This window comes from Crocodylus siamensis, chromosome 4 (genome assembly GCF_052110815.1).
Source record: "Crocodylus siamensis isolate JL-2025a chromosome 4, ASM5211081v1, whole genome shotgun sequence".
NCBI lineage: Eukaryota > Metazoa > Chordata > Crocodylia > Crocodylidae > Crocodylus > Crocodylus siamensis.
In genome coordinates this window covers 95,771,272-95,902,914 of record NC_143398.1, presented here as the reverse complement: position 1 = coordinate 95,902,914, position 131,643 = coordinate 95,771,272, and the positions used below count along the sequence as shown (strand labels likewise).

At 47.8% G+C, this 131,643-nt stretch overlaps 3 protein-coding genes and 3 non-coding genes across 8 annotated transcripts; 2 read left to right on the top strand and 4 right to left on the bottom strand.

Annotated features, from left to right (window-relative positions):
• Positions 1 to 56,043: 56,043 nt before the first annotated feature.
• Positions 56,044 to 64,808, bottom strand: RPL3 (ribosomal protein L3). Of its 2 annotated transcripts, none has more exons than XM_090043003.1 (10): positions 64,667 to 64,808; positions 62,800 to 62,992; positions 61,989 to 62,157; positions 60,870 to 61,005; positions 59,763 to 59,949; positions 59,122 to 59,282; positions 58,612 to 58,713; positions 57,869 to 57,964; positions 57,172 to 57,291; positions 56,044 to 56,175 (listed from the first exon to the last, which is right to left on the bottom strand). In XM_090043003.1, the coding sequence occupies exons 1-10, from the start codon at positions 64,667 to 64,669 to the stop codon at positions 56,131 to 56,133; spliced, it is 1,212 nt and encodes a 403-aa protein (XP_089899129.1). In that variant the 5' UTR covers positions 64,670 to 64,808; the 3' UTR covers positions 56,044 to 56,130. The 2 variants fall into 2 exon arrangements, with proteins under 2 accessions (XP_089899129.1, XP_089899130.1); XM_090043004.1 differs by lacking the exon at positions 64,667 to 64,808 and adding an exon at positions 64,515 to 64,534.
• On the bottom strand, positions 56,738 to 56,830 carry LOC149866142 (small nucleolar RNA U83B). Its single transcript, XR_016442172.1, has one exon. It is a non-coding gene; the product is annotated as a small nucleolar RNA U83B (small nucleolar RNA).
• On the bottom strand, positions 59,531 to 59,623 carry LOC149866141 (small nucleolar RNA U83B). The gene has a single exon (XR_016442171.1). It is a non-coding gene; the product is annotated as a small nucleolar RNA U83B (small nucleolar RNA).
• On the bottom strand, positions 61,006 to 61,059 carry LOC149866140 (small nucleolar RNA U82P). Its single transcript, XR_016442170.1, has one exon. It is a non-coding gene; the product is annotated as a small nucleolar RNA U82P (small nucleolar RNA).
• Positions 64,809 to 81,987: 17,179 nt separating the features above from the next.
• On the top strand, positions 81,988 to 114,925 carry SYNGR1 (synaptogyrin 1). 2 transcript variants are annotated; one of them, XM_090043001.1, is made up of 4 exons: positions 81,988 to 82,216; positions 104,833 to 105,070; positions 107,378 to 107,523; positions 110,076 to 114,925. In XM_090043001.1, the coding sequence occupies exons 1-4, from the start codon at positions 82,118 to 82,120 to the stop codon at positions 110,292 to 110,294; spliced, it is 702 nt and encodes a 233-aa protein (XP_089899127.1). In that variant the 5' UTR covers positions 81,988 to 82,117; the 3' UTR covers positions 110,295 to 114,925. The 2 variants fall into 2 exon arrangements, with proteins under 2 accessions (XP_089899127.1, XP_089899128.1); XM_090043002.1 differs by having other exon boundaries at positions 81,990 to 82,216; positions 108,760 to 110,213.
• A 4,627-nt stretch (positions 114,926 to 119,552) lies between these two features.
• TAB1 (TGF-beta activated kinase 1 (MAP3K7) binding protein 1) lies at positions 119,553 to 128,511 on the top strand. Its single transcript, XM_090043000.1, has 11 exons — positions 119,553 to 119,705; positions 120,762 to 120,898; positions 121,029 to 121,182; positions 121,845 to 121,931; positions 122,759 to 122,897; positions 123,417 to 123,530; positions 125,437 to 125,548; positions 125,642 to 125,786; positions 126,182 to 126,404; positions 126,687 to 126,843; positions 127,860 to 128,511. The coding sequence occupies exons 1-11, from the start codon at positions 119,673 to 119,675 to the stop codon at positions 128,065 to 128,067; spliced, it is 1,509 nt and encodes a 502-aa protein (XP_089899126.1). The 5' UTR covers positions 119,553 to 119,672; the 3' UTR covers positions 128,068 to 128,511.
• Positions 128,512 to 131,643: the final 3,132 nt, after the last annotated feature.

Here is a 131,643-nt window from a genome sequence, read left to right as displayed (position 1 = left end):
GTGGAAACAGCAGGCAGTCATATACTACTATTGCACATGGACAGATTCGCCTCTGGTGTAACTCCCATAACTTCAGTCAAACCACAGCTAAGAATGAATTTGGCCTCCCTTAAATAATGATTTATGATTAGTTTAGGCCAGAGGCCAAGTCCAAGTTCGCATCAGTGTTATACCCATTAAACTCTGTTGGCTTTGGGTTTACCCCAATACAAGTGAGCCCAGAATCAGGTCCTAAATATGTGATTTACACTGCTATTTATGTCGTTTGGCCCAGAGACTTCCATGGGAGTTGTACCCACTTCCTGAAGGCTGAATTTAATCTAAAGGAGGAAGAAACGAGGAAAGGGGAAGAGAAAATGAAGGAAGGAGACAGAGACAGGGTGAGGAGCATTGTCATTTATAAATACATTACTGAAGGACAGAACAAAAGGTGTTCAGGATTTGCATCATCTTTCTCTGTGCTGAACTCCAGGAACTAGGAGAACGAAGGGGTGTCTGGGGTCTCAGGTATTAAATAAAACCTTCACAGAACAACGGCATGCAGAGAGAGAGAGGGATGCCGCTTAGGGAGTCTGTGCCTGTGATAAACTGCCAGGCTTCCTCAGGGAATCCCCACTTTGCCTATCACCGACTTAAGCCAGGGTTTCCTCTGCCCCTTGTGAGCTGATTAACCTCCTTCTCCCTTGCCATAAGGTATCTCTGATCGAGACTAAATGAAGGAGAGAGGGTGAAGAAAGGGAAAGCATACAACAGAACCAGGGGCAATGTACACATCTTGATACAGAGGGGATAACAAAGGCGCTTTCACATCTACCCTTCACCCCCATCTCTACACATTCTGGAGCAAGAAGATGGAGGCCTGCCCCTGAGTGCATGAATGAGAGAGAAACTCAGAGTAAGGGGAAGTGTGAGGGCCAATGTATACCTGCTCCCTCTGTGTGCATGTGTATTTGCACAGGAGACAGGGAGAGTGCAGCCCTCCCTGCACATGCCAACACCCCTCAGCCCCAGGATTAGGGTAGAAGGGGGCCCTCTCCTCACCCTGGCAACAGCTTGCTGTGTCTGTGTCCCCTCCCCAGTCCATTCCCCATCTCTTTCCTGTTTTGATGGAAGGAAAAAAATGTTCTGCTTTCTTTCTTTATTTTTCCAGACTGATGAATAGCACTGGAAAGGAATTTCTCCCCCCCCAATACAATAAATACTAATAATTACCTATATACATGACATACATCCCAGCTCATCCTGTTGTTGTTGGAGAGAAACATATTATTTTTATTTCCAGATCGGGTGATGTGGAGAAGGGGGGTGGGAGAGGGAGAGAACATTTACCTTTGCTTCTTCCAATGATCCCACCCCCAGCCCTGGTTCCCCTTCCCCTTCCCCTTCCCCTTCCCCCAACTCACCAGACTCTTGTCCTTCTCCCATCTAGCAGCAGCAAAGACAAGGAAGCCTGCTGAGTAAGAGTAAAAATAGCCCTGGCAGTTACTCAGCTCCTGAGAACATGATAACATGACTCATGATGAGAAATAAAGATGAGGGTTGAAAATTATATTAAAAACAAGCACCCTTCTCCCCTCTAACCCATCCTGGTTTCACAGGGCTAAATAGAGCACTATGGATACAATGGATATACACATAGGGCCAAAGGAAATGGCTAATAACCCTGAAGGTTGAATGCCAGGCTCCTCTATGGCATAATGCCAGTGAAGCCACTGGGGCTACGGCAGAGATAGGAATTCTGTCCCAAGGGTCTGATTAGTCACTCTGTTGATTTTGATTCTCATTTACACCTGTGTGAGTTAGGGAGAAATCAGTCCTCCTCCAGGCCTAATCTCATTTACATTAATTTAAATCTGCAGGCACTCCCCTAACTGCAAAAGAGCTATGGTAAAACCTTGACACTTCAAATTCCTTGGGATCTGCCTTTGGATTTACAGGGGTTGCTGAGATCAAATCAAGGGCTCAAAAGTTCTCTTTTCTCCTCTACCAGCAGGAGAAGCAGAGCATAGGCACTGACAACACGAGCTCTCCCCAAATCCTGTGCCCTGCCTGTGTGCCTCAAAACTGCTCTAGAGGAAAGCTCTCCAGCACGGACACGGGAGTGGATTACTTTCTACAGCCTGTTTAGTCCTCAGCTACTCAGTTTAGGCTGCCAACAAGAGACCCAGTAAGTACCTGTTGTGCTGTTAGTTGCAAGGCAAATACTTGCCCTCTCTTTCCACAGCCCATTTCACCCTGATTGCTGGACAAACCACAACTGGATGGACACCCCCAAGGGCTAGTATGGAAATAGCAAGGTCTATGGGAGGGCAGGATGCAAGAAAGAGATGGGGGTGCTCACTTGTGGCATATGGAATAAGGAGTAAAACTACGCTTTGAGCTGAAGTGCAGGAAAAAGAGCACTGTACTGAGGGACCAAGATATTTGTCCTACGAACCCATGTTTGGATCCACCACTGGTGTTGTTTATTTGCACCTATGCAAAGTGCATGTAGAGTGCTATTGGATCAGATTTCTCCACTCACTCACATAAGGCAAAGTGGAAGGCAGTGGAATACCTGGTCTGCAGTAGGCAGGGAGCTCACCAGCAAGATACAATCAGACCTTTTACCTCCAGAACATAAGAGGGAAGAATGCCAATAAAGTAGGAAGCTTTACACTGCAGTATATCAGGACTGTATTTAGAGTCCACACCAGGGGCACAGGGTTCCAGTTCAGGTTCTTCCCCTTCTCTTGGGGCTATCCCTGAAATCCTTTTCTGACTTGATATTTTCCTTAACATTTCTGCCAAAATAAATAAGTACCCACAGGTTTTCTCCATTCCCTGCCACCTCCACTCTGGTAGCTCCCATGAATCCCTGAATTTAATCCCCACTCCCCTTACCCATTTCTCACAGCAGGTAACAATTCACAGTCACCCACCTGGAACACACCATGCCCAGAGAGATGAAACAGAGAAGTGTGCCAGGTCCAGAACTTTTTTTCTTTTATTTTAAGAAATGTTTCTTGTTCCAAGCCAAATCAAGTCCAAATCCGTGAATCAGTCTAGATCCATAAGTGGCCCTACAACTGGCAAACATCCTCCCCCCTCACCAGGGGCTTCAGATATTTTCAAAGTCTTTTGGCAGGCATCCTACATGCAGGCCCAAACCCAGAGGCTTGGGGTTCGGATGCCCCCAAGTTTTGACTGCTGTCAGCCATATGGCCACAGGAGCAAGCTAGGGAGAAGTCCCCCCCATTCCATAAAGTGGGCTCCCCCTGTCATGGTTGCTCAGGGACAGGGTTACCTACAAAGACTCCCACCTAACTGACCCAGGACTCTGACTAACAAGACACCCAGCACCCATACGCACACACTTGACTGGTCTAATACACTCCTCCTCCACCCCTAGTGTGCCCAGACAAAGTGGCATCTCTCAGGACAAAGCATTTCAATAGATCTCCTGCCCTCTGCCCTCTCCTGAACAATAAGAAATCAAGGAATATTGTCCCGAGCTGAATGAAAAGATCTAAATATAGAGTGTCTGATGTGTTCTTGGTTTCCTGCCCATGACTCCCCTCCCGTCCCCTCCTCCCTCTGCCTCCCTAGTCACTACTTCTCACTCACTCATGCTAATCTCACGCAGCCACATGGAAGTTTCAGATTGGGTGAGATCACTCTAAGACCCTGTCTCCCCAATGATGAGACAGAGGGGATTTCCAAGTTGACTCTATCCTCTCCCAATGACAGGGCAGGGAAAGAGGTAAATGTCAGAAAATAACATTTTTGTGCACCAGCTTGAGAGCTCTTTTAGAGAGAGAGAGTGAGCGAGCTCATCTTTCTCTTCAATATCACAATTTCTTCCTGTACCCACTACCATGCTGGCCCTGGGCCACCCACACAGCACCACCAGCACACCTCAGCCTGGCTCTAGCACTCCCTACTATTCCAGTCCCAGGCTCCTACACCACTCTGCCTTCCTGGCTGCCTTCTTACCTGCAGCACCTCCTGCTACTGCAGTTCAGGGTCCCTATATATAGCACTGCTCATGCACATGAGTTTTTATTCTCCCACTCCTTCTTGTCTCTTGAAAGCAAAGTGGGTCAGAAAAGAACATATCTCAGAACAAACAGTGGTAGAAAAAGCTGGTGGGGGTGGGAAGGTGGGCACCAAATGATTTGCTGACAGTGTTTTAACAAGGGACTCCCACTGAGCTTTTCCCCTTTAGCTGGTGATAAGCATAGGCGTAGCAAGGGTGTATGCAAGTATCTGGGGAATCTATTCATTTGTTTTCCTCTTTAAACACAAATGTTTTCCCAGAACCACAACCAAGGAGGGAGCCAACACCTCCTAACAAACAAACTTGTCTTAAATGCACACAGAGGAAGAGTTTATATCTTGTTCCTGAAAAAAGAACACACAAAAAAAAAGCCTAGCCCAAGTGCATTGACAGGATTGCTTGGTGCCATTTGAAATGGGATCAGGGGAATCAGCAATATCCTCTCCAGGAAATGTTTTCAAAAACCTCTGGTGCTTGAAGCCACCTGATGCATACCAGCACTTTAGCTCTGCCACAGCATTTGTGTGAGCTCCTGGGGGTAAAGCCAACTGCTGCAGCAGTACCCAGGTAGGGGGCAAGCTTGATTACAGGCAGAGAAATCACTTCAGCCCTTCCTTTACTTTGGAAAACCATAGCAGGAGTTCCCTCCAGCCTATCCTTGGTTTTGTCTCCATCCTTGATTTTATTTCTAAGGCGAGCAGGTGGAGCATGACTTCAAATGCAGGCAGACCTTCCCACGCCTTGCACTCTTTGGCTGCATAATTTGGTAGGGGGTGGTCTTATTTTTTCCTTTTGCCAAGAATCTGGGGGCCGGCTCTTTGGAATGTCACTTTCATGTGCCAAGGACAGCATGCCAAACATGGTAGAAGTGTGGGGGGAAAGCACTGTAGCCCCACAAGGAGCAGGGGAGGGAAGAAAAGGACAAAAACACAAGGGGCAAAATCACAGAGAGGAACAAACCAGCTGTTGGGAGTCAGAGAGGCAGAAGGGAATGGCACTGCCGCTCCTGTTCGACTTATAAATTAGACATGGGTGATGAAAAGCTCAGGAGATGGGGGAAGGAATATGGAGCCTTTTACTTCTAGGTTATGAATTCAGCTCCTGTTCCTGGCTGGGGGGACTGGAGGCTCAGGGAATAAGAGACTGGGAACAGAAATGTTCATCTCAAAGTCTCCAGGTTTGGGTGTAGCTGCCAGAAAGCATCATGCTAATGAGTGTAGGATGGAAAGAGAAAAACAGGTTTCAGGGCCACTGGAAATCAAACCTCCTCAGATGATCTGGACTGCCACCATTAGCAATCTCTGTGGCAGGATATCCCCACCTCTCTAAAGTGTGGGGCCCATCTATACCTCACCACCATCTGGACCAGATCTTGGCTCCTGGAACAGCCAGAGGGGAAAGAGGTGTGAAAGCCAAGACACACCTGAGCAATATGTTGCTTCAGCCAACCTTTCTCAACCTCCTCTGCATTTCTCTCCCTAAAACAGTGGTCACCAATCAGTGGATCTAGATCCACCAGTAGATCTCGGAACCTCTTGGAGTCAATCCGAGGCTGGGGTGGGGGGCTGAGTACCCACGTGCATGCACACATGCAGCCCAACCCAGCAGGTTAGTCTGTGGGGAGGGGAAGGGGAGAGGGCTAGATCAAAGCCCCCATGGTGAGGGACAGTGCTGCAGAGGCAGGAGCAGGGGTAAATTGAGTGGGGCCCTGGCTGGGTGGGACTTACCTGCTGGGGAGGTACACCCCCAAATCATTTTTTCTCCCTGTGACTCAATCTGCCCCCCGCCTTCCCTCCCCAAGATTTACTTGCTGGTGAGGGGGCGGGGTGGTGGCAGCACACAGTAGATCTTGGGTTGCTTTTAAATGCCAAAGGTGATCTCCTACTTAAAAAGGTTGGAAACCACAGACCTAGAATAAATGTGAGGCAGAGAGACAAGGAGGCTGCCATGGTCTCTGCAATCAATGCCAAGGAATCTTTATTTTTAAATTCACAAACAATGACCCAGCAGCTGCTCCAAGACTGTTGGGGTTTTGTAAACCAGTGGAAATAATATACATTTAATTAGCTCATTTGAGCTATATTTCCTTTCCCATCATTCAACATTAAGGGCAGGTGCCAAAATGACCCCTGACAAACCCTACCAAAGGGTCATTTATGCTTATTCCTAATTTCAGAAATGTAATTTTCCCTTTTTCCACCTTGCTTTCTCTTCTTCTCATTAGTGGTTCAATTCTGTGGTTTTCTCTACTTCTCATTACTGGTAACAATTTAAGATGTTATATTTACTAGGCATAGGGTTCCAGAATATCTGGGGATTTACAGGCAAAATGAAAAGACAAAAGGCCGACTGCCAGTACCATTAAAATCAATGGCAAAGCTCATGTGCTTTCACTGGAGTTGGTCAAAAGAGAAAAACACATAAACAATCACCATGTAAAACAGCATTTTTTTAAACAACCACTCAATATGCTCTTAAACTATAGCAAAAAATATTCACAAAAGAATAGCCCAGAATGTCCAACAGTTTGCCATTGTAAAGTCAACAATTTTCAAGTACCCCAAGTTTTCATCAGGACTAGGGCCTGACCCAGTTCCCTTCTTTGAACGCTTTTCACTGTTTTCCAGGGATTAGTACTAGATCCAATACACTCTAGTTCATAGATCAGTGATTCTCAGCCAGGGTGATGCAGCACCCTGGGATTCCTTGAGATTCTTTCAAGGATGCTCTGGGGTACCATGCAATGTTAACATTGTTCGGTGTGCAAACATCTATACATGATTCACAAGATAAATCCAGAGATTTCCAATAGGAGTCCACAGTATCAAAAACATTCTGAGCTGTTTCATAGTTTCATAGTTGTTAGGGGCTGGAAGGGACCCTACAGATCATTGGGTCCAGCCCCCCTCCACTTGAGCAGCAAAGAGTGTTGGGATCAGATGACCCCAGCAAGATGGATGTCAAGACCATCTTGCTGGGTTATGGTCCTTCAGAATTATTTACAACAGAAGATTGGATGTATTATTCTTCTGTAGTTAAGAAATGAATAAAAGTTTGGAGCCCATGTTTTCTGAGGAGTGCCCTGACTTTAAAAAGGTTGAGAACCACTCCCCTGTTGACATCACTGAGGGTGAATGAGGCTGGGGATCATGCTGCTATATCTGAGCTAGCCTGCTAGATTCTCCACTGCACCACGAAAATCAGTAAATAGAAGGTTTACGAGCTATAAATGCAGCACCTTTTGTTCTTCTCCTCTGTTTACCTCGTAATAATTCCCCAGAAGCATTTATTTCTTTTTCTAAACCAATATTGTTAGTAAATTAGATGCTGGTGAAAGGTGATGGACACTCCAGGTGGGAGTTTCAAATGTGATGCAGTAGCATGAGCCCTCTCATCTTCCAAGGGCATGTGTTTCTTTAATTACTTAGTCAAAGCAGTGAAAGCAAAGTAGCACTATTTGAAGGCTTGAGGAAAGGGTTTACAGATTCACGGAAGTTAAAGGCTGGAAGGGACCTTGTGAGATCATTGGGTCCAACCCTCTGCTCTGGGCTGGAAAGACTGATGGTTTCTCCTCCAAGACATGACCATCCAGTGGCCTTCTGCTGAGAGAGCCAACACAGGCTAATGTTGGGGGTGGATTTTAGTGCTGTCCCACTAGGAAATGCACTGAAGCTCCATGTCTACACTATCTCTTTGCCATGCCCAAGAGCGCTACCATGGCACATGCTCTGCCCACTCACTCCCATTCCACGTACAGCAGCTTCCCACAATGAGGCACCTTGGAGCATCCCTGAGCACATGTCCAGCACTAACTTCAGGCTCTCTGTCTCCAGCCTGCCTACTTATTTGCAACTGGCACTGATCCATGGGGCTACTCTGCCTCACTGCTGGGACATGGGACACAGATGGCTGAAACATTTGAGAGCAGTCCTCACAGACAGCACAAAAGTGGGGCAGGCACAGCCCAAATGTCAGGTGGGAGAGAGTGGCCACATTATGTACCACAAGCTGGACTGGAGCTGGTAATACACAAGTGCCATGCTCGATCCCCTTCTTCCTATCTTCCTCTCTCCACATTTGCAGAGGGAGCTCCCTGCAGACTGGCTGAGCCTGTGAGACAGGGTAGAAAGAGGAAAGAGGGCATCTGAAACCTTCAGAAAGGCAAAAACTTTCTTCCCTTCCCCTCCCTCCCAAATTCTGAATGCCCCTAGACTGCACTTGGTTTCTGTCAAAACAAAATGGCTCACTGGACATGTTTTGAAGATGCATTTACCTTTGGACCTTGAAACTGACTCCAAGGTCAAGGCTTCCCTGAGTGGCCCCAATCCCACTCCAGCATCTTGAAAGCTCAGGACAAGCGTAGTGGCTTCTTAACCTGGCAGGGGAAATACCATGTATCTGTGTCCAAGAAGGGAGTTTTCCTGAACCGTATCATAGGAGAGTTGCTCTTCTGGCATGGTTTGGTACCCACCGAGGTGCAGCAGCTTTAAGTCCAGTTTACGGAAATGGGAGTCTCCTCCCTTGCTTGCTCCAAGGATCTTATGGCTAAGGGCAAGCAGGACTCAGAGGCATCCAAACCCCAAGCCTCTGGGCTTGGGCCTGCAAGTAGGATGCCCACCAAACGTTTTGGAAACATCTGAAGCCACAGGTGCAGGTGGAGGATGTTTGCCAGTAGTAGGGCCACTTATGGCTCTGGACTCGTATTTGGAATCAGTTTTGACTAATTTGGCCTCGGATACAAATTAAATAATAATTAAAAAGATGTATGTACATGTGTGAGGGTGTGGGCACCAGGGGTTCAGAAACTGTTCGATTATCAGTTCCAGTAGGTTGTGGGAAGTGTATCTCCCACAGTGTTTGTGAGTCACAATAGAAGGTCAAGTTAGACGTAAAGACATGGCTACCACCTCAGCTCTGGGGTGAGTGTGAATAGGTCACACTTATCTCAAGAAAACACAGCTCACAGCTCCACTTATAGCCTGGTCCCTGGACCCTGTTGTCAACCTGCCCAACTTTCCTTTCTCACTCTCCCCTACTCAGTTCTCTCTGAGGTCACTCTGCCCTGTGGGAACACCATGCTGTCACAGCCACTGGAATGTGAGCAATGCCAGCAGGACAAATAACTAGCTGGTGACAATGCTCCCCTTGAGCCTGAGACCTGCCACTGGGACAGCAACGGTGAGGTTTAGTTCCAAAATGCCCTGAGCAAAATTCCTCCTTTACCCCCCAGGTGGCTGTTTGGCATGAGGTCTATTGCGTACCTGATTATAGGACTTGTGAATGGGTGGGTGGATGTGTGCTGGTTGTTTGTCTGTGCTGGTGAACCAAGAGAGTGCTTATGTCCATCTGTCTGTAACTCAACTGAAATATTTTGACTCTTTGTACATACACATTATGAAGCAAGGGTGTATCCTTACAGATATGCAGACAGGTATACAGGAACATGTCTTTATATGGGTCTCTGTGGGAAGACAAGAAAGTCTCTGTGCATATGAGTATGATCATGTAAGCAAATGTCTCCATGCAAATGAGATTCCAGAACACCTTGTATGTATGAATGTGTGCATGCATAAATGCCTCTCGGTGTTTGTATGTGTGTTTGGGAAGTCACCTGTGTTTCTCTTCTATGTATGCACATACATGGATGCCTGTGTAGCCCAAGACACCTTTGCTACTAATCTTGGTCATCAGGGAGTGGATGCATCACAAATCACTGAGTCTACATTGTCCTCTTCTTTCCAGTCCAAAACTAGAAAACTAACGCGCGCAAGTTATTCCTTTCCTATTCTGTACATTGATTGAACTGCGGGGCTTTAGAAGCTGCAGCAACTTTATACATAACTCACTGCCTTTTCCTTATCTTTGGTCCAGATCTCAAAGTGATTACCATGTTGGAGATGCACATGTTTTCAGTTGCAATCAGTTGTCAGACCCTGAATTAAACTCTCTCTGGATGGCCTTCCCAGCAGGAAGACCAAATTCTGTGTGTCTGTGCCTTTCTGTGATGGAGGGGCATGTCTGTTGTTAAATAACCTTTGGACCTAATGGCGGGGGGTTTATGACCACCCACCTACTTATGCATACACCCATTCCTGGAATATTGGGAAGGAGTTTAGGATTGTGTAACCCATATTTTTTTGCCAAGGATAAAGCAATGGACCCCTCAGGGAGCAAAGAGATAACAGACGGGGCAATAACTGGTAAATCGGTGATGGGTTTCTCACAGTACTGTACATCAAAAAGACATTTCCAGAATCCCTGGCTTTGTAACCTCAGACTGTCCATACTCTTTGGTTCACTAATGTTCTCCAGGGTGGTCTCTCTGTCTGCTTTGGAGTTACTCTCTCTTTCTGAATTCTGGAAAGAAACTTCTCCGTCTTCTATGGACTCACCTATGCTAGGGGAAAATTATACCAGCAACATTATGGCCCCCAGGGTTGACTATGACCTGAGAATATGTTTGTTAAACACAAATGTCCTTGCCTGTACTAAAGGCAGAAATAGTTTAACTATTATAGTTTCACTTACTAATAGTCTTAGTTAACATGTGCTAATTAACACATTTTCTAACACAATGCTTTCTCTCAGTATAGACAGCCTTAAGATTCCTGACCCTACAAGTTTCCAAAGACTTTTCAGTTCTATGACCTCCCTTTTGCCTTCTGGGCTGATGGGAATGCCTGAGCTAAAGAATGTACTAGTTAATACCATTTATTTGTTTTGCTGATTGAGTTTTTGAGCTCACTGTTTTCAGTTGAGCTCCCAGAGGCCTGGGAACCTTCTCCTTTCTGACTGTTGTTTTCTAACTAGTATGGTAGAGGAGCAGGTTTCATCTTCATTGATAAGCGACACATTTACACCTCCTTTCACTGCCATAGCCATTCTCTTGTGCTTTTTAAAATCCTGTCCCAGTTTAGTTACAATCAAATGGGTGTTTAGAAGATGGGATACAGAGATGGGTCTCCCTTGCAAGGATCTTTTTCTTGTGTGGGGCAATTCAAATCTGCAATTTCTGGCTCAGAGAGATAAGGCTGGATGGACATTTCAGAACTGGATGCAAATTTAAAATTCAGAAGGATCAAGATCTGGGGAAGTTTGCTTAGACCAGTGGTTCTCAACCTTGTTGGACTCAAAGGACCCTATCAGAAAAAGTCACTCTTTGTTTTTTTCATTACAAAAACTAACAGAGCCATTCTTCTGTGGCAAAGAACTTAGAAGCCCAGCAGCACTCAGAATGTTTTTGACACTGTGGATTCCTGTTTGAAATCTCTGGGTTTATCTTGTGAATCATGTAGATGTTTGCACACCTAGCTGTGCTGATATTGTGCATCACCCTTTAAAAGGATCTCACAGCATCCCAGGGTGCCATGGCACCTGGCTGAATGTCACTAAGGTAGACAGTACTCTGGTGAAATAAACTTGTAGGCATATTTAGAATCTATAACAATGTAATTATAATGTATGTAGCTCTTTCTATCCTCAACGTGTTGTACATACATAGGCTATTTCCACTTCACAGACCTGTAAGGTAAGGAAGTATTATTATCCCCATTTTATACATAGGGAAACAGGAGCAGACATTCAAAGTTACCAAAAGTTCATTGTCAGAGTTCAGATTATCTCTTAGTCCAGTGTTCAGGAGGCTACTCTGTATTCCCTCCCCTGTTCCCAGTCACACAGGTATTTATCTATAGAAAGCTAGAACATACTAGTCACAGTTGCCAGGCATTAATTTGCCGCTTGTTGACAGTCTCCGTAAAAGGACCAAGGACTCAGTGAGCCATGCAAACTGACCTCTCCTCTGAACCCTAGAGGTGGTCTCTGTCTAGCAGGGCTGACGTACACTGGTGATGCGTGGTGGATGTGGGAAGCTTTTAACTGTGCAGTAAGCAGGTCATGCTATGGGAAAACAGAGGGCTTCAATCTTCAGAGCCGTTCATCTGGCACCTTGCACTGGTATTAAATTTGCTAAAAAGCATAGCTAAGCAGGGAGGCATCTGTGTGACCCCCAAAGGGTTGGCACCATAGGGCAAAGCATGAGAAATTGGGTGCGAATGAAAGACAAGCTCATGGTTTAAATCTTTTCCCAGGGCAACCTCCCCCGCTCCCAGCTGTGTTGGTGCTAAGCGGAACCCTCTCTGTATGGAAGAGACCAACGCCTTTGCTGTTGCAAGTCATAATTGACATTCCTCATTGATTTCAATAGCAGCCATTGTCCTGGGGAAAGGTCACCAGAGCCAGACATGCTACTGGGCTCAGATATGCAGAAGCTGTGAATATGGATTATACTGCTGAGACAATTCAGCAATGGGAAGGAAGTGGGAGAGAAGAGCAAAGGGCAAAGACAGCTGAGGTGATGGAATAGATGTAGGCATGGTAGATGGTTCAGGGTGCCCCCAGCTTGCTCCTACTTATAGATGATAAGAGGCAGATTCTGCTATCAGGGTGGGCCTCAGTGATGACTTAACAGACTTTGGTGAAGTTATTCTGGTTTTACACGGGTGTAACTCAGAGCAGAATCTTGCTAGGAAAGTTCTCATCTCAAAAAATTACAGGCTGGGAGCCAAAGAGGTCTTGTTGAGAGTCTCTTTTCCCCATGATTTTTTTTTTTCACGTTGGTCCTGTGTGAAGGTCCTGTGCGAAGGGTTCAAGGCCTGGAGATATTTTTGCACTACACCTAATATTCTTACATTCCTCAGTTCCTGTCCTTTGCACAGTACCCATCATGTGCAGTCATTTAGACATTATGCTCTCATTGTTTTATGCTTGAAAATACCTGGGCTTTTTATGTTGACTGTCCATCTCTAATTGCTGTCTCCAGTCAGTTAAAGTTGCGTCATATTTGCATTTCTTATCTGAGCTTTTCAAATGTTGCTCCAGAAAGGGGTAGTGTCTGAGTTATATTTGTATCAAAACTCCTCTTTTTGCACCTCTCTCCTCTTATTTTGATAGGCACTTTTAAAAACAAGCCTGAATTTCATATTTAAGAATTTTTTTTCCAGTTTTATGATCATTTTCTGAAGTCTAGGCCCTGCTTTATACAATAGTTTTTGTAACAAGGCTTCCAGTGCCTTCTCTTTAACTACCACCAATTGCTGACCATAAATATATCAGTGAAGCCGCTCACAAATAAAAAACAAAAGCCAGCATCTTTTCCATTGTTCTCTTGTGGTTTAGTCAGTGCCTTGGAAGCATATGCCATTGGGTGATCATCTTGTATTTAAGCAGCTATTTGTGCAAATTTGCATTGAATAAGAGTTTGAGGTTTTTATTAATTTCAGTATTTCACTGCTGGGGTTTCTATAACAAGGATATGCCAGTGTGATCCTGGGAGAGAGATACCACAGTGGAGAATTCAGTTATGAAAATCAGGAAGACATTTTTACCTAGATTCAAAAATTCATATCCATGTATCCCCATTGGGTTCTGTTGTCTTGGGAGCCTTCTGTTTGTGCAGTTGCAGTCGCCTTTCTTGAGACCAGCCAAACTGTTTTGTACTTGTACCATCAGAGTTCAAGCAGGGGATAGAAAGGAAAGCAGCAGCACTACTCTTCTGAAATCCACCCAGAAAGTAAGCTCTGCCCATGTGAACTGACAAAATAAGACCCTTCTGACCGTCAGCCATGCAGTTGTTCACAGCAGAGGATCCAGGAACAGGGCAAGGGGGCTGCTGCCCCCCATTTGGGCTGTGCCATGCGTGCTCAGTGAGCTCTGAGTTCTCAGCACTGGGTTCTACTGGAGCTTGGCCTGAGCAGTAAGCTCTGAGCTCACCCTGTTGATCCGGGGCAGGGGCTGGCCATGCAAAGGCAGGAGCTCCAGGCAGACCCCGCTCTGAGTGCTCACGTGTGGCACAGCCAAATGGGGGTGCAACAGTGCCACTGCAACTCCTCTAGATCCATCCCCCAATGTTCAAAATAAGACTGCTGCTTTCTCCATGTTGGCTGATTCCTGACATTTAGTGCCCTCTTAGTAGGTCTCAAATAGGTCAGAGGATTTTACCAGGCTCCTTGAGCTTGGCTCCTTCTTGACTGGGATAAAAAAGATAAAGAGGGTTTCTCAGCTGTAACCCATTTGTGGCACCTAGATGAGATGCTGCTGACCATAGACTCTGCAGAGCTGAGATAACCCCTCTTTATTTTTCTTCTTACGCAGGGAAGTTTGGTATTTCTTATTCAATTTGAGGTTCTTTCCTTCCTCACATTGTGGAACTGCATACAGAATCCCACTGTGCTTGATGTCTGTCTTCATTTCAAATCAGGTTGTCAACATTTTTTTTAGCCTAGTTCAGAGATATGAGGCACTTCCATTTGGTGTCTTGGCATGATTTCTTCAGTGGTCTTCATGAGGTGGGACTCACCAAAAATATAAGCACCACATACAAATTCTCTAACATGAACCTGAACTTGACCAAATGACAAACGTACGTTTTTTCTGAGCAGATTCAACCACCAACTGTCTGGGTTAACAGTACAGTACAGTCTCCACATCAGAATAAGACAGGCTCAGGATTGATAGAGACCCAAGCTCTGAATAAGCCCAGTTCTAATCAGCCTTCCAAATGCCCACTCTTCTTTACCAAGTCAAGGCATTGCTTTGTAAGAACATTGATCTGACCTGCTTGTCAGCGATACCATAAAATAATTTTGTCTGTAGTCAGGGCAGCCATCTGTGAGCTGCTCAGACTCAGACTACTTTATTCCATAGCTCTGTAACTTAATGATCAATAGCCTTTCCTGGAAGCTGCTATTTTATGAAGTCTTTCCCAAGTGCTATATTCACATGGATCAAAGTATTCCTGAGATGCTATAGCAGTGTGCAATTCTCTTCTGTACTGCACATCGCCAGTGCCTCTGGATCTGCCACCTGGAGTGGTGTGGACAGTTTTATCCACACTGATTGCTCTTCTCTGCCCACTTCTTCCAGGAATAGTTGCAAATCTGCAGTTGCCTCTTCCAGCTTTTTTGCAGACCATTCATTTGCTCCTTTTTGGCCAAAGAGTGAGTTTACCTCTGTCCCTCCATAATCAAGTTGGGGCCCACAGATGGACCGGTAAGCGACTGATCTTTATTTCTTTGCCTCAGTCACTTGGCACTAGTTGGAACTACAAAAGATCACATGGCAGAGATCAACATGCAGTGATTCCACTGGTTACTGTCACAGGGTTCTGCTCTAACTGCTGCATGGATGAACACAAACAAGAAGTCAAGAGTAGATACTAGGTCTATCTATTTGTTCAGGAGAGGGCAGCATACTCATCCTTTGATATCAAGTAATATATTTCTTCCTTTATTCTCCTGTGTCTCTGATTGCTATAATTTCCCACCTATTTTAAAGGGGCAGATTTGGTCTTCTTCACGTTAAGGACAGCATTGCCTCTTCACATATCATGATCCAGTGGCAGATTTGCATAACCTAACACAGTCCCCTCCTCCCTCCATGTCTTAACATGTCTCTGGGAAATAGCTTACGCATCCCCTCTCCTTCAAATGAAACTGCAGGTGTCTTGGATAGAAGGGATGAGGTGAGGCTGTGAGGAAGATGTCAGAGATGGGGCATCTCTCCCAGCTCACAGCACACTTCTGTCTACCAGAAAGGCATACGGCAAAGCCTCAGCTCAAAGATGGGAGAAAACTGTTGACCTCTTTGTGGTTTAATTACAAGTATGAGCTGAGAGGTCCTAAGATGTGGTAATTACTTACTGTCTACTGAGTAACACAGATTTGCTTGTATATGACTCACTAGTTAAGATTTCTTTCTGAAATGGGCTTAAAATGGGGAACAAGTTCCTGTTCTTCTCTCCGTCTAGGTGGCTTGTTTTTACAGTGTTCATTTTTATACCCTTTGAATTGTCTCTGTTTGGCATGCTAAACTCAAGGATTGTGTTACAAGACCGTGATGCCACATCCTGGCATGTACTACTTCATGTAATGATAACATTATACCACAGCATCTGAAATTAATACACCCGTATTTCATTTCTCTGCAAGCTGTAGCCTTTCAGGACACATTTAGGAAATTCAGTTCTGTTCTGTGAATTTTGGGATGAGCAGCAAATTCTAAGACATCTGGAAGAGCAGGGGACCAGGGCTTGCAGGTCAGGAGTGAAATGTGTTGACAGAGCCTCTGTGATGTGCAAGCATGTGTGTGTGTGATGGGGAGATCTCACAAACAGGAGTAGTGAATAGTGTGGATTAGAAGCTGCTCACACAGAGTCATAGTCACTCACAGGTGCCAGGGCAGAGAGAAGGGAGGAGGCAGGGTCCTGAGAGAAACAACAGTGCATTGAGCCCACCATATCTCTCTGGGGCAAGGGAAACGGAAGGGAGATAAGAGCCCTCTTGGATCAGGAATTCCTTCTCACTTTCCCCTTTCTGTTTGTCTTTCACCAGAGATAACACCAGGCCTTGCACTTTTTACCTGTACCCAGAGCTGCCAACAAGAAAAGGAATAGCTGTGATTATCTGCCGCCATCCCCCAGCTCTCTCTCTTGCCAACCGGGTAAGAGCATTGATGAGATCTTTTGGGATACCTGGCTAGACATCCCCACCTGATTCTCCTCCCTGTCCTTTTGCTCCCTGAATGATGCCTGGCTGATTATCATGAGGAGGTGTAACTCAAGGAGTGATTCGGAAAGGAGAGACAAGATTGCAAATAGCAAAAATGTGAAGAATGCTAAAGCCAAAGCCGATAAAGATGGGAGCATATTTGTATAGTATTTCATCATCACAGAGTCGGAGGACATCCAAACTATTCTCTGGAATTCCTGGGCCTGTGCTATGCAGGAGGTCAGACTATATGGTCACAACAGTCCCTTCTGAATGTAATGGCTGGTCCTGAAGAGGACAGGGGAATCATGGACTACCCATGCCTTATCTACCCATGCCTTATCCACCCATGCCTGCCAATTCATTTCACATGTGGCTGCTGCAGATTTGTTCCTATTGCCTCTTCTCAGATGTGCCAAAGGCGGAGGGTTTGAGGACAGGCCCAGAAGGGCAAGCCTGGAGCAGCCTCACTGCTAGCACACCTCCAGGTTTAGATTATGCCATGGGCATGGGTGATTGGGACATGCTTTGGCCCCTCAGTGCCAGGATCCTCCACTGCCATGATATACAAGCCTAAAATCTGCCTCCTTAGGATAGTCTCACACATCCACTCTGGTGAGACTGCTTCTACCTACATGCTTCTCTCCTCCTGACTTTGTCACTGCCGCTCTCAAAATGAGCCAAAAGGCTCATATGGAGCTGAAGCCAGAGACCTTGCAAATTCATGAGGGGACTACTGCCATAATCTGTTCTGCATGACACAGGCCAGAGAATTTCCCCCACTGAGTCCTGCCTCAATCTCATGTTTTGTGCTTGAACAAGAGCATACTTACAGACTGACTGACTCCTCAGCAGGACTGACTGACAGATGGCAGCCATGAATTTGAGGAGAGGCCTAAGCTGGCATCCATCAGACAAAAGCTTCAGTCCACATTGGAGTTACTCACAAACATTTTGGCTCTCTACAAGAGTGGCCATTTCCTCTGCCCCTGACAAGAATGATGCTTGCACAGAAACCCAGCCCAGGATTTGTTTGTGGTTGCTTCAAGTAACTGATAGCAAGTAAAATAACAAGACAAGAAGGGGAGCTAGCATTCTGTCCAAACCTGAAGCAGACTGTGGGGGCAGCCCTTTGAGGCAGGAAAGAGCCTGACCTGCATTCATGGTCTGCTCAAGAAAACCTGAACTGGAGCCCTCTTCTTTTTAGGCAGGAGAACAGTAACTCAAAGGGGTTTTCCATGCCCCCTGGAGTGCACACTGGATGCAGACTTTGCACCCTTTGTGAACTCAAGTGTGTACAGTGTTCAGTACAAGAATCCAGGCTCAAGCAGCTGGGTGTGGTGATGCTGCTGCAATATACAGACCAAAATATACCCTTATATGGGTTGGCACTGTCCCATCTGTCAGATGAGGACTTCCGTTAGCATAGGTGTCTGATTCATTTGTTGTTTATGACAACTCTAGCTAACATGAATCTCAGAGGTGGGGACCACAGGAAAGGGGAATGATTCAGCCCCAGAACCCAGGTGGCTGTTCTTACTGAGGGACACCTGAGCAGTCCCGGACTGGAAGAAAGCGATAGGAAGGGTAAATGCTCCCGGGTGGGGGGGAGTGCTGGAACTTCAGAATAACAAGGGTTTCCCTGCCTTATTGTGTGCCTGCACATCTGGGAATCTAATCAGGCAAATGCCTTTGCATGAGCTCATGGGCAGGGCTGGAGGACAGACTCAGAGGCCGTGCCTACACTGAAGATTTGCTGGAATTCTCCAACCATTGTTTCAGCAACAATGCAGCTCCAGTGATAGCCATAGTGCTCATACAGGCTAGTAACTGGTGTTTTCTGCTGCCATGCTGTTGAGACACGCTCTAAGTTGGCTGGACAGCACAATGGTTTAGAAGCTGCTTATGCTAATATTCCTGCCGTTGTCACCACTGGTGGGGCCATATCCATACTAGAGCAACAGAACTGTTGGGGTTAGCACAGGCAGAGAGAAGCAAGACAGCAGGAGAGAGAGGAGAAGGGAGGGCAGATGGAGAGAGAAACTGAGGAAAATAGAAAAAGGAAGAAGAAAACAAAGAATTGCGGGGGGTAAGGAGAAGACGGAGAAAAAACAGAGATAGAGAAGAAAACAGGAGGCAAAAAGGAAAGGCTATGGGGAGTTGAGTGGAAGTTAGAATGATGCAGAGGGAGGGTTGGGATGGATTGAATGAAGGGGATTTGTGGGACATGGATGTGCCAAGTATAGAGCTGCTATGTAATAATTTTGTAAATACTGTATGTGCCATCATTGTTGAGATAAAGAGTACATCAAGATCAAGGGAAGTGGAAAATATGCAATATAACTAGGCTGCTTGAATTCAGTGAGGGCTGTTAGAAGAACAAGTATGTGAGAGGCAAGGATTTCTTATGATGATATCTTTTATTGCACCAGCTATGCAGTCGGGATAATTAATTGAATAAAATATATTGCACTAGGAAATCCTTGCTTCTCCCACAATTTCTGGACCATCCCAGCTACAACATCACTCTTACACTGCAAGAAGAACAAGTAGGAAGACAACACAAAGCCCCCGGATAAGAACACGTGGACACATACTTGAAAGACAGTGGGGACAATGATTAGTTTGGAAGCTCCTAAATCCTTTCTCTAATAAAGATGCAGGCCTTGTTTTGCCAGACTGGGAACCTGATCAAAAGGCCACTAAGTTAAAAAGCCGTTTTTCCCAGGAGGCTCTTTAGGACAGAAAGGGACAGGAGGTCAGTTGTCCAGGGAGGAGGGTGGGGACAAAGTGACACAGAAAGAAGCTCTACAAAGAGAATCTGAAGAAGCTGGCCTCCCCCAGATCTAGGCAATGGTAAATTGTAGGGAGAGACAGGCTACTATTCTTTTGAGACCTATTTTGTCTGTGGTTGTAAACAGCGTTCTGTTTCAAGAAGACTGCCTGGTTACCGCTTGTTGCTGGAGGGAACCGAAATGCAGGCACTGCAGATAAGTTGGGCCTACGGAAATTATCATAGGTGATCACAGGGGCTGCAGCCCAAGGGCTCATCTGAGATTAGGAGATTTATGTGATTCTTCCCCAAGAGAGAGATGATGGCTTTAGAGCCAGGGGCTGGGACACTTAGAAAAACTAGGTGAGATAAACAGTGCAGTCAGTCCATAAACTTTGGCAGTGGGGTTTGGGGCATGGCACATGGGATAAGAAATGCATGCTGGACTGGATGAAGGGGGAATTGGGAGTGGAAGGGGCTGAGAGGATGTACCTATCTCCCTGCTATGCTATTACTCCCCATCTGACCTCAGCACTTCTCCAGTGGGAACAATCCTTTGGCAAGAAGCTAGGGCATGAACTATCCCACCCAACTCCCTTCAATAATGCAAGAACATCCCAGCCCTCCACCAGCTGAGTTTTGGAGATGCCCACAATTACAAACCACTCTGATTTCTGGAAGTGCTGAGCCCTTGCAGCTCCAGCTGGAGCCAACAGGAGCTGCAGATAATTGGCATCTCTGAAATGGGGCCACGTCTGTCTGCACTCCCTGGTGCTGTGGGTAGAGCTGGGAAACAGGCGAGTGGTGATCATGGGGAGACAAGGGGAGGGGTGTGGGGACTTGAAGCATCTGTTAGAGCTGTATAATTTTATCTTTGTCCCAGGCAGGTCCTGGCAGGTAGAGCTATGAGGAGGGAGGGGCAGGGGCAAGGTGAGAATGGCTGGGGAGAGCCATTCGGCAGGGCCTTCTCATGGAGTCACAGATTTCCTCAGGGATGGGATTCAAGACATACTATGTGCCCCGCTGAAACAGGAGACACGCTGCCATCCCTTTTCTGCTGCTGGTGTACCATTGCATCATCCCCAGAGGCAAAGAGCCAGGCAGCAAGCACACTCCTCCTTTCTCCCTCCTGCACTGGGTTGTCCTGACTTAAGGATTCAACTTCTTATTTCCACAGGCTGGGCTCAGTTGCAGACACCTGTCCTGGCACCTTTTGAGTGTACCAGTCGCTTTACCGGGAATTTTAGCATTTGAAAAATCACAGTTATAACAGGAAGGTGTGAGGAGCCACACAGAAACCATACCAGCTTGAGTGACAGCAGTTAGTTATGACTTGTATAGGAGACAAGGGCGGAGGCCCACTGGTCAAAGCATAGTCATGGTCCAAGAGCAGTAGAGTCTAATCCTGACTCTAACAGTGACTTTCCCTGTGGTTACAAGCAACTTGCTTAACCCACTGAAGAAGTAGATATTAATGGGCCAGTATTTGTAAAGCTCCTTGAAGGTGAACAGTTGTAAGTACTACAGTGACACTGGCCAACTGCACTCCCTGCTATGTCAACTCTGACTCTTCACGCATCTCTGCCAATACACCTGATGTTTGATCTGTTGAAGAGCCCTGCTCTTCTAGTCCTGTTCCCTGACACAGCTCTGCTAAGGTTTCTCAAGCCCACTCTGCAAAACCTTAGTCTGCTCAACTGATCTTTGCCAATGCACCTTAGTCTGCCCTGAACCCTATCTTTGCAGAAGTTGTCTTACCCCTCTGCCACTACCCTGCCAGCACCTCAGGTCCAGGTCTGTTCTGAGTTGTTCACTTTTTCTTTTCTATAGTTCCCACTTCTACTTGAGAATCCCCTTTCTCGGGGAGAAAGAAGACTGGAAGTGGTGCTGGGACCTAATGGTGTGTGCACAGGAGGTGGTGAAGGATGCATGGCAACACCTCACTGGAACACCTGCTGCAGCTTCCTCCACAGGAGCAGGGAGTCAGGGAGGTAGTGTCACATCTTGGCTCAGGAGAAGGAGGAGAGGGGATATCCTTAACATCACTTCTTTAAGTATTTTGGCATGGTGTCCAGTCCTCCCCCCGCCAGGTTCCTGTCCTCTGGAATGTGAGTGGTGATCTAACCTCCTTCAATAGCTCAATGAGCTCAGCAAGATCAGACCTCCCTGTGTTCCCCTCTGGGCCATCAGGCCACTTCATTCATTTCTGAGTCTAGAAAAAGCCTGTTATTTCAGAAAATCCTTCCTGTTCCCGAGGTTATTCCCCTCTAAGGCTCTATGCGCTCAGCTTTCAATTTACCCCTTTGGGACTTGGTTTTCCCATGGGTTTATCCAGCATCCTGAATAGAACAATTGAGACAAACTGAGGATGTGAGACACCCACTGCATGACCATCCCACTGCACACAAATGTCTGATGTCACGCAGGAGCTTCCTCACCAGCACCCAACCTCTCAATGCCAGACCCAAGGAGACACAACGACAGATGTGGAACAAGAGACTGAAGAAAATAATTGACAGCAAAAAAATGGACATTCCAGCACCCAGTCTGTACCACCAGGGGCTGATGAACCATAGTAAAGGTGGTGATTTCTCAACTGCCTACGAACCGGAGTTGGGCACTCCAAGGAACTAATGAAGAAGTGGAGCTATATCATTGGTTCAACCACCTGTACTGTGGCACAGAGCCTCAGACTGTAACGCCCGCTGCTCAAATGCACATGTACAATGAAAGGTCTTGCAAAATACAATAAATGACCACAAGCATGCGCAAAAAAATGGTCAAATGTGGTGTAGAGACAGGATAAGAACAAGAATCCAGCATACAGTATCACAAACTCAATCCTGGACTGGATTTGTGTGTGCTACCATAATTGTTCAGATTATAAATTAAACCTACATATAAACTGACGTCACATTTTTAGGGTCAGTTTTAGGAAAAACAGCTTTTTCCCTGAACATAAATTGATGGCTACAGATAAAGACTTGGAATTGCTATTGCCCTTGCAAAACCCACCTCATCATCACTGGTAATCCGTGGCCTCGAGCAAACTTTTAGTATCAGGCCACCCTTCACCAGAGATAATTTTTTTTTTGTTGCAAAAGTCTTTATCACGTCTGTGGTATTGATATCTTTAAATAGTTCATTCACAATTGATAACACTACCAGTCCCATTTGTACACAATATTAAAACTTTTTTTTGCACTTCTCAATTTTTTTTCAGGCCCCCTTTATGGCCAGGCCCCAGGTGGCCACCCGGTTTGCCCATGCCTGTGTCTGGGTCTGCCTTACAGTTGAGGATGATGGTCTTCCATGATTGTCTTATCTGTGGGTCTGAAGACAACTGATGAGGCCTACCCAGGATTGACAGACTGTGGCAGCTCAGGCATATGTTTTTGCGTGAGGTGAGTGGCTCAAGGTTCTTGGTTCAGTCCACGAGATGCACTTTCTGACATTCCCGTTTTTTGGTCTCCTGTTGTCGTCGGAATGCTCCAGGAGAACAAAATAACAAAGCAAAGACCAAAAAGGTTGAATGCACTAAAAATATGAAACTAAAAATTGTACTGGACAAACATTTCTGACTTGGTATTTTAATTGCACAGAATTGCACAGAAATACTGCAAGTACAAAATTCAGGGGCCTGGTTATAGATCAACCCCAGGTCTGACTTTTATGGTTCTTTGGGGGAAAATAGGTAGATTTATAATAAGAACAACGGAGTAACAATGGCCTCTAGCAGAACAGGCTAGTGACTGTGAGAAGCAGTCCTGCTGGGTTTTACCATGTCCCATTCCCCACTCTCAGAGTCCCAACCCCCACTTCTCATTCATATTTCCACTCTAATCTACCTCATGTTTCCATTCTTTGGGGTTTGGGTACACCCCTGCATTCCACTCCAATTTTGCAGTAGTGTCTCCTGACTTTGCTTCTAAGTCTCATTTCTAGTGTATCCTATTTCCTGTTCCAGTTCCCAGTTTCCAGCATCCTTCTTGAATAGCCTCACGCTTGTTCCCCCATCCCCAAGTATGTCCTGTCTCCAGTTTCCATATAGTGCACCAAGTTCTTGCCTTCCATTCCTGGTGCATCCCATTTCATGGCCCAATTTCCAGTGTACCTCAGCCTAATTCTTGTGTCCAATCCCAAATGAATCCCAGCCTCCAGTCTCATTGCTCAGTTAAATTTCATTCCTTTTTTGCTCCAACCCCCATCTCCAACTCTTATTCTTTAGGTACCACCCAGCCTCTCTCCCAGCCCCTCTTCCTCATGGCTCCCAACTCTCATTTCTCATCTTCAGCTCTGCCCTGCTCCTCTCCCTACCTCCTGGTGAATGCTATAGCATATGAACACCTGCAGTGCTGGATCCAATTTCCAGATCTTGTTCCTGGCTTTCATTCCCCCATGTATCCCAACAGCCATTCCTCATTCATCCTGGATTCTTCTCACATTCTGCATATAAGCCTTGGTGCAGCTCTTCTGGGGGCAATGAAGAAGTTTATAGCATATAAAACTATATGAAAACATTTGTGTTTGGTCCTAATAATACTTCTTCATGCAGACTCAGTGACTTAAACCCCACTGTTCCCAGTGAGATAGGCACTGTATTATCCCCACATCTGTGCAAACTGAAGTACATAGAGCTTAAGGGTATATGCCTGTAGCAGGGCACTGAGGTGCCTGCTACTTGTGGAGCCATCAGTAAGGAATCCAGCTGCGGGTTGCCAGGGTAACCAGTGGGAGTCAGCTGACTGGAAGGAGCAGGGCCTGACTCCCATATAACCCCAGGCCCAGGCCAGGCAGGGAATTCCCCACCAGCAGTTAAGGGAGAAGGAGCTCTGCCAGAGCAAACAGCGAGGAGAAGCCTGACTGCATGAGCAGCTCCCAATTGCTGTTATGGGGTGGAGAATTCCCTGGTAGGGATTTAATGTTGTTTAGCCGGATGGCATAGATTTTATGTTATAGCCCAGGGGCTTGTGTTTTTCGTGTTCACTGTTTAGACCGGAGGACCAAGTGAGGCTATTAGGGGTGGGAGGAGGCCTCATAGGGGCTCCACGGTAGCATGGGGACCCCGGCACCAGAGCGGGCGCAGCATTTGAGGTACACTGACCCTGGTGCCAAGAAGGGGGCCAGGCATGGCTACAGCCACCTGAGCCCGAGGCTGAGAGAAGCCCCAGAGCAGAGGGGGTGACGATTGACGAGCCCAGAGGGGACGCAGTGGTGAGACAAGGCTACAGAAAGCCTGAGCACCAGAGGTCGCAGAGAGAGCAAGACTGACTGAACAATGTCCGGCACATCAGCGAGGCTTGGGCTGCAGTATAAGGGGAGGAAAGGAGCCACAGATAATGCCCCCTGGCATCAGGGTAGAAAATGGGCAGCCTCCTGGTTAATTAACATCCTTTAATTAAGCAAGCAACAACAAGGCATGGCAGGTAAGAAGGCGGGCGGTTGGCCCATAACAGGTGGGCGGGGCCACTAGTGGACAGACCCCAAAGAGACGCACCTGTCACAATACCCTTAAGCTCTATGTACTTCAGTTTGCACAGATGTGGAGATAATACAGTACCTATCTCACTGGGAACAGTGCTATGTCTCTAGCACTCTGAGATACAACTGAGCAAACCTCACCCACCTTTATGTGCCAAACCAGGTGGTATAGCAGTGAAGCCAGCCTGGGATGTACAATTTAGCTGTTCTTGAGACCTTTTTCTGCAGAACAGCTGTGGGAGTGCATCCTAAACAGTCTCACACTGTGTTTTCAGGTTTGGCACATAGGAGTGGGCACAGGGGGTGTGAATGGTGCAGGGGAAGTAAGTAGGGATTTACTATTTTCTCTTGCACAATACTAGAGCTAGGGGACATACAATGAGATTAGTAAGCAGCAGGTTTAAAATAAAGAAAACTAAGTGGGGTTTTTTTTCCACACTGATGTAAGTGACTTGTGGAACTTATGACTCCAGGATGTTGTGAAGCCTGATAATTTCACCGGGCTTAAAATGGGTTGGACAAATTCAGGGAGGATTGATCCATCAGTGGGGAATAAGTGGGACAGTTAGGGATGCAACCTCAGAATCAGGACTTCCTAGAGGCCTATGAGTGCCAGAAACCTTGGGAGAGAGAGGCAAGGGATGGATCGATTTGGATATGGCCTGGTTTAGTGCTCTTCCTCTTTGCCACTGAGAAGGACAAAATACTGAGCTAATGGACCCATGGTCTGACCCTTTACGGCAGTTCTTATGTTTTTATGGCCAAAGGGTGCTCAGAAAGTCACTGCCCAAGAGTGCCAGACACAGTGTAGACTAAGACACACTCTGTGGTGTGTCCAGAGTTACAGAGACTGCAAGTGTCAGAGATGGGAGCAGAGATTTCCAGTCAAAGAGAAATTTTCAAGCAGGGTGATTGGGCACGCTGGGGTGCTGCCAGATCCTTTGAAGGGTGCCAAGAAGTGTGAAGAGATAAGTGAGGTGTGAGGAGGTAAGCAGATAAGCTTAGTAGATAAAAACAGGCTCAGACTTGTCCCTGTCTGAACAATCCCACTGTCCAGCCCCTCTGCAAGGAGGCAAGCACTGTAATATATACATTCCCTTTTGAAATTGGATGCCACTCAATTCACAGAAGTTATAGAGGGTGCCTTGAGTCCAGTGAGGCATGCTTCGAGTCCTAAAAAGTTAAGAACCACTGACGTAGAATCACAGGGTCGGAAGGGGCCTCAAGGTCTCTGCTCCTTGAGCCCAGGTGCAGACCACTTGACCCTGCTGCCTTATTGGAGAACAGCTAGTCTAACTCTCCTAAGGTATGGGACAGTGGCAGCTCCAGGAAGAATGGCAGGTGCTGATCACATGGGGTATAAGAAGCCGAAAGTGGACTAGCAGGCTAAAGGAAACCTGCTACTGATGCTGCTAGGCAGAGAGGGAGAAGGAGTTTTCATGAAGGAAGTGAAGTGTCCGACCAGCTAGAAGCTTGGAGTGGGGGAGGTGAGGTCAGTGGAGAGCATCCGGTGTTGTTCCTGAGGCCAGGTGATTCCTCATATAGCAGTTCCTGCTCTTGCCTGGGAACGGACAAACAAGGTCCTTCCCTCACTCTTCCTCCTCTTCAGCTCATTCCTTTTTGGGAGAGAACAGCTATGGAGTGTGCAAACAGCTCCTCCCACATTGCCTATTATGTCTGGACAGTGACTCCTGACTGTGTTTTGCACCCTTTTTTTCACACTGCCCCACTGAGTGGAGGAACAGGAAGGTGGGAGTGTAGATCAGGATGGGCAGAGGGGCCTGGCTGAGATGGGCTGTAGGTCTGGGGTTGCAAGACCTGCTGGAAGGGTGGAGGGAATCACTTTGGCAAAACTGGGTGCAGGGTACAAGGACTGGAATAGCAAAAGTTTCTGAAACAAGGTGTCTTGGCAGAGCAGGGCACTTGAGTCTAGGAATGTTTCGCACTATGGCAGTCTCATGAGCAGTAATGTTATCACTGTTATTTTAGAATGCAAAAAGCAAAGAATAACAGATCTGCAATCTCATTGCAAAACCATGATGGGCACCTTTCCAGGTGTCGACTTTAGTGTTGACCCAACTTCACTGCTATTTTGGTGCTATAGTCTTGCTTTGCCCGTGTCTATTTTTAGAGGTTGAGTGGGTATTAACAGGACCCGGATATGCTGCAGATAAAGGGCTGATGACATTTTCTCACTAACCTCTCAGCTATGAACATAGTGGCAGCCACAGATACCGTCAGGAGCAGCAATGCTTCAGAGGGGAACCTCTTTTCAGCAGTACCCGGCTGATGCTAGTGAGCACAGCAGTATCCTCTTGGTGCTAGCTGGCAATCAGGTGCTGTGAGCTTTCTCATAGTGGTGCCCAGTCAGTGCCAGCTGGCATTCAGGTGCTGTGAGCTTTGTGCTCTCTTAGACCTTCCACAGTCGCTCTGATCTGTCTCAGGGCATTGCCAGGAGCAGCTTATTTCCCATGAATTTCTTGCCAGGGCCCATCTGGAATTCTTCCTCCCATATCAGGGGTCAGTTTCTCTATACACCAGCACTGGGGACAGGGCTCTGATGGAAGGGTGGGGCTTGTACTGTCCCAGTTCCTCCATCACAGCTTAAAACAGCCCTGGGGCTAGAGAACAATAGGTCCCTAAGACATCAGCAGTGCCCCACCTAACCTGGAAAACGATGACGGAGCAGAACAGTCCCCACTGTCTACTTTGACTGCCTGATTCTTGGCATGTTGGGCACAAAGGCTGGCTTCTCAGAATTACCATAGTACGTGGGTCATGTGGGATAAGGTAGCGGGCACTGTTGTCCAGACTGGCATCCAAATATTAAAGCCGGTCCTAGCTGGCTTCCCATCTTCATACCCCAGCCAGGACTCACTGGGGATGCATGCATCCTATCCATGATTGATGCAGATAATATGGGAAGATGTCAGATAATAAGGGATGTGTAGGCATTTGTGCCTGCTATATGCATAGAAAGAGGCTTTCCTGCACTGCACCAACTTGAAGACCATGCTGAGGTTGTCGCGGCTGGAAATTTGAGTGGGGGGAGGAAAAAGAGCAACTGGCCTGCAGGAAGTGACATTCCTGAATGACACCTTTATGACAGGAAGTGATGTGTCTGATGTGTGAGTAGGAGGTGCCAGGGTGATGACATTCGGAGAGGGTTACATTAACTGCTCCTTCCCCCTCAGACTGGCTCTGAATAGGGGCTGCTGTCTCTGTGAAAGAGAGGGGCTGACGTTTTCTTCCCAGCTCCTTGTGAGAAAGTTGACCAGGCCCTGTGGCCTTTTTTGCTCAAAGTTTCCTTTTGTGCATTTAGGACAGAGGCTGTGTTGTGTGCAAGACACAGAGAGAGACAGCTGCCCTGGCATTTTGAAGTGGAAAGCAGAGGGCTTTGAAATGGCAGAGAGACTTGCGCCCACGCCACAGAGAAGTGTTGCTGTATTCCCATTCCCACCCGCCTTTGACATGCCAGCCAAAGCTCTCAGAGCAGCTGGAGCCAGGTTAGAAGGCAGTCCCAGGGTTTTCCCCCTCCCCATCCCCTCTCCAGGACTGAGTCCCGTCCAAAAAGGTTGGCATCGTTCCATTTTTTTCCCAAGCTCCTTGAAATGTCTGGGCTCCTATGAAGTTGCGAAACCCTCTCCACTCAAGCTTTGAAATATAGAGAACTGGCCCCCAGTGGTGCTGCTGCTGCCTTTATTTCTTGAGATTGGGTGAAATCCTGGGCCCACTGGAATCAGTGGAAGAACTTCTATTCACTTCAGCAAGATTGTTGAGTCCCCAGATCTCTGCACTGGAGCCCAGGACTGGAGTAGCTGGAGATACTGCAGGTCAGGAATGAAGTGCAATAGGAGAGCTATGGATGGTGAGTCCAAGGCAAGATGCATGAGATGTGCATCTGGTCAAGACAGAGATGTACCAGGCATGTGGCATGTTGCTGGAACCAACAGTTGTGTCCTACCTCTGTTTTTCAGAGAGGCAAGAGCAGCTCTTTATTCTGTTTGGGAGACATTCAGCTTCTGTCACTGCAATTTCCTGTGTTTCTCTCCCCCTCATTCTTTAGCACTAAGAGACACTAGCCAAAATACAAGACCTGAGCTTCTTGAGAATTTGCCTGCCTGAGATTGCTAGGAATGATGGCTTCACAGTCATTTCCATGGCAGCTGATCCAGCCTGGTGACCGTTTAGAAGGTGGGAATTTCAGGCAGGAAAATGAGCAGCTGGAGCAGGTGAGCACTCAGGAGACCCAGGTCCCACTTGCACTTAATTATATTCCTTAAGCTGTTGCTACACTGGGGAATGAAGTCGTATCATGAAACCCATTCCAAACACAGCTTCCTCCCCACCTCCACCCTAATCCAAAATCAACAAGCCAGCCTGTACAGACAGGACCTACCTGTGTTCCTTAAGCTGGTTTCAGGGTTCATTTCACATGCAGCTCCACATCCTCCATTTGAGAGGGTCTGGTGGTAGTGTCTACCCAGCCCTCTTGGGGAGGGATGCTCCTGAACATGCCTGTCCACCCACTCCTGCTTACACAACCCAGATACACAGTAGTGAAGCTGATTCATGGGCACCTCCAGCCCTCTGCCTCTTGGCATGAAAGTGGCTATGGACATGGACCCCAAAGCAGCTTTGCTGCCACATTTCCAGGCCTGGCACATGCAAATAAGAGTGGAGGGAGGATATGCATTAGAGCATCCCTGTCCAAGAGGGACAGTATAGGCACACCCTCAGTGATCTGCAGCTAGTGGAAAAAAAGTCCCCTAACTCACTGCCACATGAAACCAATTGCATTTTCCTGGACAAGCATATGGATTTCTATAGTATGGTCTTGTGACATAAAGCAGGATTCACAGAACTCTAGACACAAAATACACCAATAACCCTCTCTTAGCATATGCGCAGGAAGGAGAGTGGCTTAGCGCCCCAGCTGCAGCTTGAATTTCCATCACCCTCTGAGACTCGCATCTCATTGGCTCGATGGTGTATAGTACCATGTGTGTGTCCATTTCTTCCCCCAGTTCAGGGCCACGGGAATTAGAACAGCCCAGCACTTTCTCATCACTACCAGTTTGTTTGAGCGATAGAAGTAGCAGTTTAGATGGTGTCCACAGCATACTCAATTGTACAGTTTTTCCAACATGAATGGCTGTGCAGCCATGCTATTAAGTATGTAATTGCACTGACAGAGAGCTGCCTATCTGGAAATGGTGGACCACTGGGGATGGGAGGAAGGAAGGCTGTGAGATAACATGCATAGGTGGAGGGGAAGTGAAATATGGGGTCTTATAGGAGCTGTAAGAGAAGGGGGCATATATGGGGGCAAATGGGGAGGTTGTAAGGCTGTGCAGGACAGGGGGTCTTGGCTGAGGAATGTAGGAATGGGGCAGCTAGGATGTAGGGTGCTGGGTGTGGGTAGTGGGTGAGGATTGGGGGTATGAGGCAGTTAGAGTACAGGGAGCCAGGTGTGTGTACCTGGCTGTACATAGCTGAACATCCCCTGGCCTGGCTCTGGTAGATCCACTGGATACTGCACTGGGCTGGACCTTGCAGAACACAGGGAGAGCACTGATGTGGTGGCCTGGGTACATAGAGCTAGTACATGCCAGGGCCATCACCTGCACAGCCATGGAGCCCTGTAGGGAGGAGGCCCATGGGATCCCTCTGGCCTAGGGATGTATTAGGGTGTCAGAGAGATGGGCACCTCCCTCCATCCACACATCCATTTCTCTGCTAACCCTATGCCACTGTGACCACACACAGCCTTCCCCTCCCATGTCACATTGCCCCATCTATTCCCACAGTCACACCACACATGCACCTCCCCATGGACAGAGTTAGAATTTGGAAAGAGGGGTGCAGATGGCATCATCATGGATAATACAACACAAATGTTTCTCCAGGTAAAAAGAAACTAGAAGCTTTACTAATATGCTAGGAGCCACAGGCTATGTTATTCAGTTTAAAATCAAAGCAAAAACAAATATAACTTTATTGGAATGCACCATCATTTGCTCTTTCATACATTATGTATTAAAAAGACAAACAGCTGTGCAAAAATCATCAAAAGATGTTGTTTCTTTGTCCTGTTCTCATTAAAATTAAATGTACTTTACTTTCATAAAACAAAATCAGCCTTCTTGAGCATCTTGACAGTGCACCCAAAGCTTTACTGAAAGTTATTTCCACACCTGAACTGACGGTCACCTGAGTTAACCTCTCCAGACCTGAGCTAATGTTTTTAGCTAGAGTTAAAAACAAGTCTGCCAAGCTGTGAAATAGGAGCTACATTATCAGGAGCAGCTCACAGACAGCAGAATTGCAGAAGAAAGAATAGCTTGAGTAGTGGAATATTAAGCCCATTAAAAAAGAGAGGGCCATTAACACCTGAGGAATGAAGAGTTTAGGAGGAATCCAGTTGATTATAATGAGCCACAAAGTCAGGTGACTCCTTCACTGCTGCCTGAAGAGAAATGCTGCTGCTGCTGCTGCTGCTCCAGCCACATGCCCCACTGTCTGAGAATAAAGGACCTTCAAGGGCAAAAATCTCCTGGAGATCCTGGGCACACAGAGGCTGCTTATCTGCTCTTGCAACCTCTGTGGGAGCAGTTCACTTTGTGGGCAGGTGTGCAGGGAAGGGCCACAACTCTAGCTCCATCTCCTGTCTGCTGCACAGGGGACACGGTCAGCTCCCAAAGAAGTGGGGCAGCAGTCTCTGCACTGGAATTCTGCCTTGCACCCTTGAGCCACTGCTCACCCACCTCAGGGCCAGGCAGAATCTGGCTGACCGTGGGTACAGGACACTTGTGTGAGCTTGCCATGTTGTGCCACAAGTGCACAATTCCCAGTGAAGTCAATCAAAGTCCTGTATGTGAAGCATCCACCATGTCAAGTACTGGTCATTACCTGCAGGACAGCCTTCCCCTCCTAATGCTCTTGTGGTAGTCAATATTGTGTTGTTAAATGTTTGCATTTTATAGCTTAGAGAATGTGCCAAAGGCTAAATGACATGTGCTGGGGCAGGCGGGGCTGGGGGAGGAACAAGCAGTCTTACAGCTCTGCATACAGATTTGAAATCGCTGGCTACGACTGGGGAAAGACGCCTGAGTTTTGGTGCTAAAGAACCCAGGATTGAGCCTTGTTTTTGTCTGGTTTATGTCTGTGGTCCTACTTGGCATATGCAGGTGGGGGTTGTCGTACAGTAATCCGAAGGAAGCCAGGTTTAAACAGTTCTAATTCACGGACACTGGTAAAGATGCATACACATCATGCTGGTATATATCAGACAATTTATATATGATTATTGTTTATGTTTATGATTACATACACTTATACCTGTATATGGGCATATGTGTCTATAATAGGAGCTTTTTTGAGTCCTGATGTCATGATCATTGAACACATGATGATACAGACCTTCCCACTCCACCAATCTCTGAAGAAATCCACCGGGCAATAAATACATGTATCACTCTAAACAAAGCTGGTACAGACCAAGCCAGCAAAATTGGTTTCCTGAGCAGGCCAGCAAATCCTGTTGCAGAAGTCTCTCCAGACAGAGCCTTCTCCACTGCACTATATAGTCTAGAGAGGATCCACGCATTCTATTCTCTAATGGAGCTTCTCCAGCCTATCATTAGCTGTGAGTTAGATTGACCCATCAGACCTCTCATTGTATGATAATATAACCTGTGCTAGGGACCTGAACCTGCTAATTGCTTTATGCTGGGCACAGTGCTGTAGCAAGGGAGGAGTGAGTGGGGTGACTGCCCCAGGCACTGAAGTGAAGGGGCGCCAACAGGTGCTGCCCAGCCAGGGTGGGGCACAGGACAGAGCTGCATGCGGCTGATTTGGAGGGGCACAGGTACAGGGATAGGGCAAGTCCCACTGCTGCATGCACTCCCAGGCAAACATGGCGGGGGACATGTCTGTGCATGGGGTGAGGGTGGGCTTGCTGCTGCAGGCTTTGCCCCGGGCGCCAAACTTCCTTGCCACAGCACTGGCTGAGCAACCCTGAGCCCCACTGAAGCCAATGGGTCTTCACACAGGTGCATAGATCCACCCCAGTGGAGCCTGCAGGACTGAGGCAAAGAGCAGGCACAAGCCTGTCTTGTGAAGGGATGTCAAGTTATTGGGAATTTCTGACCAACAGGCTCAGAATGGATTTGGAAAAGTTGACCATTGGTTTTTATTACAGGCATGAGATAAAGGGCTTCATCTCAAACTTTTATCAAAGTGGACCAGTACAGGGCGGTTATAGCCACGATGCTCTAATAAACATGCTTGGGGCGATGCGTAGAGGGTGCACATAGGTGCATGTGCACCCCCTGCACATGGCAGTGCACCCCCTGCAAAAAGGCGCTGCCAACACGGTCAGCAGTGTCTGCAGGCAGTCCATGATCACCCCTGGCTGCTGCCACCACTGCTGCTGGCGGCACCTGCAGGTGGTCACCGACCCCTGGTCAGCGCTTACCACCCCCTGCCACTGACAGTGCTGGAGGTGTCTGCAGGAGCTCCCCGCTCACAACCGCCAGGCTCCCGCCACCGCTGCTGTGCTCCCACTGCTGCCAGCACAGCCATCCCCCGCCAGCTGCTGGGGGCATGCGCCATTCATGAGCATGCTATAAGTCAGGGATGTCAAATATACAGCCTGCAAGCTGGATCCAGCCTGTAGCACTGTCTACAACTGACCCATGGGCAGCATGCAGGGTGCATCAGATGGCCTTGCACACTGCACAGGGTATCTGTTCCAGCTCATCACCTGGAGTGGCAGAGCAGCCTCTGTGAGCAGTACAGCTCTAGAGTGGCTACATACCACTCCAGGGCCATGCTGCACAGCTCAGCAGTGGTGGTGGTGATGGTGGTGGCAGTGACAGCAGCTCTGGGGCTGCACTGCATAGCCCAGCAGCAATGGCAACTCCAGATATAGATTGTGGGGCTGGTCTGTGGGTCAGGTGCGGCCCACGGACTGGCCCTCTGCCACTAATCTGGCCCACAGGGCCAGATGATTTTGACATCCCTGCTGTAAGTAAATAGTGGGTGCATCTACACATGCAATGAATGCAACTCAATAAACTCTGGAGTAGTTTGTACCAGTCAACTGCTCCCAGGCACAGTGTCTACATGTATGCCAGGGACAGCAGCAATTTCAGCTGAGGCAGAGCAGACCCCCGACTGGCCAGGTTGATGGGGCATAGTTTACACCCCCAGTCACCATCTATATGTGTGTTTTGGTACAGTAAAGTACATCAACATAAGATAGTACTATCCTCAACAGTACTATCATCCTACAGTGGGAATAATTAGTTTACTGTGCCCTAATACCAGCGCACATGTAGACAGTGATGCTTTCCTGAAGAGCTAATTAGTCTGCTTTGCAGTAAAGTACACATGTAGATGCACTCAGTGTACTCAGTACAACCTAGCCCCACCTCAGATGGTCTTCTGAGGGATTTTCCTTTGTTTTATAAAGCGGCCTCTCCTAGAACCCTCCCCAGACAGGGCTCTGAACTACTACACTGAATGTTGTCAACGAAGCCTCTGCAGTTTTTGATAAAGGAACCCAGCAGGTAGGTTACTACAGTGCTGAGGAACACCAAAGTAGTATCTAATTTTATGGAAGTCCTGCAAGGTTTGTAAAATCTCTGGAAATCCCAAGTGCTTTGGGGATTCTCTAAGATGCTTTGAAATTCCTCAGGTGGCCTTGGCAGTTCAGTATGAACTTTTAGAAGCCCACTGCACTGTCCTAAGCCAGCAGAGTTTAGGAGCGTATTTTGTTAGTCTTCTGCATGGGGTAGAGGGCACTGGCCCATCAGATCCTATACTGGATTTCTTCTTTCAATGTTGGTCTTGTTTGAGAGATGGCTGCCAAGATAGGCAAAGCATTCAATGGTCTTCAGCTCCTGTCTGTCAATGAGGATCTTTGGTGAGGGAGTTAACTGGCCCAGAGCAGGCTGGCGAAGCATCTTTATTTTTCCGATGTTTAGGGTCAGTCCCAGGCACTGGTATACTTGAGAGAAGCAGTGAAGACCTGTTTGTAGGTCCTTCTCGGTATGCACAATGACAACACATTAACAATCCGCGTACTGAAATTCCACAATCAAGGCCGATGAAACTTTGGTTTTGGCACAGAGACAGGAGAGATTGAAAAGGTTCCTGTCCATCCTGTACTCAGTGCCGATGCCATGTGGCAGACAGTCATAGATGAGCACAAGAAAGATGGTAACAAAGAATTGGTGTGATCACACAGCCCTGCCTGATGCCAGTTCTAATGGCAAAGGGCTCTGTAACAGAGCCACTGCATAGGAGGGAGGCAGTCGTACAGCTGCAGTGGACAAGGCTTTGTGTGCACATGGTTTATGTACGTTTACCAAAACGACACCTATACTTCCAACTCAGGCAAGGACAAAGGGCATGCGGGGGCAGAGAAAACACTTCAAGGACATCCTCAATGTGAACATTAAGAAGTGCGGCATTGATGTCACAAATTAGGAAAAACCAGCCCAGAATAGGACTGCATGATAATGACTTGTGAGAGAAGGTACATCCTACTTTGAGGAAAACTGTCCTGCCCTGGAGGCAGAAAAACAACAGAAACAGAAGGAAAGGAAACAAGTCCAAGAAATCTGCAGTTCGACCCTCCCTTTAACCACAACCTGTGGCATCTGCCAGAGAGTCTGCAGCTGTAGGATCGGCCTTCATTGCCATCAGTGGACTCATCGACAACCTTTTACTTGTCCCATGGGAGTGATTGTCCTCAACCATAAGGGATCACTGCCGCCAGTGATGATGACAGAGGGTGCTACTTTTATGGGAGAACTTTGTAAACTCCATCCTGCCACCAACAAAAGTTACTAAGTCACTCAGCTCCCTCTTTTCTCCCTCCAGACTTCTCTTCCTTCTTATTTTTCTCTTTCCCTTTTCTTGTCCCTTTCTCCCTCTCTTTTCCTATCTCTCCTTTCTCCCTGACAGCATAGCTTGTGGAATTTCCATCTCCCTGCAGTAGCTGCTTGGCCCAACCCCTGGCAGCTAGCACCCCCTAAGGGTCATGAAGGTTGTGTTTTGGCAGGAGAGGGTGGAGGGGGGGAGGATGAGGGAGGGTGGCTGGAAGAATGCACCATTGTTGGCTGGGTGGAAGATTGAAAAATCTGCTGACATTTAAACAATAGGGCCAAGGCTCCTGCCACGAGACAGTGAGGTGATGGGGAGGTCGCACAAGGGCCCCTCTTGCAGCTGCTATGATCCAGTTCCTCCCATCCCTCCCTCCCTTTTCTGCTCCTCACAGCTGGCACAGCTGCCTCTGCTGCATCAGTGTTGACAGGTCTCATTTCTCTCTCTCTCGGGTGTGCACATGTGTGTGTACAGGCATGTGTGCGAGAGCATACCTTAGGCCTAAGCTGCCTCCCTGCCTCACTCTGTCAATGCACCAATCACTTGATATGCACCATCCCCCTGCTCTTCCATCACAAGCCTGAAGCAGCTCCAAGCTTTCATGGGCTTCAGCTGTTGAAGTCTTCTCTCCTGATAAATACAGACCATAACACAGATCATCCCAGGTCTAGATACCGGGCAACCTTGACCATTCAGGTGAATGAGAGTTCAGAGGTTCAAGCCCTGATGAGTTGAATGGGAAACCCCAGTTCAGGAGGAGCTGAGCCTCCTTTGGGAAAGTTAAGGTGACCTTTAAGACCAGGCAGGAGCTTGGCCTTGTTGTACGTCAAACTTTCCTGTTTCCGGGGTACATCAGGTTTGTGGTCAGGCCTCAGGGAGGAAGGTCAGGCAGGGTCAAACCGAGTTTTGTTAACTGATGCTGTTGTGCGTGCATCTGGCAGGGAAGGAGGCACAAGGTGATGTCATTATATGTAGAGAGATGGAGACAAGAGTTTTTGCAGGCGGTATCTTTTATTGGACCAACAGCATGGCTCAGATAGGTTTTGGTTACAAACTTTTGGATACCACAGTACCCTTCTCTGGGAAAGAAGCAGGCACAGCAGAGCTAAACAGCAGATGGAACAGAGAGTTATGTAAAACTCCATCTGTAAATTAAAAAGAACGATATAAAAGGAATGACCAGATAGCCAAGTGACAAGAGAGGTGTACTGATGAGTGGAGAGGATAGTTAGAGAGTCAGGCTACTTCCCAGCTCACATATCAGTCCCTACAGTGCCTCCTGCTGTGAGGCTGAAGCTGCTATAGCCATGCTTTCCATGGCCGGCATCCCTGGGCCACCTCTATCATGCACTTGGCTGGAGGAGACTGGGACTGGAAATAGGTGCGAGCTTCCTTGGGGGCAGGGCTTTACTATTATTCCTGATAGCAGCAGAGGGAAAAACAGGGACCAAAGATGCTTCTTCAGCCTTGGCCATCATAACTAACCCGTGTCTTTTTTTGAGCAGCTGACCTTTCCTTCCCTCTCAGTAGGGAGAAAGGCTCATCTGTGTGCAGCTCTCAGCACACTTGAGATGAGAAATAATTCTGCCGGTGACACATGCATCAGGTGTTCAGGGGTGATAACGAAACTTGCCTGAAGGCATCAATATTTAATTAGCAATGGCGCTCATTTAAACATTAACCTGGGGAGCTTGAAGAGGTTGTGTTGTGGGGAGCAGGGAGAGGAGGAGAGAAGAGTTGCAAGGGAGCAGTATAATGTTTAACACTTTGTGGGAAAAGGTGAAAGAGAGAAAGAAGAGGCACATTCCCCACTCACAGAGAAACACAGGCTTTCGTGAACTAGAAGGGCCCTCTGAACAGGAGTCCTGAAGGCACCTAGTGCTGTGTGCTGGCCTTTCCCTTCACTGAAGAGAACTGTAGCTGTGGCAGGCTGGGGTGTATGCTTTTCTTCCTGACCCTAGCTGGTGACTCTTTATGTCCTGAAGCCAGAGGAGCAATCACCCGGTGTCGATACAGAAGCTGCCCTTCCGCTTGCAGTAAGCTCAGAGTGGTTCTGCACTTGCATTATTTACCTAGCTGATCTATCCCAGGCGGGCGGACCTCCGGCTGCTCTAACTGAGGAAACATTGTACTTTCTCTCCTAGATGAGTCAGATCTTCCTTTCACCTGGTCTGACTTGCACCTGGCCAGCAGCAAAAAAGTGAGGGAGACAAGCTCACACAGACATGTCTTTGCTTTGAACCATAAACAGTCTCTCCAGCTTCCTTTTGCGGCTTAGCTGAGCCTGTTTAATTCCCAAAGCCATAGACCCAGTATTCTCCACAGGGAGACTAGAGAGACACTGTCAGCCATCATATCTTGGGCTGTGAGCTTATCAGCTCCCACAGGCTAAGCACAGTTGGGTGTGGCTGGGACTGGGAATGGCTTTCTTCTCACTAAGGGAAAGGCAAATGTTTCAGAAAGAAGGGTGCTCTCCCTGCGGAGGCAGCATGGACCGCCTGAGCCAGCATAAGGGGAGAAGCCTTTCGGCTGTGATCTGAAGCCAAAGCCCTAAGCTTTTACAGTCATTAAAGCCACCAAGACACTTTGTGCAAGACCAAAGGTGCCACCCTCCATACCCTAGCCCAATGCCAGACCAAGGAGGGTGGGGCAGTAGCTTCAGCCATGTGTGGGACTGAGCCCAGTTACATCACTAGCTGCTCTGTGTATTTAATTTTAGCAGTGTGGGAGAGGGCCCAAACTGCCCCTTGCAAGGGAGCAAGTGTGTATTTTTAGCAGAGTGAGATTGGGCCCAGGCTTGCCTGCCCCATAAGTGAATGCAGAACAGCTGCAGGCGGAGGAATAGGCTGGACGGTAGCAATGATGTCACCAAGACAAGTTTCACATTGTCAGTGGAGACTGTCAGGCAAGGGAGGGAGAGGAGCAGGGAGTTGTACAGGCCAGCGCAACATCCCCTGAGAGCCTTCACACAGTCTCCAGACAGAGCCCACTGTCCTTCAACCAGCTCCTGCTGCACAGACTCCCTCAGAAGGCGGTGCTGTGCTCCACTACTCAGTCCTGCTGGCTGTGACAGTGGCTGTCAGCCTTTTTAGACTCGAGGCATCCATCAGTAGATTCAAGGCACCCCTCAGAAAATGTCAGCTCCTTGCTTTTACTCTTTTGTTGACTGAGGAAAAAGAATAGAGCGATGTATTTGCTGCAAAGAATTTGGAGTGTCAGTGGCAGGGCAGAATGGTTTTGACAGTGTGGGTTCCTGTTTGAAATCTCTGGGTTTACTCTAGAGACCTGTATCCTGTTAGGAATTGGATACTGCACCCCACTCCCTCACCCGCTGTACCATGTGCCTGGGAGTACCCATTGCCCAGTGCCCGGGTACACCCCACACACACACACGCACCATGTTCCCTCCTGCTGCTGCTTCCTCTTTACCATGTGGAGGGCATCTCTATATGCCTAGGCTGTGCCGCACATCTTGACTCACCCTTAAGTCCCAGGCTGTGAGTTCCCCCACTACATCATGCCAGTCAGGCACCCAGGCCTTGAAAGGGAAAGTTGGAGGGGAAGCCTGCAGTCCCCAGTTGCTACTGCAGCTGGAATAATGTGTGGGGAGGGAACAGCAGCCAGGGGAGATCCCAGGGCTTGTAATTTAACCCCTTGCAGGTCCCATCTGGCCCACTGGCCACCAATTGGACAGCTCTGGTCTAGAAGAAGAACCATTTCCTACCTCTACCAGCAAGTGTGCTGTCAAGAGTGATGAGCTAGGGTGGCCCCGGGTGGTGCTGCCAGCAGGCAGTGGAGGGGGGAATCATTCCCTAGCACTGACTCTTGAAGACTCAGGACTCCACTTCAGGGCTCTACGAGATGCAGTGCAAGCTATGGTGTGCACAAGCTGGCTATTGAGTACCCGCTGCTACTCCAGTCTCAGCGGTAGCCGGCCAGAGGTGCAATGACAGAGGACAGACAAAGGACCAGTGATTAGCAAATCCTGAATCAGTGCAGCCTTGGCGGCGCATACAGGGGTGGCGAGTCTGATGTTCCAGGAGTGGGAGCTCACACAGAGACAGGCAAGGTAGGGGTATGCCACAGAATTTGGCACCAGAACATAATGGGAACTGTGTAAGGAGTGTGTGGGGCCAGCAAGCACCTGTGATGGGGAACGAGATTTCCCCTGCAGTCGCTGACTCTGTCCCATGCCACTCATCTGGAGGAACACATGGAGACATCTGGGAATGTGAGTACTCTCCTTCTGGGCATGTCTCTTCTCCCCTTCCAGGACAGTTGCTCCTTAACCTCAGACCACCAGGAGACTTGAGAGGATGATGGTCTGTGCTGAACACATTCTTGGAGCTGTTTCTTCAGTTCTGCACAGCCTCCAGAACTGACAGGGCAGTGGTCCTCCTTCCTTCAAGGAGCAGTCCAGCTCCCAGATCCCCTAGTGGGCACCTGGGGGGGGGGGAGGATGCAGGGGAGTGGGGGGAGAATCAGTGTAGAAGGAAATGCCCTTTCCCAAGGGGGCAGAGAAGGATGGAGGAGAATTTCTCCCTACACTGGTGCATGGACTGATGATGTAGGGGAAAGGCTGCTTGCTCTTCCCCTAAGCCATGGATGCTATGTCTGGCTCATTCTCAGTGTGCTCAGACTTCTGGGAGGACCCTCTCAGAAGCCGGTGACAAGGGATAACGAAACCACCATGAATCTTCCTCGTTGTCTCAGCGGTGTTCTCAGTATCCAGCGGCCATTAGGAGAACAAGAGGGTACACTCTACCTGCACCTGTCTTGGACACACTCACACTGATGCAGTGGGTTATCACAGGACAAGGCCTGCTTTCCCTCCCTTTTCTGTGATGGGCCTCAGCAGTTGGGCCTCATTCCCACCCCGGTATTTGGCGAATTAAAGGCTTGCATTATACATTTACCAGGAGCAGTAGCCAAAACATCTTTTCCAATTAGATCGGTAGTGTTATGGGCTGCATGTGGACCAACCAAATCTGGACCAAGAGCTCTAAGAACTGAGGTTGCAAGCTGTGAGGTCTGCATGTGGAAGAAGGCTGGAGGGAGCAGAAGGGAACACAGGCCTCCTGAAGAATGCCAGACCCAGATGTTGATAAACTCAGGGCCACATTTAGGGAATGGGGGCAGCCTCAGTGTTAGTAGTGGAAGGTCCTTCCCACCCGAGTTCCCCCTGCACAGACACCATGCACCATGCACCATGCTCACACACCCTTCCTCCTTCCGAGTAAGACTTCATAGCAAAAAAAATGCCCTTGGGACCTTCCTGTCTCACCTCCTACTCTGTTCTCCCCTGCCTGCTCCTTTCTCCCTTGGGCTTCTCCTATCTCCTGGGCTCCCTTGCACACAGAGCTATTCCTTCAGGCTCTCTCTTTTGACCTCTTTCCCTATTGACCTGCTTCGCAAAGCTCTCCCTGACACTCTCCTCTTTCTCCCTGTTTTAAATCCCTCTCTTGGCTGCACCAAATCTGACATCCTTTATTATCCAGTGATATCACAGAAGCCCGGTGACAGAGGGAGTGTAATAGAGAGGGAGACATGAAAAGAAGCCGATGCGTCTTGTGTGGGGCCCATTCTGTGGGCTCCTCACCTGCTCCAGCAAGCTCCTATGGCAACAGGAACACCTGGGAAGGCATCCATCAGCACCCAGCACATATTGCAATAAGGAAAGAGAACGAGACAGAGCAAGAGGGCATGGGGAAGGGGTGGGACCTGCACCTGTGCATCCCAGCAAGTCCAGGACAGCCATGAAGTCCCCGGCTCTCACTGCAGTCCCTGTATGTCCTCCACATTCCTATCTTAAAGGGAGTCCAGTCCCAAGTCTGAATATTCACACTGCCTCCCCTGGCCAGGATTTTTTTTTTTTGTCCTCTGGTCTCAAATGTTAAGCTGCCCCCACACCAGAGGGAGCATGGCCGACTGGTTCAAGAACAAAAGTAGACTGGGAGTCTTCTTGCGGGCTGGCTGTGTGCCCTTGGGTAGGGCCTTTCTCAAGCCAGGTCTACACAGCCTGTGCTGCTCTGAGCAGGCCTCTCCCTGAACTGGAAATAGCGGAGCCGCATCTGAGCAGCCAGGGCCAGACACAGGCATAGGCAAACCAAGTGGCCACCTGGGGCCTAGACAGAAAGGGGGCCCCAAAATAGTAATTTTAAAAATTATTATTAGCATTATCTCTGGTGAAGTGGGACCTGTTACTAAAAGTTCACCTGGGGCTGCCAAGAGTCTAGGTCTGCTCAGTGGTGATGCACAGAGGGTACATGTGCACCCCCTGAGAGTGCTGGTGCACCCCCTCATTGCCAGCATTCCCCACTTAGGTGACGGGCAGGGGGGCACTGGCAGCCCCACTGAAAGTGCCAGCCAGGGAGTGGGGGTGCCAGCAGAGGTTGCTGACTGGCCAGTGGGGGGGGCTGACTCAGGATGCACCAGTCGCCCATGGATATGGTGCTGTGAGCTGCACTGCAGGCAGTCTAAGTAGCACGGAGACAGGCTACTGGACCCTGTCTTTCAGCAGACAAAGCACTGCATGGACATAGCTACCCTTCCTCCCATTTAGGAAGTAGTCTGCCTGAAGAACCACAGAGCACTTGAGGGAGCTGTGCTGGAGCATGGCCTTTGTTTTTCTATCCGTACAATGGTGGCTGTTGTCATGGGTACTGTCAAAGTCAGTTGGTCAAACTCTGTGCAATGCTTTGCAGTTCTTGGAGAGAAGACACTAGAGGGAAATACCCAGATTTCCTTTTTCTTACTTCTCTTTGTGGTCCTCCCTAAGTGTTGAAAGAGAGTGGGGGAAGATGATAAGATATCATATTCACCCAAAGAACCTCCTTGGCTGCCTATGTCCTTAGACCAACACAGCTACAACCTACACTCCTGGAAGATGGTAAAGGCACTTCTAGAGAGTGGAGGTCAGATTCTGGGCCAGCGATCCTCCCTCTCTCCCTCAAGAGCTGGACCCCAGTGCTGGGTACTTGGGAGCACATTCCTCTCTCCTGCAGTCTCAGGGCTTCTGTTCAGAGAGGCTGCAGGAGAGACACAATCTCCCAGCTCAGCAAAGATCTACTGCTAAACCCAGGAGACCTGCCCCAGTGCTCAGTTGTTTCCTAAGAGGGATACAGACTGCTATTTTCATTTTTTTGAAAATAGAGGCTTGGGGAGCAACCCCCCTAGCCTGGCAGTTGGGGAAGTCTCATTGTTTGCCTTTTTCAAGCAGTTACTGGGATGCTGTCCAGAGGGAGCTAGGAGCTGGGACGCCCGATGTTCCTTCCCTTCCCCCAGTGGGCTGTGTTGTGCCTTAAGGCCTGGGAGTTACCACAAATTTTAGCTGTTTCCTATCACTTCCCACTTTATTTCTGGGCTTGGGGGTAGAGTTTTATGTAGGGGCTGGAGGGGTGGTGCTCCCTTCTCCACAGCTCTGTAAATCCCTCTTCCTACGTCCTGGGTCAAGACTACTGTCTCCCGCCCTTCTCACGCCCTTTTCCCCCAACTCTCCCCTCCCCTTCCTTCAGGGCCTGCTGGGAACAGCCATAATGCATTCTTGGCCTGGCTTCAGAGGAGAAGCCTGTACAGGCAGCAGCGCACACACGTCAGGGCTGCTCCAAATTCCAGCTCCCAAAGGCAGAAATGGGACAATGGCCAAATGGGGCTGGAGAAGGTATGAACTGCAGAGGCTGGAGGGGAGAGGGAGCTCCCAGCCACCCAGCTACCTCAGTATACACCCCCCCTGCCCAGGGGTGGGGAGAGAGGCTAAAGCATGAACCATGCTGATTGGGCAGGAGCAGATATCTCAGAGGCGACCATACTAAATGGGGAGGGATGGGGCCTTTGGAGTGAGGGGTGGCAAAAAAAATGAGTTTCCAATTGTACATGGTGTTCAGCAATCTGGAGGGACAGGAAGATCTGGATTTGTCTGTCCAGGATCCTGCCTACCCCCCTGGATTGCAGGGTACAGACTAATGGAGCAGGTTTGGGGTGTTCTATTGTCATGCCAAGCTAAAGCTAGGCAAGACTCAAGGGCATGACCAGACTGGTGGTATCAGAAATGGGGGTGCAGTCCTCAAGTGTGCTGTGCACATTTGGTATGCAGGGCACTAAGCATGGGAAGTTTTCAGATGCTCTACACTACAGTAAGAAATAAAATAGGCAATTCTTAAATGCTCCCTTCATGTCTCCCCTGGGAAGCACTCAGTTGGGCAAATTTCCTTTGCTTTGGGCACATTTGTATGGGAGTCTTCAAAGGGCAGCCCTTGAACACTGCAGACACATCTGGAATAAGATTCATGATGACCATTCTTGACTTCTGTGTGTGGTTTTGAAATGCAAACCACTAATCCAGGTCCCCTCACTCCTGGACCAAAACAATTCCCTAAGTGCCCTTGGTGTAAGTTTGCTGAGGGTTGTTAGAGTGCCAGTTTGTATTCAGAGTTAGTGCAGGTGCCCACATATGGAATATTTTAAACAGCAAAGGCTTGTTTCTGACCTGGCCTAAAGAAGATAGCTCCTGAAACTCCAGAAGGGTCTTGCTTCGTGTAACAACCTCTGCCTCTCCCTTCCTCTGCACAGCCAGCTGAATACCCCCTTGTGTCACTGTCAACATGGGGGAAGGCTTCCAACACCCACAGAGCACCGGATGGCCATGCCAGGGGACCAGAAGAGGAGGGGCTGGAGCCTCTCGTTCCCCCCTTCTTGATCACTTTTCATCATCTCAGCAGTGCCAACAATAACAGCCCAGAGACAATGCATTCCTTTCACGGAGCATGGGGCTGGAAGGGATGCAGCGGAGGCCACAAGGAGGTGAAGACAAACAGTCAGAAACCAGTCTGACAGAGTGCATCAGCGAGGACCAGCGTGCTTGGGACCAAAGCACCTTTCATCCCAAAGGGAGTGCTGCCAAGCAAAGGGATCTCCACCCCACCATTGAAGTGACGCCATTTCTTGGGAGGGATGTAGCTGACAATAAGCCAATGATGCTGCAGAACAATGTCATGGGACAGGGTGGAATTGTACCAACAGACACTGAAGAAGGAATTGAAGGATGGCAAAATGCAGTTCCCTACCCTGGAGTCTGGCCAGAGCTAACCTTGCCTCTTGCCAAGGGAGCTTTTAATACTCTGAGCAGCCAAAAACTCAGGGGTGGGTGGCACTTCCAGTAGCACAGTACCCTTTTCACAACCAGGCAGTGGCTCACACCAAGCTTACCTAGCATACAGGAGGACCTGATGAGAGCATAGCCCTGGAGTGGTATGACAGGCAAGAGGAACTGACTTTCAAGAAGAGGACTGGACACTTTAGCTGTATAGCTGGTCAAAAGGAGAAAGGAAATTACCTGTGCACTGTGGGATGCATTCCTCCAATGTGGTGGGGGGCTGTTTAGATGGGTAAAGCAGAAGGTAGCACGAGGGAAGAGGATTTTCCCCCAGGGTTTCAAGGCAGGTATACAACAATGGACTTGCTTGTACTTCCCTATATCTCTTTTTCTTGATACTAAATGGATGGGTGAATTGGAGTAGAGTTTTCCCTTACCAGATCCTTCTTCTCCAGCACAGACATCAGCACAGAGCTATTGTGACATGATCACCTGTCACCCATATGATAAATCCATGAAGTCATTTACCATTATGATACATCTGCTGCATCAGAACAAGGGATGAGACACAGCTAAGAGGGAAAAAGTTTCTTTCCATACAGGACAAGTGGGTACTTCCAAACCCAGCCATAAGAAGAGAGGTAAGTGGCTTTTCCTCATGGTAAGAGTTACTTCTTGCAGTGGGCAGAAGGAAGAACGTGGAGTTAAGCCCAAGGTGGGAAGTGGGTGACTGGAGTTGCGTTGCTGGCTGTCACAGGCTTTCTGTGTAGGCCTAGGCAAGTGAGCCATAAAGGCCACCCTACGCTCCATCCTAATCATGTGCTTCTCCAGCTGTGTGTCTTCATTCCCGCTGAAACAATCAGGTCTTGGCCATCAAAACAAATATGGGAAGCAGGGGATCCTTTGAAGCAGCATACCCTGACCCACTCTGGGCCTCCGCTCACTCCTCTGTGCAGTGACATGGCCAGGGCTATTACGACTTGAAATCAGGATTTGTAATGGGCTTTTGCATGCTTAGATGCAAATCCAACATGCTGGTGTTGACACAGGGCCAGGGTAGGCTGCTGAAGACAAACATCTTTGCTGCCCAGAAGGGGCATATCTGCCTCTTCTAAAACATCAAGGCAGGAATCATTTTGCTGCTATCGATTTTCCATTCCATTTTCATACTGAACTCCCTTGGAGGATGTTTGGTGCCTCTTTTAATTTCTTGTGCTTTCCCCTGAGTAGCCTTTCCTGTAAACCCAATGGTTCCCCTCATCCACTGCAACGATCTCATAAAAAAAATTCACTGATGTTAAGAAATTAAATCTAGAAGTTGAAAACAGAGAAGGATTGGGAAACTCCCCACTAGGGCAAAGGAGAAAAAAAAGGCCCCAAAACCTTAGAAAGTCATTTTGATATTGTGGATCTTGCTGCTGTCAAAGAGCTAAGCCATTCACAGCTGCAGTAATATCCAGGACACACCTGGCAAGCTGCATGATACTATTATAGCAGAGAGGATCTAATCCTTCATGCCAAGGAGGAGTAGGAAGGCTGAGAACACAATGCCAGCAGTGTGCTTAGTCCTCAGTCTTTTGGAGGATAGTAATCACAGTTGTGCACTGCAGAAACAGCTGGGGAAGGGAACATTAAATGGGAGAATTTTATGTGGAAAAAGACATCAGGACTCAGGGAGAGCTCTGGAAGCCCTGGATGGCTGCACAAATAGACACAAGTTCTATGCAGGCCATGTGGAACAGCTGAAAATGTGATCATCAGAAAAAAAATCCTTTATGCTAGACTTTGTTGATGGTTTCCAGCAAGTGATCCAAAGACAATCACAAATTTGGTCAAAGCTGATGAGTGTGCTAAGCACCCTTTTTCAGACTAAATGGAAAGAGTCATTAAACCCTTTATGTAGTGAAATAACTGGGAAGGACAGAAGCTACTGCCCAAGGCAAAGGGCCACATGGCAAGGCCTGAGGAAAAAATAACCGAGTTAAAGTAATGGTTGTTCTTTAACTGCAAAGGTAGGGGTTAATAGTCCAGGTGTTTGTGTCCATGTGGGTTAGAGTGCTTAACAGGCAGTCCTCTACTTACAATATTTTGAGTTACAATGTTTCACACTTACCTTTATAAATTGACACCCTGTTTCAACTTTATGACCTCAGTTTTGACTTTACAACACTTGATCCAATGTGACAGCATGCCAGTGAACAAGTTTGCTGCGTCGCTTATCTCCCTGGAGAACCTCTGTCTGAACTTCCTTGTACACTTTCTTTAAGAAAGCAGACAAGACTCCAGAAAAACCTGCAGACAAGACTCCTGAGAAGACTCCAGCCAAAAACCCTTCAAAAAGTCCACCCAAGAGCCTTTCAAAAAGTCCAGCAAAGTCACCTCAAAGAAGTCCTTCCAAATCAATATGATTGCTATTTATACTATAAATACATTAATGTAGCTATATTACTCAGCTATAATTGATCAAGTACAAAATTCTGGGGTATTTTTAGTGAAAATAGGGTATCGGGCCTTGGTTCAGGAACAAATCCCCCATTTATAACATTGTTTCTTATGAGAAAATTGGTTTCGAGTTACAACATTTTGACTTAAGAAGTGTTTTTCAGGAACCAATTGTGTCGTAAGTCTGAGGACTGCCTGTATATACATATCTACTTTGGTTACTCTATAAGGTACAGATCTACCTTGCCTTCTACTTAGAGCCAAAAAGCTAGGAGAGAGCCAGGTAAGTGACTGCACATATATTAACAACCAATTATAGAAGTAAGACATTGGCTGCCATGGTTCCCCAGCTTTACCTGTAGGGGGTTACGGCCTTATGTCTTGTGATGTGATAGGGTTGACAGTAGTTTTATGAAGAATTTAAATTTGTGGATTTGTGTAGGATGGTTTGGATAGGAATGATCCTGCCTCAGGCAGGGGGTTGGACTAAATAACCTCTGGAGGTCCTTTTCAGCCCTACTTTTCTATGGTTCTGTGATTATGAGCTTGAACCTGAAAGAAAGCAGAGAGACAGGGGATTCTTGGTCACAGTACTCAGTGGAGTGACTGATTCAGGGACTTCAGGGCAAGAAAACCACTGTTGTTATTTGTTCCTATTGTGTTCAAGGGAACAAGACTTTATATGCACTTTTTGTAAATAAGCAAGATTGCAGTAATGATTATATCTTCTTACTACCACCAATATCTCTTTTTGTACGGGACACAAGCTTGCAAGACCCCAAATACTGGACAATGGCCAAAGGGCCAAAAACAAACATTGGTTTTGAGTTACATGCCAGATGTGGGAGCCAAAAAAAATTCTGGAGAACACAGCATCTGTAGTGTTTGGACAAGTTGGAGTTCACCTGTCCAGAATTTGGCAAAAAGTTGCTCTTCTATCCAGGAAGGCTCCTTTTCCATTTATAGCTGCAGAACTTTGCAGCTTTCATTTTAGCTTTTTCTGGGGTAAGTCTCTAGTGTTTATTTTTGCAAATGAAATCTGCAAAATAAGAACCAGCTATAAGCTTAAGTATTATTATCTGCCTGGTTCTGCAGACAGCTTGAAACAATCTGGTTATCTCTGGAGTATATTACCTCATTTTCTTATCTATCATCACTGGATGCTGTGATGGCTGATGGAACAGTGTAGCATCCCATAGCTCTCAAGATCTGTGAAAGGAAGAGGCATTCAAACCCTGTCCTTAAAATGTTTCCTCAAAATGTCTAGCCACCCTCTGAACCTGTCCATAACTAATACAGAGCAGACATATCCTTGCCCCAGTGTTATAAGTCTCAACATCCTTCCCCATGCCAAACTCCTAAATTACCTCCCTAACGTTTCTGAAGTCAAAATCTCCAGCTTCTCTACTGACAGCATCCATGTTACAGTTGTGTGAGATCAACACTGTGTGTGGCAGCACTCTGGAAGGCATGTAGGGGATGCTATACTGACTCTTGTGGACCTATACTGAATAAAAGAAAAATCTGTGGTTGAATCTGCCGCAGAAACTGCCATGCACTACCCAGGTACACCTCAGAAACCCCAAGGACTTGGGGCAAAAGGCTTCCCTGGCCACAAGGTAATCATGGCCTTTCCCCACCACCACCTTTGCTGTGGGTGTCAGGAAAAAATAAGTGTGAGAGTTCCATCTCCAGAACCCATTCTTGTGTCCAAGTATGAAGCCATAGGAAACCCCCATTTGCCTAAAAACTATGGCACAAGCAAGCAATGTCAGGGTGGCATTTTGGGGAAGTCGCGATGACAGCAGCCACTATATTTAGTTCTTACTGCTGAAAAAACACATGATTCTGCAGTATTGTGGAGGGGGCAGGGGAGGCAGAAAACTTCCCCATAAATCACGTGCACTCTTGTAAGTTCAGTGCCTTCCAGTGAAACAGGATGGTGGTGGATGGGTCATTTTTGACTTGGAGGGATGTGGGCAGTGGGGTTCCACAGGGCTCGGTCCTCGGGCCCACACTGTTCAACATCTTCATCAGTGACTTGGACAAGGGGGTAAAAAGCACCCTATTCAAATTTGCTGATGACACTAAGATGTGGGGGGATGTGGGCATGCTAGAAGGGAGGAATAGGCTGCAATCAGACCTAGGCAGGTTACAGGGGTGGGTGGATGAGGATAGGATGGGATTCAACACAAACTAGTGCAAAGTGATGAACCTGGGAAGGAAAAACCGGCACCATACCTACAGGTTGGGGAACTCCCTTCTTGTCAGTACAGAGGCAGAAAAGGATCTTGGAGTCATCATTGACTCCAAGATGAACAAGAGCCGGCAGTGTGGGGATGCAGTAAGAAGGGCCAACCGCACCTTGGCATGCATCCACAGATGCATCTCAAGCAGGTCCAAAGAGGTGATCCTCCCCCTCTATGTGGTACTGGTCAGGCTGCAGTTGGAGTACTGTGTCCAGTTCTGGGTGCCGCACTTCAAGAGGGATGTGGACAACATGGAGAGGGTCCAGAGGAGGGCCACTCGCATGATCCGGGGGCAGCAGGGCAGGCCCTACAAGGAGAGGCTATGGGCTGAACCTGCTCAGCCTCCACAAGAGAAGGCTGAGGAGGATCTAGTGGCCTGTTACAAACTAGTCAGAGGGGACCAGCGGGCATTGGGGGAGTCCCTGTTCCCCCGAGCACCGCCAGGAATAACGGTCACAAGCTGGCAGAGGGTAGATTTAGGCTAGGTATCAGGAGGTGCTACTTCACAGTCAGGATGGCTAGGATCTGGAACCAACTTCCAAGAGAAGTGGTGCAGGCTCCTACCCTGGGGGTCTTTAAGAGGAGGCTAGATGTACACCGTGCTGGGGTCGTATGACCCCAGTACTCTTTCCTGCCATGGCAGGGGGTCGGACTAGATGATCTACTCAGGTCCCTTCTGACACTAGAAACTATGAAACTATAAATGCAAGGTCCACAGTGAGCATTGTCTTGCCAGGAGAACTCCAAGGTACACATATATGTGCTGTTGCTTCCTGTGGGGAATTGTACCTTTGTAGGGTGCAGGAGTGGAGTAGCAAGGCAGGCTTGCAACTCAGTTGCCATGAAGGTGTGCATGTAGTTTCCAAAATCGGTCCCTATTTGGCTCCATCCAGTTGCTGTCAGCCTGTGCATGAATTTAGTAAGTGTGGCTGACTGTGTCTGAACCAAACAGCAATCTTAGCCAGTGGTGAAGCTGCCCTACAAGCCAAATCATCAGACAGGCCAGCTAAAGAGAGTGATATTGCATTCTCCTCCCTACTGGTGGCCCCCGTCAAGTTCACAACACATGCTGCTGAGTCAGTAAATTTGGGGGGCCAGTTCCCAGCGTGGGGGTGTTCCAGCCACTCCAACCATGTGACCAAAAGGGATGCAGGAACTGGGGGAAGTCCTGCATTCTTTCTCCCCATCTCAATCACTTCAGCTCATCCAAAAGTGTTTGCTTTTCATACAAGGCAGTGTTTGAAGCTACCATTTTTTTCCAGCCTGGGATCACACCAAACCCAATGTTTAGGGCTTCCCCCATGTTTAACATGGAGCACCTGAATTAGTGCATAGAAAACACCAGTACCTGAGAAAAATGCTCTTGGAGGAGGACGGGGGCGGAAGAAGAACGTCAAGTTTTCTGTGCTCCAACCAAATGGCCACAAGGGACACTGCAGACAGCCTGCAGCCTGTCCTCCACTCAATACCTGCCAGCTGACCACACACCATGGGGAATGATCATGCCTTCCTAGGCGACCTTCCAAGAAACTCCTGGGATAACTGATGCCATCTCAGTGCAAATCAGATTCCTTGTCCTAGCTTTATCCCACAAAGATATCACCACAGCTGGGCAGATGCTTTTCACAAGGACAGGACCAGATCAAGCACCATTTGCCACACAGTCCTTTGGTATATAGCCTCCATGTATACACATCTTCTCTCAAGTGTCTCACAGGATGTGCAGGAATTGCTATGCAGGATCACACCAGTGGTTCTCCTAATCCAGGATCCTCTTTCCAGTAGGGATCAGTAGGGACCAGGCAAAGTATAAAGCTGCCATTAAGGATACTTAGTTACACATAAGGGCAGGAGTTGTAGAATAGCAGTTACATCACATTAGTAGATTGCTAATGGCTTGAGGTGTGTGAGCTGATTAGCCCTTAGACATTTTTATCCTTACGCAGCAGGTAATGTTTTAATTCTGTTTTTAATGCCTACTTAGTGACTTGTCTCCGTTTAAGGGGAAGAGAAAATCAGAATTATGAATTAAAAGGAAACAGAGGTGAGCTAAAGAAAGCAGAAATGACTCCACAGAAGGGAGTTTCCCCAACAGCGCAACTGAAAGTGCCACTCAAATGAGAACAGAGGAATGGCAAAAATAGAGACCGGGTCAGAACAGGCTAAGGAATCAGTTATGAGGCAAATGTGGAGAACAAGAGCAGGAGGATGGGGGCTCTCCTGAGAACACGAGAAAAAACTGGAGGGGGACAGAAGGACCATTGGGAAAGAAGAAGGAAGATCTTATGATGAAGGCACAGGTGCAGGGACTTGGGCCTGGATTCAAGGGCAGAAACTGTCTCTTACAATGTGCGCTCAGCAATGCAATATGGCCCAGATCCCCACTGCCTCTGGGTGCTGCTGCAATACTGGTCACAATGGGACTGAGGAGCAGCAGTTTCAAACGTGCCCAAACCAAGCTACCAAATGAGACATGTCAAAATACACACTTGGCCTTAAACCAGCACAAAAGCACAGCCACGTGTTGCATGAACCCAGTCGCATCCCCTGTGGGCATATTAATAAACTCCTCTTCCATGTTCAGCATATTTGAATCCCTCCTCCTGTCACGCTGATCAAAGGCAGAGGCCTGGGTGAACTGCAAGTGTCTCACCTGGGCCACTTGTGTAACTAATTGTGGGAGCAAAGCCCTCAGACCTGAGTCCCCTGAGGCAGGCTCCAATGCTTTTAAAGTCTTCAGTAAAAATCTGCAGCTGCTTTTTGTTTCATCTCTAAGGAGGGAAGGAGCTAAGGCTCCTAGGACAGATGTGTCTCAGCAAGACTAACAAATGCACTAGCATCCTTAGAGAGGCCCAGGGATGGTAGTGCATTGTGACTTTGCTGTGCTAATGCACTGGAAGCCTGGGACCTGGGACTGTGGATACCACCAACCTGAAAAGGTAGGAGGCATGAAGTCCAAGGTCTGGATTGCCACAGCACTTTGCATAGAGAGAGGCTATGCCCAGTGATGAGAGGAAAAGGCTAGGTGCTAGGAGCCCAGGGATCTCTTTTTGACTGCACGGGACCTTTTGCAAGTCCTGTAGCCCAGCCATGTCTCAGAGTCTTCCTGCTGCATAACTGGAGAAAACATCCACCTGTTCCTAGGGAAAGGAGGTTCATTAGATTAGTGTTTGCAAGGCACTTAAGAGGGCTTGAGAAGGGCAAAGAGCTCATTTCCTTAAGAAGGGACTTGCATAACAGAGCAAGTTTAACAAAAGAGAGTAGCAAACAACAGTGAAAAACCAATCTGACTCCTGTCCTGCTTGCCAGCTCTCACAGCTTTAGGGCTTAGAAACCATTTGTTTACTCCTCCAGTCTGAGTCTGCTGAGCAGCCCTGATCTGTGACCCCCATTGACTGGTGCTTGTTGCTATGGGTACCGAGTCCAAATCACAGGATGCAGACACTATAGCAGAATCAGGAAAGGCTTGCAGGGGGATGTCTGCTAGACAAACCCATGCACTGACAGCAAAGGGACAGTGCTGACAGGACTGCTAGCCCAGTTCCTTCTCAGAACTCAAAGCTTTCCCAGGCTGTGCAGCTTACGCTGCATTTCCACAGTGCTGCCTACATGAGGATCCCAAAGAGGTTTATATTGAAGACCGCCGTCTCAGAAAGGCAGGGAAGTGTGACCCCATTCCATACCTCTCAGCTTGCAGCAAATCCAGACATTGAAAAAGAGTCATGTCTTCACACTGAACATCCAAGGACCAACCCCCTACTCCCCCAGCCCTAGCACTGAATTCCTCCAAAACAAAAATGGAATCACAACTTTATGCATGATTATTCAGCTCCAGAGCAAAGAGCACCCTCTTGTGATACATCTGTCCACTACAGTGCTGGCCTGAAAATGCACCTGGAGTTGCCTATTTAAAGGGGACCTGCAGCAAGCAAGCCTTTTGCCTCTCAGATGAAGATTTATAGATGCCTGGAACATTTGTTTTAATCAACTGTAGAAAGAAGAATTTGATGCCAGCCCTAGCCTGTTGGCTCTGCTGGAGTAGCTCTGAGGTGTCACATGCTTGAAGCACGTTCTCTCACTTTGGATGCATAGGAGGTGCTAAATGTTAACAAAAACATTCCCTTCTCAAAATTTTCTTGTAGCCATAATGAATCAGGATATATGCCAGCAGGGGCTGTTAGTGTTATCTTTTATTGAACCAACTACATAGTTCTGAAGAACTGCCCTCGTTCTGAAGAACTTTGTTCTTAAAAGTTTGTCCCACATCTCTCCAAACTATACAACCAGTCTAATTTAAAGTATCACTAAAAATCCCTTGCTTGTCAAAATGGGCTTTTTTTTGTCAATTAAGTTAAATTGATGCTAAAAACCTGATGGAAGAATCCCTTCCCAGACAACTGCTCAACTGTCCAGTGAGCTCAATTTCACTAATTTTTCCAGTCACTAGGACTGAGTTTCCCATACTAAACAGAATATTGCAAAAAGTATCTTGCAGCTCTTTGAAGGCAGGAAAAAAAAATGCCCTCAGTCCCCTTTGGCTGGTCCCCGTGAACTCATCCAGGGTGAGTAATCTCTTCCCTCTCCCCATTTCAAGAGGGCTAACTGAGATACCAGAAGTCAACAGAAATCCCACCCTTGCCCAAGCTCTGCTTTCATTTGTTGCTGACTTTGGGTACAAAGAAAGTATTGCAGGACCAATTCTTCTTGATCTGCAACCAGGGAGGGACATTTTTCTTCTCAACCTGCAACTGTGATGAGCTTGCAGCCTGAAGTACAACTTAAAGACCCTAGCAGTCCAGGGCTATACAGGCACCAGATGCCTCTGCTACTCTGATGGTTAGTGCCATCAGAGCTCCCATAAATGCATTGCTTAGTTCAGGTCCAATATGCACTCAAGACTTCAACAGGTTATAAACTACTGCAAGACCATTTCAGGCTGGACAAAGAATTTCTTTACTGTCCAAGCCCCCAAGGTCTGCCATCGGAGGTGATTCAAGCACCTACGCTGAACACCTTCAAGAGTAGATTGGATGCTTATCTTGCTGGGACCCTATGACCCCAGCCGACTTCCTGCCCTTGGGGCTGGGCTTGATGATCTTGAGGTCCCTTTCAGCCCTAATGTCTATGAAATCTAGGTAGCAAATGTGTAAGCCCCAGAGGGTCTTGCGTCTGAAAGCCTAATGATCCCAACTATGCAGCTGTCCAATAGACGATATCACCCTAAGAAATCCTTGCCCATAAGTATCAACTATCAGCAGGGTATAGAAATTGAACCAATGCCAAATAAACCAGGGGCAGCCAACCTGCACCACAGCAGCAGCTTGGAGAAGAGGCAGGCAGCACAGTGGCAAGTCAGAGACAAAGTAGGGCAGATCATGCAGGGAGCAGAAAGCAGAGCAGGCAGGGAAGAGGATCAGTAGCACTCCAGTAGGGCACAGGGCTTAAAGTGTGACACACCTGCCAAAGGCAAATCCCCACTGGCTTAAACAGCCACTCTGCTCTGGCAAAGATCCACACAAGTGGATTATCCAAAAATGTGCTATTCTCTCACCCATTTGTCAGGCAGACTAACGTGGAAATGTCACAGCCTCCTACCCCAACTATTTTAGTTGCATTAGATTTTGAACAAGCTGCAGTGATAAACTTGTAAACAAGAACATAGACTCAGAATTAAATTGATGTCACAGATAGGAAATGTCATATCAACTGCTTTACTCTGCTTCTCCTTTGTTAACTGATAGCATACCCAACACCTCAGAACACAATGTGCAGGACAGTTCTCCTTGTTCCCAGCTGAGTGCTAGTGACATCAGCTGTTACCATGGAAACTCAACTCTGATCTAGGAAGGTATATATAAAGCATTTTCAGGTTATCATATTTTGTTGCAATGCTATTTGCCTTGCAAGCTCCGTTATCCAAGGATTGTCTTTGGGGATTGAAGTCATAATTCAAGGAAGCTTCTTGGTAGAGTACTAGGATGTTACAGGTCAGTGTCATCACACCTTCTTCAGTCCCTCTACTTCTCACATTGGAGAAAGGTGGTGGGTAGGCCTGCTCTGCCTCTGTGCTTAACACCCATTACTAATAAGACTATATACACTTATGTTATCAAGGTACTAAGAAGTTCCCCAAAAATGTTAACAAGGCAGAAGAGATCTGTCCGTTTTTATACTGCAGTGCCCACAAGCATATCCTTTAACTATGGCAGATAGACGAGTGGCAGTAAAGCACCAAGGAAAATTCCCTCTGTACACCCAGAGGTGGCCCATCCAAGGCAGGGAAACTTGACCCTCAAGACTTCCACTGTCACTGCACACAAAGAGCACTTTCTATAGGGGGCAAAAGAAAAAAGGGTTTCTTTGGCTGTATCTTTTACTTGACCAAGCAACACAACTGGGAAGCAATTAGATGAGCTTTCTGGCTTTGAGGCAACAGGACATATCATCAGTGTAAACTTGTTTTAATGGAGAAGAATGCACAACAGCATATTTCACCCAGCCATTCATAAAACAAAAAAAGGAGAGGATTGGGGTTTTTTTTGTTTTTTTTAATTATTGGCTTTATTGATCTGAAAGTACACAGGCCACAGAGCAGGGCAAGGCCCTTCCAGGCATTAGGCTGTCTCCTCTTTAGCAATCCGATCTTTTTTAAGTGGTCCCTGCAAAAAAATAAATAAATAAATAAATAAATAAATAAATAAATAAATAAATAAATAAATAAATAAATAAATAAATAAATAAAAGGTGATACAAGCAATTACAGGGCAGGTCTAACTAGCAGAATTAGCCTCCTCTCTCACCAATGGAGCAACACTGCCTCCCAGAACAGTGTACTAAGAGACTATGATTTTCTTTTGTTTTGAAGGAAGATAATACTCAAGCCTCTCAGGTGCAACTCTGCTTAAACGCATGGTTGGGATTTGAAAAAAAACTGGCAAGAAATAAGAATGATGGCTGACAAATCTATGTTGTTATGTGGTAGAACAGTACATTAGCAATTAAATAATTTGAAGTCTAGTGCCACCTAGTGGAAGACCTAAACACATGATCAAGTACTAATCAGTTACTAAGCTTTCTCCTCCTCATGGGGAGCAGTTAAGTATAAAAAGATAGGAATAAGAAATAGAATTCTTCTGCACATTAGCTGAGCATTCAGGAGGGGACCAGAGACCTAACATTTCTCACCACCAAGGAACTTGACTTTTCAGTACCCTGGGAGATGATGTTCTCAGAAGGAAGACAGCATGGAATGTTTCCTCATGGATGCCAGACACTATGTACAGTGCTTGTTTCATGGCCTCATCAATGAACAGTCCACACTAGGCAGGGGGAGCATTCCCTAAGCCTCACCAACTATAGGCAGTAAGGACCATCTACTTGAAATGAGTACACAAGCTGCATGCTACTCTTTAAACCCTCTGGAACCTCTTGGGAGACTGGTTCATCCTGTCACTGTTCATTTCATAAAACCCTTCAGAAGAAACCCAAGCACTGATGTACAGGTACAGATGCAACTGGCAGGTAACAGATGTAATGCATAACTGTGGTTTTTGTCACTGGGCATACAAGATTCTAAGCAAGATTCTACACCAGACAGCAAACACACAAGGGATGCAACAGAGAACAAGGCTGGCCTGTGATCACTTTGTCCTTACCATGAAGGCCTTCTTCTCCTCAGCAGTCTGGAAGCGGCCATGACCAAATTTGGAAGTTGTGTCAATAAACTTCAAGTCAATCTTCTCCAGGGCCCGACGTTTGGTCTGCACAAGTAGGGACTGTGGGAAAGATGCAAGGTTAGAGAAATGTGGCAGCCCAGTCATGAAGTCTGAAACCACAATAGGCAAGCCCCCATGTATTATGCACCTGTGATTTCTCTCAACTAATATTTTCCACAGGAATCGGATACCTCCCTAAACTGTTACAAAAGAACCTTGCCTCTTGGCTGCTATTCAGTTTGATAACTGCGTGGCATTTAATTAATGCTCCTGCCACCCTGGTTGAGCATCATTCAGCAAGAGGCAAAACAAAATTACTACCAAGTAATTTCATGGGCTACAAGAGTTTCCAAACTTAATGAGGTTCTTCATAAGAAGCCAACTAACCAGCCAGCTCATCCCATCCCATCCCCAGAGCCAAGTGCTCCGTAAGGGGCCCAATTCCTCAGGCCAGTGATCTGTAGAGGAACAGTTTTAAGTGTGCCCATTTTAGGCTGCAAATAGTTTTCAGGCTTTCTTCAGCTGGTTATGCACTCAAACAACAAAAGGTTATTGTGGTTCCCTGCTCTATCCACAAGCTACAAGATTTTGACTTGCTCCTGCTAGAGAGCTCTTCACAGTCTGTATCACTGCTTACCTTACGCAGGGTTAGGACCCTCTTCTTGGTCCCAACAACACAGCCTTTCAGCATGATGAAGTCATTGGTCACTTCTCCATAGTGGACAAAACCTCCCTAAATAAAATAAAGAGGTCTGTCAGCACACTGTAATGCAGCAAACTGAACTAAAGGGCACCCCTGATATTGGTCTAGGTTGACTCTTGGCTATCTTTTTCCAGCATCCAATGTCCAAGACAGGTGTCCCCACACATACAACACCCGCCCCCCTCTCCCCATAAGGGACAGCCTCATGGTAAGCATGAGTCCCTAGAACTGACACCTCCAAACAAAAACATCTTCAAACTAAAAAAAAAAAAATCTATAGGAAGCACATGGTCTGGCCAATCCACCCATCCAACTTTATTACAGTCTCACAATCTATGCCCTACCTGAAACCTCATTTCCCAAAAGAAATCCCCAAGCTGTAAGACAGATTCCTTTCACTGCACCCAAGAATTAAAACAACCAATAACGACCAACTCTGCCCCCTACCCCTCAAAAAACAATGCAGGAAGACAGGCCTCGAGAGGTCTTCAGTCAAAAATCCAGGGCTACAGATGGCATGCAATACTGCATGCATCAATAACATTATTTCTTGAAGTACCTAAGCTGTTCCATTAAAAAAGTGCCCATCTAACCAATCACTTAAGCTGCATTTAGCTTATAAGACCACACTGTATTGTGTCCACATCCCAATCTTCCAACAAGAAGAAAAAACTCACCAGAGGGTTAATGCTCTTGTCAGACAGATCATAATCAGTTGATGCATTGTTTTTGATGAGCTTGCCATCCTTGATCTGGTAACCCTGGCCAATCTTGTAGATCTAAAATGAAAGAAAGGAGAATTCTACTTGAAGGGGGCTAAGAGAAATAATGCTGGTGCTTCTCAGAGATACCCTAAAACTATGGCTTTTATAAAGCCACTGCAGGTTGAACTAGGATAGGACACGCTATTGACCCAGAAGAAATCCCAAATATTTATTTCCCAAGCAACATTAAAATTTTCTCCACTGCTTTACAGCATGCTGCACAAAACTATCAGTCTGGTCCCTTCTAGCACTGTGTCCCCAGCAGCACAGGACCATCTAGCACTTGCAAATACAAGCTGCTGGCCCAGAAATGCACCCAGGCTAAAAAGCCAGAGCAACATCCTGTGCAGTAAGCCCAACCAGCCACTGCAGCAACAGGACTGTTCTCCAAGGCACCTCAAATGCTCAGTCAGAGACTCTTACCTTCTTATTGATTTCGGTACGGTGGTGGTATCCCTTCTGGCCAGCTCTGGCCACGGAGAAAGCCACACGAGCAGGATGCCAAGCACCAATACAGGCTACCTTGCGCAGACCCCTGTGAGTCTTGCGGGGCAGCTTTTTGGTGTGCCAACGGCTAGTGACACCTGGAAAAAAAAAAAAAAAAAAAGTCAGCAGAATGTCAGGGCCCTCTTGACTAACAATACAGCTCTGCATTGTAGTCTGCCCATTATAGTGTTTGTAATTAGCCTGGATATCAGACCATCCACATCCTTTAGGGCAGCTGTTCAAGACCTACATGTTCAAGGAACCCCAGGTCAGGATTTCAGAGGTTAGACACATATGCTGAAGACCCACAAAGAGTTAACCAACTTCCCCAACCATCCACTCAGGCACTGTTCTCAGAAGGAAGGCAGCATGGAATGAATCCTCACAGGTATCAGACGCTGTGCCCAGCGTGTATTCCATGACCTCATCACAGAACAAGTGACAGCAACGCTGATAATGGGATGCCTTGCTGGCCCCTGTGCATACAAGGGGAGACTGAGAGGCCACACTGAACTACAATCTTCTCTTCACTACAATCCAGATTCTGGTAACATCCAAGAGACAGCTATTTGATTTACCTTTGTACCCTTTTCCCTTGGTGACACCAATGACATCTATCATCTCATCTTGGCCAAAAACAGTTGACACTGGCACCTGCTGTTCTAGCTTCTCTCGAGCCCAGTCTACTTTCTCAGCAACACTGCCACCATTCACTTGGATCTCCATCAGGTGAGACTTCTTCTGTCGCAGGGGAAGCAAGCGCATCTGGAAGACAGATTGGGAGGGAATTTGAATCTGAACACCTCTTCCCAAAGACAATACTAAGCTTTCCTGTAACCAAGACAAAAGCACTGCATCATCTGTTTGCCTTAGAGGACTGTTTCCCAAGTCTGATCATCTGGCATAAAAACAAAATGCAAAGGAATGCAACAATATCTAGTGCTTCCCACTGTCCTCAGACCGCAGTCACACAAGAGTACCTACTATTCCAATCAGTCACAATCCTCATGCTTTCTTCTATCTGGGATAGAGGGTATTAAACATGCAAACAGGAGCTACATCTCCATCTTTGCTGTCCACAAAGCACCAGCTCTGAAATATTTAGTTTCACTGCAACAAGACGTGTTCCATTTGCTGCCATGCAGGAAATCCAGTTACAGTTCCCAGGCATGTAGGGGTCCGGTTAAGTGCTCCAACAAAGCAGAGCGCTTCACAATCCTCAGTGACCCTGCTCTGGATGACTAACCACAGCATTTAATGGGCTCTGAAGGGAAACATTATGTTTGCATAGTTGGCTGTAGTGGCCATTCAGTTTGATAAGATTTCCCAGAAGGACTAGAGAATTTCACAGCCAGAATACAAAGAAATCCAAAACTATTTATACATTTTCAAATGTGATTAAAAGAACCCATAAGTGGTAACCAGAACAGGTTAAAGCCCTAGACTTTCCAATCCCAACTCTCATATACAAACTCCCAAGCAGTCCAAATTCAGTTCCCATACCTGTGTAAGCAGTGAATGTGTGCGTCTGTACAGGTGTGAAGGGCCAAATATAATAGTAAGCAGCAGACTAGGAAGGGGAAATCCAAGGAAAACTGAGCACACTGTGTGATCACAGTGCCCATACGTCCCCTCCATATCTCTGTGCCTGCACATATCTCTAGGGAGTAGACATGTCCACTCACCTGTGTGTGAGCTATGACCCGGATAACCTGGCAGTATTTCTTCATGCTACTGAAATCTTTCTCCAGCTGCTTTTTGCCCTCCTCATCCTGCCACTTCTTACAATACTTGGTGAAGGCCTTCTTCTTGGACTTGTGCCTTCAGGAGCAGAGCAGAGCAGAAAGAGGGTTTGGCCCAGCCCTTCATCAATCCCCCCATGGAAGAGGGGTGAGCGGAAGGAGCTGCCACCCAAGTTGGTTTCGGCTCATTGCCAGCTTCTAAGGAATTTTTTCCACTGGCAAGCGGAGCCTGGAGCTCATCAGACAGAGGCAGGGTTGCCAAAACTGAGTGGAGCTGCCATGAATTAATCCAAAGCATGTTAATATGGACAAAACATAGCTTTACAGAATTTTGTAAATATTCTACTGATCACTTTTCAGCCGATAAAAAAAACAATCCTCCCCCAACCCTTTTAACTGCTCTAGCCTGGCTTCATTCTTGGCAATCCATCACCTCCAACCCTAAACTCTGTCTCATCGTAAGATACCACTGTAATACTCAAGAGATCATTAATGCGTTCACCTAGCTGCTTTGTCCCAGCACACAAATTCAGTAATGTGATCCAGAAAAAAAAAAATCCTCCTTAAAACTCACAGGTAAAGAACCTAGAAGACTTGCTGGAACCTTAGTCACAGCATGCAAACTTACTTAAAACACATACCTGCAGCTCTTGCTAGAGCAATGGGGGGGGAAATAATCAGCCCCTTTCCCAAAAAGCCAGGACTTTGCTCAGGACTCAGACTGACAGTCAGCAACAAGTATGTACCAGAGGCAATTTTCTTATGCCAGACAGTTAAAAAGAGATCACCACAGGTAGTCCATTCACACCTGCCTCCTATCAGGGTATTTCCCTCTCCAAACCTTACTACGAACAGTGTGACACATTAACCTACAACTATACCAGAACAGTCAGCATTTTACTACAGATGAAACTAAACCTTCAGCTCAGATGTGGAAGCCATAAAGTGAACAGTTCACACCAATGAAGCTACAGTGCCCTAACACTCTTCCTACAAGTTCAGAAATGAAAGTGAGTGGGGGCTCCACAGGTCTGATGAAGAGTACACCCCCTTGATTCTTACCAGTTCCTGTAGAAGCGACGCTTGCACTCATCACTGATATGCTCAGCAAAGATGGTCTTGAAGGTACGGAGGCCACGAGGAGTCTCCACATAGCCCACGATACCCACAATTACCATGGGAGGAGTCTCTACTACAGTGACTGCTTCTACCACTTCCTTCTTGTTCACCTCTGGGGGAGACAGATGCAGCATCAGTTAGCACCCAAAATGGATAAAAGCCTCTTGTGAACCACTTGGTCCCTGGATGATGTGTGCACCTGAGAAGGTCTTCATCACAAAGCCACAGTCAGCAAGCATCCAAAAGGGAAGGGCACTTAACCCCTGTACAAATGTCAGAGGTATAACCTGTGCACAGATGCTCCACTGAAACCCAGAGCTGACCTAATGACTGGGTGTGAAAGACAAGCTAAATGAACCGTGCCATAACCAATAACAGAACTACATTCAGGACTCGACAATCAGCAAAAAAATCACCAGAAGCGATTTTTTTTATGTCCGCCCGTCGAGAAGAGATCATCATATGCAGCCTGTTATGGCACAGTCCATCAATAGCAGACTCCTCTTAAAGTCACTGCACATTCCAGCAGTTACCAAAGAACAGGGCATTTTCACCAGCTGGGCACCTGCCAGTGAGAGCTGGCTTTTGTACCTAGCCACAAAAGAGCCAATGAGTCCATGCTCAGGACAGCAAGGGACTACAAGTCAGGCTGGGACTTATCCCCCAAAACACCTGAGGAACCAAATTTCAATCCACCACTTCAGTAGGGAATGGAAACCTGTAAAACAGCCTCTTAGGCCAGAGAAATACATACTGGATCCAGGCCTGTCAACTTCCCGGACAATGTGGGTCATGCCAGCCTTGTAGCCAAGAAATGCAGTGAGGTGGACAGGCTTGTTGGGGTCATCCTTGGGAAAGCTCTTCACTTTGCCCCGATGTCTACGACTGCGCTTGCGTGGCAGGAAGCCCAGAGATCCATGTCTGGGAGCTGAGAACTTCCGATGGGACTAGGGAGTGAAAAGAGGAGACATTTATAATACCCGTTTTCTTTGACTGTCTAATATGGGCCTAACTGCATGTCAAGCAATCTCTCTTGCTGCCTTTTAGGCAGCTACTGCACTAATACCAAGGGTGCCCCTTTCACAAAGTTCCTTTCCTTAACAAAGGATCAGGACATGTAGTAGAGATGATATATTTTATTAGACAAACAAGATTCTTGCAGCAAAAAACACTTTAATTGCAAGCTTTTGGGCACAAAAAAAAACACCTTACAATTAAAGAATTTTTTTTGCAAAAAAAAAATCTTGTTGGTCTAATAATATATGGTATCTTTACTACAAGTCCCAATTGCCTTTTCCTCTAGACCAATACAACTATAACTTGGATACCTTTCCTTAAGAGCAACTGTGGAGATCTGAAGCATATCCCTGGTGAAACCTTCCCTTGTGTATATAGATATAGACACACAGACCTCTTGTAATGATTCCCACTGATCAATATAGTTCACTGAAAAAAAGCAGCATTAGGTAGCTACATCTAGTTTCATCTCAAAATGCTTTGATGCAAAATGGGACTAATTTGCAAAAAGGCTTTTCCCCTTGCCTGGCAGCTTAGCGCATGCACCCCAACAGCCAGGAGCCAAGCTGGGTTACAGAGAATTACAGCTATCAAAACCAGAGGCCTGTAACCCACCCATGCTGGTATTGACATGGCACAATAAGCAGCTCTAAGTGCTTTAAGAGAGGTACATAAAGAGCTATTACAAACTTTGCTAGTCCGTAGTTGTCTACCCAACATAACTGAAATTCCACAACCTTCCCGAATCATCTCACCCCCTTAAATTTGATACACTTCTGGGTTAATCATCTTGGGGCCACAAATGATGCACGTCACATTAGACCTGCAACTGTTTATACGGTTCAAACTTCCTGCTTTCAAAGGCCGAGGCACCCCTTTTTAGGGCTCAAAAGAAACATCCTGAAGGGTCACACCCTGCTTACATCCATGAGACCCCCAACCCTGCAACCTGGGCATCTGAAGCACTGTTGCAGTTGCAACAACCATGATCCTTACAACCGCATGCAGTTCAGCCACTCTCCCACTTGGCACAGAGGGAAAAAGACTGCAACATTCAGCTAGGCAGAGAACAAGGCCCTAAAAAAAATATTCAGCAGCCGCAGCCTAGTTACAGCACCCAATAGCCTCGTTACAGCAAGTCAGATTAAGGTTAGATATTAAATATTAGGATATTAGATATTAGGATTTCTTAAGTTTTAGATACCAAGAAGTCCGTAGACTTGACTTGGGCAGTGGCAGGGACTAGCTCCGCCGTGCTCTGCGCAGGAAAACGCGGTAGCAAGTTAGGCCGCACCAGGCCCCACTGCCTCGCGCAGCCACCCCCAGCTCCCCTCCCCCACATAACCCCCGCGTCGCCTCCCCCAGAGCCCCTGGGGCACGGCGAAAGGTGCAGACAGGGCGGCGGGGATGCGCATGGCGGCGATGGCAAAACACGGCCGTCCTCATACCCACCATCTTGTCTCGGAGTCAGACCCCGCCGGCCCCGCTCCCCGAAATAGCCCCCGCGTCGCCTCCCCCAGGGCCCCCGGCGCGGCGAGGGCGGCGGGGATACGGATGGCGGTGATGCCCGAGCGATGGCAAAACGCGGCCTTACTCATACCCACCATCCTGCCTACGAGCCGAGTTAGAAGGGGGGACACACGCTGCGCATGCGCTCTTTATAGGTGGCCCGCCCTCTCTGAGTCACGTCAGCGCGAGCCATCCTCCTCTACGCATGCGCGCGAGCTCGGGCTTTCTCAAAGCTTCGCGAGGATAGAAAGGGGGCGAGTGAGTGCTATGAGTTGCGGGTAGGGTTAAACTTTTTGAAAAGGCGAAGCAGACCGAGCGATAGGCGTTCCCCAGAGGAAGGGGGCGTCTTTCTTGTTCCATCCGGCCCGCGAGCCTTTTTGACGTCGCCGGCTGCTGGGCTGGCTGCCAGCGTACTGCTCTCTTCAGGAGCGCCGGGTTTCCGGTTCCAGAAAAGGACACAGTGGGGGTGCAGTTGTCTCTCAACCCGGCACCTCCGGCTCGTGCTGGCAATGGCAAAGTGCGTCCCACCCCATCGCGGGCTGGAACAAGGAGGGGAGGCCTGTGGCACCCCTCCCTGCCCTGGGTTGGGGCTCCCATGGCAGCCACCCTGGGCAGCATCTCCCAGCCAGCTTGGCCACGCAGCTCCCCACCATCCCCGAAGGCTCTCCCCCCCTCCCCGCCTCAGCTCATAGATCGCCCCCCGCCCCAGTCTGGGGGCCCTGGACAGTCCAGTACCCAACTTCCCATAGATTGACCTGTATCCAGCTGCCAGAGCTACTCCCACTACCCTGCCTGGCTGTGCACTGGTCATGTGCATTCACATGTGTGCACACAGACATATGAGGTGCCCCCTGCTTCTTTCACCTCAAAAGCACTGGGTTTTCTGCCCTTTTCTGCAGGAAATGGAAAACTCAGATCCCCAACATGCTCACCATGAGGCAAGCCAGGAAATGAAGTTCTACCTGCTAGCATTCATGTTAAAAAAGGACTAGCGGAGGCAATCCTGGACGCTTGTTCTAATTTCAAAGGACCATCCAGAGGTCAGAGGACCCAAAAAGAGGACATATCTGGGCAAACCCAGATATATGGTAACCCTAATGCTGCTGGAGGGGGCCTGGGGCTGATTTGGTGTGCTTGTGGCCCTGGTGGCAGGAGCTGCAGCTGCTCCCCATATACAGCTATTTGCTCCCTCCTGTTCTCTGTTCACCTGCCTTCACCCACTGGAGCTGGCAGTCCCAGGGGCTTGGCTGCCTTCCCCAGCACACCCACACACAAAACATGGGGCCTGTAGGACCTATAAGGCAGGGTTAAAGACCCTCAATGCCTACCTGAGCTGAAATCTGGTCATTGTCGTTCAGAAGTGTGACAAAGCAGGGGGTCAAAGATACAGCCCCCACTGCCACCCCTGGGTCTCAGTGTGGACCCACACACCATATGTAACCTGCTGGACTAGCCCCATGTGCAGGATCTAGGACCCATGCTGTATGAGGCACCCACTTCAGGCCGCCCAGGATATGCACTGCATATAGTGCCTACCCCAGGTGGCCTTGGGCAGGTGCCACCTGCAGCACAAGTCTCAGACCAGCCTGCAGCAGGCACAATGTGTCAGACAATACCAGAGTGGCCGGAGTGTCTGCTGCATGTTCTGGATCAAGTGTGGGCGGGGCCTGATCCAACCTCTGGACCAGCCCTGCAACACATCTGACACCCTTGCTGGAGGCAGTAGGTATCCGTCTGTCCCATGAGACAATGGGATTACACAGCTGTGATTGTGGCCGTAGAGACCAATTCTTGAGAGAGAGTCCTTCCACACTTACCACATGTGACATTCACGTTGAACAACCCTGAATGTGGTACAGGGTTGCTCCTGAGGTTTCTTTTCTTCTGCACATGGGGCTTTTCTTTCCTCAAAAGCCTTCATTCCATGCTTAACACACTGATTCCAAGCTCTTTGACCCTCAGTAATCTCTCAGTTGTTTCGCTTGATGTTTGTTGCCTTCAAATTTTCTTGTAAATGTCTTTAAAACAGAGATACGGATCCCTGCATGATCTTCCTGTAAAGAGTTCTCCATAAGAGAGATCCTTGGGTATACAGCCATCTTCCATTTTCCACATAAGACTAAGCCATTGAAGTTGATACTAAGAAGAGATGATTGGAATGTTGGACACAGGACCAGATGAGTTTAACATCCCTGCTGTAAGGCCTTCCTTTTTGGGCAGGCATTTGCCAAACAAAACTAGACAGAAGTGATGTTTAGGGTCAGGAGTGCCTGTGTTTTATCTTGTTTACTTTGACTCCATACACTTCTTTTTTCCTAAGTTTGCACAACATGCAGGCCTAACATTGCCTATGTTGGGGAGTCTTGAATGCCCGTCACTCCTTTTTGCTGTGCTTGGTGTGTCACTACATTCCTCTTCACAGATACTTTGATCCCAGAAGCACTTCAGTTTGGATCAAGATGATTAGCACATGAGAGAAGGCAGATTTTGAGGGACAGTTTCAAAGGAGTTGGGATGCACAGGTCAATGATGATCACACCCAATACTAATAAAGTGAACCCGGAAAAGAACAATGGTCACAGGTCATGACAGCTTTCCTGCTCCGTACTCAGTTGCCCGAGAGCTCCTTATCTCTGGAAAATGGGCAGGAGTGCAGAAATTTGAATCTGAAGTGTATAAAGCTCTTCTGCACAGAGGCATAGCTGTGAGAGTTTGGAAGTTGCCTTGACCATAGGGACTGATTCAGAGTCCTCACCACCTGGTAGTGAATACGTCTGTGTATTCTTTGCTGTACGCAGCTGCTCTTGGTAATGTTGCCTGAGTAATAATATCCCAATAAACTGGTGTATAGTTTGGAGGCTTTGGCTTCTCTTATATTTCTCCAGATAAAATAAAGGCCCCCCAGAGTCATCCTGAGTGTAACACATACAGCTCACCAGGGTAATTCTGGTGGCCTACCATTATTCTTTAGCAAACCACTTCACTAAATGGAAAAGGATTTTAAAAACAAAACAGTTTACTGTCCTCCCTGTCCTGTGGTTCATTAGTCTGTGTGTGCGTCTTATGTGTGCAATCCAGCTTTCCCTTTGCAAACTTGTCAAGGGCTTACATCCTGTCAGAAGGGATCCTACTAGTGGCAGCCCCTCCATTGGAAAATGTACTGTACCAAAAGTGGCCCTCAGTAAAATCCCTGCCGCATTTGCCCCTTCATTTACATATACCACTAGCCTCTTAGATACAGCTGGATCCTATGTATTCAAGCCCCTGGGATCCCCCAAGCATGACTCATCAATCCACCTCTTGCTGATGCAATTGTCTATGTTATCATCACCCAGTCATATGAGGGGAGTATCCCTAACCAAATGTAGGGGCCAGATGTTAGGGCAGGATGTGACTTTTTGAGATGAGCTTTACAGCTTTACATCAGAGGGGCTGGAGTTTAAGAACAGTAAAGAGCAGAGACAAGGAGGCTGGGTGCCCATACACCAATAAGGGAGAAGACTGCAAGACAGACAGCAGAATGAGCTGGGAGCTAACTCAAGTCCACCTGGTGCTACTCTACTTCTTGACATCTACCCTTATGACCATCTACAAGCCACTGATCCACCCCCTCACTGTGATCTCACACCTAGCCTCTCAGTGGGTCATCACCCACATAACTGGGCTCTTCATCCTGTGGCGCTATAGTCTGGAAGTGGGGGTTGCCTTATTCTTCATTCTGTACAAGAAGCTCTGGGCTGAGATGCTAGCAAGCAAAGCCCTGTGGCAGCTCCTGGCAACAGTCAAAGACCTTTGTCTTTACTTAATCATTGCCCTGCTGCATTGTGCTAGAGGATGCACTATTCAGATGATGGAGCGGCTAAAACAAGAAGCTTGGGCATTCCTGTCATCCGTGAGCCAGTGGGTCTACCATTGTCTGGTTGCCTTTTACCAGGAGAACAAAAAGGCCTGGAAGACTGTGGTGTGGAGAGCTATGCGGCAGGCAGTCTTCTCACTCTTCTTTGGATTGCTTGATGGGATGTTGGAGGTCCTCCACATGTCATTGCTGCTGATGGAGTATGGAATCACCCACATCTTTTATCACAGGAGGTCCACGTGGTATCCTGCCTCTGAGAATAATACCTTAGATGCCATCAATTCTGTCCTCCCCACTACTCAGGTCCCCTTGAGCAGTCGCTTCAAGGGCCCTGCAACCTCAGTCTTCCCCAATGACATGCTAAGGTTTATGGTGGTCAGTGAAAATAAAAGTAAGGGTCCAGGCAGGTATGGACTGGAGGCCACAGGACTCACTCTACATGAAAGATTCCAAAGCTGCATGAGAATGAAGAAGCCATTTTCTGTGTTATCTAGAAGCACTGCTGTGAGGCAGACCAAGATAGCCTGCACAGTCTTCATTGTGCTCTACCTCTCTGCATTCTCCATTATTGTCAAAGAATAAAATAGGGGATGTGCAATGGCTCACCTGTTTTCAGCCTTTTATGTGTGAAAGGCCTCCTTCCACTAACATTTGAGCCCTGATTTTGAGGGAGGAGCCTAATGGCATAAGGTAGGTGCTTGCAAAGGCCCAATGATAATGGGTGGTTTAAGAACAAGATGTTCACTTCTGAGGTCCTGATTTAGAGAACAAATAATAATATGGTGGCCACACCTTCCTTCAAAAATCCACCTACAAATCAAGCAAATGTAGAATGCAGGAAAGCAGGAAGAGGGTATAGTGTAGTGGGAAGCCAGAGAGAAGACAAAAGGAAGAAGGTAAAACAGGGGAACTGCTGTGGTGGGGGAATATGGGGCAGAATGAGAGAGGGGCAGGAGAGCTGGGCTGATAATTGAAAATGGAGGGAGGAAGAACACAGAGGAAGTGCTGTCAGCTCTCTCTTGCTTAATGATGTGATTCTACCCTACCTGACATAGAGCTGTCTGCCAATGTGTGTGTTGTGGTGAGGAGTAAAAAGTATCTTAAGCCTCTGGAATATCTGAAGTGTTTGGGCAAAGAAGGTCTGGGTGTTGGTTCTGTCTTCACAAGAGCTTCTTAGCCTCTTCCCACTTGAATGGGGTAATTAATAAGTGAAGACCTCCTCTAATTCTGTATCTCTTATTCCTTGTCCTCTCTCCCTTTATGCTTCATGCTCTTTATTACATGCTCTCTTGCTCTTCCTGCTATCTCATCTAAGTGAAAGCCCCAGCTGGGGACATATGCTGTAGCAGAAGCATGGTAAGGCAGGCACCTTTGGAAGCACTAAGCAGTAGGACCTGGTTTATCTTCTTTTCTGTCTCTTGAATTATGTTTGAACAATAAATATGCCCCTTGGAAAAGAGAAGGGAGGAGTGGTCCTTGGGGAAAGTCCATTGACACGGACAGCTGGTGCACTCCCTGGCAGCTTACATGAGACTGGAGAAACTGAGGCAGAGCCAGGAGCTGCTGCTGGGCTTGAAGAAATGATATTACAGTGATTCTACATGTGATGGGAGCTTTATGCAATGTCATCCATAAGGTCATGACTCATATGAAATTGTCTTGTGAGATTAAAAGATGCAAACCCTGACAAATGAAAGCATTCTTCCAAAGGCAGAAGCTTTCAGAAGCTGTTATAAAAAGTACAATGTGCTCCTGACATGATTTACCTTTAGGGTTTGATATGGGGAACTGCCGCAGCTTCAGAGTATTCCATAAAACAGCTCAAATTAATTTGTTTCTCTTCCTTGATTATACTCATATTTTGTTTTCAAGAAACATCTTCACAGGACCAAATCCTGAATTCCTTATATAACAAAAAAAATCTTATACAAGTCAGCAAATGCTTTCTTAAATTAACTCTTCAAGCTGTGCAACCCTAAGCACTTAACATAATAAATCCTTTGTGAAGTTTTAAATCTAGGTCAGCTCTACACAAGCATGAGCACATCAAGAAATGTTATTTTGGAAATACTAACCACTTAAGAGTATGGAAACTGAACGATTAAGGGAAGGTAGTGTAGTATACCCACTAAACAGGCAGTCTCCTAAAGAAATGTCTGTATGTAATCCTTACCTTACATTTTCTAAACGAACCTTAATTTTGACTGAATGTCCCTGTGTCATTTTCAGGCACTGCCAACTTTAAAAAAAAGTCTGATTACTTCCCTTCACACTTCCAGGATATACAAGACTTTTAGTGTTAGCATTAGTGTTATATAAAATTATTTTCCTTTTGAAAAGTTAGGGGCATGCATGCAGGGACTCTCAAGGAAGTTGGTTTTAATACTTACCTACTGGAGGCGCTACCAAATGCCTCCAGCTTGATGGTAAATTGTAATGGCCTGGAACTCAAAAGCAGCTTGACTAATGTTCTTCATATTTTGCAGACACACAGCACAAAGGGCTCAGGTGCTGTAAAAAAACAAACAAAAAACCAATCCCCCTCATAGATTACTGAGAAGTTGATATGATAAAATTGATCTAGTTTTTTTACTGACCCCCATTATTTTAGCATTTGAACATCTCTTACAATTTAAAAAGATGTAAATAATACCTCTCCCCTTTCCCAGCAGGAGCTGGCTGTCAGGCTGACTGAGAGCTCTCCAGGGATTATGTTCTCATATTTAGTTGTGCATTGCCTAGTACACCATGACCTGGAATTCAGTTAGGACTTTTGCATGAGAAAGGTCAAAGGTCCTCTGGAGTCTCATAATCCACAGGACAAGCATAATTAAGGTGCCGCCAGCGGGCCTTGAACACAAGGTCTTGTGCTACTCAGGCCCTGGCGTATGGTCTTGCCTGGCACTTCGTCCCTAGATTTTGTCTCTTACTGGATAGGTCTTAGAAGCAGTCCCTGCCCCATCTCGCCTGCCACGACTTTGCTCGAATCTTCAGTGGAGGGGTCGACTACTTAGGCTTCTCTGGTGTCGGGACTCTTGGGGTGATGGTCTTCTGCAAGGATCTGCCCTCCCCTACACCTCGCCCTAATACCCAGCCACACTGAGTTGCCGGTGATCCCCGGGGCCGACCCTCACCTTGTGATGCCCAGGTGAACTGGTGGTGAATCCATAGGCTTGTCCTGAGCCTAGACCCTGCTGGATGAGGATTCCTACTCAGGTTCTTCCCTGGCCTTCTAACCGTGGGCCACTCCACAAAACATAAAAGAAAGATCAACCCGTAAGTCTCCCGGGCTGTAACTCAAAGTTTGGACTCCTTGTCCCGGAGAAAGTCGTCTCCTTACTTACCTCTATCTGCAACACCCCTAAGGCTGGGTGCTGCATTTCCCTGATGGCCACTCAGTCCCTTGCCGAGTGATTCTGCCTGGCAGAACCCAGGAATCTGCGGCCCCTCTCATCACTTGTATTTTGGTTCCCTGCCGGGATGGACTCTGGGGTGCTCCCAGAACCCATGCCGATCCCACCTGGATTGCCAGGTCCTCTTCTGTTCCCTTCTCTTTGGGGTGGCTCCTAGCGTAGGATCCAGTCTCGGGATCCTTATGCCTGGTGTCGCCGCCGCCAACCAGAGCATCTGCCGCCTCTCCCTGGGCGTTCCCCTTCCCAATGCAGGGAAACGTGTCCCAGCCTCAGGGCTGGCCGCTGGCCTCTCCCTTGCCTCCGCGTGAGGCTCCTGGCTTTTCTCCCCTCCTAGCTGGTCTCCAGCTCTCCTCTCTCTTGTCTTCCGTAGGGGCGCTCTTTATGCCCCCGTGCCGGCTCCAATCGTCATTGATCGCAGCTGGCTGTAGTTTGAAAAGATGCGGCTAATCAGCCACGCGGGTCCCGCTGCTCCTTCCGGTTTTCCTGCGTTGTCGGCTGCAGGTAAGGAGTCCGTCGGTTTCTTTCCTTCTCCCCAGCCTTGTTTCGGGTCCCGGGGTTCCCCTTCTCCCCTTCGGGGCTATACTGTGCCATCACCCTGTGACATAAGGCATTCCAGTTTCTATAGCTAAAGCTATAGAAGGGAGTGATGTGGCTACCATCACACCTGGCTGCCTTTGATTCCCCAGCTCAAGTGGCTTTTACAGCTGTGTTGACTGAGAATGGCATTTGGCATAAGCCAGGAGCTGGATTTAGACACCTGCCTTTCTAGCCATAGCAAGAGGCATTAATCAGTCTTCCACTATAACCACCACTACATGATACTGTTTTATAGCTATTAAACAGTAACAAAAATCATATGTGTTAAAATTATGCAGGGAAAGGGAATCTAAGTATGATGTCACTCATGGAATCTATCTGCAGATTCATTATGGAAACTATTGTATCCAGAGGCATAACTGTTAAGTTTTTCTCCCTGGCCCAGCATTTCTCAAACCTGGTAGGTTTATGCCCCACTCTTGTACTGCTCTGCTGTATTCACCACCTCTGCTTGCTACCAGTTGCCTCATGTTGCCAAGTACCAATGATTTCCTTTGGCAGTGGCAATGAGCAGTGGGGTAATTTTGTGAAAAGAAAACTGATGGCTGCACTACAGGCAAACAAGATTCTTTGGTTAGATATGATGATTTTATTAGACAATCTGAGTAGTTGGAAAAAAGTTCTTAGCAGGATTTTGGGTGCAATCACCTTTCTTCAAGCATAGGATGTCTCTGCTGTCCTGATGGCTGCACTACAGGATCTATACCCCCTTCCCCCCGCTGTTGCTGCATCAACAGTGTGGTGCCCCTACACCTAGGCTGCAGGTCCTACCACAACACAAACTGCCCAAGGAGTCTCTATTCTGGTGCCCCCCTCTAAGTCAGTGTCTGAGGCTGATGCCCTGCTGGAAACACCTAGTTATGCTACAGATTGTCTCTTCATAAGAAAATGTAATGCATACACCTCCAACATTATCATTCTCTGTTTGTTTCCTGGCATTGCTAGCCTACAGACCAGCTCTATAAAGCAGGTCATATCACTGGAAGATGAAGGCTGGCATGTCAACAACTTGTTCATGCATGGGTTCCTGATAAGGCATCTCTTCACTCTGCTGGCAAAATAGATCTGGGTTGCAACTTGAACAGTTATTAATTAGGAACTGGAGGATAGGAGATAAATTATTAACCCCCCTTGGCAGAGGGAAATCAGATAGGGCCAGAATTAAAAAACTCTTAGGTCTGCCTAGACTTAAAATTGTGTTAGTACCTTTCTAAGTAGCCATTTTTTAAACCTGATTTGCTAAACAGCTGCTGAGATAGCTGCAGCTCTCCACATAGGCACTTTGCCCCTCATCCAGAGCAAGGGCTAGTCACGAGGTGGGCCCAAGTCACAGACCACCATAGGAAGAGCTGATGGGATGCAAATCAGAATTCCTGGCTAGCTCTGCTCACAACCAAGGCATGTGACTCATCAGCAAGCTGACACCCAATGCCAGGCTGCTGCCCTGGTCTGTCAGTATACGGACAAGGAAAGAAATCCCAGACCTTCTGTTACAACCAAGAGACCAAAATACGTTGTTGCATCCACATGTTGATTCATGCAAACATGGATCATTATGGTGCCATGTCTACACCAGGTCTTAGAATTAAAAATAAAATCGCTGCTAGCACTAATGCAGCTCTATTTATGGAAATGATAGTGGAAACTCCAGTACAGATACCGTACCATGCTGTAAAATGCTATCAGCACGCTGTAAAGAAAATGTCACAAAAAGTGCTATTTGTAGCAAATGTAATGACAATTTAAAATGTCCCCTATATGATCTGCATATGATTGGCATGAGGGTGGCAGCGTTATCCAGAGACTCTCAAATTCTTAATGTGTGAACAATTTCTTAGCCTTGGAAGAAATGTTTCTGTTGTAAGGTTTGGTAACACAAAGTTATGGGTAGAAGATCCTCTGTCATGGTCTCTGATAAGACTCAGTTCTTGTGAAGCAGAGATACTTGCTAGAAACCAGGCACTGATGTTGAGCTGAGATTCCTGACAGCACCTATAGCTGTATAACAATCCCATACTAGAACTGGGGTATACATAAGTACAGCAAGTTTTATTTAGAATGTGCTGGGTTCTACATTACTGGTTTCCCTTCCACTGGGAACTTTTTAAGATCCCAGTATCTGCCATCCTGAGGCAAAGGACAAACACTCAAGGTCAGAATGGGTGTCAGTCAGGAAAACAGCCAACAATATAAATCAGACATTTCAGAGTTGTAACTCTTGGAATATTTCCAAACCACAACTGAAGTGCCTCAGTGATTAAAACATAATTTAAAGGCAAAACTTACTGAAAATATTCTATTTTTTTAAAGCATTGTGTATAAGAAAAAATATCAGTACCCCATCACTAATTAAATAAACACACATAGGAGTGTTCCTGTCCTCCAGCCACAAAAAACGTAGCATCACAGGAATGTGGATAAAAATTCATTTGTTGGAGGAAAAAAAATCCCCTGAAATTTTGATGAGGTTTAGATGTAGGGTTCAGGTGAGATTAAGGTAGTTTGGCTGATGAGGGTTAGCAAAAGGTAACAAGTACATCACACAGCTGGCTGCTGCCGCCTCACTGCTTCTGGCTCTGGGCTGGTCTCAGCTGCTTAACTTAGAAGGCAGATCAAATAATCAACTGGGAGGTCAGATAAGAGATCATCCCTGGGGGGGGAAATGCCTGTCTGGGGGAAGCAAGGCTGAGAAAAACATCTGCAGGAGGATGCCTGACATCTCAATGATCCTGGCCCAGTTTGATCCAGTCTTCCTAATCTTTGAAAGTTAAATCTTCAAAATAATCAGCCTTATGGCCTGCAATTCAAAATGACTATGTATCACCCACCTTCTCAGTCAGACAAATATACGCTGAGAAATCAGTAGCATAATCAAATGGCCCAATGCCCTACCTGGTGTAAATTGATTGATATAAAGTAACACCTGTGATCAATCTGGTCCAGTCAACCTGAGAGTCCAGATTAGCTGAGAGCCTCCAGCCCAGCACAGCCCTGGGATCTGAGAAATGGAACTCCCAATCAGGAATTAGCACAACCAGCAAGATACTTTGAGCCCATGACCTTACTTCTTGCCTTATGCCACTACCCACAGCACTTGCTGTGGGGTACAGAGATTCTGTGCATTTCACAAGCAAACCAAGGCCAGTGAAGCTGAACAAGGTAATAGACACTGTATAAAATAACTATCATTAACTTGTTAGGGGAAAATAAACAGCTGAACAAAGCCCAGCCCTGCAATGTTCAGATGCTAAATAGATTCGTAATGAGTAATAAGCCAATACATTCAGGTTGCTCAAGAGAGAAGAGGTTTGATTTACATCAGTTTTGATGCAGAGGGTTTCAGATCACCTATCCCTGCACCACGAAGGCTGCAGTGCCCTAAGATATTCACTCACAGGACAGGATAGGACAGGTGGTGTTTACCCACTAATCTCCCTGGGAATTTTGCCAAGGGAAGGAGGCTTTAAATTGTACTTGGGAGGTCTGTTCTCCTGCTAGTGAGGCTATGTGGGCATGTTTTATGTCAAGAAGTAGGGCTGCTCTGCTAATACCCTGCTTTTGAGGTCATAATGGTTGAAAACAGCCCCCTGCCATGGAGTGGAAGCTGTGGGCACTTTGTGTTGGTGCAAAGCCAAATGGAATGTCTACTGCTAGGACTCTGGGCTGAGTTCTCACCTGTAACATGCTGTGTAAGTGCTGCTTGCTGCTATTATATCAGGTTATTGCAAACACTAATTAAATAGTAAAAACCAAGGGATACATGGAGGCCAAATTCTGCTGTCAAGTGCACTGAAGTACTTGAGAGCAGAATGGCAGAGTCATGTGTAATTGTTCTTCCATTATTAAGTGTTAAAATATTTAAGGAATGCACATGGAAATATTATACAGGATTAATAATCTTTTAGAGACCTGTTCCTCCTCCGCAGCTCTGACCTCTGCAGACCAAGTAAAACCCACAAGGAGAAACAATGAAAATCTGCATGAAGATCCCTTTACAGACTTCCCTGTCATAAGCTGGGATTTGCATCCTGGGGAGAAAGTATCAGGGCCCATCCCTGACCTGGCAAAGAACCTGCAGGGGATCCATCTTTGTGGAGGCCCACCACCCTGACATGAACTCTAGCCCCTAGTGGTACACATTTGGCTCTTGAAGCCTACTTCGGTTATAACCCTGATGCCAAGCACTCCTCTTCATTGTGGCTGTTCCCTAGGAAGCAAAGTAAAGACTGTGAAGGAGGTACCTTCTGCACAGAGATCTTGAGGAATGATTCAGGATGTAGACTGCTGCAAAAAGGGATCCAAGCTGTAGCAGCAGCATCATTTCCATGGGAGTTAAGTGTGTTTCCAATGGAGCGCTACTACAATATTCCTAGTAAAAAGAAATATGAGTTGGTGCATAGGTGTTATCTGGAGGACATGCTTCTTACTGCACAGTAGATAAGTCACCCACCCAACTTTCCTGCTTTTCACACCTAGCTGAATTCAGCAGCAGGGAGCAAAGAACAATCACCATCCTTCCTCCACGGTCACCCTCTGAAGCTGTTTTGCACAGTGTAAAGCCAACCAGTTCCAAACCAAGCAGAGCTGTTCATCCAAAATGCTGTGATGTTTCAAACGTTCATCTAGCATCACAATCTCCTTCTCTTTACCTGGGCACTTCTTATCCTTAAATTCAGTGAATCTTATATTTCAGGCCAGTGATTCTCAGCCTTTTTAAACAAAAGGCACACCTCAGAAAATGCCAGTGTTTAGCCATTTGTTGACTATGGAAAAATAGTAGCGCAATTCTTCTGTTGCAAAGTAGTCAGAAAGATGATGGCAGGTCAGAGTGTTTTTGACACAATGGATTCCTATTTGAAATCTCTGGGTTTATCTTGTAAATCGTGGGTAGGTGTTTGTACTCCTAATATTACCCAACACCCTACATCAACCTAGAAAGGATCTCATGGCACCCTGGTTTAGAATCATTCTTCTGGACACTTGAAACTTTTGCAGCCTTTCCAAGTGCCTTCATAGCTGTCTTGGGGGTTTACTTAAATGCTTCCAGTAACCCACAAGTTGCTCCAAATTCAGTAACTGGGTAACACAGATCCCTGCATGTTCCATGGTTTGCCATACAGATGTGTATAGGAGTACATCTGCTTTGTACAGTTGTATGTCAGTTCTGCTCCCACTAATGTCAGGGCAAGTTTTGCCATTGTCTTTAGCAGCAACAAGACCAGCCCACAGTCGAAATGGATTTTGTTTACAGAATTTAAAGCAGACATTGCCCCTGTCTTGGCCCAGGTGGATCACCTACTTGCTTGGATGTCCAGAACACATCTTGGTAATAAAGAGGCTAATATTGGCTGAATCAGCTGATAAAGCAGCTCAGGGGCTAATCAAAATAGAAGACAGGCTAAACAGTTACCATCTTACCCTTCACATGAGTCTTGCTTTTCCCCATGCAAAGCTAAGAAAACCTCTTACAATTTCACCCCCCTCCAACCAGGCACTCATCATATTTGAAGAGGCAGAGCCCATGTATCTGAAGAAGCTGAATTAAACAACCCCTAGCTTGCTCACCTTCAGGGCACATTGCAACATCTGTTTCCCCAGGCTTGTTACTGAGGTTGTGGGTTAACACTGGACAATTCTCTTGATAAATGGGAGGTTTACTTTTGGTGGCTGTGTTTGCATTTTTGTTGGCCCGGCCTGAACTATCTGCGACAGATTGAATTGTTTACATGAGATTCTGGATTTATTCTGTACAGCAGGGAAAACTGATATCAAGGAATAAAAACAAATATTCCAGCAAACAGTATATGTAGGGGAGCAAGAATGAAAAGGAAAAGAGCTTTGATGGGTAAAAAAAGATGGCTGTTGTGTTTACCCCAGGTAATGCACACAGACTCCTGACACAGTTTCAGCTTCCTGGATTTTCATAGATTCATAGATGCTAGGGTCGGAAGGGACCTCAATAGATCATCGAGTCCGACCCCCTGCATAAGCAGGAAAGAGTGCTGGGCCTACATTACCCCAGCTAGATACACATCCAACCTTCTCTTGAATACCCCCAGGGTAGGGGAGAGCACCACCTCCCTTGGGAGCCCGTTCCAGACCTTGGCCACTCGAACTGTGAAGAAGTTCCTCCTAATATCCAATCTAAATCTGCTCTCCTCTAGCTTGTGGCCATTATTTCTTGTAACCCCCGGGGGCGCCTTGGTGAATAAATACTCACCAATTCCCTTCTGTGCCCCCCTGACGAACTTATAGGCAGCCACCAGGTCGCCTCTCAACCTTCTCTTGCGGAGGCTGAAAAGGTCCAGTTTCTCTAATCTCTCCTCGTAGGGCTTGGCCTGCAGGCCCTTAACCATACGAGTGGCCCTTCTCTGGACCCTCTCCAGGTTATCCGCATCCTTCTTGAAGTGCGGCGCCCAGAATTGCACGCAGTACTCCAGCTGCGGTCTGACCAGCGCCCGATAGAGGGGAAGTATCACCTCCTTGGACCTATTTGTCATGCATCTGCTGATGCACGATAAAGTGCCATTGGCTTTTCTGATGGTTTCGTCACACTGCCGACTCATGTTCATCTTGGAGTCCACTAGGACTCCAAGATCCCTTTCCACTTCCGTGCCACCCAGCAGGTCATTTCCTAGGCTGTAGGTGTGCTGGACATTTTTCCTCCCTAGATGCAGCACTTTGCATTTCTCCTTGTTGAACTGCATTCTGTTGTTTTCTGCCCACTTGTCTAACCTGTCCAGGTCTGCTTGCAGCTGCTCCCTGCCCTCCGGCGTGTCCACTTCGCCCCATAGCTTAGTGTCATCTGCAAACTTGGACAGAGTACATTTCACCCCCTCGTCCAAGTCGCTGATGAAGACATTAAAGAGTATCGGTCCAAGCACCGAGCCCTGCGGGACCCCACTGCCCACACTCTTCCAGGTCGAAACCGACCCATCCACCACAACACTCTGGGTGCGACCCTCCAGCCAATTCTCCACCCACCGGACTGTGCAGTAATCCAAGTCACAGCCCCTTAACTTGTTCACCAGTATGGGGTGGGATACCGTATCAAAGGCCTTCCTGAAGTCCAAGTATACGACATCCACCCCTCCTCCTGCGTCGAGGCGTTTTGTGACCTGGTCATAAAAAGAGACTAGATTGGTCAGGCACGATCTACCTGCCACGAACCCGTGCTGGTTTCCCCTCAGCATAATTTGTCCTGCCGGGCTCTCACAAATGTGAGCCTTGATGATTTTCTCAAAGATTTTGCCAAGGATGGAGGTGAGACTGACTGGCCTATAGTTACCCGGGTCCTCCTTCCTCCCCTTCTTGAAAATGGGAACCACATTGGCCCTTTTCCAGTCCTCTGGGACTTGACCCGTGCGCCACGAGCATTCAAATATTCCCACCAGTGGCTCTGCAATGATGTCGGCCAGTGCCTTCAGTACCCTCGGATGGAGCTCATCCGGGCCTGCTGACTTAAAGGCATCCAGTTCCTCCAAGTGACCCTGCACCACCTCAGGGTCCACGCATGGAAGTCTGGTGCCTTGCTGCTGCCTCCCTACACTCCCAGTGAGAGACTTGTCATGCCTCTCGCTTAGGAACACTGAGGCGAAGAACTCGTTGAGGAGTTCAGCCTTGTCCCCTCTGTCCGTCACCAATTGTTTCTGCCCATTTAGCAGAATAAACAGCTTTGATAAAGCTGGAAAAAAAAACATGTTAAAAACTAATTGGGAAAGGTAGTTAGCCAAGTCAGTCTGAAGTCAGGCAGCTATAAACCTCATAGACTAAATCAGAAATGCATCAGCTTTTGTAAGCAGCGAGTTTACTTCATCAGATGCTGTGAAAGGACTGCAGAAAGCAGAGCTTTTAAATAGAAAGCAGTGATTAGAATACAGAGGGTACTGAATAGGGGAAGAAAAAGGAGGCGGCACTGCTGAGAAAGGCAAGGTGAACAAGAGAGAGAAAAACAAAGCAGTTAACCCAGCAAGAGACAGAGGATTATAAAAGCTTCTGATTTCCAATGTACCAGCGTAAATTAGGAGAAAGTCTACTGAAGCCAGTGGGAGTGCCGTAAAATCAGTATGGGCAAAAAGGAGAATCAGGGCAAGTCTCATGTGGGCAAGTCAGAGCTGTGTCTAATTTGTTTCCTTTAATATTTTCTACCGCTCCAGTCCCCCCAGTGGCAACAGTGGTGGGAATTCCAGTATAGATCAGCAGTGCTGCCAATTCTCATGGTGTTTTTGAATCTCATTGTATTTGATGTTTCTCTGAAAACCACAGTTCCTGAAGACATGAGATGGCATGCAAATCTTAGCTACTGGTCTTTAAAAAGTGTATTTCTAGCCTTCATGGTTTCACAGAGATGTTTGAAAACATGAAGCACTGACCTAAAGGTCAGTAAAATATCCCACCCCCTATCATCTCATCATTTTAGGGTCTCACTTTTCATGCTGGACCAGCCACTGGCACATTCACGACTCTGTCATCGGAGCCTACTCACAGGGAGTCAAAATGATGCTGTTCATGGCCAGACCCCAGGTGCCAGTACAAGATAGGACTATTACCAGTTAATGCTGCCACCTTTTCCCCTCGGACCTGTGGGCCAGATGACATGGCTCCGTGGGCTGGATCAGGTCTGTCGCCTGGAGGTTGAACACTGGTATATACAGTGCAGATATGCACCTGAGCCAAGTGCCAGCACATCGTGGTTTTTAAAAGCCCAAGAGTGTGCTGCAAACCCCCACCATCCTTTTTTTTTGACTCCGGTTCTAACAGGGATGGTTCCCACCTGCCCTGGCTGCCTGAGCTGTGTCAGACCCAGCACCAGGTCTGCAACTCCATCAAAACAGAGTCCGCTGAGCTGCCAGTTGGCTGCTCTGCAGCTCAGACTTGCCAGAGCAGGAAACATCACTAGCTGCTTCCCTCCTGCCCAAAGCAGGTCCCAGGGCTGGAGGCTGCAAGGGGGAGGGGACTGTGATTCCTCCAACAGCCACGGTTCTCTGGGTAAACCTGATATCTTGTATTAGACCAACTCAAATAGTTGGAAAAATTTGGCCTAGCAGCCACTGCACTCCCCTTCCTGCTCCTTTATGCCACTGCTGCTCCTTAGTCAAAGCTGCTCTTTCCACAGTGAAAGGCTGTGAGGAATGAGCTGGTGAAGAGTGAGAATTTCAGCTCCCTCAAGTGCTCCGGGAGACCAAAGGTGGCTCCTGAATACGAAGCCGAGAACGAGGAACCCTCTTGGGCCTCGGGGAGCCTGACCCGTCCCTTTGTCTCCAGGCAGGGCCCTGCCACCCCAGAGGGCACACAGATGCCCTTGGCCAGCGTCCTGGGTGGTGACCCGCAGGGAGGGAGGTAGCGGGGGGCTCTCAGAGCATCGGAAACCCCCTCCTCATGCTCGCAGCCCCTGCATAGGGCAGGCCCACCTCACCCGAGGGGGTGGCGCCAGGAGAAGGGGGCCCCACTGCCAGGTGCGGCGCCGAGCACGGAGGAGGCGGCGGCGGCGCGCAGCCAGGCGGACCCCCAGCCCAGCGCGGGCCGGGCCTTACACGCAGGCGCGCGCTTTCCCCCGCCTCCTGCCCCAGCCCGAGCCCGAGCGGCCGTCCTCCCTGCTGCCGGGCGCCGCCCGCCCTCCCGCATCGCCAGCCGCGGCTGCAGCAGCAGGAGCGCGCGCGGCGCCACGGGGCAGCCCCAGCATGGAGGGGGGCGCGTACGGGGCGGGCAAGGCCGGCGGCGCCTTCGACCCGCAGACCTTCGTCCGGCAGCCGCACACCGCCCTGCGCCTCGTCTCCTGGGTGAGCGGCGCGAGGGGCCGGGCGGCGGCTGCGGGTCTCGCGCCTCTGTCTGGCTGTGCGTGTGCGTGTGTGTGCCCGTGCCCGAATCTGTGTGCGTCAGCTTCGGCGTGTGTATCCTTACACGTGTGCGCGCGCGCGCGTGTGCATCTGTCTATCTGTGCGTGTGTCTGCGTGTACGTGTGTGTGCGCGCATGTGGTTGCGTGTGTGCGCGCGGGCATCTGTCCATTTGTGTGTGTCTGTGTGCGCATGCCTCTAGCATGTGTGGGCTTGTGTACATCTGGCCGTTTGTGTGTGTGTGCCTCTGTGTGTGCACGTGTGTGTGTATGTCTGGCACTCATGGGGTAGCTGTGAGCAGAACTTGACTGGGAGACACTGAACAGCGGGGGAATGTCCTTCCTTTTGTGGGTGGGTGCCAGCCAGCCGGAGGAGGAAGGCAGCTTGCCTGGTATTTGAAGGGCCAGTGAGTTGCTTTCCTCCCTTCCCTCCTCCTCCTGGGCCTGGAATCCCCCCTCCTCCCCCCCAAGACATCAGAGCCGGAGGAGGGAAGCTGTCTCTGCAAAGTGACCTCTAAGGCAGGGAGGCAGCAGTGGTGGTGGTGTCTTCTCATGGAAACCCCAGCTCAGGTTGCTTCACATTCCCAGTCAGAGGGCTGGGACCAGGCAGAGTGGGGTTGGGGGTAGGGCACAAGCCCTGGAGCAAACCCACAGGGGCAGGGCTGCCGGCAATAGGGTGGGCAGTCAGACGTGATCTAGAAGAGAACCCAATCCAGGGGGTGAACTGAGGGGAAAGGCAGGAAAGGATTACAGGGGCTGCTCCCCAGCCCTCCCCCCCCCCCCCCCAAAAAAAAAAACAACAACAAAAAAGCTTGTGTCCTTTCCACTCTTAATTTTAGCAAGAGTAGTTTCAGGGCACAGATGGAGGTAATTAAAGGTGCAGGGAGAAGAAATGTTGTGAGGAGACATGCAAAAATGTCAAGATGATTCTGCATTTTAGCTTTTTTTTTCTCTTCTCCAGCCTCCAAGCATGTGCCCTGGTAAGTCCTGCTACTGCTGGCTGGATGAGCTGATTGGAGCTGTGCGGGAGGGGAGTTAGTTGTAAAAGATTATGGGGGATTCTGCATTTGATCCTCTTGCGGACCCTAACAACCCCTTTACATTTAATTCTTCCCCTACCACTCTCCTTCATTTGTTGGGGTTTGGGTCAAGGGGGAGGGAGGTTAGCAGCAGGGAAAGAGGGAGAGGTACTTGCAGCCTGTTTCCCTGGGTGTGTAAGGGGGGTGGGGAGGGGAGTCTTCCATCTTGTGACACTGATCCCATAGCTGGGTCTGTGGCAAGAAGGTCATTTGGATTAAGGGAGCAAGCTGCAAACACAGAGCTAGAGGGAGGGAGATTTGAGGTCTCAGCTGGGACTCCAAGGAAAAGGGGAGCAGCACAGCATGAAGGGCAATGTGGCAGGAGAGGGCGTGTGTGTATACACGCACACAGGCACATGCACACGCACACACTTGTGTACACATGACAGGGCACTCATGCGCACGCACACACACACACCCGAGTTGCCCTGCAGCAGCTCCCTGTTTTAAGCAAAATAATGCATGTAGAAAACAATCCAAAGGGAAGGTGACTTGGGGGTGACATGTGTGACCAGACTGGCCAGCCTATTGCCCCAGCACTGCTTTGCACCCACATGGAGGTGCTTGTTCCTCCAAAGTGGTATAATCTATTTTTGTCAAACAAGATGCCCATTCTGCCTGATTGCATGTGCCTGGGAGGGGGGTCGGAAGGAGAGTGTGGTAGCTACGCCTGGAGATAGACCACATTAATCATTCCCAGAGCTGTCTGTCTGGGCCTATTTAGCTGTACACCAGGATCATTACCTGAGGGAATGGGGTTTCTCTGGTATATCTCCTGGCATGCAACTGCTAGTGAAATCTGTTGCAAGGGTAGTGGAAGCATCCTTGCCTGCCTGACCTGCCCCCAGTGGTGGAGAATGTGGTGCCCAAGGAGGCTGAATATGACATGACCTACAAGGACTTTTGCATCCCCAGCCTCTAAGGCAGAATTTCCTCTTTCTTTCCGTAGTTATGACTTCACTCCAATACTGCAGGGTTCTAGCTTCCCAAAGGTTGGAGGGAGATAAAGCAAGAGATGGTTTCTATTAGGAGCTTCTTTCTGCTCCAAAAACCCTGCTGGCTCCTGTGAACTCAGATACTTGTTCCACAGTGGTTCCCCAGCTACAGCAGGCTACCTTGGGTGTTCATAATAAAGCTAAGCCAATCTGCACCTGTGTGATTGCCAGCTCTCTGCTTGACCTTGAGATAGGATAGAATGGGATTCATCTTTGTGACTGACTTTCATTGCAAATAACAATACCAAGGGTCAACAAGGAGAGCCTGCCTAATGTATTATGGGTGCAGCAGTCAGATTCTCGCTCAGCCTTCATTTTGCTTAACTGAACAAGCTAGATAATTTTGGTCTTCTTTAAGATAAGCTTCCGATTCCCCTTGTCACCTGAGTAACCCTTCCCTGTACTGGTGCAAATTTGCATTTGCCACTCCAGAACATGGGCGATCAGAAATGTACACAGAAGAGATCTCAGCCATATCTTAAACAGTGGTATTAATATGTCCCTTTCTCTCTACTGGAAATATCCCTTCTGACATCCTACTTTTGCCTTTTTCATGGGTACATCCTGTTGGAGCTCATCCTGTAAGTAACTAGCACACTTAAATGTTTTTCCTCCTTATTCACATCCAACTGATAAACTTCCTCCCAGCTTACAGAAGAACTTACTGGGTTTAGTCCTGCTGTGCAGGACCTTGCACTTAGGTCATACTGTGCTTTGCCAGTATCTGATGTGGAGCACCATTGGTGTGTGTGGCACTGCACCAACACTGATTGAGAGCTGGTGCCTTCTTGCTGGTGCTTGCAGTCTAGTATGAGTGGGTGCTGCCTTTAAAGGATGAAGCATAGTAGGGGTCCTAGAAGATCCTATCTGTTGTTCTCATTAAAGAGAAGCCTCTGGTGATAAGTTTGCAATGCAGGGGGCTTGTACCTCGCGGAGACGTTGGCATTTCTTCTCTCTTCTTTTTGTGGTCAAATGTCTTTCTTATTCTTATACCACTTTGTGCAGATCCTTTCACAGCATCTGATGAAGTGAGCTTCAGCCCATGAAAGCTTGTACTATATATATGTGTGTACTCTGCTTCAGTCTGTAAGGTGTAAATCTACCTTGTCACCTTCTGATTGCTGGAATATCCATCTGGGCACTGCAGGGAGGAAGCTCAGGTTTCCAGAGTGCTTCTGACAGTGAGATGCAGCAGCTCCAAAGATGCAGGGGAATGGGAACTAGTAGCAAGTGGGCAAACAATTTAGGGTTCTTTCTTTACACTTGGCGAAAAGTTAGATGAATTTGGTGCTGGTGACAGGTGTTGGCTCAGCTGCCCTGTAGAACAGAGTTCTTTCCCTACCACAGTTTATAGCTGTGGTGACAGCATAGGCACTGTTCTCCATTGATATCCATCCGCCTGGATAAAACTCTGCCTCTCTGCTGAGACTTGGCTTTGTCTGTGCATGCGGAGCTGTGTAGTAATGTGAGGACTTGCCTGTTGATAGCAAGACCAAGGCACCCAACCCATTTCACACAGGCTGCAGCGAGACACTGGTAGCACTTTCCTCTCCCTTAGCAATTTAGCTGAATAACCTCCAGCATGTTAATGAATTATCACCCCTGTGCTACCAGCAGGGAAACTGGGGCAAAGGGAACTTAAGGAACTTGCCTGTTTCACCTGGTGAGTGAGCAGGGCTGAAAATAGAAGCCATGTGTTCCAAGTTCCTGTCTGGTCACTATGCTGCCCCAGTCCTTATGCCACCATCATTCTCTATGCCATCACCAAAAGTCTACTTCCCCCATTCCCGTTCATCCCACATTTGTTTAAGCAGGGCTTTTTCCTATTAGAAGATCTAAAAACCTCCCATTTGTGCCCCTTGTAGTGTAGCATCCTTTGTGATAGCCCCAGTGGCAGTCCCAGTGGAGATAAAGCCCTAGGTTTTTTACCACAGTCGCATAGATTTAGGTGAGGCAGTGGTTAAACGCCGGTGGCTGCATGCTCAAGTTTGCACAAGCATTAGAAGCGCTGGGAAGCTTTGTAGGTAGCAGTTTAGCTGGGTACACCTGAGTAATCCAGTCACGCCTTGACCTAGGACATTCACTAAAAGCAGCGATTGAGATTTGAAAGACTCTTTGTCCCATTCCCACTTAACCTGAGTTCACCAGGTGCTCCCCACCCTTACCTTTCAGATACCATGCCGTTCCTATCTGCTAGCAAAAAACTGACATCAGCTGTTTTCTGGGCCCATGTAAGTCTCCGAGGTAGGGTGTGACCTGTACGCTCTGAATTTGGCTCCATAAATTAATAAAATGGTACTCGAGATCAAATGTATTGCTTTGTTCAGGGCTTTTCCATTCCCTGGGAATGTTTAATTCCGGGGACCAAAGCACACAAGCAGCTTGGGCATGTCTCTGTTTTAGAGAGAGGGTGAGCTAGGTAGCTTGATCCTGGGTGTTTCCAAGAGCAGCTGCTTGGAGAAAACAGCAAACACCAAGTTGCTACACAGTAGGACAAACAGTTGCCTCCAACATGTGTGAGCACTACCCCTCTGGGGAATTGTCCAGCTGAGGGTAATGAAAGCAGCTCTCCTTCATGTCTTTCTCCTTTCATCCCAGCCTGCTGTCAGTCTTTATTTATTTGTACCACCATTGTCTCTAGAGCAGTGGTTCTCAACCTTTTTTGTATCAGGATCAATTTGTAAACATTGATGGCCAGTCCCAGCCCAGTGCCCCTCACTCCTGACCTGGTGCCTCCCAGCTCCCCATGTGTGGGGCAGGGGTGTGTGTAGGGGGCATGGGAGAACCCAAGCAGCTCTCGGGCTGGAACTCTGCCAGCCTGCAAGGGAAAAGCCACTGTTTCCCATGTTTTTCTCCTTTAAAGGAGAATTCATTTTTAAAGTTTGTTTGCAACACATGGGTTGAGAAACACTGCCCTAGGGCAGTGGTTCCCAACCTTTTTTATACTGTGGACCCGCACAGGAGTGGGATGGGGCACATGGAGCCGGCTGCCTTCCTCCCGAGGCTGCCCCGCCACCCAACTTCAACCCCTTATCTGACTGCCAGCGGCAGAAGCCGCTTGGTCGGTAGCACAGATGAGGGTCTGAGCAGGTGGCTTGTGCCACAACCCAGCAGCCAACCCTTTGCGGCCCAGTACCAGGCTGCAGCCTGGTGGTTGGGAAACTCTGCCCTAGGAGGTCTTACCCTGAGTTCAGAGCTGAGTTGTGCTACCCACACAGCAAGAATCAGTCCCTGGCTTGCACAGATAGTGGCCTAAATGGGCCATCTGGATGAAGGGCAGGAGGGGATGGGGACAGACAGAGAAGTGCTGCGACTTTCCAAGGCCAGTGGCAGAACTGGAAGCAGAACTCAAAGTGATGGACAAACGGTCAAATTGCAGTGAGTTGAAAGGGGGCAGGGATTTACCATGAAGCAGCTGGCATGTTCTAATCCCTCCATATGCCCACTCTTAGCCAGTGGTAAATGAAAGCTTGAGTGGGGCTGCTCACTCTGGCTGAAACAGAACTCAGTTGCTCTGGGTTAAATTTTCATTTACCAAGGCATAGGAAAAAAGATGTCTACGCCATGGTAAGCCAGCACCCCTTTTACCTTGCTGTGCTTTGATTATTTGTCTCTAGTCAGTCTCCAAACGTCCCATCTCCTACACACTGCATCAGGCTTTTCCTCAGCCCTACAGCTACAGAGCTGGTCCAAGCTGGAGTTAAACTCAATGGTGATTTAAGTGGGGGTGGAAGCTGCAGTTCCCCAGTAGTGGGGGTGGATGTGGTATGCACAGTCTTTACATTATATTTGGGGAGCAGAATTTGACTGCCATTCACAGGTGTATTGAAAGTCAGTGGCAGTTATACAGTGCACACCAGGAGAGGAGTATCTGGAAAGTGCTGGGGATGGTGAAGTGTGCGTGTGTATTTATTTGTGTAGGAACAGCCTTCTCCCACAACTCCACTTTCCCATACACACCCCTCCCTTTGCCCGCTCGAGGCAAGGAAAGCATACTCATCTTCATAGATCCTCACTGACTTGCTGACTTAGCTCAAACAACTCCATGTTGCTAGTTCAGGTGTAAGATGGTGGGAAGTCTGCTGTAACTTACACTCCTTTTCTGTCACAGCCAAATTCAGCATGGAAATTTCCACGTATATTGCACATACTTCAGGCTGCCGGTTCTTTGCTAAAGGGTTTTTGCTCTCATCCCTCAGACTGGTTAAAATGGGATTCAGTCCTGGGCTAATGCATACAGATTCCCAGTGACTTCTCAGTCTCACTTTGTTGGGGAAAGGAATATTTAGTAGTCCAGTAGTCTCCATGTTTGCGGTCTCCTAGCTATTGGGTTTCTGCTGGGGATAATTATGAGCGCTGTGAGTGATATCTGCCTCATCTTGGTTACATGATTGCACCACACCAGCTTGTCATGTGCCTTCTAGACATGTCAGCAGATAGGCCAAAGGAAAGGCAGCAGCATAGATAACATAGTTAGATTTGATTAGAGCATGGGATGCAGTGTTTCATGAAATCTTATTCTCAACATTCATCCAAACAGGCTTGCTTGGGAACCCTGTCACATGAACTGAGAACTGGCTGAGACATGTTAAACAATGAGGAAGGATACACAGCAGTGGACTGATTTGGTTAGATGCCTGGTGGAGTGTAGCAGGGGCTGTTGTCAAGTCAAGTCCTATTAAATATCTGCAGTAATGATCTGGGAGGGGGAGCAGGCATCATCTTAATGACATTTGGGAATAATACTAAATTGGCCAGAAGCGTCACTAAGGACAGAGAAGTAGCACAAGGGGGTCAGCAGCAGTTAGACATCTGAGCAAGGAAGTAATATAATTAGACTCATCTTCGGAAAATACAGGCCAGCGTGCTTATGGAAAAAGATATCCAAAAGGGGAGAGAGACGCTAGGGAAGCAGCAATGTTGAGGGACTTTGGGATGTTGGTGAAGAGCAAATTATATATTAATTGGCAACAGGATTTTTTGTTAGGAAAGAGGGCCAGCGTGATTCTGGGCCACGAATGTGGAGCTATTTGCCTGGGGTGCTATAGGAACAGCACATCCTGCATTCATGCATGTGGTTGGCGGGATTACCCTCAATGGCCCTTCCAAACCAATGATTCTAGGGCATCTAGAGATAATGGCTCTCCATAAAGCTTGTGATGCTCTGTCTGGAATATTGTGTTTGTTCTGGGTACCTCACTACCAGCAAGCTACTGATGAACCAGAGGGTCCTTCCAATAGGAAAGCCAAACTGATAATTAGTCCCTGCAGCCCTCTTATGGGGAAAGAGTAACAGATTTAAATGTGCACAATTGCAGTGTTGAACACCAATTACTGAGGAATATAATACCCATTTGGAAGCACTTGAACGTTAATGCTAACAAGGAAAAGGAAAGTTAGAGTGATGCAAGGATGTTGTAACTGATTTATGGGATGAAATCTGAAAGATCTCAGAGAGCAGTGCAATCCATGCAACTGGGCTGAGACTCTTTCAACTGATTAATGGGGTTTTGATAAACAGGTCTCTTTAATTCTAAGGGGAATTGGGCATCTGGGTCCCTTAGGGAGTGTTGAATATCTCACCATTTGCCTCCAAATGAAACTAGTAGATGCCACAGCACTTGGAATATTTAAGCAGCATTTAAACAGCCCTAGAAAATATGTTGTTGGTAGACTCCTGCCCTTTCCCGGTTTAGGTGATATGATATGATACACCATTGGTGTCTGTGGACTTAAAGTTGGAGGAGAGATGGGACACTTCACTGGTAGTTGAATTGGGTTGGGCTGCTGAGAAGGAACTTCCATGGGAGCTAAACTAAACATTTTCTCTGTTAGAGAGAGCTTGCGCCCCACTCTGGCAGGAGGTAACAGGGTTAATACTAGAGGATCAACAGCTAATCTGTGGATGTGGAAAAGTGGGCCAGCTTGATTACACCATTTCAAATATTATGGTAGGAGCAGAACATTGGAATTCAGGTTACAGAGCTGGTCCCCTTTCGCTCATTTTAAGTCCTGGGTTAGGCAGATGGCCCAACAGGTCCCCTCCCCCACAGTGGCATTCCTCAGAGGAATCAAGGACAAAATGGGGCATCGAGACCAACCTCTCTTCCCTCCTTCCCAGAAGTACTCCTCCCAGCTTAGGGCTCAGACAGTGCCATCAGGGTGGTGTGTAGGAACCTGCCTGCTGCCTGCACCCATCCTGGATGGGTGGATGAACAGAGACATTCATTTTCTGAGGGTTAGTCCAGTTCTTGAGTGACGTTTACAGAAAATCACATGTATTTCCTGCAAAACTAACTACGCAAACAGAAGTAGACACTATAACAAATGCTTCTATTTCAGGCTCTCTGAAGCTTTCCAGGAACTCAAGTGGCAAGTGGCTGAAGGAAAAGGAAAGGAATGCCAGACAGTATCTAGCAGGATCTTTTCTTCTCTTTACTAAAATAGATTACTTTTTGGTTGTTACTGGCTCAGACATTGGCAAGATTTTTGCTTCGTTCTATCCAATGCAGATTTGATTTTAAAAGCTATGCAGAATATTATGTTGTGGTACAAATTTCCGTTTTCTAATTTAATAGAAAGCGGTTTAGGACAGGAAGAAAAAGCAGGCAGTGTTACAGAAAGCCTTGTGACCGGAGGGGATTAAGGCAGGTGGTGTAGCAGACTTGCTGTGATTGGACCGTCTTGGGAGATCCATGCAAAGCATTAAGGAGCCAAAGCCGCACGGCAGAGCCCTCCTACAATATGCAAGGAATTCTAGTGTTGCTGAAGGTTGGCAGGGTTGTAGAGCCATCACATGATGCTCAGGAGGCCTTAAAGTACTGCCAGAAATGGGCAGCCTGAGGGAAGCAATCACATGACACTCAGGAGGTTCTGCTGCATTGTCTGTGCAGTTCAGTTTGTGGTGCTGGAGGGACAAACATGTTGAGCAGAGAGGCTCCCTGCCTTTATTTAAAACAGCTTAAAAATACACACACACTGTAGCATAAGCTTTCCTTCATACACCTTAAACCACATTTAAAGCCTGCGCACCCGTTACAATTAACACGCCTGTACTCCCATGCACCCATCTGCAGTTCTTTCCCTAATCCAGTCTCAGTCTCTTAGTCCAGCCCTAATTTTGGGGTTTACATTCTCAGTTCAGTTGCTGTCACTTGCTTCTGCTCCTGCTGATACTGCTGCTGTCATGGTCACTGTCTCCAGGTCCAGCTGTGTTGCTGTTACTTAAAGCCAATGCAGAGAAGGTATAGTTGGAAAGGAGCTAGCTGCCTCTGCTCTTCCCATGCAAACGCTGTTCCTCCTCCTCTGCATGGTGCTCCCAGTCATGGCATTCCAACAGCATGTTCAGACCCCTAGAACAGGCGTTTTAACCTTTTTTAGCAAGTGTACCCCTTCTGGTGGCAGCAGCTGGATGTGGAGCAGGGTGCTCGCACACAGCAGCCGCCGCCACCACCCACCACCCCGTACCGCCGCTGGTGGTCAGCAGCCTGTGGAGCTGCACATGCAACCAGCCATGAGAAAGCAGCGTGGGGTAGTGGCAGAGGTAGCTGCTGCGAGCAATCCCCCCCACAGCCCTGCTTGCCCCCCTGACTCCTCACCCACTCCCCCCAGCTCTGCTCCTGGGAACAGGCATAGAAACATATTTACCCCACCTGCCATTGAAACCCTTGCAGCAGCCCAGTGGCCAATCAGGAAAGCAAGCTGGGGTGGGGGGTGGGGAGCACCAAGGTGTGCCTTGTGGGGCTGGTGGCACCATTCGTGCCCCATCTCCTCTCTTCCCTTTCCCCAGGTAAGAGGCAAACATACTGGGGGAGATGCTGCTGCCGCGCCCCAAGGCAAGCTCCGTCCCCACCCGCCCCCACGTACCCCCCAAAGAGCTTTCTAAGTACCCCAGGGTGGTGGTGTACCCCCAGTTGACAACCCCTGCCCCAAAAGAACTAAGGATAAAGGAATTGCTCTCTCTACTTCTCAAGTCTTTGCTGTGTCGAGTCCCTCTGAGCACTGTCATTCTCTAAAGTCCCTCTTTGTGCTGGTACTGTTATGCAGCTGGATGTGCTAAGAGAATTACAGGGTACCGGGGCTCTGAAATGGGCTCACCCGCTCCAGTGGGGCTGCTAGGTACAGACAAACCTTTGACCAGGTATCTAAGAAGAGAACTGGCCAAGACAAAGTGAGGCTGTTTGAGGCTCAGAGTAACACCAGTCTCACAACTTCCCAGGAGCTTCTGGCTTTGTCTGGGAGAGCTGTATTTGCCTTTTTTAACCCTCGTGTGCCTGTGTAAATCAGGAGACACTCCAGCACAGGCAGGAAAGCTGTGCTGGTCTACAAGCTCCTATGAGGGAACAATTAAGTCACATGGTTTTTGTTTAACAAGTGCCAGACGGGTATCGGTTGGGTATCAGATTCTGTCCAGCCCTTATGAAGATGCCCGATGGGTATCATATTCTGCCCAGCACATATGCAGGTGTGCAGGAGGGGCTAGGAGTAAGGAACATATGAACAGTCTCCCCATGTGGGCAGGAACTTCCCTCCTCTGGGGCAAAATAGCTTCAGTGTGCCCCTGAGATGTTGCCAAGAGCTGAGCCTAAATAGTTTGCCAGTCTCACAGTGGATGCTTGTTGACTGAATGCATTTGCAAGCACTGCAAGCTAAGTAGCCTCATAGTAGGAAGGTGACATGGTTTCCTGGCAAAACTGTCAGAGCTTGTTAGCTTTGCAAATCAACCAACTGCGTTTTCTTTTTTTCCTCTTTCTTTATTTAAAAAAAAAAAAAGTAATTGCAAAACCTAGTTCATGCAGTGCTAAATTAGCCAGTTTTCATGTTTTCTTTCCCCATTTTCTACTTTAATAGGTAGCTTAATATGTACTGTTTTTCAGTAAAATATGTACCTTAAAACTTATAGTACAGGATGAGCACTTGACCACTCAAGGTTGTTCCTGAAACACAGTCAGTTTATAAATCAAGTTAATATAAAACTGAATGCAGTGCAGCTTAAGTGCTGCCCTTGTCTTTCAGCCCTTTGCCAGTTTTTGTGTTTATACAGTTACATTTCCCTACGTTCTTCTCTTTCTTCCTTCTCAATGGACACTTAATGCGCAGTAGCACGTCACAGCCTGGACAGCGCTAATACGTTACTGCATGGTATTATTAGGCGACTGCACAATAGTGTCACTAAAAAGGTGTTCACCAGCATTACAGTGCATTTAGTTAGTACTTCATTAAGCAAGTACTAAATTAAACGCGCAGTATTAAATTAAATGTTCATTAAAGAATGTGTAGACATGCCTAGTAGGAACATGAGAGAGGGACTTATGCAAGTGATGGGGGGAACTGACAGAACCCAAATCCTGCCCAACCCAACATGGATCATTTATTTACATAAATAATTAGGGAAGACAATGTGATGTCTTAGCTATGCAGGCATGTAAGTTTTTTTCAGGATTGAGCATAACAACCCAGTTAGGAATCACAGAGGTACTATATTTACTCAAATACAAGATGAGGTTTTTTCCTCCGTGTCAGCATGGGGGGGAAAATCTCCTCATCTTACATTCGTCTATGAAGAAACTTTATTGAATACATTGTCATTAAACTGCTGCCAAAAGCAGCATGTGCTCAGTAATGCAAACCACCTATGAAGCTGATTAAATGCAGTCAACACTAAGCATGACTAAAAGACACATGGCCCATATTGGACAAACATATTAACAGGAAACTTTCTTTTTGTGCCTCTTAACAAAAATAGGCAGTACATTTTTCCTCAGAAGGGAGCTGGCACTGGGCCTGGAGGTACTGCAATGCCAGGCTGGCATTGGGAAGGCCAGAGCCAGCCTTGACACCCTTCCCTTGGTGCTAAAAATGCTGCTACATTTGATTTTAGCCAAAAGACTGAGATGCTGATGGGAATCTACCATAAGGATAAGTTAGTAGAGCCCATATGAATAAGATATATATTAGTGCCTGTTGCACTCATTCCCCCTCAGCTCTGGCTCTCATAAGTCACAGTGAGCCACTACATTGAATACATTTTTACTTCCTCTTCACTCCCACAGCTTAGCTGTGCCTTTCTTTCCCATATCTAATGATTCCTGTTTTTTTCACCAACCTTAAATGTCTGGAAAACATCACCAAATGGGTCCCAAACAGTTCATCCAGAATCCTTCTGTTGTCCCTTCTCTCAGCCTGTCACACGTGGTTAGAGTGGCCCTGCTCTTCATGGGGTGGAGCTGGACCAGGTTGCCCTGTCCCTTATTTGCATATACATTTTTGGAGGGTCCCAGGACTCCTGACAGGAATACATGGTTTCAGGAATGAGTGGGAAACTAATTAGCACATGGATCCTTTGTGGGGGTGGGTATTTGGAGTACACACTCATGCTAAGCAATGCTGAGGTATGGGGCCATTATGGCTTTAAACATTGTTAACTCTGCTGGGGCCCAACACAGTGTCAACTGTTGACTTTGCTGGGCTCCAGCCCAATATGGTAAATCATGAGACTTATGGCTTTAGATCGATATTATGTATATTTTGTGCTATATGTAAGTAAGTACAAAAGTGCTTCTTAGGGGTGTGTTTATAGAATACCTCTGCTAAACCTTGCAGCAGTTTCAAAAAAGGTAAAATGCATCAATTCTAGATGAACTAAATTATTGTAGGCATGTTTATTTAAAATCACTCTTTTCAGATTTGCCCCTCACTTCCATGTGTTCAGGGAGAGCAGGGTCTGACAGTAAGGCAAGATGGAGAGGAAGAGCTGCAGGCGCCTATGTCTAGGGGCAAAGGTCCTGGTCTCCATTGTATGATAACACAAATGGTACCTGAGAACAAGATGCAGGGAAACTGGTGACTGATGTCAAGTCTTGTGACTTTTTCACAAGTGACCGGAGTTTGGTGGGGTTGGTCCCAGGCTGGCAACCAAGTGAGAAGCTCCAGCCGTCTCATGAATTTCCAGTGGACCTCATATGGGGGAGAGCTGATGTGGAATGGTTAAGGGATGGGGACAGAACTGATGTAGGGTCTGAGGAAGAAAGTTGATTTGGGGATTGTGGACAGAATAAAGTGCTGGTTAGAAGACAGGCATATATGTGGACAAGAGGTTCTCCCACAGGAGCCAAAACCAAAGCCACCTGTCTCAGTAAATTAGGGTGAACAAGCATCTCTCTCTCCCTCTACCTCCTAGAATTGAGTAGGGAGAGTTCAGAAAACTCAGTATAATTAAAAAAAAAAAATATTGCGTGCTTCTTGAGCCTTTGGCCTTGGCAGTACAGTTATGGCCAAAGTACTCAACTGAAACTCAAAAACAGAAATATGTTTTCCTGAACCATTTGTTGCTGTTAGCTGTATTCTTTGTAACTTTATAAGATACTAGCCAATTGCTTGTCAAGAATGATGGGTGGGGAGTGCAGGTAGGGACAGAGGCCTTCGTCCGGCTCCCCGCCACCTTTGGGGCCGTGCCCGCTCCATCTTTCCCACATTTCACCATGCAGCCGGGCCAGGCTTGGCTCAGCGTGCCCTCCCCCCGCCTCCCATACCCTCCATTTGGGGCCAGGCCAGCCCAGCATGCCCCCTCCCTCTGCCGTTGTGGGGCCAGTGCTGGGCCCACCCCCTCACCTTCCCTGCCACCATTTCAGGGCCAGGCCAGGCCACTGCCATCCACCTTCCATTTCAGGGCTTCTCCCCTGCTTCGGGCCTGCTTTTCCCTTGCCCCCGTCACCTCTGTGTTGGCCTGGGACCACTGCTTCTCCCCCCCCCCCGGCATCAGGGGAGCAGCGCGGGGAGGGGGGCGCCTAGGCATCCCCCTTCTATATTCACTGCCTACAAGGAGGAAAGGGGGGGGGGCCCAGCTCCATTGGCCTCCACCCCCCATTTTGTCCATTCCATTGCCACTGCTACTGCCGCCTCCCGGGAGCAGGGCAAGGGGGTGAGGCCAAATGTGCTCCGTTCCGAGGCCCCGCTCCGTTCCCTGTGTCTCCACCATCATGGTGCACGCTTCGCCACTCACTGCCTCTTGTCAGAACGCTGTATTCACATTCTGATTGGTTGTTTCTGTCAGCCAATCAGAGTGTGAATAGGAATGGTGGGGGGGTGGGCAGGGACAGAGCGTCACCACCCCACGCTACCTACCAGGAGCAGGAGGGGATAGCTTGCCCTGCCGTCCCCCTCGGACAGCCACCCTGTGCCGCTGCCGCCCCCAGGGAGCAGGGCGGGGGAGGCACTGCTGGCCTTGCTCCCTGCTCCGTGCCCTCTGTCATGGAGGTGTGCTGCCACCGCCTCCTGTCCAGAACGCTCTTGGAGCACTCTGGTTGTTTCATTCAGCATTGTGATTGGCTGCTGAGGTAACCAATCAGAGTGCAAATAAAGTGTTACGGACAGACAGACAGACAATGGCTTTTATAATATTAGAACTAGCCAATTGCCCATCAAGAATGACCAGGGGTGGGGGGGAGTGGGGGCTGGGATGGAGTGCCACTAGCTAGCGCCCCATGCTTCTGCTGTTCTGCCTCTTGCAGGGACCAGGGTGGGGGAGCGGCTCCCCCACCCTCTGTCAAGTCCTTGGGGCAGCTTTGGAATCATGGTGGCGCTCCCCCACGCTTGGAGCACTCTGGCTGTTTCCATCAGCCAATCAGAGTGTGAATAAAACATTACAGACAGAGAGACAGACTTAGGCTTTTATAATATTAGAATAATAGTCCTGATTCTCTACTCACACCTGTGTGTAACCATGGATTTCAGGGGAGTAACTCCTGACTTACCCTGTGAGAACAGCATGAACATTAGACCCGGAAATACCAGACAGAGTACAATTTAAGGCTATAATCTCTTTGGTGTTTTCTGGCATTTTGTCATTTTTAGCTGTGAACTTTAATGCTGTGTTAATGTAGTTCTTTTGTATTTACTTTATGATCTATACAGATGTTTATACCCTGTCCTCATCCCTGTGGTATCTGGAGCATATCAACTGAGATCATACAGTCGAGCAAATGCAAAATGCATGACCTGTCCAAGAAGGTTGTTAAATAAGAAATAAGCCACCTTCTCTGATAGCACTAAGCTGCCAGGGTTTAGGTGTTCCTCCACTCTGTTCTGAAGATTGAAAAATCTGGGCTCTCACAAGTATTATTTATTCATACAGTGGTTTATTATGCACCCGTCACCAAAGCCTCTGGGCACATTCACATAATTATATGACAGTACATTGATGATACCTGTTGGAGGCAGTGACAATTCTTGGTTTCCCTGCTGCCCAGCTGTGCCAGCGATTAAAAAGACCTAGTCCTAGACACAAACCATGGAATACGTAGATATATAGCGAAGCCTTGCTACATGCTGACCCAAACAGTCAGTTAACAAGGGCAGTGGTAGACCAGCAAAGGGAGTAAATTTCAAAGCTGATAGCCGTTAGTTCTGCCATGAGATACGCACTACATCTGTGCAGTGTTGGAAGGAATGTGTCAGCTGATCTCAACAGTAGGGAAAGAGATGGCCTCTTCAGCTTCCAAGTCCTAGGTTAGGTAGGGTTTATAGTAGGCCTGTGCAAGTAGGCAGCTATTCCATCCGGCTTCGGATCCGGCTGCTTCGGATGCCAGGGATCAGATCCAGAGCTCCGTCCTGGGTTTCTGCTTTGATCTAGCTGAAGTGGCTCTGAAGCTTTGGAGCCACGTTGGAGATCCAGCCATAGTGTATAATGGGGAATCAATAAAATATCTATAACTTTGTTGCTTTCTGTCTGATTTGGGTGAAACTCGGTGCAGGGGTTTGGGGGTGCGAATAGGAATTGCAATTATTCTATTCAATAGGAACTGTACCCCAAATTCTTGAAAGCAAAACTCATGTCACGTGTGTGTGTTACACCACATGGAGGTGAAATCTGCAGGGATGGTAGCCCCTGCTGAGGCCACAAAGCCTGCCAAGTTTCAAGAAGATTGGTGCAGGGGTTTGTGGGAAACTGCACCTCAAGCTGCTGACAGGCAGAACTCATGACGTAGATGACTCTATGTGTGTTAAGGTGCAGTAGGCTGAAAACTGCAGGGGTAGTGGCCCCTGCTCAGGCCATGAAGCCTGCCAGGTTTCAAGGAGATAAGTGCAGGGGTTTGGGGGAAACTACACCTCGAGCTGCGGACAAGCAAAACTTGTGACATGGGTGACAGCGTGTGTTAAGGTGCAGCAGGGTGAAAGCTGCAGCGGTAGTAGCCCCTGCTGCGGCCACGAAGCCTGCCAGCTGTCAAGGAGATCAGTGTAGGGGGGTTCTGGGACCCTGCACCCCCTACCTGCTGACAGGCAGCACCCTTGCAAGGTTCATCCAAATCAGACAAAAAACAGCAAAGTTATAAATATTTAATTGATTCCCCATTATACCCTACAGCTGGATCTCCAAAGCAGCTCCAAAGCTTTTCCAAAGCGCTTCGGAAGCTCTGAACTGCTTTGGAAAGCCTAATGAAGCCAGCACTTTGATCCAGACATACTGCTTCAGATGCCGAAGCGTCCAAAGCTTCTCCTGATCCAAAGCAGGGTCCGAAGCCTCGCACAGCCTTAGTTTATAGAATATAACCAATACCTTGAAAAGCACTGACAAGAGCTGGGTAGCCAGTGCCCAACACACTTGGTATGTGTTTGCAGTGGTTTGTTCCACTTGGAAGAGGAACTGAAGTTTCTGAGAAATCTATGCTGGTTAGCATGAGGTTGGGTGCTTTTCAGCAAGCTGTGCCTTTGGCAGCAACAGAATGAGCAAGTCTTACCAGATCACCTTCAAAGGAAAGGCTCCAGTATCTTGGCAAATCACAGTTGCAACACACACTGCCTAAAAGAATAGAGGTAGTGATGGGTCTTGTGAAATCTTAAGACTGAATAATTTTTGCAAAGGGCAAGCATACATTAACAGAAGGAAGAAATGAGATAAAATCTGTCCACTTCTCTGGGCCTTAGGTGGCTGGATGTCACAAGCTGTCTGTAAACCAAGGTGATCTGCAGGATAAAATTGGTTGGGGGAGTAGATACAAAGTTGGTAGACTGGTGTAATTTACATTGGTGAAATTCACTCCTCGCTTACTAAGGGGCAACTTTTCCCTGAGATAGAGTGATTTATCCAAGTGCAGTCTTGCACATCTACTCCATTTTTATTTTGAAGAGAAGTCAATTCACTTTGTAGTAAATCCCTCATGCATCTTTACCCATTGCTTCCTTAGTGATTATATGGAGAATAGGACATTCCCATTTTATCACCTATTCCAAGGTCACCTGGATGCCAGCATTGCCTCTGGCTGATTTCTCTGAGTCATACGTCATGCCGAAATGTTTGCTAGCTTTCTCTCATGATAGGAACTTGTGACAATTACTGCATATTGATTTTTTGTTCTGCCTTCTTTAGATGTATTGGGTGTTAGCTGCAGCCAAGGCTGGGGATTTAAACTGGGGTGTGCTACTGCTCCTGCTGAAGCTTTAAACCTGGAGGTTTCTGGAGGGTCTTGCCACTCCACTTAGGGTCAGACTAATTGCCCTGTTTGCAGTCAGAAATAAATTTTACTCCATGGTCAGACTGGTATAGACTGTGGGAGTCTTTGCCTTCCTCTAGTGGGGGACATGGTCCTCTTCTTTGGATCTCAAGCATATTTTAACAGCAGGACATTGCCTGCTGTTGTCCCCCTGCTTTACCTGTGGCAGGTTAGGGTGTTATGTCCTGTGGCTGTGTCAGGGTTGATTGTGTAGTTTTGCTAATAGGTTAGGCAGTGGATTTGTACAAGATGGTTTGGATAGGGATGATTCTGTCTCTGGTGGGAGAGTTGGACTAGATGATCTCTGGAGGTCCTCTCCAGCTGTATTTTTCTATGATTCTATGATAAGCCGAACTGATGGGTACTGCTTATAGTAAGAGCTGCCCCATGTTATTCCCCTTATTGTTTTAAGTTGCTTAAACCTGTGCCAGAGGTAAGTCATTCGGCTAAAATGTTCCATGCTGAAGGGCTGTTTGTTTTGTTTTTTTCCCTGAACAATTTCAGTAAGAGAAAGAGTGGCTCACCCATTTCCAAGAACAAGATTAGGGGGGGAAAAAAATGCTGTTTTTTCTGTGTGGAAAAAACCTTTCAAACTTGGTTGGAAACCCATCTGAACTTTGAAGCGTGGACTTGAGGGAGAGGGAAGTCTTCTTGTTGTCAAAAAAAAAAAAGCCTTTTGCCACCAACCCAATTTCCATCAAGTTTAAAGCTTTTTGAAAAATCGCATTTCTCACATATAGGGACCGTTGGAGTTTAGCAGTTAAACTTTCTGAAGATTCCCCCTTCACTGGAAAGGCTTCAGCCCATAACTTGCAGGAGGACAGTGCTGTGGTGACATTTAGCACAGAAACAAAGAGCAGAGAGAATTTCACACTCTCATGCCAGTGAAGCCTCTCCAGAGTCATCCCTAGTAGCTACTCTCAAGCCTGCCAAAGACCAGGGTCTCCAGAGCAACCATGGGTGGAGAGCCCTGGAATGACTCACTGCTCCATTCCTGGGCTTAAAGTATGCTTGCAGGAGGGGGAGGGATGGGTCATGCTTGATGGCACCTCTGCTAGGACACAGTGCTGCAATGGAGATGGCCTGAGTGCTTTCCTTTGCTGGTGTCCAAGCAGTAAAGAGGAAAAATGCTACCTGAAGGGAAGGCAGAGAAAGCAGGAGGTTGACTGGGGAGAGGGCAAAGACACTGGAAAGAGCTGAGTGGAACAAGGAGCCTTATGGGGAGAGTGGGACCAGAGTCTGAAGCTACCTGGGCATGGAGATTAGGACAAGGAGCTGAGGTGGGAGTTGGGTAGGTGAGTGAGTGAGTCAGTATGGGAACCAATGAGGGGAAGACTCAGAAGAGACAAGGAGCTGAAGGAGAGAGGCTTAGACAGAGAAAGGTGACTGCATCTAGAGACAAGGGGAATGAGTGAGAAACTGTGATTGGGTGGGGGAAGAGAATGGACTAGACCAGGCAATGGGGGACAAGGGTCAGACTGGGGGAAGCAAGAGCAGAAGAGATTTTGCCTACTATAGAAAACTTTCCTCTGAGCCTTGAATGGAAGCCAAGGTCCCTGAGTCTCACTCCTCCTTTGTTGTCAGCAAATACCTATGAAACTCAGCAGCAAAATGTGTGTGTGTGCACATGTGTGCATATCACCCCCCTCTAATGCTGGTCTGCATAGGGGTGACAACCTCCTGCCTTCTTAACTCTAGTAGCAGAAGTCAGTGCTGTGACTCTAAAGATCCCCAGCCATGCTGATGACCGATTTAATACAAGTATTAGACTGGAAATAATTAACCATTTTTTAATTCTCACCCTGGCGCACCAGCATCTGCTTTCTTAGTCCATTGTGGTGGCAAAAATGAAAGTGTTCCTGGTACTTGGATCATATCAGTGATATTTAGTTGGTCATCTCCTGTGGATTGGCCTCCCTGGCTTATCTTTGCTAGCTAACTGCACCTCGGTGATCATCACTTTTCTTTGCCTGGAGCTTCGTCTGTGGGAGCAGAGGGTGCTTCTAGATCTCTGATTTAAGTTTGCATTGGCACTCACACCAGTAGTATCTGAATGACATCCAGGCTAACAAAATGCCATTATGAGGTCCTACTGGAGAATTGGGAATCTTCCTCTCTCCCTGGTGTGGTTGCTATAGGAGGTGCTGCTATAGTTGGGATAATTGGGTTCTTCTAGAGGGAGTTTATGGTATATATGATAATACAATATGATGTGCTGGGTAAGACTTGGTATGATTTTTGTCGAGGGAAATCCTGTCTCACCAGTGTGCTGATGTTCTTTGAGAATGTGAACAAAAACGTGTACAATGGGGATCCATTTAATATAATATTGTTGGATTTTCAAAAATCTTTTAAGGTCGCTTACCTAAAGGCTCTTAAAAAACTGAATTGTCATGGGATTGGAGGAAAGGTGTGTTCATGGATTGGAAAGCTCGTTGCAAGATAGGAAACAAAGAGTAGAGCTAAATGCTTATTTTTCAGGATGGAGGAAAGTCATTCTGGGGTTCCACAGGAACTGGGGCCAATTTCATTCAACATTTTCATAAATGACCTGTAAAGGGGAGTGTGTAGTGAAATCACAAAGCTGGAAGATTTTACTAAATTATTTTAAGTAGTCAAATCCCAAGCTGATGGTGAGGAGCTGCAGAAAGATCTCAAAAACTGAGTAGGCAAAAAACTGGCAGATGAACTTCAACATTAATAGGCACAAAGTAGTGCATGTTGGGAAATATAACCTCAACTGTATATATACGGTCCTAGGCTCCAATTTTGCTGTTATGACTTAAGGAAGAGCTCTTAGATTAATTGTAGATAGTTTATTAAAACTGCAAGTTACATGAGCAGCGGCAACCAAAATAGCTAATAAAATGTTGGGCGTCAATAAGAAGGGAATTGAAAACAAAATGGAAAACATCATCATGCCACTGTATAAATAAATCCATGGTGCACCACATCTTCAATAGTGTGATCAGCTCTGGTCCTCACATGTCAAAAAGGATGTATTGGAATAAGAAGAGATACAGAGAAGGGCAACAAAAATTATCAGAGGAATGGACCAGCTGCTGTACCAGGAGAAACTAAAAAAGCTAGGACTCTTCCATTTGGAAAGGAGAAGGCTGAGTCGGCGATATGACAGAGGTCTATAAAATCATGAATGGTATAAATAAAGTGAATAGGGAGCTATTATTCACCAAGTCTTGGAATATGAGAACTACGGTCACCCCTTAAAATGATCAGGAGGAAAGTTTAAACCAATAAGAACTACTTCTTTAACACAGCATGTATTAACTTGTAGAAATTCATGCCACCAGAGACTGTAGAAGCAGGTAGTACAAACAGGTTCAAAAAAGGATTTGACAGATTCCTGGAGGACAGGCCAACTGAGAGCTAATAAATAAACAATCAAGGATATATCCTGGCATCCCTATGCTCATGACAGTTGATGCCAGGGAAGTTATGACAGGGGATGGATTCCTCTAGACATGTCCTGTTTATATGCACTTCCTCTAAAGGATCTACTACTTGCCAAATAGATTGTCTGACCAATTATGGTGCTTCTTGTGCTCCTATGTAGAAAGATGTTACAAGACATCCTGGTTATGGCTGAAATGCTATATCAAAGAGGAAGGTCGTACAGCATGATAAAAAGATTTAGTTTGTGAATGAAGATTAATCTGACAATTGGGAGAATGGAATTGGTACCTGAACTTGGTCTTAATTTTCCCCTGATTTTAAAAGAATATGCAGTGATTGTGTTAGCTAGGGCCAGACATTGACATTTGCTCTTCTTCTGGGGGGTTGATTTACTCCATTAGACATTAGTCAAAGATACAATGTCCATGATGTCTACACAGCAGACTTACTGTCACCAGTGATGGCTTTTGCAAACAAAGCTCTGCTCCTAAACTAGAATCAGGGTAGAACTGGAAGCACGTTAATTAGCATAAGGGATGACTTAATCGGCCCTGCCTCTCAGCAATACCAGTTATTCTCTTGAAGTATGGGAACATGGCTATACTTGTTCCTGCTTATGAGGCAGCCTGTGCAGAAGAGTGCAGGATGGTTGAGGGCTCTGCTGTTTGGCACAATGAGTTTACCATGTAGACATGGCTAATAGGTACAGTTAGGTGACTGGCTTACTTTTACAGAGTAGATGGAAGGATTGGTACAATGGACAGAAAGGAGGATAAACAAAAGGAGCACACCAAGAATGATGATGGAGTAATGGAATAGGCAATGCTGCCATTTTGTGGTATTGTGGGTGAATGTATGTTGCATGGGTCTTTAGTATGCTATATGAGTCTCCATGATGCAGAACTGCCCCCAGATGCCTGCAAACTCTACATCTAGGGATAGATTATATCTCTGAAGGGAGGAAGAGATAGGGCAGGCATATTAGACAACAGATGGAGAGTTATGGAAGGATGCAACTAAAAGTTGATGGACAGAAAGGATATGGAGAAGTGAGCAGAAGGATTGTTAAGAGAATGCATAAGAGTTGTGGAGAGTGGGAGGATGAGTGGGGAAGAGAGAATAAGAGTAGTAGTCAGAGAGGTGCAATAAATAATGAATAAATGCATGGTAGGAATAATGAATGAACAAGGGAGATGGTGGGTGGGTGAATGGCAGCAGAGGAAGTGATATTAGGCTTTGTGTAACTCAGAGTTGGTGCACATGAGCACAAAACTGGAAAAATGAAATCAGTCTGAGTTCACATCTGCAGCTAGTCTGGTGCAGGTCACCTTTCTCCCACGCAGAAACTGCTCCCTTTCTGCTCAGCATAGAGTGACAAAAAATCAGCTTTTAAGCATGTCCTATTTTGAGTTAATCCTGAAAAATAATGTTACTGTTTCTCCAGTAAATCTCCCCTTAGCTGTAGACCAGCTAGTGGGTAAGCCTCCCAATTCAGGAAAGGAAAGGACAATGCAAACTAGCTGTGCCTAGTCAGGCCAGTGGAGGCCAGTGCTGTCTTCACCTTCATGCTGCCACCCTTTCCTCAGGTGTTCTCCATTGTCGTCTTTGGCTGCATCGTGAACGAAGGTTACACAAACCGTCAAGACGAGAAGGAAGAGCACTGCATCTTCAACCACAACCACAACGCCTGCAACTATGGCATCACCGTGGGGGTCCTCGCCTTCCTCAGCTGCCTTCTCTACTTGGCTCTGGACGTGTATTTCCCACAGATCAGTAGTGTCAAGGACCGCAAGAAAGCAGTGCTCTCAGACATTGGAATCTCCGGTGAGCTTCCTGGAGGCTTGGTGTAGCACTTCTCTCCACCAGGAGCTGGGGAAGGGGGAGGACCCAGCTGGCCAGTCATCTTGAGCCCAGCAAGCTTTTCAAGTGGGCTCCCTACCTCTTTCCTCCTCCCTTTCTCACCTTCATCTTCCACATTTCCCCCTATGTTTCCCTCTCCTCCTTATACCCCTGCCTCTGCCTTCCTTTCTTCTCTCCCAGTTTCTTCTTTCCTTCTCCTTCCTCTTTTCTCCCCCTTCTTTATCCCCTCCTCTTTTTTCCCTACTCTCCACTTATTTTCTTTCCATCCTTGTTTTCTCTGATCCTCTCTCTGACCCTCCCTCTGAACATCTTCATTGTGGCTTGCAGTGGGATAGTGTTGCCAGAGGCAGCTCAGGGGTTCATCATCTGCTGGAGGAGATGTAGGTGGATGTGCATATTGCAAACTTGTCATTGTTGACAGGCCTTAGAGATGACTTGACAAGGTGAAAAACATCTCGTTCTTCCCCCTTTACTTTCCTCCTCTGGTGCATAAAAACTGCCTGAAAAGATTTCTTTCCCTGTCCCCGCTGTTTTTTCTTTTAGCTATATCAAGCCTGGGCTTCATTGTTTTTTTCTGGGGTCTCCTTGGAAGATGAGAAAGCTGGAATAGGATCTCCCTCAACCCTTATTTGAACATGTGGAAGGTGATGAATTGTGTACCAAAGAGGTCTCTCTTTCCAATTCAAACAAAGCACAAATAAAACAGAAAACCAACAAATAAAACCCCTTAGAATGTTAAATACTCCAGAAAATAAATTCCTTCCAAGTTGCTTCTGCCACCCTCTGTGCTCTGGGGCCTTGCAGAGCTCTGTCCATGCACTAGTACCCAGGGTTGTTCTAATCCATGACCTGTTTGCCATGTCCTTAGGGGCCTTTAATCTTTTAGGGCTGCAGAGAGCCAGGTGTGGGTGTGCACCTGGCACTGCAACTGAAGGGCTTGGCTATGTGGCATCACAAGAAGGGGCCTTTCTTGCACACTGCTGCATTCCTGCCACTTGTGGGGAAGTGCTTCTGAGTTCATGCACCCACCCCCCTCTGCACTCACCACATCTGGAAATGAGGCAGGGAGCCACAGCTGAAGGTGCCCCCTCACTGCAACTTCACTACTTCATTCTGGCTTTGGAGCCTGTGAGAAGGGCACCTATGGGTGAGGTGAGCATGACAGCAGTGTGCCCTGGAGCACTGGGAAAGCAGGGTAGACAGACCCCATGTCTCTGCCCTTCTTTCCGTCTTTCACAGTAGATTCAGTTGCCTCCCTTTCAGAGCTCCCTCTGCCTCTCCTGCCCACCACCCCACATCTCCCTTCTCACGTTTCTTTCCCCATCATTCTTTTTGTCATTTTCACTTCTTTCCAGCTTCCCCCCATGAGACCCAGAACAGCTTCCCCGGTGATGGGACACTGAGACCGTTGCTTCCCATCCTTGAAAGCAGACAAATAAGCCACTTGTTCTTCAGGGGCTTCCCAAGGGAGCCACTGCAGGCCGCATTCAGTTTTCTAGTCTGTAGCCTCTATGCTTCTCCCCACACCTAGATTTTTGATCTGGCTCATTTATCTTCCCTTGAGACTCCCCAGGAGAACCGTGGTTCAGCTGCCTTCCTCCATGCCAGTCACTCCTCTCTTGCTTTTCCTTTTCTCATCTATCCTTCCCATGGGGGAGGGCGGATGCTGCTATTCTGCCTATGAGCAGTATGCATCACTCATCTTTTAGAAGAGATATAAAAGAGAGGTTTTGTTGGTAATCATTAGAGGGTATTAAGGAGCCTGTGCACCTTGTGGAAGGTATTAGCTCTGGTCTTGTGAGCAAATCCCAGGCTGTAGCTGCAGGCTGACTGCCCTCAGTTCCTCTGCAGTGTGTTTTGGAGGATTGCTCTTCACTTGTCCTTCCAAGACAGTGTTGTGCAGCATGCCTGGTGCACAGGAGCTGCATTTTGGGTTGGCTCCAGCGATCTCTCATTGGGGCAGGACTTGCTCACAGTGTTATTTGCCAGTCATGTGACCCTCCCAAGCTTATGCTGATAAAACCTTCTCACCAAACCACACCCTTTGTAGACACTTGCCCTGGAAAGTGGCAGCCCTGTGCTTGGGTAAATCCCCTATCCTATGCAACTCCATTGATTTTAGGGGAAGCTGCACAGTCAGCATTTAGCCCTGCCTGTAACACCCTTGGGAACCTGGCAGGAGAGAAGTTGCTGGCGAATTGCAAGGCCTCTATTTACTGCTTCCCCTTCCCCTTGTCCCCCTCTCTCTCTTTCCATGGTGGCCTCTCCCAGGATTGTGGGCGTTCCTCTGGTTTGTTGGCTTCTGCTTCCTGGCCAACCAATGGCAAGTTTCAAAGCAGGAGTACAACCCTCTGAATGAAGGGGCAGACGCAGCCCGAGCAGCCATCACCTTCTCTTTCTTCTCTATCTTCACTTGGGTGAGTAAAGCGGCCGTGACCCTGTGCATGGTCTTTTCATCACAAGTCCCTTGCATAGGAGTGCCCAGACTCTTCCAGTGCTCCCCGGTAGGATCAGGTCAGCCCCGTAGAGCTGGGGCTGGCTCCAACCTGTACATCCACAGAGGCTAATGTGGCTTCTGATGGAGGAAAAGTAGAAGGGAAGAAGGTAGGTGTAATGGGAGATGAGCTGGGAGACTGGGGTTTAAGTCCACAGCTAACTGCCTGGACAAGTCAGCTTCTCTGACTCTGAGGAAGACTACATCTAAAGTGCACTTGAGGCACTTGGATACCTTAGCAGTGGGGACCATACTATAAGTAATGCAGAGGCTGCGTCTCCTCTTGTGTGTTGACAGCATCACTGACATGAGCAGGAGCTAAGCCAGCTCTGTGGGGGAAGGGGGAGCTGGTCAACTCTCTTTAGGAGGGTGTGCTCTCTTCCTCCTCTCACTCTCTAGCCTGCCCCCTGCCCAAGTTCATGTATTCATTTTGTAAAAAGAAGGCGATAGAGCCTTTTTGGGACCTCCCCTGAGGCTTGCTTTTCCTTCTTTTTCCACCTCCCACTGCCATTAATTTTTGTGTATCCAAGGAGCTTCCAGGTCCTTTCAGGCTAGGTGACTTTTCATTTGAAATGAAGAGGCAGAACAAAACAAGACAGGACACAAGCAAAGTCTCGCTTCCTGTGGAGGTCCAGGCCATGGCTTTTCTCCAGAAGGCTATGCCAGGGGCATCCAGGCACCTCCTGCAAACTCAGAGGTGCAGGGCACTGACAACCTCCTCAGTTCAGTTGAACAGATGCCTCTGTGGCTCAGCCAAGTCTGCTCTTCTTGGACAGTCTCTTTTCATCTTTAATGCAAAAGGGGCTGTAAGTGGGGAAGGGGAAAGCAGTGGTAAAAAGAACTGGGTCTGCCCTCCTGAGCAGTCTGGTGAAGAAATGTTTCCCACATTCTTCTAAGTGATGCCTGGCACTCAGAGTGGCACTGAGGGGTCACGGAAAGGCAGCTGCAACATGGGAGGCTTTCATGAGTAGGTGGGGCATCCTGTCTGGTTAGCTCTTCTCTCCGTTAGGCTGGAGGGAGGGATGGCTTGTGGGTGATCCTGTCCATACCATGCTGGGATCCACCTGCCCTGTTCCATAGAGGGCTTTTGATTCATTCAGGTGGTTGCATTTGATTTTCTCTTGCTGACTCATCTCTCCACCTCGTTCTCTCCTCACAGGGCTCCTTGACAATTCTGGCTTTCCAGAGGTTCAGAGACATTTCCTTTCAGGAAGAATACAACACACTGTTCCCTAGCTCCCCTACACTACTACCCTAGTGCCTTCCCCTCGTGGGGGAGTTGGGGGGAGGGGTGCCCTGAGGAGAGGAGGTGTCAGACTGCCAATGGTTCTTGCTCCAGGTCAGGGGTGAAGAGAAGGGAAGGAGAATAAAGCTGCATGCTGCAAAGGCAGTGCAGCCAAGAGCATCGAGAGAGAGAAGAAATATGCCTTGGGACTGGAGTGGGACTGACTTGTCCCTTTAGAGGGTAATTTTCCAGTGGCGAGTTGGAAGTGGCAGATTCTCCTTCTTCCCTTCCTTCCGTGACTCCCCTGTACCTGACTAATGCTGAATAACACCAGTGTGCCTTTCTGTTGGCATCTCCTCAGTCTTAACATTTTAGCCAGTATAAGGGTTTTCTCCACCATGGTCCTTTCTCTCCCATCTTGTCTTCTTCTAACTCCTCTGCCTTTTTTGTGTCCACTTCCCTCTGGGTGGTCCATGGGTTACCAAGCTGTTCATTCCTGGCTGGGCAGGGGTAGGGAGGCTGCCACGCTGGCTGAGGACGTGCCATCCCTGACAACCACATCCAGTCCAGATGTTCTCATTGCACCAAAGAGCTTTCCAAAAGCAGCATCTGAGGCAGAGAGAAGTAACCAGGCTGAGCAGTGTCCAAACTCCTGGATGGACAATGTCTGCCTTCCCATCCCGTTCACTGTCCCCACTCTACCCACCAAAGATCTGTGTTGTGTTTTGTAGATTTGGGCAGCACTTCTGGTCATCCAGTGGATGACTGGCAGTGAACAGGGTAATAGGATCAGCTGCTGCCTCCTACTGACCCATTTCCCACCTCCCCCAGCAGTTTTCTGGAGCCTGAAGGTGTCTAAGATGGATTGGGTCATGAAACCTCTGAGATGGACCTGATGGAGTCCACCTCAGTCATTCTAGGTCTGTATCCAGGCATTCAGAGTCTGTGCCAGTCATGCCAAAGGCCAACTGGAAGCCACATGCAGACCACTGGAGTCCCAGCTTCCCTGGCTGACTCTGTCTCTCTCCTCTGGTGGTGGCTTGGATCTCCAAGGGGCCGCACTGAGTCTCCTGCTCTTGGGGTTGTTTAACCAGTGATTCCAAACATGCTTTGTGCACTAATCTCTAACCACTACTAACCCAGCTTTTGTTTCTCTCTTCTCCTGGGTCTGCTTCCCCTTCCCTTTTGCCCACCTCTCTCTCTCTCTCTTTTGTGCTTTCTGTCTCTCTCATTCCCCCTCCAACATGAAGGTGGGCCAGGCATTTCTGGCATACCAGCGATACCGCCTTGGCGCCGATTCAGCCCTCTTCTCCCAGGACTACACGGACCCAAGCCAGGACTCCGGCATGCCTTATGCCCCCTACACGAATGAGGATGATGCAACGGATGCAGTGGGGACATACCAGCAGCCCCCTCCAGCAGATGCTTTCGACACTGCGGCGCAGGGGTACCAAACACAGAGCTACTGAGCCACCGGTGCTCCCCCCTCCCTCCTCCCTCTGCCCCCTTCCCACTGCCGGCAAGAGGTTGAGGGGCAAAACAGATGTGCATACCAGCGCCACAGGCGGCCCTCGGCCACACTCCAGCCTTCTGGGTCTTTTTTTTTATTTATTGTTTTTAAAAAGAAAAGAAGGAAGGAATCCAGCACTTCCTTCCCCTCCCCTGTCTCCCACACAGTTTTTGCACCTGAACTAAACTGTCAGTTCCAGAGCATGTCCCTCTCTGTGTCCCATCCAGTGTTCCCTCCTCCCTGTAGGAAAGCCAGTGACAGGCAGGCATGAAGCTTACCCTTTTGGTGGGCAAGGGAGAGTAGTCACGTGTGGGTGAGATGACTCCAGAGGTGGAGACAGGAGGGGAGAGATGGTGTGTTTGTGTGTGTGCAAGCAGGCAGAGGGCAAAGATTATCAGGGGGCTTGGAGGTGTAGGGTTGGTGCATGTGTAGTGGACCAAAGGAGAGGTACGAGTGCACGTGCAGGCATGTGGGGGTGGGGGGAATTGGCTGTGGGCATGGATCAGTGTGTAAGTGTCAAGCGGGGAGTGAGCATGCAGGCATGCCACAGAAGGGGCTGGAGAGGTCCAAGACATGGGGTGGGTCATAAAACCCTTCCCCCTACCCCACCACGCTATATACAGGCAATATGGCACTGTTTGGTGAGATGGGAGTGCTTTATTTTTAGAGAGTGTGGGAAGGAGTAGTGTTGAGGATGAGAGTTTGGGGGAGGGAACTGAGAGATAAAATAGGGTCAAATTTGCAGGTACAATCAGAAACCACACAGACCTGTCTGCAGATTTTAACAAAGGAAGTCAGGTAGTCTGGGCTGGAGGAGCTGTGCCATAAGGCTCCCTCTTTCTCCAAACCCCTTTGTGATGGAGGCAAGGTGTTTTTTCATCCTCATGGCTCAACACTACTGCCATTAACCAGGCAGGGGGAAAATACTGTCATGAGGAGTCCCCTGAACCATGCCATAGTCTCAGTATGGCAGGAGTTAGATACAGGTACTCCTCACTTAACGTCATCCCAGTTAATGTTTTGTTATTACATCACTGATCTATTGGAAAACATACTTGTTTAAAATTGCGCAAAGTTTGGTTATAATGTTTGGTTGCCGCCTGCTAGGTAACTACTATGACATAACTGGATTCGCTTAACATCATTTCACTTAAAGTTGCATTTTTCAACAATGTAACCATGACATTAAGTGAGGAGTAGCTGTGCCTGAATAGATATGGTCAGGAACTCCCTTCCTTTACCTTTGTCCCAGGGAATTAAAACTCACATGAAATGAAGAGGAAATAACTGGGCTGATTCTGGGAGAAGCCAGTTTGAAACCAGATGGAAAACTTTGGCAGCAGTCCTAGGAATCCTGGTCTTTGTCCCGTTACAGTTGTGAGGAGAAAAAAACCCAACTTAGACAAGGTAGCCGTTCATATCTATAGGCCTATGGATTGCCCATTGTTTTCTCTGTCACTAGAAAGAATGTTTCTGGCATCGTTGCCACTGTCTTTCTAACTGGGGGGAGTGGGAACACACTGCTGGGTCTGCTAGCTGGCCTGTGATCCCTCCTGAATGGAGATACCCATTGAGTCAGATCCCTGTTCCCCGCAACAACTGGCCTTTTGGCCTGTGCCCCAACTTATCCCAAATCGCAGTAGCCTGGGGCAGCAGCATCACTAGGTGAGCTGACCAGAGAATCTTCTCTGCCCCTGCTGGAACCCTGCTGAGTTTTCCCCTCGGTGAAGCTTAACTTATGCTTATAGCTCTTTGGAGAGGAGGGCAAGGCTGAGCATCCAAGACTTGGTGACCTGAGGTCTTGCTTACATTGCAGTTGATATTGCAGAACAGCTCATGCGAGCACTCTTTCAGAGTCTAGGTGATTTTTTTCTCTCTCAAAATAAATACTCAGCTTTGGGAGGGTGCTGGTTATTCCAGGAGGGGTCACTCCTGAACAGTATGTCCACAGTCAGAGCTAAACTGCAGTAGCCTTCCTCATCCACCTCCTCTTTGTAACTGCATCCTAAGAAAATGAGAAGCCAGGATCTAAAGCCAGGTCTTTTCTCTGAGCTGCACAGCCTGAGCTGCACAGTGGTTTTTGATCCCTATTGGCTCAAAGGAGAAGAATCAGGAGCAGAAACAAGATCTCCCATGCAGCACTGCCAAGCACGGACCCTCACCCTCCATACACCCTTAAGAGTGAAGAGCACTTGTCCTTAGGATGCTGACCCAAGCCTGGTCAGGACCCCCAGCTCCTGCCAGGCTTGCAAGTTGAACAGGTGTCTGAGAAGGCAAGGTAACACATCTGGGTTTCTACCTCCCCTCCCTCAACATGGCTTGACCTCCCTGAGCTGGAGAAGGAAGGGAAATGGAAATGCAGCCTTGTAATGGGGGTAGGAGAAACTATAAGGAGTACCCTCCCATGTATATATGCACAGCTGTTTTTGTCTGCAGTCTGACTTTAAAGGGCTGTTTCTTTGAATTGCCTGTGGCACTGCCACATTTAAGGTGTGGAAAGAGGAATCTGTCACAACTGGGAGCTGGGACTCCAGCTGTGGTCTGATCTATGTATACACGTGTGTTGTCTACAGATCCATGCCATTGGCACCCCTTCCCAGTAACTTGCTGTACCTTGTCCATGGCTAATGGCTAGAGAGGAAAACACCCCCTTTTCAAGTGAAGTGCAAAGGAACCAGGCAGGTCCCTCACTCCATGGTCCCATGTGAAAGCAATACTGTAAATAGGTTTGGGGGGGAATTCCTCCAGTCTTCTTGCAGCAGCCTAATATTTAGGCTTGGGTATGCTTTGTCACAAGGGGTTATTCATAACAGATATGGGAAAGGTCCCTTTTTTATCTACCCCTGAAGGGAAAGTTAGAAGGCTGGAGCCAGAGAGGGTAGAGACCCGAAGTGTTTTCACGAAGTGTTTCTTCTTTTGTTGGATGCATCTGTTCTGGCTAGGGTGGCAGAAGGCAGGGCAAAACCCCATCATAACTTCGGGAATGAAGCTCTTGCCCAAGCATTCTCCCTTCACTCTTGTCAGAGACCAGAGACAGGACTGCCCCCAGCAAGGGTATGGGATAAACCAGGTCCCTCACTCTTACAATCTAGACCAGGGTCAGGCAATTATTTCGGGCAGAGGGTCACTTACAGAGTTTTGACAACCCATCAAGGGCCACATGACAGGCAGCTGGGGCAGATAAATATTAATTTTCTAAATATTTTAGGAGCCCCATGGGCCAAATAGAATGGCTTGAAGGGCCACAACCAGCCCATGGGCTGCATTTTTCTCACCTCTGATTTAGACCCTAATGTGTTATCTTTTTGGAGGGTAACATGGGACTGTTTTAACCTCCCTGTTTCCTCTGGAGCATGCAGGGGCCCTAAATTTATTTAAAGTAGGCCAGCAGGGAGTCCTTATTTCCCTTCTATCCAGCTCCTCACAAATCTGAGACCCCCAAGCTGATTTTCAGGTTATTTTCCACCTCTTTGTCCATCTCTTCATTCTCTGTCAGACAATTTTTTTTCCATGGCAAATGGGCCCTTATTAAGGCCCGCTCTGGCACTTCACTGAGCATCTTCACCTTTGCCTGATAGAAACAGACAAACTCTTTTCAGTGTTAATGTGTCCCCATCCTTAAAGAATGGGGGATTGGAGAAGACAGATGCTTGGGGCTTAGAAGGGTAGGAGAAGGAGCAGAAGGGTTTCTAAGAACGACTAGCAAGTGTTTTCCTCTGGGCTGCTATTGGCTTTCTCTGGCAGGACTGCCAACACATATATGCTGATCAAGTCCCACTGGGAGTGAGGTAGGAATTCTGGCCTCCTTGTGCACATGCATCCCAAGCAAGTAAGACTCAAGTTAGAAGCCATTTCTCAACAGGAGGTGGCGAAGGCAAGAGCTTCACACTAGCTCTAGTTGCTGCAGTCTCCTGATGAGCACCAGGGGCACAAGGCCTATCCACCACAATATGTGTTTTTCACTGATTCATGATACATCCCTCCTTCCCCCCCCTATTCTTCCCAGCCACTCCATAGCAGCCAGAGGGAGCCTCTGTACCTGATACTGCCAGCACCTTATACTCTCATAAGTTTCAAGGGGTGGGGAGCCTGGGAATGCAGGACAGATGGGTGATTCCTCTGAGGAGTCTAATCTCAGTCTCTGGAGAGGACTAAACAGTCCTGGAGGTCAGCTAGGTTGTTTCATGCAGCATATACAAACCATTTCTCCAGAGAAGCCCACTGTCTCTGTGGCACCTACAACTTCATCTGGATTTCTCTGCCTCTCCCCTGCAGCATTACTGCCTGTGTATAGTATATATATTATATATATATAAAAAGATGTATAATATAAAGCTATACATATATACATATATGTGATGACTAGTGGATGGCCTGCTGCATACAGGATCCCCAGGGTGTCTGTCTGATCCTGAATGTCCCTCCACCTCTGCCCCTACCCAATATGTTTTTCTGAAACAGATGACAATGAACCCTGCCTTCTTGGCACCTGTGTTTACGACGTCCTGTATATTTGTGGTTAACAAAGTGAAGGTGGTAACTACTGGTGTCTCTTATTAATAAAGTTATGTTGAAAATAACAAACCATAACACAGCTACGTTGGGTTTTTCTCCCTTTGTATCCTGAGAATTACTTTTTCTTTGTTTAATAGTAGTGTTGATTATCTTGACATACTGTCTTTGTATTAATCCATCACATTACCATTACTCAATCTGCTAACAGGGTATATATTTAAAAACATAATTAAATATTAAAAATAGTCATAAGCCACAGGTTACAGCGGATTCCAGTAGTAAATATCCTTCCACAAATAGTGTCTGATTTCCACCAGCTTCCATGTGATAAGAATAAAATTCAAGTTGCCACCCTGCATCTCTTGAGCTGAAACTTCCCTAATGCTCATCTATTCATCTCTAATGAGACCCTCATCCTGATATCTGAGAGATACCCCTCTTCCTCTCCTCCCCACTCCTTGTGGTCAGTCAAGAGAAGGGCTATGATGGTGAAAGCTTTCATTTCCTAGACCCCTGAGCCAAGCAGCTTCCTCACATCCAGTACAACCATTCGCATCATCCCTTCCCATGGGGCCATAGTTGGAGTTGTTCACTGAGCTAGCTAGGGCTGCTCCATGACCCACTTTTGTTTAGGGAAAGGCTTCCTCCTATGTTTCCAGACAGCTATGTTGGTAGCAAAAATTCCCTTCCCAGGAAAAATGTCAGAGGTACTGAAGCCAGGAACTAAAAACTCATCAAGACAAACATTGCCAAGCCAAGCGTTCAGAAAGAATGATCCAGTCCCCTGGATCCCGGTTAAAAGCTAGGTTTTTAACACATCAAAGTAATTGTTATTTGCCCTTTGTTTTTTGTACCTTTAGGGGTCATGTTGTCAGGGTTTTCTCTGCAGCCACAAAGGCTGGGAACCTACTTTTATTTTTAAATGAAAGCTGAAAAGCTTGTGTAATCACCAGTCTGCAGGAGCAGAGGCTTTGACGTATTGTGAGACTCTCAGTAGATCTGCAGCCATTAACAACATGGAGAAAAACAGTTGTGTCCTTCCCCATGCTCCCCCCCCCCCCGGCAAAAAAAAAAAATCAGTATGGGCTTAAAATTCACTCCATCCTTCCAAAGTCACGTGTGGTATTGTTACTTTGGGCTCTCTTCTGGGCATACAAATTGGGGTGGCGCCAGCTCCCTCTCCCCTTCTCCAGCATGTCTGGGAGAAGGGAGCTGCCATCCAGCATGCCTTCACTCTAGCTCTGTTCTTTTCTCTGCTTCCTTTGCTTTCCCTTTCTTTCAGCCTGCACTGAAGCAGATGCCTTTAGGCTCAGCTGCTGCCCATTGACTCCTGTGTATCAGCACTGCACAGCAGCATCTCCATCCCTGGCTTTCTAATACAGCAAAGAGGGAGGTTCTGCAGTTGCTGTAATGTAGCTGGCTATACAGGCAGAAAGAAAAGATGGGCTTCTGAGCCTGGAAACAAATGCAGGCAGCAGGTGGGAGGGGTAGGCTGAGAAAAGTCTTAGGGAGGAACTAAGTTTTACTGTCTGGTCCTGCCCCCCGAGCAGGCAAGTTTTGCATTGGTTGGCAGCACTAAGGACAGGATTAGGATAAGGGCAACCAGCCTGATAATGCCAGACAGGTACATCCTTCATGTCACCCAACCTGCAGCCTTGCCAAAAAGGTGGTTCTCTCCCTGACCTTCACCTCCATGCTCTGCAAGCAGGGAAGAAAAATCTTCTCTGAAACTCATTATGACAATGAGTGTATTGGCTAGGCTGAAGGTATTATGGGATGACATTTGAATGCATCCCTCTCAGCTATTATCCTGGATAAACATCCTGAATGCTCATAGCAGTACCATTTCAGGATTGTCTCACTACCATTGCACTCCTTCAGACGGTGTGTTTTTCCAGAACCCTCACCAGCTTGTTGGCTCAATAAAATCATGATGCTTTCTATAAAACCAGGGACATCAACACATCCCAGAGGAAGGGGGAAGATGAAGGTCCTAAGACGGATCTGGTGGTTATGGCCAAGCCTTGAACAGTTGCAACCCCCCTTCCAAGGAAGTAAGAAGCTAGACATATGGAAAAACTTCATTTCCGTACAGGTAACCAAAATCTAGAATGCACTTCCAGGTAGGTGGTGCAGTTGCCATCCCTGGCGGTGTTCAAGAGGAGGCAGGACAAGCACCTTGCTGAGTTCATTTGAGTCCATTACCTCCTGCTCATAGCAGGGGACTGGACTGGATGATCTTACAGGTCCTTCCAGTCCTTCTTTCTATGATTCTATGATAACAACACCCCTCCACACTTGAAATATTGTATGCAGATTGGGTTTACCCCTTACAAGATAAAGAAGCACTGGGGAAGATTTTGAAAAACAGCAGCGAAAATGAGAGAAGGATTGAAGCTTCAGCCACACCATGAAAGAGGGAACTTGTAATGACTATAGACCTGAAAGTCAATGGATCATGGATTTATTCTCTGAGACTTCAGCAAGCATTACTGGCCAATAGCCTGTTTCTTCAGATCGGTTCTGGCTATGAACTACAGCACAGTGATTTCTGTCAAAAGACTTACTATGGGGAGAGAACATGAATAAAAGGTGGAAATAGCATTAATCAATAAGGTGAATAAAGGTCTTTAGAAGCAATGAACTTCCTTTGTTTAGATTAGTGAAATTTCTTGTGCTCCAGATGAAAGAGAATGGCCTGAACTCTTCATATATTTGGGAGGAGTTGCAGTCAGACACCATACAGGAGATTTACAGAGAAAGAGTTGGAATCATCTGGCCAATATTCCACAGAGATCCCTCAAAGAAATGAGGTTAATTATTATTCTTAAAACAGAGTTTCATGTCTCTGAACCTAAGACTTTGCCTACAAAATGTCATTAAAGAAATATTAAAAGACTGCTGATGGGCCAAAGCTGCAGGAAAGGTTCCACTTTGACCAGCAATGCGCTGTCCCAGGTGAGAAACATTTCAAGGTGGATCCTGCTTATGTTCCCTGATTTACATGGGGAAATATGCCACTCCCTGAACCTTCCAGTGCTGTGGCATCCCTTATGCCAGCTGTCATGCACATCAGGACACACCAGTCACAATTCTGGAGAGTTCTTTGGCTAGCTTTTAATATAAGAGGTGGAATTATTTAGCCTTTCCCCATTTGTGGCAGGGGTGGGAGCAGGGGGCACTGAAATTATTGTCCCTGAAATAGGCTGGATTAACCCACGATACCACAAAAATATTCTTGAGAGAGATGAGAATCAGTGATCTGGTTTTATTTATGTTATATCATTTTACAAACGCTTGGAACGTCTCACTGTAAATTCACTTGTTGGAGTCCTTTGATAGAACCAGCCTTGCCTGTGAATCAGCTCAAGGTCTCAAGAATAAGAGAATCCCGAGTAACTTTACTGAATTCAGCAGCTACTGTCCAGAGTCCAAGCTGCATCTCTCAGCAAGCACAACCCAGGAGGAGAGGGAATGGGTTGAATGCAGGTGACTTTGTGGCACCTCTGTGAATCCTGAATTCTGAACTGGTTCAATGGCTATCTATCTCAGTCCTTGGTATAAATCAGAACTACACCAAAGGCTGTTCCCATTTCTGGCAGATACAGTCACCTATGGGCTGTTCTACAGCCCTGGTAGAGATGCAACCGGGCACCTAGAGTACAGAGGCAGCAGTGACTTGCGGTTGCCATCGAGATCACAACGGTGACTGCAGGAGCTGCCAGCAGCTGCTGCTTTTTTTTGCCCTTCTCCAAGTCAGCACCTGAGGCTATTGATCTGTTCACTCCACCCTAGTTATGCCGCTGTCACCCCTTTGCCATTACTGGACTTAGGGCTCAGTCCACCACATGCTGGTGCCTGCAAAGAATGGCAGCGTGGAACCACAAAGGCACTTCTGCCCCGGCCCTGGGGAATCACAAGCAGAGGATATGGGTGCTCCTGTGCCATAAAGGGGCTATGAACACATTTGAGGCCTGGCGTCTTGAGTTCAAATAGAAGAGGCCCTCCCTGGAGATCTGGCAGAGGAGAGCCTTGGCATGCTGGGCCCACTGCGCACACCGCCCCCCCCGTGGCCCGGCCAGCCCCACTCAGAGCGGTGGTAGCAAGGTGCCCCCTTCCGCATAGGCAAAGGCCTGAGTAGTGCCAGCAGGTTCCCTCGCCACCCCCGCGCAGAGGCAGACACGATCCACATAAAGAGGTCCCCCACACTCCTCACAGCAGGGGCTGTATCTGCTCCAACCAGCAGGACCCATAGGCCAAGGCTCCTGTCACAACCGCACTTGACAGCAGGCATGGAGGAGCACTGGGCAGCTCCCACCCCTCCTGTCACAGGCTCTTTGCAGACTCAGGCATCTGCCTCATGCCAGAGCTGCAAGCTTCTCCCCTCCCCCTGGAGGCGTCGCGTGGCTCCGGAGCTGGGGGCAGGTGGGATGGGCACGCACTGCCAGCCCTGTGGGGCCAAGGCAAGTCGGGGGGGAGGCACATGCCCCTCGTGTCCCCTCTGTGAGGGCAGCGGAGCAGTGCAGCGTGTGTGGGGAGGCACGGGGTGTCAGGGCAGCGCATGGTCACACGGTGGCTCCCCTCCTGGGCAACACGCTCCGCCCACCAGGGGGCGCCCGTGCCACGCAGGCCGAGCAGGCACCCATCTCCCTCCCGCCACCCGCGCAGGCCCCGCCCACTAAGGGCGGGGCGGGCGCCCTACGCACCCCGCTCCTCCCACTGCGGCCGCTAGGGGCAGCTGCGCGCCGTGGACAGGGCGCGGCCGGCAACGGCTGCTCTTGGCGCCGCCCGGGCGAGGCTGCGGCGCGGCTCCCGCTCCAAGATGGCGGCGCAGAGGAGGAGCCTGCTGCATAGTGTGAGCGCCGGGGCGAGAACTGTACCCCGCCCCATGTCTTCCCTCTCCCCCCCACCGCGGCGGGCGGCGACCCCCTCCTCCCCCACCGGCGCTCTGCAGCCGGGCCGGGCCGGGCTGGGGCGGAGGGGGGCACAGCGCCTGGGCTTGGGGGCGGGGCTGTTCGTGACTTCGGGCTACGTCAGGTGCGCTGCCATTTAGAGGGGGGCGGAGCCCGGCATTCTTTTGTGGGTGGGGCATGGACCGCGCGCGGCGTCCTCGTGTGGCCCCGCCCCCTGGGCAGTTGTGGGGCGGGGCTGCCCCCAGGTTGGCCTGGAGCCCTGGCGGGAAGGCGGAGCCTGGGGGCAGTGCCATGAGAGCAGGTGTCAGCCCCAGGTTGCTGGTGGTGCCCCTGTGGCAGGGAGGGCTGCAGGGTCTGGGACATTGATGGCACAGACAGGCGGTGCCAGGTCCTAAGCATCCCCCGGCCCTGGTTCCCCATTAGCTGTTACCCCCATGGAGCCAGGGGGGAGACTTTTTTTCCCCTGGGGTGTCAGGGTTTTTTTCACCTTTCTCAGAGGCGTGGGGCGTTGGCGGCAGCCACAGCTGGGGATGGCTGCTGGGCTGTGCCAGGACTACTGCTGGCACTTGAATGCGGAGGTTCCTGGCTGGAGGGTCTTGCCCCTCTGCTCAGGGTCAGACCAATTGCCATATTTGGGGTCAGGAAGGCATTTTCCCCCATGGTCAGATTGGTAGGGACTCTGGGGGTTTTTGTCTCCCTTCGTAGCAGGGGGCATGGCTCTCTTCCTGGGATCTCTTGAGCATATATTAGCAACCTTTTCAGCAGCAGTATGCTGGCTGCCATGGTACCCCTGCTTTCCCTATGGGAGGTCAGGGTTCTGTGTCTGGTGTCATGGCAGGGTTGACTGTAGCTTTGCTAAGAGATTAGACTGTGGATTTGCCTGGGATGGTTTGGGGAGGGGTTAGATTGGTCAGGCAAGGGGTTGGACTAGTTGACCTCTGAAGCGTCCTCCATACTTCTTTCTGGTTCCCCATTCCCTTCCCTGGCTCTGTTCCCAGGAGCAGCAGACAAGCTGGACAGATGACCTGCCCCTCTGCCAGCTCTCTGGAGTGGGCTCTGCTCCCAATCGGTCCTATGGTGCAGATGGCAAGAGCACTGAGGGGCACCCCTGGGAAGACAACTGGCTGAAGTTCCGGTGAGTTACCAGCACCCCAGGTCAGCGGTGGCACTTGGCTGGGTTCCACAGAGGGCTGGGGTGGGGAGGGGGCAGGGTCTCTGTACCCGACATGCACCTTTAACCCCCATGCCTGGATCTTCTCTGACAGGGGTGAGAACAACTGTTACCTCTATGGGGTCTTCAATGGCTACGATGGCAACAGAGTCACCAACTTTGTGGGCCAGAGGCTCTCTGCAGAACTGCTGCTGGGCCAGCTCCACGCAGATCACAGTGATGCTGATGTGTACCGAGTCCTGCTGCAGGTAATGGGGTTGTGGCTGCAGAGACCATGCCTCCCCCTGCATTAACACCCTCTCTTTGCCACAAGGAGAAGAATGCCCTGATCCTTAGCAGGAGGAGGAGAAGGTTGGGGAGGCCTGCCAGGAGCTGAGAGCGTGCCTACCCTGAGGACAAGGAGCAGTAGCATTTCATTCCTCTCCTGTCTAGCCCCATCTGCCCTTTTGGCTCCAGTAATGCAGTGTTGACAGCACTGCAAAAAGTTGGATTCTTTCTTCCTTGGACGCAGGGACATGTTAATTGAAGAAGGGGTTTACATTGAGATGATGATGAAGCAACATGGGGAAATAGACTTGTTAACTCATTTCCTGGAGCAGTGGTAGCTGCCTTTTGAGGTGTGACAGATGTGTCTCGTTTTCTCTGAATAGAATTTGTATATCTTCACTTCCTGTCCTTCACAGTTGCACAGATTTAGATTTCAGTTACTGTTATCTAGTTGCGCTAAGGCGATTGCATTTCCAGGGGAGGTGGGCTGATCCCCAAGGAGATAAATCTAAACACTTCTAAAGCTTGCTGAGTAATGTGGTCTCTTTTTTCAGGATGAAGGGGAAACAGATGTTGTGTTGCTGTGTTTGCAAAGCAGCTGCTGTTATCCAGTCTTGTGTTACTTTCTTGTATCCCTTCTCAGGCTTTTGATGTGGTAGAAAGAAGTTTCCTGGAGTCCATTGATGATGCTTTGGCAGAGAAGGCCAGCTTGCAGTCCCAGCTGCCAGAGGTAATGTGATAGTACTGAGAAAATGTGTCCCCAAACCCCCAAAATTCAGTTAGAAAAAGTCAGAGGTCTTCCTGAGGCTAATGGCCCATACAGCTAGCATGGTTAAAGCACATTGATTTCTGTTGCCAGGCCACAGTGTGGCTAGCATCCTCTCCAGACACCCCAAACACTCAGATACCTGTACTTGGCTTGATTGAGTCAAGCTGGCCCTCAGCACAAACCTGTAGCAAGGTTCAAACTCTCGGCGCCAGAGCAAGATACCTCCACTGCTGTGCCACTTTGTTTCCCTTCCCCACTTCCCTTAACATTGCTGATTTAAGATGTGGAGCCTCTTGTCTCTAGGTCAGTGGCCTTGGTTTGCCGTCAGGGAAGCTGTGACTGAGAGCTGTCACCTAGCATAGTGATCCTTTGGTGGCTTGTGTGAAGTGGGCAGGTATTAATCCCAAACTTTCTGCTTTGTATAACCTGCCATCACCACTGGCACTCCTTGTACCTGTTTACAGCAGCCTTAGTAGTGAGAGGAAGAGTTGGATGGGTTTTGAAGACTGAACTCACTGCAGTTGATGCCCCTTCAGGATGAGACAGGGATCAGGACATGGCCATTTGATTGGCCTCTGTACCAGCACTGTTCCTATTCTGCACAGAATTATGAAGTTTTTCTCCCAAGACCAGTGAAATCTGGCCAGTACTTGTCAGTGCTTTAAGCCTTAGGTTTGCACCAGATGCAGTGGCAAAGACCTTCCCTGCCCTGAAGAGCTCAGTATCCAGCTGTGATTTCTGTGGCAACAGACTGTGTGTTTAAGTTTCCCTGTAATCCTGGGTTCTAGGGGGTGCCCCAGCACCAGCTACCTTCTCAGTTCCAGAAGATTGTGGAAAGGCTTAAGGCCGTAGAGCGGGAAATCTCTGGAGGAGCCATGGCTATTGTGGCAGTCATTCTCAACAACAAGCTCTACATCGCCAATGTAGGTGTGTGCCTCTTTCTCAGCTTTTCATCTTGGCATATCTGAGGGCAGCTACAGCCATAGGGCAGCCGGTTAAAACTTGACCATAGTGGGGAATTGAATTGGCTTATGTAGGTTGGAAAACACACTTATCGTTCCTTGTGGGGTCCACTAGCATCAAAATGGTACTGAAGCTGGTTGCTGGGTCTGTACTTCTAGGGGCTGGGTAATATAGTGAATGTAACCTTGGCCACAGTTGGAACAGAGCTGTGTATGAGACAGTGGGTTCCAGGAAGAAGGGAGCTTCCTTTCTTTGCAGGCACTGCATCAAAGGCTGATGTTGGTGGCTCCATACCCCATTAATGAAATGTTTATAGGGTATTCCAATGATTGTACATCTGCTCTGTCAGCCCTTTCCTCATTCCCTCCCTTTTTTCTCCTGTTCATAATCCCCATGGATAGTCTTCCTCTGTTCTCTCTTAGCATTCCACCCCTTCTTTCATAAAGTAGCCACCTGCTGCCTTACGCACTGCTCCTACCACAGGTACAAATCGCGCACTTCTGTGCAAGTCTACTGTGGATGGGCTGCAAGTGACACAGCTAAACGTGGACCACACCACGGAGAATGAGGATGAGCTGTTCCGCTTCTCTCAGTTGGGTAAGTGCTGTGTTCTGGGAAAAGGGAAGCCAAACTCAGGCACAGGGCGAGGCAGCTTTCTATGCAGTGCTGTTGGTGAGGAAAGAGTGGTCTGGTTCTTAGCAGAACTGGTATCAGTTTCATACTGCTGCCTTTTTTCAGTTGGTGCTTCAGTGGCTCCTTTGCTGCCAGCCTTAGAGAAGAGAAGCCAAGAAGGAAATATGACCTGGTATCTGAATTCCTGTCTCTCTGCAAAGTTGTTCCTGGAGGCTGAGTTTGAAGTACATTAGTGAGAAACAATACTGAGGTGGAGTTTTCACAGCTTCCTGCCTGTGCTCAGCCTTTCCTGAGGACAAAGAAGTTTTTTTCCTTGGGGTTCCCAGTCCAGCACTTTCTGCTGTTGTCACCAGATACTTCAGTAAAGCTGCTAAGAGCTGCATGAGGGTTCCGGATGGTAAAGGACCTTCTGAGAATGGTGGTAGCCTGAAACTTGTGCCCTACTCAGTCATCACTTAAAGCACATCTTCTCTTGACCCCATGGGGCTAGTGCTACTTCCGATACACACCTAATGCATTAGCCAGCCACTGTATCTGACCTTGTGCTTTTTGCAATACCACCCACCTCTGGGATCAAGGGGAAAGTTGCCAGAGTCATGGCTAAATCCTGATCGCAAGAGCAAAGTCTACTCTGCAGGGGTTTAGAGTTTTCACCCTCAGTAAATTGGCAGCACTTTTTGGATATTCAGCACAGGATAAAACATTGTACCATTGATCCTGAACAGTTACCTCTGCCCCTCCCTCCCAGAGGCCAGCAGGGAGAGAAGCAGGGGACAGCCATTACAACCTCTCCATGATTCTTTTCTTTCATTCCAGGACAGAAAATCAGTTTTCCCGCTAAAGGGCCCTGCTACGTGTTCAAATTCAAGCTGGATAGAAACCAGCTGTAAAGTTATTACACATTTTCAAGCACTAGCTTTGTAGCTGGTTGGCTCTTTATAGCTGGATGACATTTTCATGGTGTGAGAATTGCTATATACATGTGGCCAGTCTAAACTTGTTGTGTGATTAACTAGTTTTATTGCATGATAATTACTTTGCACATGCTGCTGGTCTTATTTAGGACATATGGCCAGTCTAAATTTATAGTACAATTTGCCAGTGAATTGCATAATATGCGTAATGTGTGGCAGGGGCCTAAAACATGCACCCCAATTTTGGAGGGCTGATATTTTTGGGGGGTAAAAAGCTACATATGGTATGGGAGTAAATACAGTAGGGGTCTTCCTGACTTTCTCACTTGATTCAGCTGTGTTTTTACTCTGCTTTTTGGTTTAATTAACAACTTCTATATCCCAGAAGTCTTCATGTAGCACATGATTGGCAGGTATCTCTGGTTAGTCTCCTGGCTTGGGTGATGCTGGCAAATGACAAATGCAATGGAGACAGCAACTCAGCCACACCAAGTAGATGAGTCGGCCTCCATCTGCAGCAGCTGTCAGACTCATGCCTTACTATTGTTGGGAAGAGGTGTTGGCCATCCACGCAGTGAATTTGGTTTGTCATGTAGGGAGCCTGAGCTGGAGCCATGTGCTAATGCAGGTCACCCTTTGGAACTGATTTTCTTAGAGTTATAATTTCTGCCTGTTGTCCAGGTGTAGTTGGGGATGGGGATGGGGTGGGGCTGCCTGTGCATACCAGCATGGTGTCCTGTCTGGTCCAGATTCCTGTCTGACCAGTAGTCACCACCAGATAGTTCAACTGAAGGTACAAGAACCCCCTGGTGCGGTCACTAAACCTACCCTGATGATTTCTCGCTGTATCTTTCTGCCCCTGCTGTGGACATTTCCTCTCTCCTTCCTCAGGATACTAGCACAGGAAATCTTACAAGTGCATCAGGGAGTCAATAAGTCCTCTCTCTGTCTGGTAGGTTTGGATGCAGGGAAGATAAAGCAAGTGGGAACTATCTGCGGGCAGGAGAGCACCCGGCGCATTGGGGATTACAAGGTCAAATATGGCTACACTGATATTGAACTCCTCAGGTTAGAGACACTTAGCTATTCTTTCTCTTGAAGGCTTCTCATTCTGATCTGCCTGTGCTCCTTTTAAGTACTGAACTAGCTTTCTCCTTACAGTGCTGCTAAATCTAAGCCTATCATAGCAGAGCCTGAAATCCATGGAGGACACTCCCTGGATGGGGTGACTGGTTTCCTGGTGCTGATGTCAGAAGGACTGTACAAAGCTCTGGAGGCAGCTCACGGGCCTGGGCAGGCCAATCAGGTTAGAGTTCCCAGAGGCATTTCCCTAAGAGTGTTGCTAAATTGTCCCGTTCATGTCAGCCTCACTCTTGCAAGGTTTGTTACACATGCATCGTGTTAACACCAGCTTGGTTGAAAGGCCCCCCTGCCTTATTCCCAACATGTAGTGGGGTGTGTGTGCTGTACTGGCAGACTAGTTTTTCTAAGCAACTTCCTGTTTCTGGAAGTCAAGCATCTCTTAGGGACAGGGAAATACTTGGTTCCAGAGTACAAAGATCAAACTGAGTTTAGACATTCAGGCCTTGCCAGCTGTCTGACTGGCCAGGTGCCATAAGAACTCTTGATATTAGTTGGCTGGGGAAGGGTTTCCTTAGCACCCTCTCCTAAAAGTCCTTCTTTTTTGTTCCTTGCATCCAGGAGATTGCAGCCATGATAGCCACCGAGTTTGCTAAGCAAACTTCGCTGGATGCTGTAGCTCAGGCTGTGGTGGACCGGGTGAAACGGATCCATTGCGACACCTTTGCTAGCGGTGGGGAGCGATCTAAGTTCTGCCCCCGGCATGAGGATATGACTCTGCTGGTGAGGAACTTTGGGCATCCACTCGGTGAGATGAGCCAGCCCACACTGACGCCAACACAAGGTAAGGACCAGTAAAAAAAAACGGGACAAAGATGGTGGGTGGAGGATAAGACCTCTCCTTTCATCCAGTGCCAACCTGATGTCAGGAGAAGAAACCTTCAGTGCAGAGACTGTTCCCTGTGGGAAATGTCTCCTTCCCAAAATAATTTAGCATGGTCTGGAAAGCATTAGATAAAGCACCTCTCTTTTACAGGCATATGGGATATTAATGAGTCAGAACATTCCTGTACCGCTGAGGCTTTTCATGACACTCGTCCATCCCTTGTTGTTTTCTACTCCTCAGGAGGCCGCATCTACCCTGTTTCTGTGCCATACTCCAGCGCCCAGAGCACGAGCAAGACCAGCGTGACACTGTCCCTTGTCATGCCTTCTCAAGGCCAGATGGTCAATGGTGCCCACAGTAGCTCCACTCTGGATGAAGCCACCCCAACTCTTACAAAGTAAATGCTGTTAAAAGTTGTATCATCTTTAAATACCAGTTGTTGCTCCCCGCTGTCTGCCCTCCTGCAGTTTGGGTGGAGCCCAGGCAAGCAATCTGCCTGTTACCTGCTGCACTATTCTTTTACCCAAAGGTGTGGCTTTTCTAACTGCAACATTGCATCCTATCCATGGTTGTCTGAGATGTATCATTTGAGGAGAATCATGCTGGATGTGGGAATGAACTGAGCAAACATTTCTGGAGCATGCTGTGGGAACATGCTTCAGGGAATCAGCAGGGGGCACTTGGGGATTAGACAGCACTTTCCTTTTGCTAGCAGTGATTTTGTAGGCTGGGGTGAATGCTGGCCTGGTGTTCCAGCTGATTCATTTAATAAGGGGCTAGGTCTGTGTTACCCTGCTGTTAAAGGAGATGGGGCTGGGTATATTTTCCTGGTGTGGAAAGGTTTTCAGATGGTGCTAGGAGAGTGAAACAAGGGTTGGGTTTCAATCACATTGGGAAGGAGTCTCTAACCTGCAGGAATATACTGTTAACTTTGATTTCAGTTCAGCCTTTGTCATAGCAAGATTTGTATGTGTCCTGCCATGCCAAGCTAGCAGCTTAGTTACCATGTCCCTATTGCTTCAAAAACAATGGAGCTCGCCCACCCAAGTTGCTCAGGGCTACATTGCAAGTAATATGCACTTCATACTGCTGGACTTCTCCTAAAGGGTCTAAAATATCTTGGGGCAAGGAGGGAGTTCTGCAGTTTCCCTGAGATTTTCCCTTGTAATGCATCCCTCTGAGGCACCATGCATGAGGCCAGCCCAGCCAAAGATAGCGTAGTTGACTTCGGTGCCTGTGACACTCGAAGCACTTTTGAATATGTCTGATGTTCCTGGGGAGAATGAGGTACCTCTGCTGCATGTGCCTGTTGACTAAAGGGAAAGTGGGTTTGATACAGTTAAGAGGCTGGCACCTCTTTTATTGGCCTAAGGAATCAACCAGTAACATGAATGTATTTGTGCTCTCTCTCAGTCAGAGCCCAACTGTGACTCTCCAGTCCACCAATACCCATACTCAGAGCAGCAGCTCAAGTTCAGATGGGGGCCTCTTCCGTTCCCGTCCCACCCATTCCCTCCAGCCTGATGAAGATGGACGTGTAGAGCCCTATGTGGACTTCGCAGAGTTCTACCGGCTTTGGAACATGGACCATGGTGAACAGGGAGTACTCACGGTGTCATAATGTGGGGAGAAGAAGGGAGAGGCATCCTGCAACCACAGTGAGCTCAACAGAGACAAACAGGCAAAGACTGAGGTGAGGTTGAAATATGTCCAGGTGGTAGCCATGTTCTGCTGCGGATTCAGCCCTGGTTCAGGATGCGATGAGCCCAGGGGTGGGGTGCTGGCGTAGCTGTCTCAACACACGTGTGCCTGTGTCCTTCATCTTCTCCTTATCCACGTCTTTTCCTGGGTAGGGGTCATGAATCCTAACCCTCATCATGAATATTATGGACATAAATAGTGAGGGCTGTGTTAGGGAGGGCAGGAGCAGGTGTCTGTACAATATGCATATAAGCTCTTCTTACGGACTGAGGTGCGAAAAACTATGCTGTGATACTGGTGTTTAACCCTATAGAAGATACCTCCGTTTTGCAGAATAAATAACTTATAACTGCTGTCATTCTCACCTGCATGGCTCTGTTTTCTGTTTAAAGGGAATTTTTAGTGCTAGTGGAAGGAAGCTGCTGGTGGGACAGCCTTAGAGACTGCCACCTTCTTTTTCTACAGCACAGATAGAGCACAGTCAGTAGCTTGTAAGCTTCTGCCTGTAAAAGTGGCTCTGACCTTTTTGGAAGAGGACCTTACTTTTGTAAGAAAAGGGGATTTTTAGTTGCCTGTGGTTCTTCAACTTTCTGCAGTGAGGGCCTTGGATGGTGCTTGACCAGTACTGCTGACTGTGATATGAACACTTCCACTAGGAAGCAAGACTTGTAGTTTATTTTAAATGGACCACAAACAAGTTATTGGAAACGAATGACCTTTAGTCAATTTTGATCTAAGATACACTGATAGCCTCAAAGGCTCTTTAACGTCCTCTTGCAGTCCCTGTCCCTCCTATCTTGCAGTTTATGACTTTTTTAGGATCTAGATCTAGATTTAGATTTTAGTGAGAAGGTCTAGTCCATAGGCTACATGACATTCCCCACACACACCTGCAGATTCATAAATCGGAGAACCACAGTCCCAAAAGGCAAATAGCACAATGAATTGAACTAGTGTCTCCCAAACAGTTTTTATGACTATGGTGAGTGGTCTACAGATCATTCCAGGTCCCTCCCCTTTTCAGCACACTTTAATGATAAGGGCATAGGGTGATCTATGAGAAGTCTGGAGGACTGGCATTATTAACCCAAAAATTCTGAGGCCCGCTGACTAGTTAATGTTGGTGCTTTAATGAAGGGAGACATGACCTTTTCACTTCTTAGGAGACTTTTCTTTCATACGACCCCCAAAGCATACTTTTCAGAATTTTTTTCTTTTAAAGTTGTGCCCCAGAAATCTTGCAGTATATGTTTAGGCACAGTTTAGCAGAACAAGTTGTTGATGACAAACAGCAGGAGGGGCTGCAGGTCAGGTAAATCCAAGTTGATAGCATAAGACTTTTTTGTGGCTTCCTAGTAAATTTCCATATGCTGACAGTTAAAGTTTGTATTACCCTATTGTTTCAGCTATAAGTAGAACCTGCATATATGGTAAGTGGGACCCACATTTTCTGGTTCAATTTTGGGGGGAAATTTTTGTTTCTTCCAAATGTAAGCCAGTAATGACACGTACAAAATCTTTGAACTGTTGTTGCCGTTACAAAATCCCACAGGGGAATTGTATAACTAAGGAAAGGATCCAAAGTGTCAAATGGACTCAAAATACTCAAATAAAAATAAAGTTGCCCTAGCCTCACATAAAATCCCACATCAGGATATATCAAGACCAATAGCATTAGGTAAATGAAAACTGTTTACAACTTCAAACAAGGACAGGCCTTTATTAAAAGTGAGATTTGAATTGCTATTGTGCATTCAAACTTTGTTCACCTGTTGAGCCAAAATCATGGATCCAGACAGCTCTGGATTTAGTAGTTCAAAGTCCAGACTTTTCCCAACTAGGGAAGGAGACAATAGGTGTTTATTTTCAGACCATTAACTGCAGGTGTCTGCTCAGATTTGACTCTTCTTAGGTGCTTGAGAAAAGTACATTCAGCTAATGTGCATTTTGGAAGAATGCAACGCATTGTCTTATTTGTTTAACCTTGGACGTTTTTTAATTTAGGGCTAGAAATTTTCAGGATCATTGGTTTTTTTCTAAGTAGTTAAATACCCAGTCTATTGTTTAATAAAGCAAAACCACACATGCATTTAAAACCTATTTTCATTTTTTTTAAATAGTCTTCTGAAGTGTATCCAACTCTGTGTGGCTTCCTGTCAGCTCCCCTTTGGGGATGTCTCTTGGTTCTGTGGCTCTAGTGATGTCCTGCCCCAGGGCTGGAAAGCCTCAAATTAAATAAGTTCATCAGGCTTCTGATCCTCTCACTTCTTGATGCAAGTTTAATGCCTGCTTCCCGTCTCAGTGCAGGTCTTTGGTAACTGAAAGTTGGTGGCAATCTAGGTTCCCCAGCCATTGTGGTGTGAGCTGAGCCTGTCATCTGACTACCACTGTGATGACTGGCACATGGCCCTGCACACTGCCCTTATGAGCCAGTCCATGTGACGCTTAAGGGTGCTATGCAGGGTTTTCTGCATCCCTGTATTCATGTGGGATGCAGGTAATATGTTGGCCCCATGTATAAATCAACTGTGATTTATTTACTTATTTTCTTTTTGGGGAGGGGTGGGAGGGGGGAAGACAGGTCGATTTATACCCAGAACAGTGTGGTAGTTGCAGAATGGAGTTAAGCAGAGGGAAAGGGGGTGCAGACATGGGGCCAGAGGCAGGATGTGGTTAATGGTAGAATGCACTCAGCTAAACCAGGCAGCAGAACATAAAGGGCAGCTGACCACCTTATTGGATGCAATTAATAGTTCCTGTTCAGTAAGATCTGCTGGTGCTGGGAAACATGGAAGGATCTTTTCCTGGTTGCTGGGGTCTGCTGCAGCCACCTACCATCCTCCTAGGACGCTGCCTGGGTCTGTTTCCTTAGCTCAGCATTCTCTGGTGGCTCAGTGGGAAATTAGAAATGGCAACAGAAGGAGAAGGAAGATGACATGGAAGGTGTGGGTATCCAGGAACACAGATAAGGAATGTGACCTGCCTGCTCGTTTCAGCCCCACAGGCACCACATATCAGACATGAGGCAATGTAGCCACCTTTAGAGCACCCTTGGGTGGGCATCAGTAGGTGCACACAGGGCCATCCATATGCATCTGCATGGCCTCATTTCTGGGACTTGGTGTGTAGATCAGGAACAGGCTGGTGCTTTCCCATGGTGTGCCTGTGCCAAGCCTGACAGGAGATGATGGAAACAAGCCCTAAAGGCCTGGACAGCTTGAATATTGGAGCTAGCCTCATACTTAAACTGCACTACCAGACAGTAGGCATGGATATACGTTTGGTTCAAAGCCAGCTAGGGTGGGCAGGGCTAGGGCTTAGTAGGGTGTGTTGCAGGCAGGACTGATGTGCATGAGGGCAATTGTATGAGCGCAGAAATGGGGGAGAGGGGTGTGGGTAGGGGAAGGATGAAACAGCAGTGAGCGCTGCAGGGCAAGACCCCAGAGCATACCAATAAGTGTGTAGGCAGGACCAAAGTAGCAAGGATTGCTGCACT

What these genes read in the sequence shown, in the direction of transcription:
- TAB1 (XM_090043000.1), top strand. Translation starts at nt 119,673, where the DNA reads ATGGCGGCGCAGAGGAGGAGCCTGCTGCATAGT. An exon ending in GACAACTGGCTGAAGTTCCG is followed by an intron (nt 120,899 to 121,028) that starts GTGAGTTACCAG and finishes CTTCTCTGACAG; the next exon opens with GGGTGAGAACAACTGTTACC. An exon ending in GCTCTACATCGCCAATGTAG is followed by an intron (nt 122,898 to 123,416) that starts GTGTGTGCCTCT and finishes CTCCTACCACAG; the next exon opens with GTACAAATCGCGCACTTCTG.
- SYNGR1 (XM_090043001.1), top strand. Translation starts at nt 82,118, where the DNA reads ATGGAGGGGGGCGCGTACGGGGCGGGCAAGGCCGGCGGCGCCTTCGAC. An exon ending in CTCAGACATTGGAATCTCCG is followed by an intron (nt 105,071 to 107,377) that starts GTGAGCTTCCTG and finishes GGCCTCTCCCAG; the next exon opens with GATTGTGGGCGTTCCTCTGG. An exon ending in TCTTCTCTATCTTCACTTGG is followed by an intron (nt 107,524 to 110,075) that starts GTGAGTAAAGCG and finishes TCCAACATGAAG; the next exon opens with GTGGGCCAGGCATTTCTGGC.
- RPL3 (XM_090043003.1), bottom strand. An exon ending in ACAAGAGCATTAACCCTCTG is followed by an intron (nt 57,965 to 58,611) that starts GTGAGTTTTTTC and finishes TATTTTATTTAG; the next exon opens with GGAGGTTTTGTCCACTATGG. An exon ending in GGGTCCTAACCCTGCGTAAG is followed by an intron (nt 57,292 to 57,868) that starts GTAAGCAGTGAT and finishes TCTTTCCCACAG; the next exon opens with TCCCTACTTGTGCAGACCAA.